Source organism: Papaver somniferum, chromosome 11 (genome assembly GCF_003573695.1).
Source record: "Papaver somniferum cultivar HN1 chromosome 11, ASM357369v1, whole genome shotgun sequence".
Classification (NCBI taxonomy): Eukaryota; Viridiplantae; Streptophyta; class Magnoliopsida; order Ranunculales; family Papaveraceae; genus Papaver; species Papaver somniferum.
Genome location: NC_039368.1, coordinates 132,895,942 through 133,040,120, shown reverse-complemented (window position 1 = coordinate 133,040,120; position 144,179 = coordinate 132,895,942). Strand labels below are relative to the sequence as shown.

Here is a 144,179-nt window from a genome sequence, read left to right as displayed (position 1 = left end):
CTCCCTTCTCCACCCCCAACTACAGCTGCTGCTACTCGACTTTTTTCTTCCCGTCTTCCTTTTTTTTTATTTGTCAATAACTAAATTAAGATATATTATATATCTTCTTTTGATCTCTAGAATTAGAGTAAGCTTTAACTATTCTTGATATTTTTTTTTATTTTTTTTTGTCTGTATATTTGTGTAAACCAATACTATCGGCAATTACGATTTTTTTATCTGTAAATTTGTGTATTTTTTTTTTTTGGTTTGACATAATTATTGGTTAACCAAAAACCACTGGGACAAACCGAAACCAACTGAAACCATTTGGAAACCAAACCAATAGTTAATGGATTGGTTTGGTTTAGATTTTTAGAAACCATTCGGTTTTGGTTTGGCTAGAAACCGAACCAAAACCGACCATGAACATCCCTAGTTGCAACTCACTCAGTCCTTTTTTATATTTTTCATACGGCTAAAGGTACCAAAGGGTTAATCCTGTACAATATCATGACAGAGTCAAATTAGGAGACCAACCTCCACCGTTTCAAATCCTAATAGTGGAGGGATTTTATTCTGTCCATTAGATCTCCTCTCGGGATAAACTGTGGGATCAAATCACGATGATCCTTTTTATTTTTCATTTTAAACTATTAGATCTAATATTATAAAAATGCACACAAAATGATTTGAAATCTGAAGACTTAGAAGTTGCTAAACACTGTATTTTTATGGATTTAAGTGTTTTGGATTGAAACAATTACATCCCAAAATAACAACCACTAAAAAAGAGAAGCAAGTCTGGAAATAAAAAAAAAATCAATCTATTGAAAAGAAAATAAAATCAAGTGAAAATTACAGCCACACCCATTTTTAGAATTCTTCCCACTCTGAAATCCACCGTCAAAAAACCTCACGGGCGCACCCATTTATATAGAAAAAATTATTAGGAGACCCATTATTTTTAAATAGAAAAATATACGGGGAGAGGCGAGAATAAATTCGAAGATGTAGATTTCGTTTCAAATTGAGATTCTCTCCAAGTTCCAGAGATTCCAACTTTTGATTCTCATCAATTTTTCTCTTCTTCGTTCAAATTTAGTTCAGTCTGATTCGACTTTTTGTTTTTAGGTTTTGGTTTTGATTTGGAATTTTTGATACCAGGCTTTAGATCTCAATTATGATTGGAGAAATTTTGAAGAAGCAACATTAAAAGAATTGATCATAAACTTTTCCAAAGGTGAGTAAGGATCTTGTTTGAGCAACAGTTGATACGAGTGTGTGATTCAGACAGAATTGTGGTCGCAGTTGAAATTATAGGAAATGGGTTTTGTTTGAGCTTTACTCCGAGAACAAGAAGATGATTCTGTGAGATGGTGTTGTTGTTAGTAAGGAAAATTAGAAAATGGCGGTGGTGGATGAACTGATGGTTGTCTGGGCTGGTGTTCAAAGAAGAGTGTACGACAAAGAGGTACAGTGCCTCCATATTTCAGTCGAGAGTGCTTTGAGCTGGTGATGGAAATTACTTGGAAGGTCTTGGATAGGGAATGGAACAGATATTACAGTGGCGTGGTTGTTGATTACAAAGAGCGATGGAAGTTTTGAATTTAGAATTGATTGATTACTGGCACTGATGCTCGGTGATGGAAGACAAGGGTATTATGCTATCACTGTGAAGTTGAATTCCAGAATGGAATGAATTAGTAATGTTGTTTTGGGAAGATCTGGTGATTACTATTTAGTAATGGTGGAATACAGTATAAGTGATTGTGCAATTTAGCTGCCAAGTTATTACCTTCGTCTCAGCTTCACTCGGTCACTTTGCGAACGCAGAGAGAGCTGCAGTGGTTTGAGGTACGTACACATAACAGTCCAAACTTACACTAAATTGGTATAGTTGCTAGCTTGTTGTGTACATTACGAATGATGTTACCTTTTGACCAGGTCGTTGAAAATATTACCCTACCAATCCACTAAACTTACACTAAGGAAATCTTCCATACTAACATTAGTGGGAAGCATAGCCAGTAGCGAATATTATTCTTGAGTGGGGTTGAACAACGGAGAAGGTGAACTTGATGTTGCAGTATCTATATATGGATTTTGAGAATATGAAACAAGTGTAGTACATTCCTTTGCTTTTCTCGGGTACCCATGAATTTTATAACACGTATATTTTGTATGTTCTACTTTGTTACAATGCTCACAGTAAAGTCGTGATGTTTGTTACTATTGAAACCAATAAAAAAAATAGACTGCATAACACGTTATGCACCTATAATAATATCTGCATAACATGTTATGCAGTCGAGAAAATGGATGCATAACCTGTTATGCATCCGAAAATATGACTGCATAATGCATTATGCATCGAGAAAATTGTTGCATAATATTTTATGCATCGAGAAAATAAATGCATAACCTGATATGCATCCGTAAATATGGATGCATACTGCATTATGCATCAAATTCTTTTATGTACGCACTAAAATTAACCAAAACAATGGTTACATAACTTATTATAGATGCATAACTTTGTTATGCAATTGAGAAAATGGTTGCATAATTCGTTATGCGTCCGCAGAATGTGTTATGCATCTTTTTTGGTGGCTGCATAATGGTTATGTATCAAGTTTTCGAAAATTTTACCTAAAATGATGATCACCTCCGATTTTTTCGTGAAAAACAAAAATTTGATATTCTTGTCTGTACTCGTTGCGTAGCTCTCTTAAAAAGATTTCCAACGATATAAAATTTGTAAAATTCCAAGGCGCGGATTTTTAGATATGTTATATCCAAGTTGCGTTGCTAATTATACCCCTGATGCATAATCCGTCATGCGGATGCATAATCCGTCATGCATACATTTTTAATAATTTCATATAATTATGGGTGTCACGGTACCTAAAATTAATTGTGGGCCTGAGAATGAGAATATTTTTTTTTGGGGTCTCCCCCTAATTTCCCCTAAAATCAATCCAAAGCCAAATCTGTAAATGAATTAAGATAATTTAATATTTACATTTTTATTCCATGGTTTTCGAGTATTACTGACATCATCAATACATATGATGATATCCAAAAAGGCTTGCATCTCATCAATATATCTTATTGTAGCAAGTATGAAATGACTTGCCTTACTTTAGTTTACTCCACATCTCATAAGTTATAGTCTTGACCAGATTTTGGAAATAAGTATTTTGGTTAACTGAATTATTATATAACCAATAAAAACTCTCTGGTTTTATATTCTGCATGAACAGACGCAAAATAGATGTGATTAAGTCCGAGTAAATGATTAGTTGCGTTTGTTTTTCTTTGGCCATCGATTAAATGCCTAGTGCTCCCCAATTACATGATGGATACAAAACATATAACTAAAGTAAACCAGCGGAATTACTGCTATCTATTGGGTAGACGCTGGCTAAAAGTGAAAATGAGTACCAATCTTTAAACACCATAACATTATCTTTATATCAGGCGAAGAAGATTGTACAAGTTCGGCGGACATTCCTACCGGTGGGTATCGAACTCGAACCCTAATTCAAGAAAAACGAGAAATGTAATAAATCCCATTGTATTCGACAATGAGTTCCATGTCATATCTTCAAGTTCTTCCGCATAACCTGGCCTGGCCGCCCAACAGCTTTGCTATACGCACCGAACAACAAGCTGTGGAATGCACCGAGAGGGGATGAACGATCCCAGTTGAACGTTCCATCATTGAGATAGGAATAAGTCGAAACGGGATCCACCACCACCTCTCACACGGTCCATTCCTAAGTGTCTTTTGTTGATGGGTTAATCATTCTTGGAGTGAGACGAAGAGGGGTAGTTATCGAATAAATCCGATGACGCTTTCCCACGGTCAAACCGGTTCATTTTCGAGTTTTCTTCTTTTCCTTCAACCTCCTTCTGGTTTTCTCTCTCTGCCATGAGCGGCTAATTAGCCGTTCATAGGCTCTGATGAATTGAAGGCACATAAATCACTAGGTTTCTGCTTAATGGGGTCATATTTTATTTGGGTTAGGTTTAATTTTTAATATGGATCTTGGTAGTGGTGGTGGCAGTCGAGATATCTCAGCAGCAAGAAATCTTCACACAGTTGCGTTTGTTTACCAATTTGCAGTGTCAGGTAATGATTATGAATATCCAATTCGAGCTTGATTCTCCCAAATCTCTTCCCTAATTGCAGGTTCTGCTTGTTTAATTACCAATATTTAATCTCTACCATGTACATCTGTTACAATCCTTAAGAAATCTTCTTACACATGTTTAATTTATATTCAACCGCCAATTTTACCCAATTGAATAAGGTTATGATCACCGTGAGTTTTAAATCTATAAAATTGTTTTCAGTGGTGCAATATTTTAACTTTTGTTGGAACCCTAAATTACCCTATATAATCACCAGTATCATAGATGATTTCACAAACCCTGTTAGGCTTTCTCTTCTCTTTGTTATCTACCCTTTTCACTCATCTTTATCCCTCTCATATCTTAACCCCTGTAATAGCTTTTCAGCTGAGTCTTTGTATCACCATGCAAGCTATTTGGCATGGTGATGTTTCACAGTTAACAAACCAGTTACAAGCCTCCTTGAACTTGAGTAATGGTAGACAGTTCTCTGTTGAAGATGTAATCCCACCTAGGTTCATGAATAATGAAAATTTATGGACCAGCTGTCTGTTAGGTGTATTTGCTGAACCAATTGCTAGAAACAGTTGGCATGTCAGAAATGCTCTTCTTTTTCAGTGGAAGATTCAAGGGGGTCTCTCAGTGAAATCAGTTAGTGAGTGGGTGTTTCAAGTTAGGTTTGAAGAGAAGAAGAAATGCTTAGAGTCTTTTCTTGTGGCTACCAGAGTAGTCTATGGTGATCTCTTCTACATAAAAAAATGGGACAAGACAGAGAAATTTGATGACTGAAATCCATCTGAAGAGAAGTTTTTCATCACAGTGCATAACTTGACTCAAGCTCAGGTGAACAGTGACAATCTAATAAGGTACATAGCTTGCATGGGAGAAATCTTATCATTTTCTTTCCCTGTAAGGAAAGCTAATGGGAGCTATTCTATAACAATCAGAGCTAGTATTAGGTTTAGTCAAAGGCTCACTTTCAGTGTCTTTGCTGAAAATGAATTGGGTTACACGAATGGAATATCTTTTCAATTTCATCACTTTCCCAACAACTACTGTGGTTTCTGCAAAGTCATTGGACATAAGTTGGAGAATTGTGGTCAGTTTGTGGTGTATCAACAACAAGTGGAAGAGCAACAGGCAGAGGTTGATGCAGTCATGGAAGCAATGCAAAACATATTGATGAACAACAACTAGAAAATGAGAACTTGCAGCAGCTAGGACAACAGAATATGCAGCAGGACATGGTGTTTGATGAAGACAGCTTGGCCAGTTCTCATGATGAGCAAGCAGCATCAGAGGTAACATGCACAGACTATCTAAAGCAATATGAAGTAGATAATGTTAGCCATGAAAGTGATGATGTGCCTCATGAGAACATTGGTTCATCCTCTGCTAGCTCTTTAAATGCTGAGGCTCTGCTTTTCCCTCTAAAGACAAGTCTGACACTTACATGTGGAAAGTAGTCCACAAAAGAAACAGACCAGGACAATCTCTCAATATAGAAGCTGGCTTCTGGAGTGGTGTTAGTTCTTCTCAGCAACCTCTTAACAATGACTCTGCTTACATCAATAATTGGCAGCTGATGTAGTCTTTCTTTCATTGGGATTTACCACTACTAGCTCCTAAAAAGCTCAAGATTACTGAACTGGACCTAAACTTCCTTCCACAAGATCAAGTCCCCGAAGTTACAAGAGATATCCATGTTATTGATGAACAAGTTAAAGACTATGGCCATCCTCATCAATGGTTAAGTGGTGAAGGTTCTACTTCAACTTCTGCCAGTATTGACCCTAAATCTAAGGGAAAGGAGATAGCAAGATAGAAGTGAAGGTTACATGACCCCTAATTAGCAGAAATCTTAGTGCATAAAAATGCAGTATGTCCATCAGAGCCTATGGCTCGTTATCTTGGTTTTTTTTTGTTTATATTCTGCTGCCTTGTGTATTAGTTTTCTGTTTATTTCCTGTTTTTAGTTTTTAGCTGTATTGATGTATTATCCTTCCTCTGTCAGTTCTCTTTAGTGTATTTTGCTTCACTGTTAGCTCCAGTTAGATTAGTGTAATCCTGCTTCTGTTTGCTTATATATCTTATCTTGTTTGTTAATTGGTTGTAATACTGTGAATAGAACCTGCCTTTGTTTCTTTTGTGCCTGTGTGTCATTTTTCTCAGTCTGTTCTGTATTACTGGGTGTGCCTCTGATCTGGCTAAATTTCTTAATACTGGCTTCTTCCTTTTTCTTTTCTCACTTTAGTGTGTGAGCAGTCCTTTACTTATTATATTTCTTTTAGGCCATAACTCTTAGATCTCTCCCTTTTCAGTTCTCCTTGTGCTGTCTTAAATCCTTACTTTCACTATCTATTCTGCTTGTCAATTCTTTTTAGCTCTCACCATCTTGTTTTCCCTTACTGCTGAGGTTCTACTTTCATTTCCCTTTCAGTTTGTAGCTCTCCTTTTTGTTTGTTGTTGTTTTGGTAGGTATCTTAGTTATTGAACCATGAAACTCTTATCGTGGAACGTCCAGGGCTTTGGAACACCCATCACAAAGGACCACTTTAACCATTTATGCCAATTTTACAAGCCTGAAATAGTTTTTTTAGCTGAGACAAAAGCCCTTGTGTTCCGTATGGACTCCTTTTTCGAAAAATCCAACTTCTCTGACTGGTTCATTGTTCTATCCATGGGAATCGCTAAGGGTTTAACAATAGCCTGGCACAACAATATAGAAATGAAATTAATATCTTCTAACTTCAATGTTTGTAATTTTGATTCTAAAATTGGAGATACAGAGATAATAATCACTTGTGTCTATGAAGCAGTCGAATCAGATGATAAAATCGAACAATGGACTTACATTTTGAATATGGCCCCGCATATAAACAAGCCTTGGGTCCTAATAGGGGATCTAAATGTTATACTGGACCCAGACGAAAAACAAGGCGCAAATAAAGCAAGCTCCAGAAACAAATCATTCATCATCGACACTATTGACTCTTTAGGACTACAAAATGCGGGCTATGAGGGATCTCCTTTCACGTGGTCAAATAATCGAAAGGGAGTAGCAAACATCTGCGAAAGAATTGACAGAACGCTAAACTCTTTTTTATGGACTCAGAAATTTTCGGACACGAAGGTAACTCATCTCCCGAGAGTAGGCTCTGATCGTACGCCGATTTTATTTGAAACACATCCTGAGAAAAAAGGCTCCAAAAACCATTTAGATGTCTTATATCTTGGTTAACTCACTCCACATTATCAACAGTGGTTGAAGCCTCTTGGAATTTGCACTTAGGAAAAACTAGTAAAATAACCTTTTCTGGGCTCCTAAAACTGTTATCCTCCGATTTAGCTCATTGGAATTCCAATACCTTTGGGAACATCCACAAACCAATAAAGTTCCTAAACAATAAAATCGACTGTATTCATAGATCAGGTAATATTTCGAAAGAAATAGAAAAATTAAAAGATCTTCAAGCAAAGTTAGGAAAATGGTATAAGATAAAAAACGACTACTGTCATTAGCTTTCGAGGGATAATTTTTTTAAGGAATATGATCAGAATACGGAATACTTCCATGCCACCGCCTATAATAGAAAAAGGCTTAATGCAATTAATTCTCTTAGAGAACCTTCCGGGCTTTGGCTTTCCGACAGAGATCAAATCAACTCTCTTCTGGTCAAACATTTTCAATAAATAGGATCATCCCAGAATAGTATCTTAGATTTTGATCTTTCAATTATCATTAATCCCTGCATTTCTAACGAAGAGAATAATTCCCTGATTCATATTCCTACTAAAGAAGAAATCTGGCACACCCTATCTAACTTGAATCAATGGGGAGCACCACAGCCGGACGGATTTCAGCGAGGTTTCTTTAAAGCCAATTGAGACATTCTGGAAAAAGATATAATTAGCACAGTCCAAGATTTTTTTCGGTCGGGTAGCCTTGACAAAGATTCTAATCATTCTTTCATAACTCTCACCCCAAAAATTTCTACCCCTCAAACGCCGGGAGATTTCAGACCTATTAGCCTGAGTAATACTATATATAAAATCATTTCAAAATTATTAACTAATAGGCTAAAACCCATCTTAGGCAAATTAATCTCCCCCAATCAATCGGTCTTTTTACCTGGTAGACAAATCACGGATAATATCATAATTGCCCATGAACTTATCCACTCGATGAAAACCTCCAAAAATAAAAAGGGGTTTCTGGCGATGAAATTGGATCTTTTCAAAAGCCTTTGATAGGGTTGAATGGACTTTCAATGAGAAATTCCTCATTGCCTTTAGGTTTTCCGAAGTATGGACAAATCTCATACTACAATGCATAACTACTACATCATTCTCTATCCTCCTTAATGGTTCCCCAGGTCCTACTTTCAATATCTCGAAAAGTTTAAGAAAAGGTGATCCGTTATCTCCGTACCTTTTGCTAATTTGCATGGAAATCCTATCTAGACTTCTAGAAAAAGCCATTGCAGAAAAGAGAATTTATGGATTTCAAATCAACAATAAAGCCCCCCAATATATCACACCTATTCATCGCCGACGATTGTTTCTTATTCACTAAAGCAGACCTGGTTGAAGAGAAAAGCCTGCTAGAAATTTTACAACTCTTTGGGAACATCAAATGCCAAATGATTAATCTTCAAAAATCCAGTGTCTACTTCAGCCCAAAAATACATCCGAAACATGAGAAGATTTTAGCAAAAATCCTAAAAGTTCCAATGATGACCAAAAATGATAGATATTTGGGAACCCCTCTGTTCTTTGATAAGAATTGAAAAACCAATTTTAAACCTCTCCTACAACGATATTATGCTACCCTTCAAGGTTGGAAATCTAAACTCCTGTCTCAAGCGGGTAGAACCGTATTGATAAAATCTATCCTTCAATCTTATCCAACCTATCAAATGCAAGTTCTGGCTCTACCTAAAGAAACACTAGATCAGCTAGACAGAATTCAGAGAAACTTCCGGTGGAAAAAAGATGGTCAAAAAAGAAAAGGAGGACTTATAAAAGCTTGGAAGGGTATTTGAAAACCCATTTCCCAAGGTGGGCTAGGAATCAAGAAACCACATCCGTTCAACTTAGATCTTCTCACTAAACTGGCAAGTAGACTGGTCACCGAACATGACCAATTATGGGTCAAACTGTTAAGAGCAAAATATTTCCCAAACTCGCACCCTCTGGAAAAATCCAGAACTTCAAATTTGTCTTGGATTTGGACCAGTATACAAAATAGTTTAGAGGTAATAAAAAGTAACTACGTTTGGCAAGTCAAAAATGGAGCTTCGATGAAAATTTGGGAAGATAGATGGGCTCCGAACACAGATTTAATCCAAATAGTCCCAAACGCACAAGAACATGTACCTACTAGAGTTTAAGAGTTAATAACGGATCAAAGTAAATGGGATCAGTAAAAGCTAAATAAATTATTTTTCTCGGAAGATAAGATTAAAATTCTAGCCCTAAGTCCAAGGAATCAAGAACAAGACACCCTCAGATGGCGCCATCATCACTCGGGTAAATTTTCAGTCAAAAATGTTTATAATTTTCTAGCCGATCAGCATCAAGACAATAATATCTGCAGAGATTTCCCATGGAATAAGATTTGGAAAATACAGGTTATTCCGAGAATAAGAATTTTCATCTGGAAACTAGCTCAAAAAGTCCTTCTAACATCTGCTAGATTAGGAGCACATAATAAGGACATTGACCAGATTTGCAGGTTGTGTAATAATCATGAGCAGGAAACTGAATCTCATATCTTCTGTGAGTTCCCTTTTGCCAGAGCAATCTGGTTTGGATTCTCCCTAAATCATATCTTATCCAATTTCACTCCCAACTCATTTATATCCTGGGCTAATTGGTGGATATTGGAAGCTAATCTAAACCAATTTCAAGTAAAAATCTCCACCATTATTTGGTTCCTCTGGAAATAGGGCTGCACATGGGACGGGATGGTACGGGTTTTTACCTAGCTCAGTACCTGTACCTTCCTATGGTCGGTACATGTACCTTGTACTTATACACGTACCTGTGCAGTACGGGACGTGCGGGACCTGTACCTGTTTAACTCGGTACGGGACGGGACCGGTTCTTACCCGTGGCATATGTAAAAAAAAAAAAGCAAAGAAAAAAAATGTACTCTGATTGATATGGAGATACAAACATCATAAGGTGGGATGCGGTAAAGTAGTACTAGTAGTTCTAACTTTGGGGATGTAATGAACTTTCGTGGAGTATATTTCCCTTTTCTGATTAGCGAAATAGAAAGATAACCCATATCAATAGTCCAAGCACAAGGTAATGAGATAGTCCCATCATATCATATCATCTCATCTTTGACTAGTCTTCTTGAGTTTTCAGGTGAGATGAAGGAGTATATTGCACAATTATTAGAACGGGAAGAAATGGGTTATGATCGTTTAAAGCTATGGAAACGATTTGATACTCTAAGAGCACTTTCAGAACCAGAACAGGTAGCTTTAAATAGTGTTCTTGGTACTACGAGACGGGACGGGACGAGAATATCCTAGAACTGTTATTTGTACCTATTTTAGGTACGGTGCCAGTTTTTGGTACTTATACATGTTCCATCTGACCGCGGTTTCGAGACGGTACCGATACGATTCTTGCGATTTCGGTACGGTTCTATGGGACAGGACGGTTCTTGTGCAGCCCTATCTGGAAATATAGATGTTTAGTAGTTTTCGAGAGAATTAGACCAGATCTGATCAACCTAATAGGACAAATCCATAGTTTCATTCAATCTTCCCCGACAAATAACATCCAAAGTAAAGCAAATACTCAACATAAGATTTCTTCCAACAACTCCTGGTCCGATCTAAATTCGGATTGGATTATCTTCATTGATCCCTCTTTCAAGTAAGAGGATTCATCTATGGGATATGCATTCATTCTATATTCAGTTGATGAGAAAACTTTCATGCACATATCAGCGGGATCGGAGTGGGCGACTTCAGCTTTCTAGTTTCCATGCAAAAGCAAAATCATTACTAAAGGCGGTCACGTGGTTAAAGGAAAACATATTATCCAGCGTATTCATAGTTACTGATCGGAAAACTTTGGCGGACAACTTAAATAAGGTAAGCACAAATATTTCGTGGCTTGCGGAGAATACCTTACAAGAAATATATAAAGAGGAAGGATAACTCAGCAGCGGACCATATAGCGAAGGAGGCAAGAATCAAAAAAGTTCAACACATGTCAGATAACATACATCAATAAGTTCTTTCAACTAGCATAGATCCTTATATTTTCGATAAAAATGATATTGTAAATCTATTGTACTATACTCCCTCCGTTCCATTTTACTTGCTGTTTTAGGGTTTCTTTTGTGTTCCAAATTAGATGATGTTTTAGTTTTTTCCCCCAATTTTCACTAATCTACCCCTACTTTGGAATCACCCCAGAGAATTAATTCTCATAGTAATCAACACAAAAACAATTACTCTAATTTTTAAATATACCCCACATGGAGGATATATACTTAATATTGTACATTCCAAGTACATTACCATGGGATTGATAACTTTCCCTATATTCTAGAAACACAAAACTAGGTTATTTAACTCTTTAAGTAAGAATTAATATGGGTATTATTGGGAAGATTTTACTCTTTCTGATATTTCTTAATATCCGTGAAAAACTCTACAATGTCAAGCAAGTCGAAACGGAGGGAGTATTTGCTAGTTAATAAAATTTCTTTTTCTATCAATAAAAAAAAATCATTCTTGGCTGTAAAAATTGGGACCCACATCATCATTTTCTGTGACCAGCCTGTAAAAATTCATGGACGCTCTGTTGACACTCCCGCTCGATCCAACCTGGAGTACTGGTCGTGCCGTTCTACCAGGGCCAGCCCACCACGAGTAAAACGTTATTAATGGTTGTTGACTTTTGATTATCCAAAAAGTCTTCTCTATTAAGAGAGGGAAGTACTGATTAGCTAGAGAAGATCACCAAGATTACAGTAACTCACCATCATCATCAACCATGGCAAAGTCTATACTCTGGTCAAAATGGGGCAGAAAAGAATGGATAATAACAGCCATTGGATTCACTGTTCTTTCATCAGCTATTATCCTGACCCTTGACTCATCATTATCATCATCAGTATCAGATCGTGTTCCTAGTCAAACCCAGAGAACCCCTCTTGTTGATTTGATTTTATTGCGAAATGCTCAGCAAAAAGGAGCTGGTAATCAAAATTTTAAACTCAATTAAATTTTGTAATGTATGTATCTATTTTAAGCTAATTTTTGGATGTTGGTTTGGGAGATAGTTTGCCTGGATGGAAGTTCACCCGGGTATCATTTCAGCAAGGGTTTTGATTCTGGTACCGAGAATTGGCTTCTTCACATTGAGGTACATACACTAACTCAATTCCTGCCACTTTTTACACTCTTCCAATTGAAAATTAAACCACTTCTCATATATATATATATATATATATATATATATATATTGATTGAGCCATGGTGCGACAGCAACCCTCTCACATGAAAACCTTTTTGCTGGGTTTCATAGTTTTCGTGTGATATTTCATTTACTTTTTTAATTCGAAAAAAAATAAAATGAAATTGAACCCAGTATTTTTCATAATGGAAACCACTTCTTTTTGGAGGGAGTTTTTTATTTTTAGCTCGCAGCTGCATTTTTGATGTTGATACAAAAGATTCAAGAAGCCCATTGTGATTTTTTTTTTCTTTTTCGGGATGTACTGTTTTTTGTGAGTTTTCCCCACGGTTGGCTGGAGAATGGAATACTACAAGCACCCTACAATGCCGTAAATGGCTCAAACTAACATGGAAAGAAACGTAATGTAGTGTGGCTCGGCGTGTGCTTATTTTTTTATGTTACTTCTTGTCAAGGGTGGTGGTTGGTGCGATACAGTGGAGTCATGTACTTTGCGTAAGGGGACTGCGTTAGGATCTTCTAAGTTTATGTTTCGTAGAGTTCCTTTTACTGGCATTTTCAGCAGTAACGAGTCACAGAATCCTGGTAGTTTATCTATTTTGCGAACACCTAGTCGTCATTTTGGACGCTCAATATTTTATAATCTTTACTTTTCGCCGAGTGTATAAGCTTCTTAGACGCTTTCTTTTTCGTCTTCTATTCTTCAGATTTCTTTAACTGGAACAAAGTAAAGATACGCTATTGTGATGGGGCATCATTTGCTGGGAATCAAAGTGAACCCGAGGTGTATTCCCTGGAAAGTTTTGAGCTTCCTTGAAGATGTTTCATTTTGCGTTGTCTTAGTTGATATTCACATCACTTTGAAGATATCTTTAACTCTTTAAGTAATTACAAATTTCCGTTACTTTTTCTGGTATAGAGTGGTTCGGGGCTCTTCTTTAGAGGTCAGCTCATCTGGGATGCAGTCATGGAGGAACTCCTTTCACTAGGTTTAGCTACTGCTCGACAGGTCTGTATTTAAACTTTTCTGTTGGGAGTGAGGCAGCTAACATTAAACAGTTGATGCTTGTATAGTTGTATTCCGAAGTTAATTCTTGAAAACTTTCCTGCCAAATAGATGTAATGATTGGGAACCTGCAGGCTCTTCTTTCCGGCTGCTCTGCTGGAGGGTTGGCGGCTCTCATACACTGTGATGCTTTTCAAGAAATGCTGCCTAAAGAAGTTAATGTCAAATGTCTCTCAGATGCAGGATTTTTCTTGGATGAGTATGTATACGATATGATATGTACTTCAAAATTCAAACCTTTATTTAGTTCATCTCTTCGCTGTAATTTATGATGTTTAATTGTGTACACATGTGTTGCTGCCTCTTCAGGAAAGATATATCGGGAGAGCGCACCATGCGATCTTTCTATCATGCTGTATCAAATCTTCAGGTGTGCTTTTATATCAAAATAAGAGCTTCTGTCGTCACCAGAATAAAATGCTGGTCTTTTGTCAATATTTTGTGTGATTGTGGTTTCTCAGGGAGTGACAAAGGGTTTCCAGAAGGACTGTATCTCGAAAATGGAATCATCTGATCAGGCAGGTCTCACTCCATATATATTGTTAATATAATTATTTGCTGGTTATATCGTATTCTTCTGCTCCTTCGCTGCTAAATATTATATTCCTCCTAACACCCAGCTCTCATGTCTTTTGAATTTCTATATATGTGCAGTGTTTATTTCCCCAAAATTTTGTTAAGTACATAAAGACGCCAGTTTTTCTTGTGAATCCTTCTTACGATTGGTGGCAGGTAAACAGTGTACAGATCATTGTTCATTTGTTTCTCAGAATTCCTGTTTTCGAAAACTGCATGTCTCATGTTTACTGTTTGATTATGATTAGGTACTACACATTTTGGTACCATCTACATCAGATCGTAGTTGGTTAAAATGTAAGCGGAATGTTATGGATTGTAATCCAAGCCAAATTGAGATACTGCACGGTAACAAGTCATAACTCCATTTACAAAATTTGAAATATCGGAAGGTACACAATAGTTACTCATTTATTGACCTATCCTTCACAGGATACCGAAATTCTATGCTAGAGCAGCTGAACCAATTCCAATATAGCAGGAACGTGGGCATGTTTATAAACTCATGCTTTTCGCACTGCCAGACATGGATGACCAACACATGGCATTCTGAGGACTCCCCAAGAATCAACAATAAGGTGATTATATTTATTTTTTTGGAGGAGAAAGGTTAATTGTATTAGAAATAAAGAAACTAATACAGAGAAGAAGGAAAAAAAGAAAAAGAAAAGGCACAATAAAGTGCTGTAAAGAAAACAAAGCTCAAAAGAGCCAAAGACAAGGTCAATTTCAGACCAAAATAACAGCCAACCAAGCTGACCATCACCCACACCGTCAAGTAAGCATCTAATCATTTCTTTTTTGCCGATTTTCTTTGACTTCTGCCTAGCTTGTCAATGTCTGGATCGTCCTTCCATCCTAACTTTTCAAGCTCCCTATCCTTCAATGATTTCTGATACTTATGATTTAGTCCACAAAAGATGCTTGTCTCTTTTCCGCTAGTATCTCCTAACAAGCCAGAAATTTTGTCAATAACATTAAGTGGTTTCACCGGAGCATCGTTCGTATCATGCTCCATGCTCTTTTGCTCCTCAACAGACTCGGTACGATTATCTTGAGCTTTCTCCATTATATCTAGATCAGCTGGCAACTCCTCAGTTCCCTTATCATTTACAAATTCAGAATCAAAAATGCTGTAAGGGTTCATTAAGCAAATGGGAATTTCTGACGGCAAGACCCTATTCTTACATGATTTCTTTGCTCTTCTTGAAAATCTTTTTCCAGCTGCATTAGGAGAGACCATTTCCAACGCACCCGCATTCCATTCTCAATTGTCTGATTTTCTTTTTTAGGCTCAATCCCGATTTCATTTGTCTCAATCCCTTTTGTATTGCATCCATTTAACTCTTCATTTATATTCAAAACAGAAGAGAGAAGATCATTCAAATCTGCTTGAGTGCTATTTCCCTGGTTAATTGGTTATTAATTGGCAAGTTGCTTGAGTGCTATTTCCCTGGTTCTGCCGTTCTTCGTTAGTTTAATGCATGATGCTACAAGGATTAAATGTGAATACAACAGCAAAGAAGGATTGATATAAACCAAATGTTCTTTCTAAATTTTGAAGCCAAATAACAAGAAAATAGAGAAACGCTTACAACAGCTTGAAATGATGTCATACTTTTGAAATCATACAAAGTGTTTTAAACCCTCCTTTCAACAGACAATTGCAGAAGCAGTGGGGGATTGGTATTTCGACAGAAAAGCAGTTAAGGAAATTGATGACGGCCCATACCCCTCCAATCCTACTTGTCACAATCTGGACTTTAATGCTTTTCATAAAGCAAGACGGGCTTAACGCAATTGGCCGTCAGACAAAAAGCTATGCAGGGCGCCATTTCATATCGAAAATGATCACATATGGGAGCTGCAAATACAGATCCTGGTATTCTTTTCAACTTCAGTAGTGCCAAAAGAGAATAAAAAATGTACGATATCCAAAAGCACGTCATTTGTTGCCTTGGGCATAATTGTACTAAATGGTTTCCATTCTCTTATGGTCGTGTTTGGCATCCTTGATATCCTAACCTAGGTTGGGTTATATAATCGTATATTGTGTTTGTGTGGGTGCTTATACCACCTAAATTTTAGGAGGCTAAAAAGGTGAGATTATGGAATTCCATGTAAAACCTAGAATATTTTAATCCGGTTAGACGATTACTTTTATAACTAATTTTTTTATTTAAATTTTTCTTATGCTCAAAACCATAAAATTATACCATTTAGTATTTATTTCTTTTTAAATTAATTAGTTTAGCTTGTATACAAGTTTTTTGACAAACAACATACTATATTAATCCACAATGGAAAACAAACACCATTTAAAGTAACCATTACCATGATAGTCTTAGACAAAACAAGGAATTCCCTAACCTGGACGACGTATTTCATATCTCAGCTGCCAAGCAGGCCCTATATGTTCTTAATTTGGCGGAAGAAAAAAATGGAAACTGTGAAGCGAAGCCGATCGCACAAAGGATATCAAAGATGACATCACAAAGTCACACTAAAAGCATGAAGAGTCGTGCGACAATGAAGAGCACGTGCGAGAACAATCAACGTGAGTGTGCGAGAATAACGCACCCCAGATCCGAAAATAGGGAAATATTAGATGTACCCCACTACATGTTAGCTGTGATTCACTATGTAAACACATATATAAAGAGAAAGTCAAAGAGAGAGAAAACAGTTTAGTTTTAGTTTTTATTATTATCTCCTTCTTCCTCCAACCTAGATCTAGCTAGAGCTCTACCAAGAACCCATTAATGGAGATTCTAAATATAATATTAATGTAACCTCAACAATCATAGTGAAAAACCATGGATGTAGATCACATTGATCGAACCATGTAAAAAATCCTTGTGTCTATTTATATTTCTAATACTTACATTGATCGAACCATGTAAAATTTTTTGATTAAACTTATTAAACGAATTTCGTATTTTTCACTTCTTTGATTTATAACTATCCAGTAACGCAAAGATGGAAGCTGGAAATTTGTTTCAGGATGAACCATAAAGGGCGACAAGAAGCATGACGATATCTTACAATAGCAGGGCCAAAAGAATGGGATTATCAAAACAACAGAGGAAAGGACATAGCTATATTTTCGCACAGGAAAACTTGAATTCATCACACAGCAAAGCAGAGAGCAGCTCGAAAATATAATCTCAAGTAACCAGCACGATAGAGAGATGAAACAAATAGATGCAAGCAAAGAGATGGACGAATGCAACTTACACCATGTTTGTTTATTCCTGACTCATCTGAGTCGTCTGGATCTGAATCATCTGGATCTGAGTGAAATCACCTGACTCATCTGGATCTGAGTCGATATGTTTGTTTTGACTCAGAAATAAGTGAGTCAGTGGTTTGGTCCCATGAGTCAGGGGTATTTTGTTACCTGACTCAAATGAGTCCGAGTCAGGGGTTATGTCTGAGTCAGATCTGACTCAAAATGGAAAACAAACGGTCGGACTGCTGACTCGGTCCGAATCAGGGGTTGACTCAGATTCAGACGCCGAGTCAGCTGCAAACAAACAAGTTCTTAATCTGTGTTTTGTTTTCCTTCTACTTATTAACTCCACAGGTTCACAGTGCGATGAAATCCCTTGGCAAAGGGGGAACATGAAGAAAAAAGACGCATAGAGGATAGCAATACAAAGGCGCTAGAATATTATTTAACATCTTATCAAATATTATTTTGCAGTTTCTCTGCTACATCAACAGATTCCAGTGCGAAGAAGTAAGGACGAGAGAAAGAAGACTCTTACCATAACTTTCCCAGCCGAAGACAAAAAGAGAGAGCTCAATAACTCGATAATAATTCAGCTCAACAACGCGGAGAAAATGCAGGTAAAGAAGTTAGCATAGGAGGAAGTTTTGCAGGTGTGAAGAAAAAAGGAGAGGAAGAGTTTCACAGGGCGAATACATTGAGAAGAAAGCTTATGCGAAAGAATAGAGTAAAGAAATAAACTACGAAAACCCACAGGTAAACTTCAAAGACGCACAGATTGGTGATTTACAAAAACAGGTTCAGCAAGCAGATTTGCAGATAAAGGCAAAAGAATATTAACGCAACAATATTTTCCAACAATATTTTCTTATTAAAGGCAAAACTTAACAGGGTGAAATAACAGATGCAAGGAAGAAATAATATTTTCCAGGTTATATAAGGGCGATTAAATCCGCAGTAAGGAGAAGAAGAGGCATATAGTTCAAAAGAACAAGTAGAAGACAATGAGAAGGAGAATTCAAGATTTCAGGACCATTCTAGAATTATGATTGATCAACAAACAAGGCCGAGGAGCAAATTTGAATCGCCAACAAATCCAATAAACAACAACATTCATAGGAGGATGGACGAAAATAAAATAAGATGTAATTAGGTTCAGGGAGCAAAGAACGAAAAAATAAGCAGCATGGACGGACGAAGAGGCATTCAGAGCGATGAAGAAAAGATCCATACTTGTGCGTCATTATCGCGTTAAGTAAAGAAGAAAGACGAAGATGAAAACTATAGAAGGGACGATAACAAGAAAATAAGTTCTACGAATCTTACCACACCAAAATAAACATGAGCTAGCACAGATGGTCGGTAGAGAAGTGAAGAAGGTGGACGTCGCGCTTTCAATTCTCTACTCACCGATATTTTTTACATGTTTCTCCAACTTCGCAGGACAAAGAAATAAACAAGAGGGCGGCAATATGACTTATTTTCGCAAACAAAAGCTGAAACAGTTAGTCACAGGCGAAGAGAACATATTTTTTACATGTTTCTCCAACTTCGCAGGACAAAGAAATAAACAAGAGGACGGCAATATAACTTACTTTCGCAAACAAAATCTGTAACAATTGGTCACAGGCGAAGAGAACAAGTCTTAAGTTGTATCTTCGAATTCCACCTTAGGAATAACTTTTTTACTAGGCTACAGATGATGAAGATAATCAAATCGGATAAATTATTTATATGTCCCTATTTTTGACACCCAATAAATATATCCTTATATAACGGTCCGCGAGTTATAACCCCAGAGGTGTCACCATCCTTCCACAAAAAACTCATCAAAACAAAAGTAACACAAAACCCCCATCAAAACAAAATTAACACAAAAATCCCAAATTTAAATGATGAAACCAAAATAAAATTTGATGAAACCAACATTTAAATTTGGGGTTTTGTATCAATTTTTAAAAATTTGGGATTTTTGTATCAATTTTATTTACGATGGAGTTTTAATGGATCCCAACATTTGAGTGGGTTTTTTGTACCACAAGTTTGGTCACCTTGGGTTTTTATGACTAGTTTTGCTTATATAATAATAAATATGTCCCTACTTTTTAATAACTTTATCCATATAATATTAGATTACCTTAATACCCTCACCCATATAATATTTTTCTTTATTTCAAAATGGAATAAATTTCTTTCTCCACCACTTCACCACCACCACCAACATTCAACTACCATTCCACCACCACCGTTCAACAACCACCACCTACCAATCGCCACCACCACTAATATTCCACCACCACTCCTTCACCGCCACCATTACACCACCAACTGTCCTCCACCACCACTAGTTTGTCGCTGTCGCCACCACCGCCACCGTCGTCGCCGCCGCCACCACCACTGATTCAGATATTTTTGTATCAACAACAGTAATTGATCTAAATAAAAATAGAACCAACAATAGAAGTTGATCCAATTTAGGGGATCAATAATGGTAGTTGATCCAAAAAAAAAGGATCAACAGTAGAAGTTGATCCATGTAAATGAAGTGAACTTGGCGTGAGTCGAACACACATCATCTGACATGGAGCCGGTCATGCTACCATTGCACCACAAGCTCAACATTGGAAGAAATTTACACGATTTAAACTACAAGCATAATTATACTTATCCAAGGAAATATTGTCAACAATAGAAGTTGAAAGGATCAACAACAGTAGTTGATCCAAAAAAAAAAAGGATCAACAGTAGACGTTGATCCACTACTATCACCTCCACTGCAACAACATCCACCACCACCACCATAGCAACAAGCACCAACACTATGTTGGAACATCCACCACCACTGCTGCAAACGCAAACAACCACCACCACTGCCATCGCTACAACTATACCTTCCACCACCATCAAAAACATGCAAATACAATACAACAATTATAATAGTGTCACTACCACCATCAACAGTAGTTGATCCCATAAAAAATTGGGTCAACAACAGGAGTTGATCCCATAAATGGATCAACAACCGTAGTTGATCCCATAAAAAATTGGATCAACAATAGGTGTTGATCCCATAAATGGGATCAACAACAGTAGTTGATCCTGTAAAAATTGAAGTAAGTAGGTTTACTAAAAGGAAAATTTCTACACCTGGAGCACCAATGTTATCATCATCACCTTCACAACCACTACCACCACAATTATCATCTCCACTACAACATCATTCACCATCATATCAATAACTACCACCACCACAACAATAGCCACCAACTGCAACATCGAAAAAATTAAAAATTTCATGTATACCGACATATACAAAGTAGTCAAAAACCCCAATTGAACAAACACGGTTATCATCGATTTTAGGTTCTTCAAACTGAATTCAATATTGAAATCGAAATGAATCTAATATTTCTGATGATCAAGTTTGAGATTTGGAGATTAGGTTCTCACTGATTCCTGATTCAATCGGTACGAATTAGATGCTACCGGATCTGATGATAAATTTGTTGGAGGTGGAGGTGGAGGAGATGGTGAAGGTGTTGGTAGTGATGCAAGCGACGTTTTTTTGTTTCTCTCTGATTCCTGATTCAATTGATACGAGTCGGGTGCTGCCGGATCTGATGAAAAATTTGGCGGAGCTGGTGAAGGTGTTGGTAGTGGTGCAAGCGACGGTGAGGGGTTTTGTTTCTCTCTCAACTTCGAGAGTGTAAAGGAATAAAGAAAGACACGAAGAAGAAGAAGAAGGTCCCTAGTGGAATTATAAAAATTGTGTTTTTACTAAAAATTTCAATTATGCCATTAGGGACATTTATAAAGTTTCTAAAGGATAATTGTATAGACCCATGAAAAGGAGGGACAATAATTCAATTTCCACAATCAAATTTTAGTGCACTTATGCGTTATTTTCGCACACACGAGGTAGCATAGATGGTCAAAGTGACATAGTACAATCCTAGGGTCATGCGTTCGAATCCCACTCTGCGTATTTTTTTCGTACATTCTTGATTCCAAAGCGCGAAGACATAAAACAAAGCTATAAAATTGTTTCATATCACCGCACAGAAGATTACGTACATATGGTGAAAAAAGGAGGGTGCAAGCTTCAGATCCAGAGTTTCATTCTTACCTCAAGCATATATTTTTGCATATTTTTTCCTACAAGAGCATACCACCGAATCAAATCAAACTTGCTCACACTAGATCAATACCAAAAAAGGTTATCATCGCATGAAGCACACTTAGAAGAAAAGGGGGTCAAGGCTACAATTATCAAGGGCGATATCAACGCACCAAGAGGAACTCACATCAAGATAAACAGAGCGATACAACAAGAAAGAAAATCAAAGAAGAAAAGGTAGATATAAGTCCTTATAATAAGAATTTAAAACAAGGAAACAGAGTATATAACCACAGAGGAGAGGCATCCAACTGTGCCGTGCACCCTAGTTCGCATACATGCAAGAGGCAAAAAGTAAGACCTATCGCACGTCACAGTCGGGGAAAACCTGGTAAGCATGACTCAAGGGAAAGATACATCGACCCTGGAACTTGAGTCATGGAGATTTGGGGTGAGAAAAAACGAAAAAGCCCATCCAGTAGAGGTGCCTTAAATTTTCAGTCTAAGCTCATCGCCTTATATTGGAAGACCAAGGTGAGAAAGTCTCTCCTAAGGAGTGCAGAAACTCGATAAGGGCGCCGAGGTACACGTTCGAGTCAAGAGTGCCCAGGGTGTCTGGAGCGTACCTTGCCACTCTTGACAAGTCCTGACTATGAGGAACTCGGTCTGAAGATACCCCAGTTAGGGTGCGGTCTCGTACCCATAAACCTTATCGGTGGAGGGATAAGAGGCTGCGAAATCAACTGATTGTTGTATTACCGGATGTGAGGAGCCAACCTTAACCCGGTAGAGGTAAGCTTCCTTGAAGGGGAAACCAGGGGGAAGATAAGGACGGCACCCTCCATTAGGGAGCTGAATTGTGTAAAAAGACGGCAATGTCATGGGGCTTCTACTCACGGGAGTACTTAGGCCTGTCGCATCAATATATCCTGAAGAGGAATAAATACAAGAATAAGATAAGGCGAGATCAATGGGTCGGTACACTACGGTGTACAGACTTCCTGCGATTTCGTCGCACAAGAGCAAAGAAATCTTTAGGCAAAATAAGACCTTTAATTAGGAAGGAAAATAAGACCTCATGAGAAAATAGAACACAAGTTAATATTGTTTTGCAGGAATTGATAAAGAGCGGATAGATTGCGAAGAATATCGCCTAATAAATGTGACTGAGGCAAAGCCAAAGAAATAAGGAAGATAATAAACAATAAGTACGCGAAGATGAAGGCTTATACTAAAGACAAAGCCAGATAAATGAAGAATGGAAGCAATTTGAAGTGACATCAACATTAGTGCGGCAACATAAGCTAAGTAACACCAATATTATCTATACATTGCATCAATAATAGATAAACATTTCATGGCATAAGCATCGCATACACATTTCATGGCATAAGCATCGCATACGCATTTCATCGCACAAGTATTTTCGGATAAGGCATAGGAAAGATAAAAGTAAAGAGCAGAGGCAGAGCCATTATACCACATGAGACATTATATCACATGAGCCATTATCTCGCTCATCCGACACTTTCTCAAGGATTCTCCCGTCATAGATAAAGAACAGAGGCAACTATGGATTATCAAGAAAACATTTTTTGTTCTTTATCTTCTCGGTCAGAATTATTTCCAAAGAAGAAGCTCATTCATGAATAACAAGAATTCTCACCAACAATGGAGTAAGCGAAATAAAACACATGTCATAGAAACCACATACAATAGTTCATCAATAACCAATAAAAAATCATCTTTGCAAGATCAAACACACTCAAGTTTAACATCATCTCAACTACTCCAACGCCGAGTATGCAGAGGCAAAATCGAAAACAATGAATCATTCCATGAAGAATTTGTGATCAACAACAACAATAATTTCGCATGATTAGTTCGCAATACTTCTTATTCATATTTAAGGACAGATACTTCTTATATTTCGAGGATTAATACTTTTTATACTTCTTCAAGGATACTTCATACTTCACATACTTGAAACTTCATATATACTTCTCAAAGATTCGAAACTTCACAAAAGAATAGAGGCAAATACGTACTTTTCAAGAAAAGTATTCTTTCGCGTAGTTCCTTCATCAACAACGATCAAAGACTACTACAACAACGGATTTTTTCTTAAAGATCGCTCTTCAAGCAATATTCAAGAAAAAAGATGCAAAATGTAGGGGCGAAATATCGCACCTCTTAATTCTATGCGAAGTTGTTACTTCATTACCAAGCGAAGTCGATCGCACAAAGGATACCAAAGATGACATCACAAAGTCACACTAAAAGCATGAAGAGTCGTGCGACAATGAAGAGCACGTGCGAGAACAACCAACCTGAGTGTACGAGAATAACGCACGCCAGATCCGAAAATAGGGGAAATATTAGTTGTATCCCACTACATGTTAGCTGTCATCCATTATGTAAACACCTATATAAAGAGAAAGTCAAAGAGAGAGAAAACAATTTAGTTTTAGTTTTTATTATTATCTCCTTCTTCTTCCTCCAACCTAGATCTAGAGCTCTACCAAGAACCCATTAATGGAGATTCTAAATGTAATACTAATGTAACCTCAACAATCATAGTGAAGAACCATGGATGTAGATCACATTGATCTAACCATGTAAAAAAAATCCTTGTGTCTATTTATATTTCTAGTACTTATATTGATAATTAGGTGACAAAGATAATGAGATCAAGAAGTTATTCCCATAAGGGGTGTGTTGTAGGAAATCCTGCAACTACATTGCCAGGGTATGATGTGAATGGTGATATACCTAGGCTAGAATAGCCAGTCCTTTCGGATGAATAACGTGATCTAAAATTGGAGGAGTCTCAATATCAATTGGACTGACAGTGAAAATTAAATATCAATTGGACTCAATATCCTGCACCTCCCTTCATGTCGACAGTTCTTTTGAGACCGGTACATCAATCTCATACGTGACCCTCCAAGTCGGTGAGCACTGAGCCAATGCCGATTCTTTCTTTGTTTGTTGGTGCGATTATTTTTCTCGTCAGTGAAAATATTTTTGACACTTCCTGTTTTTTTCTGATAAAGATATAAAAACTATTAAGGAAAGTGATATATTAGGAAATGTCGTAATACTTTCCAAGACCGTAGTGGTCAGTCTATGGAAAGTATTGTCCATGTAAGTCATGAATTTGAGACCGATAAGGTGTGATATATTAGGAAAGTGTGGTAATATATTAGGAAAGGATTGTCCATGTAAGTCATTATTTTGAGACTCAGAAAGAAAGTCTCAAATCCGTGTCTTAGGAAAGTTGTGAGTCTCCAAGTTATCGGTCATGTATAAATATATATGGAAATACTATGAATGAAAATAAGAAAAGAATTTACCAAAGTTTTAACATGGCATCACGAGCCAGTTGAAAACCTAAAAAAAAAAAAATCGTTGAGAATGGGTGGTGATGGAGAATCAAGCAAAGACAAGAATATAGAATATGATACGCAAAAGAAGAATCCAGTATATCACCTAGGATCAAGTGATGGTCCAGGTATTATTATCACACCGGTTGTTCTAAAAGGACATAACTATGATGAATGGGCTAGAGCCATAAGGATATCATTAATAGCTAAGAGGAGTTTGGTTTCATTGATGGAACAATCCAAGAACCTAAAGAAAGTGAACAGTTGGAAGAATGGGTGGCAATTCAGTCAATGCTTGTCTCTTGGATCAGCAACACATTGGAGCCATCACTCAGATCGAGTTTGGGAGACTATGATGATGCCAACTTGTTGTGGAACCACTTGAAGAGACGGTTTTGTGTTGTAAGTGGAACACGGACATGCCAGCTAAAGACATCTTTAAGTGAGTGTAAACAAAAGAAAACAGAAAGTGTGGCTGCTTATTTTGGAAGATTGAATAAGATATGGGATGAGATGATCACATATATGAAGGTACCAATGTGTAAGTGTGGCAAGTGCGAGTGTGATATTGCAACACAGGTTAGTACTTTGAGAGAAGAAGATTTACTACATTATTTCTTAATTGGACTAGATGTTGTCTATGGTTCCTTGCGTGGACAATTGTTGGCAAGAGATCCACTGCCTTAAATAGATGTAGCATATCAAACAATGATAAACTCGGAACGTCTCAGAAGAGGAGATGTAGCTGCCACACTTGTTAAAACTTTGGTAAATTCTTTTCTTATTTTCATTCATAGTATTTCCATAGATATTTATACATGACCGACAACTGGGAGACTCACAACTTTCCTAAGACACGGATTTGAGACTTTCCTTATGAGTCTCAAAATCATGACTTACATGGACAATCCTTTCCTAATATATTACCACACTTTCCTAATATATCACTTACCTTATCGGTCTCAAATTCGTGACTTACATGGACAATACTTTCCATAGACTGACCACTACGGTCTTGGAAAGTATTACGACATTTCCTAATATATCACTTTCCTTAATACCCCCCCACACAAGACGGAGCACGCAGGTCACAAATGCCCATCTTGGACAAAAGACCTTGAAACTGAACTCGGCCTAATGATTTGGTGAAGATATCCACCAACTGCAACCCCGTAGGCGTATAAGAGGGAGAAATAATTTTCTGTACTATCGCATCCCTGATGAGATGACAATCCACTTCTTGCAGCTATAACTGCGGGTTCTGCACCTCGCAACTTTAAAGAAGCAATGAAACATCCAGGATGGCGGAAATCCATGGAAGAAGAAATACGAGCACTAGAAGAACAAGATACCTGGGTAATTCTTGCAAGAAAATGTTGGAACCAGACACGACACTATGAGGACCATCCACATGCAAGAAAATGTTGTTAAACAAACCACTGGTTAAGATTTGTTTTAATTGACACAAGAGGAGAAACAAACAAACAAGCAAGATTTCATTAACATAGGGCACATGACACGAACTGTACCTGATATCTGTCATTAGACCTATAAATAATTGGTATATTCGATCTCGACCGATTGATGTTTCTATGCAAATCAAGGACGATCATATCTTACTTGTACCTGTAATAATGTCTAAGTACATTGAACTTTTAAGGCTGCCCAATAGACCGGAAGATATTGGCTTCAAGTGGAATAAGAAATCGCAGACTGTTCGTTCCGGTAACTAATACATTGGTTAAATTCATCTGTTTTCGTCTCTGGGTTCTGCTCAGGAGAGTCGAGCCAGTTCTGTCGTTTCAAAACAAAAATAATCGATAGTTGTTCGTTAATAAATTACGCTGGCACGAGAAAGATTAAGAGTTGAAATTTTTTGAACGAATTTGAAGGATAGAATCAACCTTGACTATTTCATTTCAGACCCCTGCTAGATGCTTTGTACATCATTTACTTGATACAAATAAAAACTCTTAATTGCAATTAATTAGAAATAATTTATAGCTTTTATTACATAGCAGTTTTATAACAATATTAAATGTTCCTAATCACATCAGTGGCACTGCCAAAAACCATAACTCCCGATATCTCTATAAGTGTAGTCAGACGAACAAACAAAAACGTATCAAAGTCTTCAATGAATAAGGAAGGTACCCTTCTGCACAATGATCATGAAGATGAAGAAGAAGTATGGGATTGTGGGAGTCCATTATATGATTCATATGAATTAGTATCCCTTACTCATGTCATTGAAAGGAATATGATGGTCTTACCGTTCTATGTTATCCGATCATCCAAGAGGTTTACCGCAAGTAGTAGATTCTCAAGTGCAAAGGATTTGATTGCCAACCCCGGTTCGACAAGTATGAGCAGAGATAATTCTTTTAAGGTGAGTTCATCAGTACTACTGAGTGATCGTGTTATGAGGAAGATCACTAAGAGAAAGACGAGAAGAGATAAGGTAATTAAGAAGATTTTAAGTTATATTTCATGTGGATTAAGATCTAATGGCTTTATGTTTTTGAGGAAATAGAGATCTAATGGGCAAATAATATATGATTATGAATCTATCATAGTTTTCATTTTGTTCGCATCAAAATTACACGATTTATTATTGTCCATTAATCTTATATCTTAATCAACATAATACCAAACCTTTCTCTTCATGTGATTTTTCTTTTTTCACAATTTCTGTGTACATATTTATTGCAGTTATTGAATTTAGATTGTGACTTTTGAAGTGTAAAAAATGAAAAAAGTGTAAATTTTTTTTTTACATTTCTTAATCTTGAGAGTAATTCTTAAAAGAATTTAAGAAAAAAGAGTATGACATGACATCTATAATCATGAGAAACAAAGATTTAGAACTCAGTTTTCCTTGATAATGTATGACATCTATAATCTTAACTCGGACAAGAAAGTACAAATTTACTTCATTGTAGTTTTAGTTTTCTCCACCATCTTAAAGCTGAGAATCATTATTTCCACTAGAGATGGAAGTTGGAAGTAAGTTGTGGGTCATTGTACAAAAATCTCAACATAATCCACAGAATCACTTCAATTTTATATCTGCAGGGTATCCTATTTGTAGGCATGAAGACACAGAATAGATGTGATCAAGACATAAGTAAATGACTAGTTGTTAATTTTTGATGGGCAATGAGTATATGACTGGTGTGCCCCAAGTAAATAATGGACGCCAAATATATGACTGACCCAGGAGAATTACCATGGTCATTCCTGGCTTTAGGGAGCCAAGGATGCATGTGACAGTGAGGCAGCTAAAAATGAAACGAGTGCATTTGACAGTGAGGCAGCTAAAAATGAAACGAGTGCTTAAATGCACATCTTTGAACTTCACCCCGAGTATTATAGAAGTTGCTTTTGTTAACCAACAGGGGTCTCCAATGGTTCAAAATGTACATTCTTAACTCCGAAATCAACTTAAGGGCCCAAAATTTAATTTGTTCCGTAAATTTGAATTTAAAATTTCAATTGTGACAAAAAATCTATCACATCATCTAAAACTTGTACAACAATACATAATACTCGTTGGTACTTTGCGAACTTGATACAGGGAAAGGGGCCAACCAAATTGGTACTTTGCGGACGCGCTACGGATATTCGTTGGAGTTCTCATTATGGTTCTGTATGCGGCCTGCTTGATAAGTTCGAAGCAACTTGTACAACAATATATCATATTGGCGCAAGTGACCCAAACGTGACTGCTAAAGTTGGAGAAGCGCAAAATATCTCTGAAGAAATGAGATCATTCAGGGTTTTTTTTTGTCTTGCATTTGATGTATAAAATGATGGGAATTACTGAAATTTTATGTCAAGGTCTTTAAAAGAAAACACAAGAGATAGTTAATACCATGTCTTTAGTCTCAACCACAAAAGCTCCACTTCCAGAATTGAGAGAAGAGGGCTGGGAACATTTTATTACAACTGTGGTTGAATTTTGTGTCAAACATGATGTTCATATACCTGATACGGAGGCTCGCCAAATGATGGGTACATGTCGTTCTTGTCAGCAACGTGATAATATCACAGAAGACCATCATTATCGTGTTGATATATTTAGTGCTACAATTGATTGTCAGTTATTAGAGTTGGATATTCTTGCTGAGAAGTTCTATCCTCTAGATTTCAGTCGACAAGAGGTACACATTTTGAAAAATGAGTTGCAACATTATAGCCAGGATGTAGTTAGTCATTTGAATTTAAGAACTTGGCAACTATTTTCGAGTTGTGTCGGAAGCTAGTAGTTACGAAGAAGGCAGAAGCTTACCCAATGATTGATAGGTTGATACATATTGTATTGTGTCTTCCCGTTTCTGCAACAAGTGCATAAAGATATTTTTCAACAATGAAATTAGTTAAAACAGCTGCTCGCAACAAAATGGAAGAAGATTTACTTAGGGATTGCATGATGATCTACATCGAATAAGTCATTACAAGAGCTATCGATATTGATTCAATTATAGATGAATTTAACAACATATGCAGTCGCAGGGTACCACTTATGTAGTGCTAGTTAGTTTTTGGCAGAACATTTTGGGTAATATGGGTTTGTGACAGTTTTTAGTAAAATATTTTCACGTGTATATTTTGAAAAACTTATTACGTGTATATTTTGGAAAACTTAATATATATATATATATATATGAAACCCCTTTTTTTTGGATTCATGATGTTCGATGGGTTCTTGGTATTTGTATATGGTATATATTTAGTGGTTATCAGTACTGCCAAATCGATTTCGTAATACCGGTGGAAAAGACAGTAACAGGTAATAAGTAACGTTATTTTGTTCGTCTTTACTGCTTCTTTGACATAATTTGTGGGTCTTGTAAAATTTTTTAACGTTATTTCTTGTTCGTTCTTATTTGCTGGTGTGGGATGTGTTCGCAAACCTATAAGCATTTTCTACGATTGTTTGGATTGCTAACTGGAAGTTCAAAAACTCTACAATTGTCATCTACTAGGTAATCTTCTTTAATATTTTGCATCCCAATTTTCTTTTTTTTACAAGTGTACATAAACTTTTTCCAAACCCCCTGTTGATGGTGGTTTTTAGCTTAGGGTTAAAATCGTAAAACCATACATCTGACATGACGTCACTATGACCACTGGCGCATTTATTGAATCAATCAGCATGCCTACGTAAGAATTGCTGGGGTACCTCTTTTTACATGAGTCATGTTCTACGGCAAAACCCTTAACATTGATTAACATCATCCATGGCAAACTCTAATTCTAATGCTACCGCGCCAAGGCATACCAACCATGCCAGCCGCATCACTGTGCCAATGGAAAACCATGCCAGCCACATCTTCGCGCCAAGGCATGCCAACCATGCCAGCTACACCACTGTGCCAATGGCAAACCATGCCATCCACATCTTCGCGCCAAGGCATGCCAACCATGCCAGCCACATCTTCGCTCCAAGGCATGCCAACCATGTCAGCCTCACCACTGTGCTAATGGAAAACCATGCCATCCACATCTTCGCGTCAAGGCATGCCAACCATGCCAGCCGCACCATTGTGCCAATGTCAAACCATACCATCCACGTTTACCGCGCAAAGGCATGCCAACCATGCCAGCCGCACCATTGTGCCTATGGAAAACCATACCATCCACGTTTACCGCGCCAAGGCATGTCAGCCACATCTTTGCGCCAAGGCATGCCAACCATGCCAGCCGCACCACTGTGCCAATGGCAAACCATGTCAGCCACATCTTCGCGCCAAGGCATGCCAACCAAGCCATCCGCACCACTGAGACAATGGAAAACCATGCCAGCCATATCTTCGCGCCAAGGTTTGCCAACCATGCCAGCCGCACCACTGTGCTAATGGGAAACCATGCCAGCCACATCTTCGCGCCAAGGCATGCCAACCATGCCAGTCGCACCATTGTGCCAATGGCAAACCATGCCAGCCACGTTTACCGCGCAAAGGCATGCCAGCCATGCTGGCCGCACCATGCGCCAATGGAATGCCAAACCCTTGGCCCTAGCCATGCTGGACGCACCATGCGCCAATGGCATGCCAGACCCTTGGCCTCACCATGCCGAGCTAACCACACCTTGCCTTGGCCCTATCATGCCAAGCCATCCAAACCCTTGGCCCCACCATGCCAAGCCAACCGCACCTTGCCTTGGCCCTAGCCATGCTGGACGCACCATGAGCCAGTGGCATGCCAAACCCTTGGCCCCACCATGCCAAGCCAACCGCACCTTGTCTTTTCCCTAGCCATGCTGGCCGCACCATGCGCCAATGGCATGCCAATCCCTTGGCCCCACCATGCCAAGCCAACCGGCCGCACCTTGCCTTGGACCTATCATGCCAAGCCGTCCAAACCCTTGGACCCACTATGCCAATCCATCCGCACCATTCTGCCTTGGCCCCACTATGCCAAGCCGTGCGCACCATTCTGCCTTGGCCCCACTATGCCAAGCCGCCCGCACCATTCTTCCTTGGCCACACTTTGCCAAGCCATCCGCACCATCTGCCTTGGCCCTACTATGCCAAGCCGCCCGCACTATTCTGCCTTGGCCCCACTATGCCAAGCCGTCCGCACCATTCTTCCTTAATATACCATGCCGGACTTCCCTATGCGGCTACCAAAACGAAGGCGTGCGATGATCAACGGCCATCCTTCATTCCTAGATGCAAATCCTAGCCGTCCAAGGTCGCCAGACAACGCATGGTTATCTTTGGCCCAAAATCCTAGTTTTGGTCACGCCAAACCGCGTGTGGCATGGCATGCCAACCACCTTGCCACGCCATACCATGCCGGCCTTCCCTATGCGGATACCAAAACGAAGGCGTGCGACGATCGATGGCCACCCTTCAATCCTAGATGCAAATCCTAGTCGTCCAAGGTCGTCGTACAAGCATGGTAACCTTTGGCCAAAAATCCTAGTTTTGGCCACGCCAAGGCATGCCATGCCACATGTGCCAATGGCATGCCAACCACCTTGCCGCGCCACGCCATACCGGCCTTCCCTATGCGGATGCCAAAACGAAGGCCTGCAACGATCAACGACCACCTTTTCATCTAAGATGCAGATCTTACCCGTCCAAGGTTACCATCTAACGCATGGAAACTTTTGGCCATAGTTTGATCGCGCCTAAACAAATCCAAAACCCTAACTTTTGGCCGCGCCTAAACCAGGCCATATAAAAGCCATACCGAGCATGCTTTCATGCCACTGGCTACCAAACGAAGGGTTGCAATAATCAATGGCTACCTTTCCTCTTAAGATGCAAAATCTCGACCGTCGAAGGTCACCGAGCCGGCAAGTCTCCCAAGCTCGACTTGCCAGACGACAACAACATGCTACATGTTTTCCGTGAAAACACTCGACACATCAACGCATGTCACAAACTGGGGGATGCTCATTGGGTATTGGTTTGGCGGTTTACAGCGTGCGGCGTACACTACGCTCGTTATAAGAAAGTATCATAAGGATGAGGCGGTTAGTAAATACAGGGAGTAATGGTGAAACACTTTCTTTTATGGAACATCAATTCCAGGCGTTACCGGTTACCACCTCCTCCCATTACTCACCCGTTTTCCATTTCTTAATGATACCAGAGTACGTTTCACTTCGACTTGTATAAATAGGCATTACCTATTTCTACCGAACAACAAGTTCAGGTCAGGAGCATACAACACTCAGAAAACATTTGCTAGCATTCCATCTCTTAGCTTCCCACTTTCTGATACAAGTCGTAGAAAACAACTACTCTTCCAGAATCAACCATTATGGTCTCAACACTTTCTTCGCTTCCCTCTCCAAAACCAACCCTTCTCATTCACTTTGTGACCGAAACAAGTCTGGAACGACCATTTCTTGGTTTAAGCCGTATTTGTAAAGATTGATCTCTCGAATCTAAAGTACTCCCTTGCAGTACATTGTTTAGGGTTTAAATTCGTTTCTCACCCACACACCCGAAATTACCAAAATCAGCAGAAACCGTTTTCACCCATAAACACCCCCTAGTCTTCAATCCTGGCTCCGCCCCTGTTGCTAGACAACCCTTATGGTCGAGTCTGATTCATCAATTTTTGACTCAGCTAAAAGAAATCACAAATGTAATCTTGATCAATCACCATGCATCTGCACGGACACGGACGCGGAGATGCGAACACATATATATATATATACCATGCCGCACTATGCCAAGCCATCCGCACCATCTGCCTTGGCCCCACTATGCCAAGCCGCCCGCACCATTCTGCCTTGGCCCCACTATGCCAAGCCGTCCGCACCATTCTTCCTTAATATACCATGCCGGCCTTCCCTATGCGGCTACCAAAACGAAGGCGTGCGACGGTCAACGGCCATCCTTCATTCCTAGATGCAAATCCTAGCCGTCCAAGGTCGCCAGACAACGCATGGTTATCTTTGGCCCAAAATCCTAGTTTTGGTCACGCCAAACCGCGTGTGGCATGGCATGCCAACCACCTTGCCACGCCATACCATGCCGGCCTTCCCTATGCGGATACCAAAACGAAGGCGTGCGACGATCGATGGCCACCCTTCAATCCTAGATGCAAATCCTAGTCGTCCAAGGTCGTCGTACAAGCATGGTAACCTTTGGCCAAAAATCCTAGTTTTGGCCACGCCAAGGCATGCCATGCCACATGTGCCAATGGCATGCCAACCACCTTGCCGCGCCACGCCATACCGGCCTTCCCTATGCGGATGCCAAAACGAAGACCTGCAACGATCAACGACCACCTTTTCATCTAAGATGCAGATCTTACCCGTCCAAGGTTACCAGCTAACGCATGGAAACTTTTGGCCATAGTTTGATCGCGCCTAAACAAATCCAAAACCCTAACTTTTGGCCGCGCCTAAACCAGGCCATATAAAAGCCATACCGAGCATGCTTTCATGCCACTGGCTACCAAACGAAGGGTTGCAATAATCAATGGCTACCTTTCCTCTTAAGATGCAAAATCTCGACCGTCGAAGGTCACCGAGCCGGCAAGTCTCCCAAGCTCGACTTGCCAGACGACAACAACATGCTACATGTTTTCCGTGAAAACACTCGACACATCAACGCATGTCACAAACTGGGGGATGCTCATTGGGTATTGGTTTGGCGGTTTACAGCGTGCGGCGTACACTACGCTCGTTATAAGAAAGTATCATAAGGATGAGGCGGTTAGTAAATACAGGGAGTAATGGTGAAACACTTTCTTTTATGGAACATCAATTCCAGGCGTTACCGGTTACCACCTCCTCTCATTACTCACCCGTTTTCCATTTCTTAATGAGACCAGAGTACGTTTCACTTCGACTTGTATAAATAGGCATTACCTATTTCTACCGAACAACAAGTTCAGGTCAGGAGCATACAACACTCAGAAAACATTTGCTAGCATTCCATCTCTTAGCTTCCCACTTTCTGATACAAGTCGTAGAAAACAACTACTCTTCCAGAATCAACCATTATGGTCTCAACACTTTCTTCGCTTCCCTCTCCAAAACCAACCCTTCTCATTCACTTTGTGACCGAAGCAAGTCTGGAACGACCATTTCTTGGTTTAAGCCGTATTTGTAAAGATTGATCTCTCGAATCTAAAGTACTCCCTTGCAGTACATTGTTTAGGGTTTAAATTCGTTTCTCACCCACACACCCGAAATTACCAAAATCAGCAGAAACCGTTTTCACCCACAAACACCCCCTAGTCTTCAATCCTGGCTCCGCCCCTGTTGCTAGACAACCCTTATGGTCGAGTCTGATTCATCAATTTTTGACTCAGCTAAAAGAAATCACAAATGTAATCTTGATCAATCACCATGCATCTGCACGGACACGGACGCGGAGATGCGAACACATATATATATATATATATATATATATATATATATATATATATATATATAGGTAAATGGATATTACTTTACCTATAGGAAAGAGTGAAACTTCTAAATTACAACATTTTATTTATAGATAACATGTCATTACATGAAATATTCGTATAAGTTTTGTTGGTTTGGAATTTAAATAGGTGAATAACGTCATGAAAATGAGTTAACAAACTAATTTGCATAATTAATTTGGCTTTTATTATATTATATACATAAAAATTACTATTTATACAAGTAAGGGTTAGTTGGCTCACTTGTTTATAGCTTCGCCAAACGCACCCGGCACTCAAGTTCAAATCTCTATACTAACTTTTTAGTATAAACCATAGAAAGGAAAAAATATTGATCAATAGCAAGATCATGCCAAGCACCCAAAGGCCAGGAAAAAAATATTGATCAATAGCAAGATCATGCCAAGCACCCAAAGGCCTATTGGCGTCCTAGCTGCGTCATAGGCACTGACGGACCGGATGCGTCCCCCGAGCGTCTGACACGAACATGGCACCAACATTGGTACGTTGGTGCAACCCAGCGGCATGCAATTACTAAAACCTAAAATAACATCAACACTACCTCTAAAAAAAATACAACATCATACATTGGGATGTCCTCGAGTGATGGGTTAGTACCAAAATTTTAGCTAAGTTGGATCAATTCAAGTCCATCAGTGTGTATAAAGTGGCCAGCCAAGTTCCTTGGTTGGTAACTTACCCAAACGCCTCATAAGCAAGACTAAATCAATTCACAGAATGAGTGGAGTGACTTCACTCTTCCATTCTCATTATCCAGACATTGTTTCATCAATTTCTGTTATTCGCGTACCCAAATGGAAACTCATATGAAGTTCACGTAATAAAACTTATAACGGCCTCATTTGAGGGTAAGTTAGAAAGTGGAATAGGAAAATGAACCATTGAGCGTAAATTCTTTGTGTTACACTATATATATTGGATTGGAATATTAAAGGTTGAAGGGTTAAAGCTGAGTTTTATGGAGGGGACTGGCTTTTGTGATCGTGGGTCCTGTGAAGAGGATATGCAAAAAATGATATCTTGCATGATGAAGTTAAACTATACAAAACACAAAAGAGGGAACAACTCATCAGATAACTGCATAATTTGATTTTTAGTAATATCAAATTAAATTTTTTAATTATATGCAGGGAATAATTTCTTGCTAATATAACTTTTTGAGCAAGAAGTCATTCCTTATACCGAAGTTATGATTTACAATCACCTTCGGCATTTTCTATGGAAGGCGCACGTGAAGAACGAGTTTTGACCGCACTTTTATGCAAATCATTCCCCGTGAAGTCCTCATAAAACTTAGTTTTCGGGTCGTGACGCACTCAATCTTATTTATATTTACATTTTAAACTGTCGGATTAGATTTTAAGTGCTTTGGATTAGCAAACTTATTCGAAAAATACCGATCATCAACAAAGAACCAAGCCCAGAAATAATAACAAAAAAATCAGTTTATTTGAAAAAAAATTAAAATCAATACGTTCCAAACCTTAATCCTTAAATATTTTAAGGTAAATTCACGATTAACCTTATTTTTCGACATTTTGATGACGCCACAATATGTCCATTGATTTCCAAAAGTCTAACATATTTTCCATCAAATTGAATTAAACAGGAAATGAGTTACCTTATTTTAGTTTACTTCACCATCTCATATGTAACAGTCTTTGACTGGATTTGAATATAAGTTTTTGGCAAATTGAGTTACAAAAATCCCAACGTTAACCAATAAAAACACACTGGTTTTATTTCTGCAGGTTATCTTATTTGTAGGATAAAGACACAACATAGATGTGAGTAAGTCACATGCAAATGACTAGTTGCGCTTGTTTTTCTATGGACGGTGATTAAATGACTAGTGTGCCCCAATTAGATGATGGACGCCAAATATATGACTAAACCAATAGAATTATAATGAGGGATATTTTAATTTTGAATCATATAAAAATGACCAGAATTGCGTTTAGGTCACCACAAAGTTTTAATTAGAGTTTTGATCACTGACCGTCTTTGACTGTTCGGGGACTCGGTTATATTTTGTATGACTAAAATAAGCTTAACGGTCTCCTAGATTTACTAACTAAACCAAACAGATCCTAATCTTCAACGTCCGGCCATTAACGTGAATAACAACACTTTTTAGTTAGTCGTGAATGGCATTTCTTTTTCTTAGCTAGTATACTGCATCATTACCTTCTCCATCAGAGGACAAGAATTGTTTTATGTTACCATTTTGCCTAATTCCACAATCATCAACCGAAACCAAAATCCGCACGACAGTAATACTGCTGCAACTCAAGATCCAAAATTGTGGGAATGCAAATCAGGTTAATTCTCTTCAAATCCCCTTCTCAACATCTGAATTCTGATTCGCGCAATGGAACCCTTAATTGATAATTCTGCCATCACTATTAACTTAAGCCCATCTAACACGCGGACTAAGAATTAAGAAAAACAGACACAATGACAAGGTGATTAAGAGCATCTCCAATAAAGGGTGAAATTATTTATTTTTCATGACACATAGGATTTTACACCCCCATTTTCCATAAATTCATCTCCAATAGTAGGTCCTATGAAAAAGGAAGGGTGTGAAAATAAATAAGGTCTTATACAAAGTCTTATTTAGACCTTGAGAATGACCTTCATGTCATCAATTTAACAACTTTTTTAATTATTATTTCCAAATAAATTTTTCTAAATCAATAGGAAAAAAGAAATCACTTTTATTATTTATCCAAAAAACTAATCTTAAAAATAAGACCCTTCACCATTGGAGTTGGTACATGAGCAAAACATTATTATTTTTCCCAAATATATAAAACCCCATAAATAAGGATCTAAATAAAAACTCCACGTAAGATTTTTAGCACCAACTGTTGGAGATGCTCTAAGAAGATTAAAGATTTCGTGTAATTTCAAAGAATAATATTCCATGCTTACGGGGAAATCCATTTGATGTTTCAAAATAATTTTTCCAATATAAGAATATGTATTAACTGAACTAGGATAGCCTATATTCAAATTTCTTTTTGTAACATCACCAAAAGCTTATTTATTATGATTGAAAATATGAATCATCACGGAATGAAGCTTCATTTGTTAAGATTGAATAAACGAGATGTTTTATTTTAGTGTAATTTTAGTTTGCTCCACCATCTCAAGGCTGATACTTTTTTTTTAGTGTAATTCTAAAAGTATTTCCCAAAAGAGACCGCTGCAAAAGTTACATCAAATGTTGGAGGGGCCATAAACATTAGATTGTAAAAATGAAACCATGGAGTATATGTATAGTTGTATTGGATTTTGAAAATCTTGGGGTGGCCATGGCCACCCTACAAGTAACATGCGGATCCGCCACTGCTTCATAATTTCATCACTGCGATCCCAACAATAAGCTTGTATCTTCACCTTCTTAATGACCTCAGTCACATTAAAATTAATGTTCTCAAGGCTGATACTCTCTTGCTAGTTTTGGAAATGAGATTTAACAAAATTGTATTACAACAATGATCTGCCAATATAAACATACACAATAAAAGCACCATGGTTTTCGTTTTAATTGTATTAACAAATTGTAGTCATGAAACACACAAAAATCTGTGACAAGAGTAAATAACAAATGACTAGAAAACCAATTTCTAGTAATATAAGATAAAAACACAATTTCCAAAGATATAAAATAATTCTTTATTAAATCTTAACATATATACAAATTAACAAAAGCCTTGTTGTTATTACGAAAAAAACGAAAAAAAAAAAAAGAAGAAGATGATGGGCGTGAATTAAATGACTCGAAAGCCGTGCAGTAACAATACATTTCTATACGCGCACTAAAGCAATTCCTCCAAGGCTATTTACTAAACACTAATTGTGTTTCAAGAAAGTGATACTTTTGTTTTTTTATTTTTACCTAATTAAGCAAATTGAAAATTTTTAATGATTTTTATTAAAGGGAGAGCAAAAAGAGATCCGAAGAGAGCAAAAACTGTAGTCAACTCATTAACTAGGAAAGATTCAATACAATTGTGCGAGCCGGACTTAATTACCCTGCGATCACACAAATTTCTCACACACATCGAGCATCACCTCTCACCTCTCATCGTCTTCTCAAAAATCCTAACCTGTAAATAACACCATTACTGAAAACCAGTTCAAAATAGAATATCCTGCAAATTAATCTACGTAAAAATATTAGTCGTGATAGTTGTCGATTTAAGGATTGCTAGTGCACAAACAATCATAATCAATTTTCTAGTATTTGCCATTGTTAAGAAAATTACTGTCCATGGTATGATGAGCATTTATCTTTTTTTCGTTTGGTAGTGGAATTCAGCCGGAGCTCACAAGCACGTTCCTACCAACCCATTTGTACATGTATCATCTGGTGATATTTGAATTCTCTATCTGTTAACACGGGTTATTCATTTGTTTTTGGATGCTTCTGTGGATTTAATTTATATATGCTTGTCAACAGTTTTGTCTTACTTGTTAACACATTGCCAAGACCCAAATTCCCCTCCACTAATGGAAGTTTAAGTTGTCGTAACTGTGGTTAGCTAGGGTTGGGAAGAAGAACAAGACGCAGAAGATTAGGTTTCATTTCGATGATGAATCGGTAGGCATGTGAACAATTCATGTGGATAGAAAGGGTACTTCGGTCCGAATCGATGATATATATATAACCGGCCGTGACTAGTGAGTCGACTACGATTTTTGCTCTCCTCAGATCTTTTTTTTGCTCACCCTTTAACAAAAATCAATTTTAATAAGCATCACTTTTTTTTTGAAATGGATGGAGTATTTAGCAGCCTTACGGGTAAATGGGCACATATTAATCCATTTATTATTTCTTATTGGCAAATGTAATAATTTATCATGCCGGTAAAGAAATTACAGGAGATTGGTTTGTGAAACTTCAAGACTTACAGTTTTGGTAGTCTCCACCAAATGTAGGAATCAAAGACAAGTGTATCTCCATCAGACCAATATGAATCGCGAGTTTTTCAATAGCTCCAGCTCTGACTATTCGGTGTGGCACTCGATGGAACACCGGATTATCTGAATTTGATTCCACCATAAACGGTGGCCAGTAAAACGCAATAGCTGCACTGAATTCCTACACATATTTGTTGTCAACCATAGATCAATTGAAGCCACAGTGCAATCTAGTCTTTATGTCTTAGTATTTAGAGCATATGGAACCTACAATGGCTTTAAAGGTGGCGAGAGAGCCATTGTTGTGTATAGAATTTGAGTGCTGATGTGATTGCGGACTCCACCATACAAACCATAGAAAAGAACTGATTTGTGTTGATTGAATCTCCAACATAAACCATCATTTTCCCACTCATCCTTCAACTTCTCTAGGAATGCTGTGGCATTGAACCTAGCTTAAATTTTACATCGAACCAATATATATATATGATTATAAATTTAGAACTCACACTGAACCTAGCTTAAATTTTAATAATGCGGATCATGGTGTGGCTGTTCCTTCATTCACATAGAAGAAGAAAACAATTTATGGAAGAAAAAAAAATGCCTGTATAGGCGGTCGCCCCAAATTACTAGGGGCCCAAATATTTCTTTTTTCTTTCCATCTATTAATAGTCAATTTGTGACATTTATGTGTCATATTTACATCAACAACACCCAAGCTAGTCAGTTTGACATGGCAACTAGTCACGCCTACTCTCCATATTTGCTGAGGTCAAGCGTTAGCGTCCTCGAGCAACTGCAAGAAAAATAAATAATAATAATAATGCATTGTCAGGTATGTATATAAGCACAGTCGGCCAAGATACCAGTTAAGGTACCAAAATGGAAAGGATAAATATATTTAGTGCATAAATATGTAATTTTTACCCTCTTTCGGAGTCCCTGTAAAAGGTATCCTTGAGAGAGATGACGATGCTTTCGAATCCATACCCACCTTCAGGGTCTTCACTATCACTACGTCTAACAGTATGAAAAATGGAGGCTTGTTGATGAACCAATACGGAGAAAACTTCAGATAAAGCAAAAATATCTACGCATTTATTTGATCGGGATGGGATAAATGATTTAAGTTTACAACTATTATTGGTGTTTTCACGGGATATCTGTTAATAGTATAGAAAACTGCTGCTAATTCCACCAAAATTTTGGGGGTAGCAGTAGCATATCATCCGAGTCTTCTATGTATTTATGAGATGCTTTGATTAATCAAGATGCCCAACTTTTGTTTGAAACGTAGTTGTAGCTCCCGGTTATTAAATATAATTGGTATCTTAAATTAATGAAGGTAATTTAAAAAAACCTTTTATCGCAAGAGAATATTATACTTTTAATTACTGATGTGTCAACCATCTGCATGGATATTTGACCTATCCTCCCATTTGTGAAAACCTAGCTCTGCCTCTCCATCTGGTTAAAGGAATCGTTATTTGTCCGGTGGAAGCCAACGGGTCAGAAAATAGATGATGTTACCTTTTGGCTTACACAGTTTATGGTCACCGGGAAAAACTTAAAATTCTTTCACTTTTAAGAAAATGAAATGACATTGTTAAGATAAATCAAGGTCTTTTCGCCCATGATTAAATAATAGTTAATAAAGATCCTCGATGAAATATATTTTATTTTTATACTCCAAATAAGAAGATTCTCATGGAGAAAGAAGAATAACAACCATAATGATAGATGTCAGATGCCTCCGATGGCACACTTTAATGTAATTTTAGTTTCCTCCGCCATCTCAAAGTTGAAATCCTGACCATGATTCGACATAAGTTTAGGCAAAATTGAACTGCATACAAAAATCTCCACATGTATTGTATCTTCTTGTTATCCTATTTGTAAGTGTAAAGATTCAAAATGGATGCCATTAAGACACAAGTAAATGACTAGCTGTTATTCTCTTTTGCGGGTTTGTTACTTCTTTTTGCTTTTTCTTTCTTTTGTCTTTCTCTTTTATACACTTGGGGTCGGCCTAGGTCACATCTTTGTTAATAAAATTCGTCTTTTTCAAGCAAAAAAAAATGACTAGCTGTTATAAATGACCAGTCCTCCCCAGTTAGATGATGAACAAAAAATATATGACAAAACCAGCTGAGTTACTATAGTCATTTCTAACTTTAGGGAATCTATACATGCAGGTGAGAATCAAGGCTGCTAATGGGTACAAATTTTATCGGACTGTACCAAAATTCATACTCCAAGCATAAAACTATACAATGGGCAAGCAATTCGGTACCCCTATTTGCATCGTTGGTGACAGTGAGTGAAGGCGGTACTATTACGTTTGAGTAAATCAGTTAATGCCTAATAATGAAATGAGTGCCTATCATAACTCCGCAGATAAAGTATTATAAAATTTGCTTAGTTACCCAGCATGCATGGGTCTTCCATAGTTAGAAATGTACATTTTAACTCCAAAACCTGTTAAGGGCTCTCAGAAATTGTTCAGTAGACCGTAAACTTAATTTAAATCTGAAATGGTGATCCAGAATTTATTCCATAGTCTAAAATTTGTTTGCTATCATAAAATTAAATATGTCGGGTGACCAAAATTTATATTGATGCATAATCTCATCATCCAATAGGTTTACAGTTAGTAGCCAGATTTTCAAGTGCCAAAGATTTGATTGCCAATAAAGGCATTTGGTAGACACCTCTGATCTGGTGCGTGGAATTTCTTCCGAAGAGAATTCACCCGCACTTAATGTGATCATGTTATAAGGAAGAAAATCGTTAAAAGAAAAAATTAAACTTGGTAAAATAATGGGAGAAAATATTTAATTTGGTTTGAAGTTTTTTTTTTTTTTCTACAACAATTCAACTTTTTTCTCCTCAAAAAAAAAAATCATGCGGAAAATCTAATAGTTTTTTTTAAAATAGGTACTAGTCGCGGACCACCTGATCTGAAATCGGAGGAGTTGTATTAGAGGTGTAAATTGGGTTGTGTCAGCACGAGCACAGCCCAGCCCAGCACGCTAAATTCTGACCCCAGCCCAGCACGGCCCAGCATATTAGTTTCGTGGGCTATGTTGGGTTAGCCTAATCGGCACAGTAGCACAACACGCGACACGGATAAGCACGTGGCCCATCCCAGCACAACACGTCAAGAAAGCACGCCATAGCATGTACAAGTACACCATATAACAAGGCACAATACATCAAATTTTGTGTATATTTCGCAAAAAAAGTCTTTATGCCAGCTAGTTTTTGACATTTTATCATTGTTATGCTGGCTTATTTTTATAACAATACTTATAATACCTAAATATTTGGAAAATATATTTCAATACCGTTATTATAATGTCGTTACCTATATTCGACCAGAACATTTACTTTACATGACAATGATCCAATTTTATATATGATGGGCTATTTCTTTTTATTGAATAAACTTGATAATTTCATTTGAAATAATTTCTGAAATAATTTCAAATGATATGTTGTCTATTTAGATTCTCGTGATAATCCCCGACTTAATGTATACTATTAAGGTATTTCAAATTGTTTATAGCACGTGTGCCAGCACGGCACAGCACGACACGCTTATTCGTGTGATGTGCCCGTGGGCTATGTTGTGCTTAGCTTTTAACTTGTAAAGCACAGCACGGCGCAACACGTTTAAATCGTTGGCACAACACAACACGGCACATGACACGTGAAGCACGCGACTTCGTTGCCGGGCTGTGCCAGGCCGGCACGTTTTACACCTGTAAGTTGCATTATCAATAGGACTGTAGTTGCAACTCGCAAGACTCGCAACACCAAAATCGCTGAGTAAACTAGCTAACAAGTAGTAGATAGTTTTCTTAATTTCGAATATTATGCAGAGACGAATTTCGAGCTTGGTTTCCATATTCGACCATTTTACAGCTGCAATGGATGAGAAGCTATCGCTGTATTTGACAAAAGGTAACTTGCGTGTAAATCGGCAAAATGCCATGCGCTGTGACTTCATTAGTTCCTTGTTCCATTGTCGCAAAGATGGAGATTTTTAGTCATTTGCATAGTAAATAGGCACGAACGGACCTCAGAAAAAAACAGAGACCAATCATGTTTTCAAGAATCTCAAGATTCTCAACAAGTATTATCCGAGTTGGTTTGCTTATTCTCAAAAAAAAAAAAAAAATTAGTAAATCTAATCATAATCAGTTTATGCTTCTGTGCAAGTTAAACCCGATCATATTTTATTTGTAAATGTAATCAGAAAATATAAAATTATGTATCGCCACTGAAATTGCTCCCAGATGGATGACTTTGTTAGAAGATATGGCTTCGAATTGAATAATAATTGAGAGACTGGTTTGGGTCCTTGCCCAAGGTAGTTCTTTTTTTCCCCCAAAAGAGAGCAACTTAATTGACAAGTTAACACCCCAAAAAGTCACTTTACAGACCAAATCCAGGGCCAAGGACCCAAAAACAGACTCAACTAGAAGTCGCTATACAATAGGACTGAACAAACAAAAAAGAATAAAATAATAATAATAGATCTATAATAAGAAGACAGCCTAGTCCATTGCTCTAACTACAAAACCATAACCAGAGAGACCAGGATTGCCTCTTGAAACCCCAAATAAAAACCGTTTCAGAAACAGACATTTTTCATCAGCACATAGTTGAGTGGTATTTGTATCAGCAAGAGAAAACCAGCAACAATCAACAACTAATCAAGCTAATCAGCTAGACAAGGCAACTGGTCATACCTACTCCCGATATTTGGTGAGGTCGAACGTCAGCGTCCTCGAGCAACTGCAAAAAAATCTATTATCAGATAAGTAAATATGCACAGCAGGCCAAGATATCAGTTAAGGAAACAGAATGGCAGGGAGAAGAATTTTGATGAGTATATATGTAGTGCAGAAATATGTAATTTTTTACCCTCTTTCGCGGTCCCTGTAAACCCCAACCAATGCTTGGGCCTTATCATAAAAGGTATCCTTGAGAGAGATGACAATACTCTGGAATCCATTCCCACCTTTAGAGTCTTCACTAATCTCGAATGATTTAGAACTGATGAAGCCAGCAATCTTGGCGACGTTCAAATTATCCAATGCAGCATCAACCTCATCCAAGATGAAAAATGGAGAAGGCTTGTAGCTGAACCAATACAGAGAAAACTTAAGCAAAAATCTCTACGTGTTATTTGATTGGGATGGGATTTTAAGTTTACAACTGTAAGTATGTTCATTTTGGTGTCTTAATTCACAGGGTATCTGTCAATAGTATAGGAAACTGCTGCTAATCCCACCAAATTTTTTGGGGGTAGCATATTTTCCGAGTCTTCTATGTATTTGTGAGATGCTTTGGTCAATCAAGTAGCCCTGACTGATGGGTTTTCTTTATATTAAACAAAAAAAAACGTGGAAAACCAGAAGTGCTTTATAATGTCAACATTACCTGTGGATGGAGAAAAGCAATGCGAGCGCTGCAACAGTCTTCTCCCCACCAGAGAGTTGTTCCATGTCACAGAAACGCTTTGTTGGGGGCATGGCTGTGTACTTGATGCCATGTAAGAAAGGATCATCCTCGTTTTCCAGATTTATATATGCGGTTCCACCGAGCTGGTGTGTGCTGCTCTTTGTAAGTTGTTTGTAAATCTTGTCAATGTTATTGGAGATGTGGTTGAAAGCTTCTGTAAAAAGCTCATACCTGCATGACACAAGTAGTCATCAAGTACATTTCTGAGGTGTTAAGTATCAAGTAAACTGATACTTTACAAACGCGTATTTACTATTTAGGTATCCATAGATACATAATACAGTTCAAATTTACTACACAAACTGGTGGCAATCAAAATAGACAGACATCAGCATAATACCCTGTAAAAAGCAAAAAGACTCAACTGGATTAATGGTACAAGAGAAAGAAATATACCTTCTTTGTTTGATTGCATTGTACTTATCAGTGATCTCCATTTCTTCTTTCCTAACAGCTTCAAACTCTTCAACCACTTCTCTTTCCTTTTCTTGAAGAGCTACATATTGGTCCAGTGCCTTCAAATTAGGAGCTGTTCTTTCAATTTCTGAGACCAAGTTATCCATTTTGTGTTTAAATTCTGAATCAAGCTTCTCCCTCTCGGATGGGAGCATCTCTTGCTGATGTGATCTGCTTAGCTGGCTATAGTCAAAAACAGGTGACTGCATAGATGATCCTATTTCCATTGGGTCATCCACAATGGGAAGTTCTATCTGCTCTAATTCACACTTTTCTATAATCTCTTGCCTCTGTGAATGTAATTGTTCAATCTGTGTCTCCTGTAAATACCAAAGATATGACATTCATAAATATTTAATTTTTCCTACAAAAAATTTCAGAGAGATAAATAAAAATTCCTTAAAATATAACCTTCAACTTTATCCGAGATTTAGATTCTCCTATTCTTGTCAAAATGCTAGACCGTTGCTTCTTCATTTTCTGCATGGCCTTCTCACACACATCCAACTGGTACTTCAGCTCTAGATTGAAACAAACAACCATATTTCCAAGTCAATATTAAGACAAAAGAAGTTTCAAGACCAACCTTGGTATTGAAACTTTTCATAAATACCAATACGAAGAATACAAGTGAAGTGAAAACAATGTCTGTCTGACTATCAAAATATGGCCCCCATTGTTAGTCTGTCCTTAAAAACTAGAACCATTAATACAGTGTTAACCTTTCGGACTCTTAGAACTGATAACATTGTGAATATGAATAATAAATCTTACCTTGAACTTCTGTATTCAATTGATCTATCTCACTGGTATACCTCTCAGTGCCTTGTGTGTCCTTCTCCTCTCTTGTCTGAACCTGTTTTAGCTCTTTGTCCAAAGAATTAAGATTAGATTCTATCTCCTTGATCCGTGAGTCCATGTCCCTCTTTTGCTCATACTCTAATCTGGTAAAAATTGAAGTTGACTGTCAGCATAAGCCTACAGTAGATGAACAGTAACATATTATAGCACCACGATGTCTTAACTGCTTGTAAAGCCTTTTCTAGGGGTTAAGGATCTATCCTCCTTAAATAAAAGCTCGTCAACGTGGCAGTAAGTAATTCTTCAACTGAGTATAATGAGTTCCTCTAGAGGAAACAGAAGTCTCCCTCCTTACCGGTTCATAAATGACATGCGCGAGAAAGATTATAAGCTATGGGACAATTTGAAAAGTTTTTTAAACTAGACCAACTCACCACTGACAAGGACCTATATAAAATATAACAGATATTGTGATTAAACATGGTAAGAATTATAAACTCATAGATCAAATGAACTTACTGGTACTTCAACTTCGACATCTGGTTGCTCATGCTGATCCTTTCTTCAGCCATTTGCAGCTGGAGCTCTTCACATTCGCGGATATTGGTCACTCCAATAGATTTACTAAATTCATCATAACTGTGATCCACAATCACATTAATACAGTTTTCAAGCTTCTCGATCTCTTTCTTCCTTCTCTCAGTTTGATTTTGTAACTGCAGTTGGAGAAGCAAAACAATCCAAGTCAGTTGGATCTAAGTAATCAATGCTAAGAGCTAAAAAATAAAGATACGATAAAACGAGCATCAGCAAACCACCTTTCGAAGTTCCGGCTCAACCCTACTAATTTCTCCTTTAACATTAACCTTTTCCTGCTTGAGCTTTGCAAGCTTGTCTTTAATATTCACCTGCAGCAGTACATTCCATTAAATAGGCACAGATTAAGTTAATCATTTTATGAGCTGTCCTATGTAGCCAAGTGAGGTGTCTCTCCAACTCTTAATGAAAAGTTAGGGAGACATATGCCAAGTGACTATGACTCTCTTCTAGCCTCATATATGAAAGAAATTCTTCTTCATCCAGTTATTGAGTATGAGGATATAGAAGTGGAAGTCCAGGTCATTAAGCCTATTAGAGATAAGATTACCTCTTAATTGCCTTCTAATTCAGTATGGTATGAACAGTTGCTTATGGTGTTTATGTCGGTTGTACAATATGAACCGTTCGTTCTATAACTGGTGTTATTCGAGATGTAGAACAAGTTGTTTGTGCTACCAACTGATGATCTTTGTACTTGTTGTGATGATGATTTACGTGATGATATTTATGATGATTAAGGAGCTGAAAGCAAAGAGTATTAAATCATTGTGTTCACCTATTATCCAGAAGGATTGTTTAATAAAGAATTCAGTTACCTTTTCGATTTCTGAATATTGGATCTTCTTATCTAGACCAGAGATTTTTCCAGACGTTTCAGACTCTTTCATCTGCATTTCTCTGATAGATCCAAGGCTTTCCATTTCCAACTCATACCGTTCTTTGGTTTTCTTAATATCTGTGCAGTCAATAAGTTAAAACTAGAACTTACATGCTCATTTAGAAAACTAATTTCAAAGTTGCCCAAAACAAAAGAAAAGCAAACTAAATAAAATCAATTTACAAACCTCGAATTGCTTTATCATCCCACTGCTTTGACCTAGCCTCCATCCCGCCACTAATCCCACCAGTTATTGTACCTGACTTCGTTAGAAGAATCCCATCGACAGTCACCACTGCGAAGCACAATTAACAATAGTTATCCTGAAAGCAAATAAAAACTTGAACCAGAATTTATTAAGCAGACAAATAAGCGTTACCCTTGTACCCCTCCCTGCTCCAGCTAAGATCCTTCGCTTCTTCAAGCTTGTCACAAACAACCGTATTTCCCACTGCATATAATATAGCCCTCTCCAAGGATGGATCAAATGTATGACAGTTAAGTTTGTAAACATAAAATTTTTATGGCACAATACGAAGGACAGCCATTTCAAATTACATACAATCGAAAGATAAGTGAACAGACTGAGGGAGCATTGAAAAATATAAAATAATAATGCCCGCCAAGAGAACTGTGCCATAATAAGAATTGGCACACGCTATGCAAAAAGAATATTGAATAACATCAAAGATCGGCTTTGCAGTTCCACCCAACGTTCTCAACTTCTCCCTGACTGGTTTCACACGAACTGACTGTAGAGGTATAAACGTCTGAGGGGGAAGCTGTTGTTGCTTCAGGTACTGCAAGAACGAAATAGATTGTTATATCCAAATGAATATCAAATGCAAGAAATGATGACCTAATAACAATTAATTGCTTAATCTATAGAGACCTAACACGGTCCACAACATCTGCAGCCTCCATTTGAATGTGCCATCTTCTATGTGAAATAGGAACAGTTACATTTGACTACACTGATGAAACATTAACTCAAAGAGAACTCCAAGTCATACTGTCATACATAAAGTAACCTAGACTCTAGGCGAAGAAGACAAACAGTCCTTATGTGTATGGAAAACACTTGTGTGTGGCCAGAGAATCTATAAAACTAGAAATGAAAACAACAAGTAACCATATAAGAAAGTTTATTCCCTAGTTTCCAAATACATACTAAAGATCTAATGTTGGTCCACAGAACCAGAATCATGATTCTGTTTTTTTAAGCTAAACTCACGAGGAGATTTATCAATAAAAGAGGAAGAATCGTGATTGAAGCAGCAGATAAAAGTAAAAAGGCCAATACAAACTAACACACATACAGCATACCTTAATACATTCTTTTCCTGTATGTTCATCCTCAACCACTACAGCATCCATAAATCTACCCATGGCGACAGTAACAGCAAGGTTATACTTGACTTGGGTAGGCCTACAGAGATCTGTTAGGCGGCCATGGACTCCAGGAAAAAGGAGCTTGAGATTCCCAACTGCTTGAGACAATCTTACATCACGTTCATTTTCATGCTTATCAGCCTTTAAATCACGCAACCTTTTTTCTACTTCACTAATCTTTACCTTCAAAGATTCATATTTATTCCTGCAACATGAAGTTTTTACTCTTTGAGTGACTGAGTGAAAAAAGAGCATTTTACTATAACAAAAGTCCAGCAAACCTATAGTGCCTAAGAACAGAAAGGAATCTACTCCACCAATGTTCAAGCAGCTTATCTGGTCATGCAACCATGAAAAGCTGTATGATTAACTACGCCATCCCTAAGCCAAGGGACACAGAGAGAGGCCAGGATAGTGGGAAGTATCAAGTTTGTGCATTCACCTGAAGAAGGTGCGTAGAGTAGTATAACTAATACCAGATCATTTAAATAAAGAAAGGAGAGTGATGATGTTTAACTAACTTGGATTCCCGGTGTTCATCTTGCACCTTGTTTAAATCCTTTTTTACACTGGTACGCTCTTCCTTGTGCTTCCGAAAGGATTCGACGATCTTCTCTTGCCTTGCTTGCATTAGTTGCACCTGTGACTCCAGCTCTTGCTCGCGGGTTATTAACTGCTGAAGATTTTCTTCCTGATTTTTCAGCTCTTCCATATCAGCTTGCTGTTGCCTCTCCTGAACCTCTTTCTCTTCGATCAATTTTGCAGTCTTGATTCCAGCTTCCTCCTTACTACAAAATAATAGATTCCAAGCCACATTGATGAGATAAAAAATTATCTACATGCTCATGTTGAGCTATGACATTTTCTATCATAAAAAGGAAAGCATCTGCAAGCCTAGTTGTGAAGGTCATGGAGTTCCATTTAGACAAACTAACCAAAAGGTTGGTCTATGCCGGCGTTACAAATGACTGCAGTATCGCACATACATATCCATATAAAACGAAGAAGTGGACACATCAATGTGGCTGCAACAAGTGAGCAATTGTCAACTCTACAAGATATGTAAAACACCCACTTACATCGTGTGATACTCCAGAGCTTTAATATCCTCTAGCTGAAGTTTCTCAAACCCATGTTGACTCTTTTCACGTAGGTCGTTTAGCTTTCTTGAGATCTGGTGGAAGTCGCTTTCTAGCCTTTTGATTTCTTCTCCATGCTTCATCCGTTCATCTCTCTTTTTCTCTAGCTCCTTCTTCCTACTTTTCATGTTTGAACTAATTCGAGACAATTCCTCCTTTGATTTTAGAAGCTCAGGTCGCTGTGGACAGGAACATTAAGATGAAAAGGTTGAAAAAGTCTTCCACTGAGGAATATATATGAAAGAAGCAGGCTAAAGGAAGCTAATTATCAGCAGAAAAATGATTACTCTTAATTATATTTTGGCAAGTTATTTGCAGTTAACAAACACTGAGATAGACAGTGCTGTTAGTTAATATGCAGCAGAAATACAGATACCTAAGAAATTGCTGCATTGTACATATGCAAAATTGCCACAATACATTTATGCAACAGTATGTTTAGATGGTAAATTACTCCTATGTATTTCAAAGAATATCTAGGAGATCTTAGTTTTTCCTGATGAATAATAAGTAATTTATAAGAATGAAGGACAACATTATCTCCCAGACAAACTGATGGTGGCGGAGAATATCCTCATCAGGTAATTAGGACAAATATGACAACGAACAAAAACAAATCAGTGCAGAAAGCTTCTGTTTGCAAGAGCTTCTCTATAGTATATGCTAGACTTTCACTTATCGTGCTTTTCATGGCCTATAAACAATAAAATGCACAAACTTGAAGCGAAAAATCAGAAAAAGATACTTGGTAAACAATAATTATATGCAAACAGCTATCTAAACACTATTGCGGGAAAACAAGTTAAATACCAAGGATGTTATGTTTCTCTAGGAACTCACCATCTTATCAAGTTTAACTTTCTTTTCAGCAATCTTTATTTCACACAACATAATCGCCTTTGAGTATTCAGATTGTTCTTTCCGTTTTCCGGTATCTTCAAGTTCATACTTCTCTTGCTCCATCATAATTTCTTCAAGGATCTTCTTTACTTCTTCGAGTTCGACGTTTGCCTTCCCTGTATCAATTTGAATATTAAATAATTGCCATAAAAAGTGATCCTTCTTCAAAGATTTCTGCAGACATATGGCACCAACAAATTTGATGTTCACAAAGACGATAACTTGTTATTCATTAATGATTTGAAGTTCACAAATGAGCATAATAACATAACAAAGCAGACGATAAAAATAGGATGCAACAGTCTGTTACTGATTACTGCTAAACTATATTCTATATTCCCAAAATAATCGCAAAAGCTACAGTCAAGTAAAATATTGCAGCCAGAATATTGTAACTGAACTCCACATAAACGACAAAGTATACCTATAAAAGTATAAGAATTGCAACAGTAGAAAGACCAAACAAGGTTCAGTGGTAATCTTGGGAATAAATACCAGTTCATCTTGTAGGCGGTTATGTTTTTCTGCCTCTTCTTTCTGTACTTTTTTCTGCTTCCTTTCCATAACAACTGTCCGTTTCTTATTATAGACAAGTGCTGATTTTTCTTCAGCTCTGCCTTTTTGCTCCTCCAGCGCCTCGTATTCTTTCTTAAGCTCATCAGAACCAGAGATATGCTCCAAAATCGCTGTTAATTCTTTTGGATTCTTAGATGCAATTGACTCCACATCACCCTACAATACAAAGTTGGTCAAGTCATGAGCTCCAAAAGTTTAGAACGCATTAATTGCTAATGGAAAATCGGAAAAAAAAAAAAGAATCACTAAAATATTCCTTATCAGAATAGAATTACACAGTAGTCCCAAAATAAAAATCCAAATTCAGGTAGACAAGATCAGGCACAAATCTCCAAAGTTGTCATATTCTGTTTATACTTCAACCATCAACACAGCATGTAGCTTCTTAAATAGGTCGGAACAGTTAAGATAAACCTAATGTCCTAGTCACATCCAAAAACCATTACATTTACAGCAGCAAATACACACTAAATTGCCCACATCTAAGTTCCATCACTAGTCTGTTAAAACTGCGAAAAAGGAACAGGCTTAAGACTCGCTATACTTTCACTAACGATGCTGAAATTAGCCAGAAAAATACCAAGTTAGGATTATTTACACCACCATATTGACACAAAAGAATTGCGGGAATGGCTACACGACCCGCTACTAATCAATCCTTCACTCACATTTTCAAATTCTAATCAAAGGCTATCACAATGATGTAGCACAAAGGGAAAAAAATTAAAAAATAAAATAAAATCTGAAATTACAATATCTACAATGATTTGGAGATGATTATACCTGAAAAACAAGGAAATTTCTAGCTTTAACCAAAATCCCCAACGATTTCAACTTATAATTATAGGTCATCCCAAGTAACAACTTTATCATCAAGTCGATATTCAGAACCACCACCAGAACTAGAAATACTTCTTGTAAATTGAAGTTCAATTCCATTTCCCAATTGATAAACGAGTTTAACAAAAGCTTTTCTATTCTTCTTCTTCTTTTTCTTCTTTATCTTCAAATGCACAAATCAGATCTTTCAATTGAGCACCGCGTAACTGAGATGATTTAACACCGGGTACAAAACTTATAGCATCCATTAGGTTTGATTTTCCTGCTCCATTTGGACCTATTATTGCTGTAAAATTATAAAAAGGACCAATTACTTGGTGTCCTTTGTATGATTTGAAGTTTTCTAACTCTAATCGAACGATCTTTCCTTGTTGATAACAATGATGATGGCATCTTTAACTAACTAGGGTTTCAGTCGGGGTTTTGAATGATTAGAGTGAGCGGAAGAATAGAGTGAGGTTGAATACTTCCATGGAGTTTTCGGTGATCTGGAATCGAGATTTGAAAACTAGGGCTCGGTGAAATCGAAAGGGAAGAGGGATTGTAGTGGCGGGAAGAAGGAGAAGAAGAAGGGAGAGGAGTGAGGACGAAAATGCAAATCGAAATAACATTTTATTTTATTTTTGATTTGGTGCGAGCCCTATGGTGCTGTTTTTGTTGCCCGGCTGAAAATTAGAGACACAGCTGAGCCAAGAGTGGAACCAGTACGGCCCTGTGGTTGACCGGAGGCGGATACCCAAAACGGGATAGGTTACGGCGGTGAGTCGGATGTAACGATTCAACAATCTTACAAACATCAAAAAAAAAAAAATATTAAAGAGTTGCGTTAAAAGTTCTTTAATTGGTTTCTAACCATTCCATGAATCAGAATCAAAGGGAAAGTAACTATGTTAAAAGGTGATTGTGGTTTGGAAACGAAGTTAAACCCGTTAACAAATATTTTAGCAGAAATGTTAGCATCATTGAGAGATCCAATCATTCCTTAAGGTTTATATCAACAACAAAGTAACAAAGGTCAAACATGTAACTGAAATCTGTCTGATACTGTTGGAGACTATCTGAATAGGTATCAGAAATCGGTCTTGATACTGGTATTTGCATAGGTTGTTGTAGATGATGTTGAAGACTATGTTGGTGTTGAAGACGTTGTAGATGTTAGCACTAAAACTAAAACGATTATAGCGAAACAGAAAACTAAGACATAAAAAACAAGAGAAAAGTTGGAAGAGATTAGAATAAAAAGCTAGAAGGATGACGATGAAGATGATCTGCTCATATCTACTCCATAGAGCATATCTGAGCATAAAAGGGTTTTAGTTCCTTGGTAATGAGTTTTTTTGTTTTCCTTTGGGAGAGATATGGTTTTTTTCGGTTACTAGTGTCTAGCCTAGCAGAAATGCCGAGGTTATTTAACCTTGGCCAATTCGACGACAACAAGAAGAAAGATTTGATAGTCGATATTTTCAAAAAGTACTTATGCAAAATTTCCACACCATCTATTTAATTTATCCATCCAAATTCTAATGTTGTAGGGCGTTCTTATAAATTATGTGTGCTTTACGTATATAAATTATTATGCAGCCTACAATTAATTACATAACATTATTTTGAAAGACTGCATAACTACTTATGCGTACTTTTGAACGACTGTATATCTTGTTAAGTATACTTTGAAAGACTGTATAACCCGTTATGTATATTTTAATCAACTGCACAACACATTATGCATATTTTTGAAAATTTGTATAACCCGTTATGCATACTTTCTGCGCATTTTTACATGTTACGAGTTTTTCTGAACAAAAGGTGTTTACATAAATTATTCTGCAGCCTACAATTGACTGCATTACCTTCTAGGCATACTTTTGAAAGACTCCATAACATGTCATGCGTAATTTGCGCTCATTTTTACATGTTATAGGTTTTTATGAACAATCACTTCTTACTTTTTCGCTAAAAACTTAAAATTTGATAATGTTATTTGTAGTTGTGCGTATATCTCTTCAAAAGCTTTGAAACAAGATAAAATTTGTTATACACCAAGGCAGTATTTTTTATATATGTTATACTCTAGATTGCTTGCCAATTGTACCGCTAAAAATGATGAATACTTTGAATACATAACCTATTATACATACTTTTAAAGACTGCATAACATGTCATGCATGCATTTCAAATGCTGCATATTTGTTATGATACTTTTTACACATTTTTACATGTCATAGGTTTTGTGAACATGTACATTTATATTTTGTGTGTTTTTTCCCATACGAATTATTATGCATCCTAAAATTGACTGTGTAACATATCATACTTTGAAAGACTACGTACCTAGTTATGTATATTTTTGAATGATTGCATAACTTGTTATGCATACTTTGAAAGATTGTATAAACTGTTATGCGTACTTTTGAACGACTGCATAACCCGTTATGCGTACTTTTGAAACACTTCATAACCCGTTATGCGTACTTATGAAACGCGTCATAACATGTTATGCATACTTTCTGCTCATTTGTACGTGTTATGGGTTTTTATGAAATAGTACTTTCACACAAATTATTATGCAGCCTACATTTGACTGTATAACCTGTTATGCGTACTTTTGAAAGCCTTTATAACATGTCATAACCTGTTATGCATGATTTTCGCTCATTTTTACATGTTATGCTACTTATTCAAAATATACAATAAAGGGATGTGAAATCTGATGGCTTCAAAGTCAAAGCTTCTCCAGAGGTTAATTTGCTTGTTTCATATGTGTTAATATTGTCTTGACTCTCTCTTGGTAAAAGTTCCCTTATGTAGATATAATAGCCTAAATGTTGGGAACTAAAAAATTCATCTTTAACTCAAATCAGTTTTAATCTCTTGTCTTTTAAGTGTTTTAATAATTGGTTAATAATATTTCTGTTTTTATTTTGTAACTTATTTCATAACATAAAAATGTCTAGGACGGGAAGATATCTTCAAGGTGAATGTCTTTCAAAAATTAAGACATTTACCTTGAGGATGCCTACCTAAAATTAAGCCACACCATCTACGCATTCATCTAAAAAGTTATGGTTGCAGAGGTACTTTAACAAAAATTCATGTGTATCATATGTGAGTTTAGACATTTACCTTGACACATATTCCATTGGAGAAGCTCTTAAAAGTACGTAATTATGTTGTTTTGCATGTTAGCACGATTCTGGATTAGCTAACAAACCCAAAAGTGAAGCAAACCCGGGGGAGAAAAACTCAGAGTACATTTTTAAAATGGAAATAATGGTAATACATTCCGAACCATAATTGTTCGCACTAGAAATATTTATTTTGGAAAACTTACCTGATAAATGTAACATAATACTCATTGGAAACAAAAAAGCTAAAACACCTACATAAAAAATATAAATGACTATCAAATTATAATTATTTTTTATACTAACAATTAATCAATGAAAAGAGTAATTATAATAAATATTACGTGTTTAATGAAAGTGTCGATTTGAAATAGTCATACTTCTTAATATGCGTTTGCAAAATTGATCATACTTTTTAATTTTCTTTATAAAATGATCATTTTCCATTCGATTTAACATTTTTGAAAAAGAAATGTTATGTCTTCCCAAAACACCCTCTCACAAGGTACCCCTCCCTCATTTAACTGAATTGGGTGAGATGGTGGTGGTGGTGCTTAAGAAGCTTTGCTAAACCTCAAAGGAGAAATGGTGCACCCTTTAGATGAGTGTCATGTAAGGATTCTAAATGTCAAGTAACGACCTTAAACTGGGTTAAAATACTGCTGTGATGTGGAAGAGGGGTAACCACCACTCACATAGCACCACCATCAAACTACACTGTTTAAGGGATAAATTGGTGATTATTAAGAATTAACTGAAATATTTAAATAAGAAAGATCAATGATAGACAAATTTAATAGTGAGAGATGACTTAACTGGTATATTCAGATTGATGAATGAATTATTATCGTAATGGTCCAGTGCTGTCTCTGACTTTTCGATGATCCTGTGTGAAAAATATTTAGAATGCTCAGTCAATGCAATTTTTCCTCCAAGTATGGTGATGATTAAAAATTCACTGAACGACAAAAACATGGTCGACGAATTCCACACATTGAGCAACTCAGACATCTAGTTAAATATGCGTAATTTAGGAAAAATACATAAATTCGTGTTTAATGCGTTTTGCATATAAATCCTTTTAACCGCCAAAAAAAATGAAATCTAGCTAAACATCTGTACATTTACAACGAATACGAATAGCGGTTGTACCAAAAGAGATTTAAGTTAAAACGACATACAAAGATTAATGAAGAAATAATAGAAAAAACATGGCAATCTAATAAGCATTAAATAAATTATAAGAAAAAACATACCTAATAATGAGACAAAACCCGGGTCATTTTAAGTAAAATATATAGAACACTCTTTAACAGTTTATTTTATAAATGACAAAATTACCCTTATTTAATTAGCATTAACAAACTTTTAATTTTTTTAGATTAATTAGTTGAATTAAAAATTAGGAAATCATGTTTTAGTTAGATTGATCTTATGGATTTTGTTGAAATATTTTTGAGAAAAAAAAATATTTTTTGAATTTAGTTTGTTAATGGAAAAGAAACCATATTAGTCAAACACTACTAAAATGGGATTGCACAGCTATATAATGGTTTCATCTTACTCAAAATCACAGAAAAAATCAACACTTTATGTACTTAAAATATGAAAAGTCATCTAGGTCGACAAATATAGAAGATAACGACCACCATTAACCGGCATATTGGTAATAAATTATGATGCCGACTAAAAGAGTTTTCACATATAAAGAAATCTATATAATAAATGCTTCACTGGTCGGCAAAGTATTAATTTCTTAGCCTGCCGACTAAACTATTGTCGTCAAGGTGGTTTTTCCAACCATGCCGACTAATTGCAAAAATGTACAGAGAAAAACTGTTTTATGGCAGTTATTATTGGTAGGCAAGGTTCAAGTTTCCAAAACATGATGACCTAGTTGGCAAAGTGTAAAGATGAATAACGTGACGACGTGTGAATGTATTTTCAGAGATGAAAAGTCGTCACGATATTCATCCCAAGAAGATGACGACCAAAATAAAACTTGAAAAGTCGTCAAGGTCGATGAAAAAATACCCTGACGACTATATAACTGAAATCAACAATTAGACCTTATTTTGACAATCAAACAACAAAATAAAGTATTGGTCATTAGGTTGGGAATGAGAATGGACTCATTTGAGTTTGATAAAAACAAGGGGCTACTTTTTAATCGACGAGTTTTACTTGAGATGAAATGATGGAGAAGGAAAATAGAAGGATGGAAGATTAGAAGTAGTGGTTTTTAGGTTGGAGAGGGGAGCAAATAATTTTTTTACGTTAGGAAGAAAAGAATATGGTGGGGAATTTAGTAAATTCATCCCGTTTGGACACACCCTTTAACTCTACAAAAGAGTCCACTTAAAATTGGGTGTACCCTAATTTAGCCAGGTTAAGTTTATATGTCTAAGGATATTTTCGATCTAAAATTGGGTGTACCCTAATTTGGTTGGTCCTGACAACTTGTAGATCATCAAATTCCAAATAAAAGTTAGTGAATCTTTTCTAAAAATCTGGAAATAGCAACCTAAAAAAATGTTTTGTTTCAGAGACAAATGAAATTGGCCGCCTTGTGTCGTACCACAAGTTAATTACCACCTTCGAAAACCAGGCATGTAATGGTAGGTGATCATTTTGTTAAGAGCTTGTAACTCTGTGACCATTTTGAAAATGGGCCCTTTATAGTGGGATTGTTTCTTACGGTCCCCTTAATATGAAATAACTCAACTTTTGGAGAGAAAAAGAATTTAAATCAAATGGCATATCCAACCAATTCAGTGATTATTAGCCTCCTAATTATCATTCACAACTTTGTTACAAAGATGTAGAATCACCGTGATTTTGGATATCATCACATCTAGATCTAAATGGGTAAAAGAAACTCACAGTTAATCAACAAAATTCTAGTAAAAATAGTTACTCGACTACAAGAACTACTTTGAAATAAAAGTCCCGCATTGAGTATAACTGAACAACAACGATACGCATAAATTTTATAAGCCTGAAATGTTTACTTTAATGTATTCTTAGTTTCCTCCACCATGTCAAATCCGAAATCTTAGTTGATATTGGAAAAACTACTGCAAATTCAGTTATAAAAATCTTTACATAATCATAAAAGCATTTTGAACTTATATTCATCATATTTGTAGCATGAAGACACAAAATAGATGTGACGAATACATAAAAGTAAATGGTTGAATGTACTTTTTGGATGGGAAGTGGGTAAAGAACTAGTGCGTCCCAATTAGATGATGGACGCGAAATATATGACTAAACCATTAGTATTTTCATATTCACTTCTATCTCTAGGGTATATATGTCATCTAAAAGCATTTAAGTACGAATTGAGAGCCTATTTCATTAGTAGTAAGAAGCAATATCTAGTCATCTGTTATTTACTTGTCTCTTGCCACATCTACTTTGTAAAACTAGCGATTTTACTACTTGATCAGCTTCTTGACATCTGATTGCCCGCGATGCTGATGTGGCAGAGAGAGGTAATAATCTTTTTATTTATTCCGTCACAAGAAAAATCAAAAGAAAAAGTTTAATTTTATTGCCGTTGGATATACCCTACGATTCAGATGAGTTCTGTTTCGATACTTCCAAAGACACCACTATCTTTGTCTCTAACTTTCTGTTGTTCTTGTTTTCGAGCAGTCAAAGAAGAAAAGCAATGTTGAAAACCTAATTCTACATCTCAGGTAAAAATCGTTAAATCTTCATTTCAATCTCTTTGAGTAATCATCTATTGATTTACTTCTAGTTTTATCAATTAGATTCAAATAGTATATCATTTCTGTTTACATTCATTTGAGAGATTTTAGATCTCACATAATTTCATAGTAGGTTTGTTTGATTACTTATCTACAATTATTTTATTTTTCTTACTTTTTCTTATAGATCTGTCGTTTTTGTGGTTTAATCATTTTGCTTAACATAATTAAATCATAGATTTCTGGTATTTTAACCCATTGCAGGTAGTTTGGAGTTTGCCACTGTCAATTTCACTATGATTCTCACTTCAGATATCAAATCATCTTTTTGGTTTGATATTACTCACATGTTCTTAATTAATTAGGTAGTATATCATCCTTAAATTCTTATTTGCCTGGTGCCTGGTTATGGCTCAATGTTCTTGATAGTTATTCGTCATCTAGAGCAAAGCTATTTATGCTTGCTTACTATCTTCTTCTTAGTTGGACACAATCATTTTGTTCGATGGAGTATTTCATCTATGGATATCTACATTGAATGATATTGCGTGTTGTGTATACCTGATCAATTTTTTTTTTTTTTTGGGGCTTGCAACTTCCAGAAAACATGTAGGGTTAAAAGACTCAATCCATGATGTCCAGTTCCGTCTTGGTGCCGCCTTTCGCAGGGTGACAAGGCATTCCAGACATGTAATGTTAGCCAACATCTATCTTTAGCAAACCCAAGTGCATCACCCGTTTTTGTACAAGCACCATGGAAGTACTATGGAGGAATCAATAATTTGGAGCAGCATATGGAGACCATCGCCTGCATGATCGAGCTTTCGCTCCAACTGCATCGCAGACACCATATAGCGAGGGGCTTCTACAAAGGCGGAGTTAGATTCTATGCTGGTTTTAGGTTCATTATGTGTAGGTTATTTATTTGGGAGGAGAATTAGTATTTCCCTGCATTACAATGTTTTAAAATCAATTTCAGTGATGCATGTTGCTTGAATGGAACAAATATAGGGATATGGTATTATTGACACTATGCGTATGACTATTTTGAATCATTATTCCTGCATTATCAAGTCTGGCGAATGTAGTACCACCGCTAACCACCCTACACACTGGATCATGCTTTAATGAAGAAATTTAATCCATATACGTGCAGCATAAGTCTGGAACATTGAATTATGGTCTGCAACATCATTAAGTGGAAAGTAAGATAAAGATGTGCTTGAGCAATCTCAATGTTATCTGTCATAATTTATAAAGAAAGTTCATTTCATCAAAGAAAAAATACATTCAAAAGACTCATAAATTTACAGATTATATAAGTAGCTTTATTGAATTTTTAGGTTACATTTACAAGTTAACAACAAAACAGGTGTAAAAAGCAAATCCTTTGACATGTTACATTAGTTGATAGAGTTTTTGAGATCTTGGCTAACACCGCATCTGGAAAATACTTTTAGTTCCTTCCATAAGCATAACGCCTTTGGTAAACCAACACCTGGCAAAAAGCTGAAACCAAGACCAAACTGGCTAGCTACTTTCTGGGACATGGTCGGTATTGAGGCTTTTCATCCAACATGTTTTCTGAAAGTTACAAACCCTATAAAAAATTGATTGGATATATACAACAGGGAATTGCCTTCGATGTAATTATTCACAGATTAATTACACCACCGCACAAAATGATCATGCACATAAGAAATAGTGAGAAAACAGGTGTAAATAGCTTATTATATATAATGAATAAAATTCAAGAACATTGACACAATACCAGGCAGCCTATAAGAATTTGTGAAGAAAAAAGAAGACTTGTAAATGTTCAGATCAAAGGAAACATGATGACAGACTAGCAATTTAATGAATAATTTTGGTTTCTTCCAAAATGCTACTCATGAAAACTTTAATATGTAACATCTTGAAAACCAATCATTATTCACTACTAAAAAAATTAGCAAGTGTTGTTTCTACGTTAAAGTTGTACTTGTAGAGATTGTACAGCCGTAAAATAGAACAATAGAAACGTTTGAACACTACTCGCAGTCAAGCTCCGGATCAACTTCTGTAAAATTTATATCCTTATGTACAATAAAACACGAGTAAAACCTTCTTTGGTGTGACTAACAAGTATAAGTACTGAGCTGGTGAGAGCAACATGATAGTATTAGACAAGTTGTTTTCGAGCTCCCATAATTTTGTGATGTCATGGTGCCTTTAATCAACAACTTTTTCAAGAGAAGTTATGCTATCATGACTCACTAACTTTAAGTTTCCATAACACATATCTAAATCAAAATAGAACCAACGATTTCAATAAATAAACAGAAATACAAAGAGGGTTATCAGTAGAGCATCAATTTCCCATATGTTCTTACTAAAATCTCATAATCAACCGATTCAATGCCTGTAAACAATTTGACCAGTTAAAAACAAAACCCCTATTCCCAAATCAACAAACTTAAAGCCAAAACTGTAATTAAAACCATTATTAGGGTAAAATTTAAGGAATTTAACTCACTTGCAGCCACCGGCAGTAGTGAAGCAAACAATTTCTTCTCCACTTGGATGTGCAGAACCACTGACTATATTACCATCTTCACATTCATATACAACCTTCGATCCACAGATTCAACCACAAACAAATCAGATCTTTAAGCTAAACTAAAAAAATAAAATAACTGTAGATAAAGTATGTGAAATCTCTCAATTGATTGTAAACAGAATTGATAAGTAAATTAGATCTAAAGCATAAAATTAGAAGTAAATCGCTGGATCAATACTTGAAGAGATTAAAATAAAGATTCATGAGGTTTGACGATTCTTACCTCAGAGATGAAATTAGGTTTTCAACTTTGCTTTTCTCCTCTCGCTGCTCGAATAACTGCAAAGCTATGGGAGAGAACCGAAAGTTTGAGACAAAAAAATGGGAGTGATTCTAAACTTTAATTTTTAATTCCATCTAGGCCGTCGGTTATAATCAACGGCAATTAATATTTTCTAATTTACTGATTTTTTTATTAATTTTTTTTTTCAAAAATATTTAACTCTCTCTGCCACGTCAGCTTTGCTGCCAAGTGGCTGTCACTGTGCTGTTCAAGTAGCAAAATCGGTAAAACTAGAGGAAGTGAACAATAAATTTCTAATGGTTTAGTCATATATTTCATGCCCATCGTCTAATTGGGACGCATTAGTTCTTTACCTTCTTTTAGTTGGTAGAAGCGCCCGTGGAATGAAATCCAAAAAGCTAACACAGATTTTTATGACTCTGTCTCTTTGCAGGTGAAATGGTAAAAGCTTTCGACTATGGCATGACCGGTGGTTATATAAATGATCTCTTAAAGAGAAATATCCAAGATTGTATAAAATAAGCATTCAAAAACATGATACTCTGGATATGATGAAAAATCCGTGATGGAGTTTATTGTTCTCGGGAGATCTGGATCCTGCAGAAACAATTGATTTGCTAGAGATCAAACATGACATAAGGAATGTTTTTCTAGATGATGATAATGACGACTGTGTGGATGGAGACTGTTATGCAAGCGTTGTACATAAAAGACTTTCTGAAGAAGAAGAAGGAGAATGAGAGTTTTTTAAGGTGTCAAACAACGAGCTATCACCACCTAAAGTTTTGTTTATTATTTGTGCAGCGATGTATCACTCTGTACCTACAAGGAGTATGTTGGAGTATAGAGGAATGACCATTCCTCCCAATCTTTGTCTTTATTGTAATTGTGTTGTGGAGACTCAAGACCATCTTTTTCTTACCTGTAGCTGGGCTGCTCATCTGTGGAACTTCTTCATTATTTCTCTTCAAGTAAAAACGGTGATGGACAAGGACTTTATATCGATGATGCAAGGGTGGAGACTTGATAGTCTCTCGATGAGAAAAACAACTATATGAAACTTGTTACCTTTTGCTATTAGTTGGAAATTATAGATGGAAAAGAATAAAAGGAATCACGGAGGCAGAAGCAAATCAAAAGATGAGTTGATTCATGCAGTTATTTTGGATATTCACCTTTGGAGTTCGACAACGGAAATCTTTAAAGGCTACGATATGAATCAAACACTTTACCACCGGGATGACGTCGTTAACCTTTAAATAGTTTTTTTTTCTCTTTAGGAGTCTTTTGACTCACTTTCCCTGTACATATTTTTTTCGGAAAATGGATCATTTGTCCAAATATTTTTAAATCACGGTTTAAATGGACGAGTAAAAAATAGTTTGGCTGAAATGGCAAAAAAAAAAAAATAGTAAGGATGAAAATGGATACATCTTGTGTAAATTAAAAATAAGAAAAAATATTTAAAAATGGGCACGTTGAAACTGGTTACATCCTTCCTATTTTTACATTTTTGTCCATTTAAACAGTATCAAAATCTAACTGTCCATTTCACCCAGGAATTGTTGATTTTGGTCTTTTTAACCAATTTTGTGATTTTTTTTCTTCAATATATATCATTTTCTTCTCAAAACAAATAAAATAAAATTAGTGTGCTGCAAACAAATGGTGAGCACAAATTAAATGACCTAATGCTGCTGAGTATAATTCATTATCGTGGACAGACATACACAGTTCATTACTCGCGAGAATGCGAGAAGTTAATATGCATCCATCTCAACAGAAGCCAATGTGTGAATTTGACAAGATCATAAAATATGTGAATCCCATATTGTTGGACAGCCTCTACAGTCGGCTTATCATTCATTCCACTCCATCTCCGAAATAAAATACAACACCATTAAATTGTCCAGCCAAGTTACTCAACCGTATGACATAGTGCAGCCGCAAATATCTCATAAGTAGGACCAACCAATTGAGGAAAGATGATTCCCTCTCTTCCCTTCTCCCAAATGATGTTTTATATCTTTATGATATTCAGGGCGAAGCCAACTTGTTTTATCCTTTTGCTATTCATCGGCGAAGCCAACTTTTTAAGTATGACGGGCTAAAAAGAATTATATGGACTTAACTTTAAGAATTTTGAAAATGGGTGGACTAAATTCTAAAAACTAGAGGATTAAATATAAAACAATTAAAAAAATTAACAGTTGTATGTTATGGATTAAGGGTTAGTCAATGGAAATTTCTACGAGTCTTACGTAATCAAACATATAGTTACCTAATTTAATAAACACATATTTCTGAACTTATCGTGTTGTATTTGTTTTCTTTCGACAAAGTTTTATCCTACTGGATTTTTCACTGTTAAGGTCTTAACGAGGCAGCATATGCGAGTCCAACTCCATTCTAAGTTTTCTTAATATTGTACTTTTTTTTTTAGTTTAGGTTTTGTCCCTCTGAGTTTTTCTGGAGAAGTTTTAATCAGGCAACATACATAGATATGATGGTAATCGAGAAGAAAATTACATTTGAAGAACTACGTTTGAATCATTATATGTAAGGGGCAGGATCGGGTGACAGAGTTAAAATCACAGACAACTCACAAACTGCCCCGATCACTGATTTTTGCCACTCTTAATGGCTGGGATCAATTGATACAACACGCGGGTTTTGTTTTTGACCCAAGACCCGATTTAACAGGCAGTAACTGATTGGCTTTCTACACTCTGAATCTCTCTCTTAGATTATCTCCTCTGCGTTCCTTCTTCTTCTTCCACTGTGTGTGACAAAATAAGTAAAAGTTCTACCCTCGGATAGATCAAATTTATTGTTTCTTCTTCTTCCACTCTGGAAATGTCCTACAATCTTGAATGTTGATTCAGTAAGTTTAGAATTTCTGATTATGTGGATTTTTAAAGCTTTTCATATTTAGGACTTTGATTTGGGAATTTAGGTTTGCAACCAAAATCAAACTGAAAATTCTCAATTGAAAGGCCCCTTTCTTCTTCTTACCACCGTAAGTACTTTTATTTTTAGATAGATCTTCCATCACAACACCACGATCGTTATATACAAATCCTAGATCAAAACCCTAGAAATAGGATTTTAAAACAAATAAATTCAGAAAACAAAAATTCTAGCTCTCCTAGTACAAGCGAGGAACAATTTTGGTATTTTAAAACGTTTGTATGGTAATTGAAATCGTTAATTTCGTTGTTGCAGGAGAAGTGAAAGAATAATCAGGAGAGAAGAAGTAAAAGCTAACTTAGAAAGAAAGAAAGAGAAAGTCTGAAGGTTTTTAAGTTCTCTTTGATATCCAACCAAACCCGTGTTTTTATTTTAAATCTCATCCATACGAAACTGTGACATCCATTGGTTGTAGAGTCTGTAAGAGACTCTGTCATTTTAACTCTGTCACACGATCCCGCCCCTAAAAAGTACTACATATGAAACATTAATATTGGAACCCACAAGGGGGAATGTTGTAGGGTCTTGGGCCCATATATGAGTGGCCCATATAGATTTAACCAGGTTTTACCTCATAACTTACGTATAGAAGCTTAAACCTATATATGTAACATGTAACTTATCTCTAATGAATAAGAGTTCTTCTTCTGCTCTTACGTACTTTATTTCTATTTCAACAATATTTTAATTTTTAATTGTTTTTTACTAATTCTATTTTTATTTTGCTAGAGGAAGTTGAGGTTGAGTTAGTTTTTTTTTGGAATATTATATAAAGGTTCAGCTAGTTTTATTTTTATATTGTTAAACGGACTTGTGGTTCGATTAATTTTTATTTTTATATTCTAGACGAACTTAGAGTGTCGTGAATAATTATAAATTTATATAAATATATATATATATATATATATATATATATATATAAATTAATATAATTAAAATAGGAGGGATGATCCCCTCACATTTCTATATTTATAATATCTCACACTTTATACATTTTTTTTCATGCAAAAACCAAACGACAACGTATTTGAGGCTAATGTTTTGGGAATATATTCGTATTACTATGCTCTACATACTCACAAAAAATGAGAAAATTCTGAAATGTGTAGCTCCACCATCTACCACTTTGAAAATCAGCCGTCGAAAATCAACGTATATTCAACGATTAAGATTAAGATCGGTAGATGGTGAGGTTTAGAATTTCGGAATGAGCTAATTTTTTGTGGGTTGTAGAGCTTTGTTAGGCAAGCATATTCTCAAAATATTAGCTTCAAATACTCTACCATTTATGTTTTATCGATAAAAATAGTGTCTGAAATGTGAAATAGTGTGAATATAAAAGTATGAAGGTATCCTCCGTCTTATAATAATACATATCAACCTGTTGGGCCCGTAAAAAGAATTCATTCAGATAAGATTTGATCACCGGATGCTGTGTGTGGCAAAAATGAGATTGAATGTTTTGTTTGTTCGTTTATTAATTTCCAAATTAAACAGAAAGATTAGCCATGGAACTATGGTAACTATCACTGTTAAAAAGTGAATAACCTGCACAAAGAATGGTAAACAGGATGAGCCAGTTGATGCGAGGAAACTATACAGAATAACATGTTTAGCTCCAATTTCCTCTCGCTAGTATATTTTATAATTGTATAAGTTGACTCCACCATCTCATTGTATTTTTTTACTAGATCAATCGGGAAAATGATCATAACGCTACTAGCACACGTTTTTTTTTCCTTCTTTGTTATTATTATTTTTTTATCAAAGGACCAATGTCTCATTTTTATTCTCACCTTATATTGTTATTGGCCTATTGGCTTAAAGAAAAAAAATCACTAATTTGTAAGCATATAAGGGATACAATATAAATGTGATACCAGTTTCAAATGACATGATGAACTAGAAATATATGACCATACATATCACTCCATGTAGATCTAAGTGGGAAATAGGATGTGCCACAATATACCCTACGAATGTTTTATTTATAAAATTTTGGTCCTTTATTCTACGGTTTTGTACTTTTGTTACCATGTGTGATTTAGGATTAATCATCTATTACTCGTTTTTAATCATCGATTTTTCGCTCATCAGTTATGTTGTATCATTTTTATGCCTATAAATTTGTGAATTTTTTTCCTTGAAGCCACAAATGGCTAGCAAGGTGTAGGTGAGCAGGTTTTTACTACTTTTTAAAATTTTTTTTTTTCTAAATGTTCTTTATTGTGAGATTGATATGGTAAAAATATTCGAGATGGTGGAGTCAATTGATATAATAATAGAAGAAATCTACGCTTAATATGGTTTTCTATTTTCTAAAAAAGTCTTTGCTTGTTGCATATTTTGATGCATTCCTTAGCTACACATTCTTAATTCTACTTTAATCAAAACAATTGTATCCAATCTTTAATAGTGATAGCTATATCTTTGTAATTGTGAATCATAAAGGGAATTTGGATTTCATGATTAAATCTAGAAAACAAATCTTAGATTTCTAACTTAATTTTTATAGAAAAATTAACTTTTCGTTAAGCAAATATTTTGCTTCTAACTTATATGATCTGCTTATAATATCCAATGAAAATTTATTTTCCGACTTGTAGAAATGAATAAAGCCATAAGTTAAGGTTTTCCCTATTTCCTACCCATATTTCTCCTATTTCCTATCCTCTCACAATTTATAAAATCACTTTACTTTTCAATTTTGATTTTTCCTATGTACCATCCATAAAAGTCAAATTAACTATGACCTTTACTATTACCATATTTATTATCTTTTTCTTCTACTTTGTTAAACTCCCAATTTTATTAAACAAAACCATAAGTTAGAAACCCTAGGTTCCGTTTCTATTAAAGACTCTACTCCTTTATCTTTTATTATTAATTCCTCGAAACTGTACGATTTAATCGGTGATTAATTGATAAATCATGATTATTGAACATTCCATTAATGAAAATCTAGGGGAAAAAATCCAAATCCTAGATGAATCAAGCATCCAAGAAGATTATGTTAATGCTATTGAAAACCCAATATGTGAAGATAAGGTTAGTTAAGTACATGATCATTAATCTTTATCCAATCAGTATAACTTTTTTTTTAATTATTTTCAGTATTTTTTTTTATTTCTTATGAAGTGGTCGGTATTGTTTTTTCTTGTACAGTTATTCATTGATCATCTAGAATCGACTGAAGAAACTATTTGTGTTGAAGAGAAAGAGGATGAAGTCGTTTTGGATGCCCTCCAATGTAATTCGGAGGAACAACAACCAATTAATGTTGTTGGCTTTGAATCCACCGAATACTTCACTACTGATAAGGTATTGTATGTTATGTCTTCAGAGAGATATATCAAAAATGAATTTCGTTTGTATTTGTATCGATGTTTATATATGTTTTGTTTATTGTATGCAGCTATTTAGCTCGAAAGAAAATGTTACAGAATGGTGTCGCGGGATTGGTAGTCAAAACAATATAGTCATTGTGATTGAAAAGAGGGTGAATAAGAATGAAAATCATGATGGCAAGGGTTCCTCCATTGTATTTGGATGCGAGAGAGGTGGGAAATACAGAAAACGCAACTATACAGTGAGCCCTTCGAAATGTAGGAAAGGAACTGTCACAAAAAAACCTGGATGTCCTTTTAGGTTGCGGTCGACTTGTGTAGATGCTTTAAAATGGAATTTGATTGTTAAAGTTGGACACCATAACCATCTTCCTGCAGATACACTTTTGGGGCATTCTTTCGCTGGTAGACTCTCATAGGAATAAGAAAAATTTGTTATAAAATTCCACGAACACGGTATGCCACCTAGACAGATTCTCATTGATCTAAGGGATAATTTTAAAAAAAATGCTTCAACTTTGAAGACCATTGATAACTGCATACAAAAGCATAGGGTATCCGAAAGAGCGGGTAGAATAAGGATGCAACTACTTCATAAGTATCTGGATGATTCCCATTACGTAACATGGAATAGGAAAAATTCTGATACCTGTGAGGTGACTGATATCTTTTGGGCACATCCAGAATCAACACTATGTGCTCAGTGTTTTCCTTCTGTGGTGATTATTGATTGTACATACAAGAAAAATAGATGGAAAATGCCTTTGTTTCATGCGGCAGGTATGACATCCATGGGCACGACATTCTCTATTGCTTTTGCTTTTATGAGCGCCGAGCTAACAGAGAACTATACATGGGCCTTGCAACATCTGAGATCGCTTTGCTCTCCAACAAACCTAACTACTTTCTGTTATTTTCACCGACAACGAACAAGCCTTGATTAACGGTATTGGTAAAGTTTTCCATGATGCAAGAAGATTATTATGTACATGGCATATTCAAAAGAATGTATATTCTCGTTTCCGGGAATCAACTAGAAAATAAAAAATAGCAAAAGAACTTAAAGACAAAGAGAAAAACAGTGGAGACGGTACAATTCTTAACAAATATAAGGGCAAAGTTAATAAAGAAGATGGAGAAGAAGAAGAGTATCTCTAAAGGATTTATAAGATGATTGGAGGCGCGTTGTTAGGATGGAAACTATATCTCTATTCAACATGGGGTTGGAATCCTTCGTGCATAAATATGAGAAACGGTATCCTGAAGCAATCAAATATATTTATGAGAGTGTACTTGTCAATAAGGAATTTTTCGCATATGCATGGAATAATGAAGTGAAACATTTTGGAACCCGAACTTCTAATCGTGTGGAAGGTGCACATAGTGTCTTAAAGAGATTTTTGGGAAATAGTCAAGGTGGATTTGTTGAGTGCTGGCAGCAAATGCACAAGATGCATGAATCTCAACTTGTGACTATCAAATCCAAATTTCAACAAACTTTAACTTTCATGAAGCATGAGCACAGAATAGACGATTTCAAGAGTCTACATAACCATGTCTCGCAGTACGCCTTAGACTTCATATCTCTGAAATAAGAATATTGGAAAAGTCGAGAAGTATTGCTGAAAATTTGTGTGGATGCATTCTATACAAGACGCATGGCCTACCTTGTGCCCACATGATATCCGAATATCGGAATCAGGGTAAACCCATCCTGCTTTCTCCTATCGATCCGCAATGGAGGCAGATTAATTTAGTTCCACATGTTTCTCGTTCAAATGTTGTGTTTGATTACAATACGTTTTATGAGAAAGTCTTGTACTTTGAGGAAAGGTTGAACAACATGCTGAAAGGTTTGATGATGGAGATGAAATGGACATCAATAAATGGTTCAAAATGCCGGAAGATGGTCTTGTAGCGGCGCAAACTTTCCGCGTTGTTCTTGTTTTGCTTTCAAAAGATATGTGTGCAACCTTCTTCATCCCTTCGAGGCATGAACCAATCAAAGGTAAAAAACATAGAGATATAGTGATGGCTTTTGTGGGAGGGAACCATTTTTTCCCAATGAAGTTAAAGTCAGGGGCTCCTATACCACCTCCCTGCAACATGTGGATTCAGAACGCATACGAAGATGCCAAGGTCTGGCCAAAAAGAATATGAGGAAAAGATGAAGACATTAAAAAAAAGGATGAACTTTAGAGATCCACAACTTGAAAAACCAGTAATCATTCACTAAATTTTGGTGTAGTTTTCCTTGCATTTTAGTTTTTGTTTTGATTCTCCTGGAAACATTTTAGGTTTGGTGTAAGAACTCGTTTATTGAAGAAAAAATGCTTTTTATTGAATGTCTGCACTTTTGTTACAAGAACTTGTTTTTGTTACACATTTCGGTGACAGGTACATTGAATTGCACATTTGCACTTATAAAACAAGAACAAGAGCAGACAATTTTAGAGATTTCATCCATAAACGAGGTTAGAAAAAACATCTATTGTCCCTGCTAACCGGATTGCATACATAAATTTTATCCAGAAGCCTAGCACAAAGTTCTGTAATATTCTAGGCTTGACTAGCTCCAAAATATCTTTTGCATTAGCATGATCTTTGGTTCCCGACACAACAGAGTCAAGAACATAAGTAGCTGCTTCTTCCGGCCTTTCAAAGTCCATAATCTCACAGAAAATCCATGGCCTCAAATTTTTTTGCAATCTCGATAGCGAAATCCAGAAGTCAGCAATGTAAAATGTCATCAAATACTTTCAAGTATTATATATACTACAAAGACTGAAAGAAACAGAAAAATTTGCTTTAGAGTACGGTTATGGATGCGCAGACAAGAAAAATCAAAAACAAAGTGCTACTCAAGTTTCATTATTGCTTCCATAATACTAAGCAGATAAAGAGTAAGCCGCCAAGATACACCATCAGTCATACCTCTAACACGATCATTGTTCGCCATTCCTTTGCAAACTATGATAGACACTTATAAATTTCTCAAATATGAACGACTAGTTATCTGAATCTTTCTTTAAACAAAATTCGTTGAAAAGAAAGTTGATCCAAAGTGAACGATAGTGTGTCGTGCAGTAATATTGTGTATGCATGGTGTGGCGTAGCCAGGATTTTTAAGATGCATGCATAACATGATTTTCAATAAACGTACATACTATATCCATATAACATGGCATGTACACGTTTTTTAATTTTGATTTAACTCTTAACACCTAACTACCACTATCAGATGAGGGTTGATGTCACCAGTCAGTTTAATTTAGACCATCTGATCAAGCATATCCTCTCTCATACTATATACTTATTATATGCGAGAAAATACTATCCACAAATTTGGGAATCCTTGAAAACCAGAAAAAGATAGAAGGGCTCCGCATTTCCTAGAAAGCCCCGCCAGTACTACTGATAGGTGTCATAAACACCTTGATTTTTATCTATTGTTTATGCTTTCTTTGCGAGTTTTCTTGTAACTCATGTGTCTTATGATTACTTTTGATCTAATCAGGTACTTTGGAGTCATTTGGAGCAAAAGGAGATGAAATCATTCATTTGGAGCAGAAAAGGCAAAAAGGGAATTCACAGGCGATATTTGGAGCAGGCTAGGATGAGCAAGAAGGAGGTTAGGCAGTCAGTTCTCTTAAATTGACATGCCTACCATTTCAGACAGCCACTATTTGTAACATGGGGTTCCTGTATTAATTTCCATCACTACACAAACCTTAGAGTTAGAGAAGTTTTATCTCCTCTCTTGTCATTTGAGTTCACCTAAAATTGAGAGAAAAGAGAGAAAGACGACTGCACAACTTGTCCGAGAATCAGTGAAACGAGATGATAAACAAATCAACCGATCAACTCAGGTTTCATCTGGCAGTTGAGAAGAAGAGATGGTGTTTGTGTTTGAGATCGAGAAACTAGGGTTTTTCTGTGGATCAATCTTGTTGAAATAAGAATCAAAAGAAGAGGATCTCATGTCGGAACTATGGGTTCAATGGAAGGTAGAGTCATGGTTCGATTTGCATAAGAAATTGATGAATCTGGTGATGATTAATGAAGAACGGAAAGGGGATCTGATGTTACGTTTTATTACTGTTAATGAAGGTCGAGATTCAGATGCAGGTGCTGATGGAGTGGAGAAGAAATGGATGAAACTTGGTGCTGCAAGGATTTAGTGAGTTGGGTACCCATTGATTTCTGTATGAAGATGAATCTGAGGTTGATTTAGGATGTTAGTTCAAACTTGGATTTGCAGTTACAGATGTTGGTATTTATTGCATCTATGAATGTTGATATGAAATTACAGGGTTAGATGAAGGCTAGGCTGTTTGCAGTTGATTTGAGGCTGAAATTGGTTTGGGTACTGCTGTGTTGATGAACTTAGGAAATTAATGGATTATCTTGCTCACTTGATAGTCTAGGGCATTTGATAATAAAAGAGATTAAATTGTAATTCTAATCATGTAGGAAAGCACATGTTTAATATTGAAGATGAATTCCTTGACCAATATCTTTATCTCATTGATTATTTCTCCAATTTACTTTGCTTTTAATTTACTCTTATTGTTTGCTTAAAATCAGAAACCCCCCCAATTGGTTACTTAGGGAATTTAATACATAATAACCACAATTGCCTCTCTGTGGAAACAAACTCTTTAGGAAAGTGAAATTATTTTTGATGCATACGACAGCGATCAACTACATCTCATGTACGCTGATGACTTATTGATAACATATAAGGCAACTCCGGAAGACACCAATCATCTCAAACATCTGCTACAAGCTTATGGAAATTCGGCAGGTCAACACATCAACATATTAAAATCTACAATCATCCATCACCCGAAGATAGAACAACACCAACTGGATCAACTAAAGCAATCCTTCAACATACCACCAACTGGGCAAATAGGGCTATGTAATGTCACTTATAAAATCATTTCAAAGATATTGGTCAATTGTATAAGACCTTTACTTCAATTTTTGATAAGCCCATATCAGAGTGCTTTTATGCTACAAAGATCCATTCATGACAACATAGTCATCGCTGCCTAACTTTTTCATTACATCAGAACCGTAAACCGCAATTAAGGTCCAAAAAAATTTTCATTTCAACAGCTCCATCGAAAGACGAACCAAACACTGAAAAATCATCCATAAAGACCTCTAAAAACTTTTCTACCATATCGGAAAATATGTTCATCATGCAACGCTGAAAAGTCGCAGGGGCGTTACATAGCCCGAAAGGCATGCGTCTATACGCAAAGGTACCAAAGGGACAAGTAAAAGTAGTTTTTTCTTGGTCTTTTGGGGAAATAACGATCTGATTGCAGCCTGAGTAGCCATCTAGAAAACATTAATGACTATGTCCAGCTAATCTCTCTAGCATTTGGTCGATAAAGGGAAGGGGAAAGTGGTCCTTTCGAGTGACCTTGTTCAATTTCCTATAGTCAATACAAACACGCCAACCCGTGGTCACTCGGGTCGGGATTAACTCATTGTTATCATTCTGGACTACAGTAATACCGGATTTCTTGGGAACAACCTGAATGGGGCTGACCCACTTACTGTCTGAAATGGGGTAGATAGTGCCTGCATCTAATAGCTTAAGAACCTCGGTTCGAACTACTTCTTTCATATTAGGGTTTAGTCGACGTTGCATCTCCCTAGAAAGTTTGGTATCACTCTCTAAATAAATCTGATGCATACAAACAGTGGGACTTATACCCTTAATGTCAGCTATGGTCCACCCTAAAGCTTCCTTGTTGTTTTGAAGGACGGTTACTAGCCTACTTTCCTGATCACTATCCAAGACGGAAGAAATAATCACAGGTAAAGTCTCATACGGGCCTATAAACACATATTTCAGGGTATCTGGCAATGGTTTTAGGTCCAACTTAGGAGGCTCTTCTAACGAAGGAACTTGGGTATACTTAGAAACTGGTAGTGGTTCGAACTTAGGTTTCCATCCGTTACTAGTGTATAACAAAGGGGTTGAATCTAACAAAGCATTCACCTCATTAATCACATTATCATCATCGAAATCAATCCCAAAGTGATCTAGGAATTTCTCTAACGGATCTTCTAACAAAGTGTTTGGTAATGACTCCTCGACTAATGTTCTTATCCTGTTTACCTCTTATATGCTCGAGTCATCTAGTTCAAAGGGTAGCTTACTAATATGAAAGACGTTCAGCTCAATAGTCATATTACCAAAAGACAAATTCATAATACCAGTTCGACAATTAATGATCGCATTGGATGTTGCTAAAAATGGGCGACCTAAAATCACTGGTATCTGGTTCTCTGGGTCAGGGACAGGTTGTGTATCTAGGATAACAAAATCCACTGGATAAATAAACTTGTCGACCTCAATAAGAACATCCTCGATCACACCACGAGGAATTTTAACGGACCTATCAGCTAACTGAAGTGTCATCTGGGTAGGTTTCATATCACCAAGTCTTAGCTTGAGGTACACATGGTATGGAAGTAAATTCACACTGGATCCTAAGTCAAGCAACACTTTCTCAACACGGTATTTACCTATTGTGCAAGAAATGGTAGGGGACCCTCGGTCTTTATACTTAGGAGTAGTGGTATTCTGAATAATAGAACTCACGTGACTAGCTAGAAAGGCTTTCTTCTGGACATTAAGCTTTCGCTTTCGCGTACACATATCCTTGAGGAACTTGGCATAAGAGGGAATCTGCTTAATTGCATCCATAAGTGGAAGGTTGATAGTTACCTGCTTAAAAACCTCCAATATATCATTAAAATTGGACTCCCTCTTAGTTGGAACTAGCAGTTGTGGGAATGGGGCTCTAGGGACAAATCCGGGTTCAATATGACCCTTATTGGTCTCTTTAGAGACTTTATCAGTCTCCTCAGTTTCTGGTTCAGAAGGGTGAACTATAACATGTTTACTATCAGGCATGGAAACCTTGTTGTCTATCACTCTACCACTCCTAAGGGTTTTCATAACATTCACATGATCAGATGGTCTTTCACCTCTTTCATTAATTCCTCTAGGGTTGGTTTGAGTATGACTAGGAAACTTACCTCTTTCTCTTAAAGACTCATTTATCTGACTAACCTGGTTTTTCAACTCGGAAATAGCCTGAGAGTTAGCCTGACCTATTCTCTTATTTTCTTCTAAACCTTGAGCAACAGATTGCTGAAACTGCACAGTATTACGAGTTAACAAAGCAAGAGACTCTTCTAAACTCATAATCTTCTTATCCGAAGGGTTCTGAAACTGTGTCGGAGCTGAAGGATTCTTAGTATAGCCAAAACCTGGGGAACCTGAGCATTACTAGACTGACCTTGATTCTGGCCCTTGGACCAGGAAAGGTTTGGATGGTTTCTCCAGCCAGGGTTATAGGTTTCTGAATATGGGTTAAACTTCTGTCGGTTATCAAACCTAGTGTTGTTATAAAGAGCATTGGCTTGCTCTTCAACAACAAGGCCTTCCCAAAAAGGCTCATTTCTTCCACTACTACCACTAGAATGACCTAATTCTAAGGCTTCTAACCTTTTGGCTATAGCTGCTATTTTGGCATCTGACTCATAAGTTCCTTCTACCCTATTAACATTTCCTCTACTTAGAAGAATTGTTTTCTGAGGTTCCCTACTATTTTCCCATTGTTGGGTCTTATCGGCGATTTCATTCAAAAATGTCATCGCTTCATCAACAGTTTTATTCTCAAACCCACTGTGCATAAGGACTCAACCATGGTTGTTGTTGAATAATCTAAACCCTCGTAGGGGATCTGAACTAACCTAACCTTCTCCAAACCATGATGAGTACATTAAAATATCAAGTCCTTGAACCTTTCTAAGTACCTATATAAAGATTCTCCTCTTGTTGGGCAAAAGTACAGATTTGGGTCCTAATAGACGATGTTTTATGCCTTGGGAAAAACTTATGTATAAAGGCAAAAGTAAGTTGGTCATAGGTTTCAATTGACTCAGAGGCCAAACTATACAACCAAGATTTGGCATTATCTTTTAAGGAAAAGGGGAATAACCTAAGTTTCAACGCATCATCACTTAGGTTTTTAATTTTCAGAGTGCTACAAACTTCCTCAAATTCCCTAACATGAAAATAGGGGTTCTCATTCTCTTTTCCTAAAAACATTGGAGCATCTGTAAATTCCCAGGTTTCAGTTCATAATTTTCCTCGGTTTCAGCTAACTTGATACAAGACGGACGAGAGGTCCTAGTTGGGTTTAACAAAGCTTTCAAAGTTGCCATTTCTGGCACTACCAAAGGACTAGGAGTACTTTCTTCACTAATTGTCAAGTTTTCAAAGCTGAAATTTCCAAAGACAGGGTTCTCAACATAAGAGTCTTCGAGCTCCCCGCCTTCACAAGAAGAACTACTAGGTTTGTCATTAATCAAACGACCTAGAGTGTTTCTTTTCCAAGCCCGCTCTCTAATGACCTCGGGCATACACTAGAAAAACAAAAATACAAAGAAAAATCCTAAAAGGAAGGGAATATCTAAGCAAACACAAACAAGGCTGACTCCACCACAACAAACCTACTGATTTCTAGCAAACAAAAAGCATGATGGCTCCACTTAGATTGTTTCTAGACCAGCTTCTAATCCTTCGAAAGGGAATTCGTTACAATTTAAGGAAACCCCTCTGGAATCAATCCGAGTCAAAGTAAGTTGAATAGAGGCGAGGGAAGCTCAGTGGAGCTTTGATACCCAAGGCCTCACCAGTATTACAAGGCGGCGCAGTCACGCATTCAACTCACAAAAACCATCATGAACTTCGAAGTATGCTTAAAAGGGTAACCAATACTTTTCGAACGACTTTCCTACTAAGCTCGTTACCCTATAGGTCTCGTTCTATTCCAAATTTTAAAGCTTAGGTTCGCGATAAGTATCGTTTTCCTAAGGCGGGCAAAAAGAGAACGGTGATGAAATCCGAACCCTTATCTTGTATGACCAGTCCTTGCCCTTTACTAGGAAATTAAAGCAGCCGTATTCAGTTCCTCGACATATATGCAAACGAAGGAATACAGTAACTCTCTAGCAAGGGATTCGCGAGTGTTTCGACAAACTTACCTCCCGTTCCAGACGGGGGATGAACCGTTGAAGTCGACTCGGGCCACAACTCCAATGTCGTGTACGAACCCGAGGGGCCGAGACGATATCGTAATCGTCGTCCTTCTCTGCACACAATTTATATTTAAAACTACCCTTCCGTAGGTTTTAAAAAAAAATAAAAAATAAAAAAAAGTCCCAAAGTTCAATGTCCGAAATTAAAAAAAATGTCCAAAAATAAAAGATTACAAAAATAAAAACCTTAATTACAGTTTCTAAAAATAAAAATAAAAAAAACATAGAATATCTATATACAAAAATTTTCTTCTTCACTCCTTTTGGATTCCTCCTTTCTTTTCTTCTTTGGCTTCGCTTTTGTTTTCATCACTTTCTCCCCTTTTCTTTAGCTCAGTTCCAAATCTGAAAGCAAACAAGAAATACCAAAAGGCGTAAAAAGGAACAAATAAAAAAAACCTAAAAACAAATTTATAAAAAAATCCGCGTCGGCGGCGCCAAAAATTGATGGTATTTTTCAATGATGTTGTAGTAAAAAGGTTCGTTGAGACTTGTGAAAGAAAAAGAATTTAGACTTAAAAATTAAAGAAAACTTAACTCAAAATTTGATTTCAAGATATGAGAAAATAACCAAGATACTGATTCCACTATTACACATGAATGAATGAATGATGGTAAATAACCCCAAAACTCTAATTATCTTTAAGTCCCTTATTTTCTAAACTCACAAATAATCAGGCAAATTCTCAAAAATTAATTGTATCCCCTAAGCATAGATTATCTAATCAAAGCATAACCTATCTAATTGAATCACAACTAATGAAGAAAATTATGCAAACAATTAAAAACTCTGCAAAAGCAGTGATTGAGTGAATTATAATTAAATATTAGAGAAAATATAATAGTTACCAAATTATTCATGCGTAAATAGCTTCCTCATTGCCTTGGTTGTGAGAGAATTAACACATCATCATGTTTGAAACACGCTCGAAATTCATTATTATTGCTCAAAAATGGTTTACAAATGATGAAAAGGGAGAAATATAATGAAAACCGGGTTTGTAACAGTTATATGTGTTACAAACCAGAACGGCCCACATTATGTGTCACTGATACTGTAGAAAATATTCTAGCCATTCCGAGTCCTAATTGAGTGACCAAGAGATTTTCGCGTGGCTGCTGCATGTTGGAACATATCTCTTGGTCACTAGAAAATCTCTTGGTCACTCAATTAGGACTCGGAATGGAAAATATTCTAGCCATCTCAGAGGCACATAATGTGAGGAACATATCTTGGGTTATCTAGCCAAATTTGATCGAAAAAAACACCCATACCAGCTTTGTTATGACAAATCACATCTACCCATGAAGTTTCAGGGATTGAATCTCACTAAATCACGTCCAAACATCCGATTGAAAATATTCCAATTCTCTTCACCATTTTCCCGCCAAAACAAAATTTTGAATTTGTTAAAGAAGGTCACCCCTTATCCAGTGGTCTCCCCTTATCCGTTGCTGGAGTCCGAATGACATATGTCCTCTGGGGTGCCTTTAACAACTTTTTGAGCCGAATTTTCCATCAATATTTATTTCCAAAAAATACCTACAAACACACAAAACACCATAATAAGGACGAAAACAAGTACTAACAATACGAAACATTGATGACAAATTAGACACATAAATACGTCTATCATACATGCCTACCATTTCAGACATCCACTATTTGGAACATGGGGTTCCTGTATTAATTTCCATCACTACACAACCCTTAGAGTTAGAGAAGTTTTATCTTCCTTCTTGTCATTTGAGTTCACCTGAAATTGAGATAAAAGAGAGAAAGACGGCTGCACAAATTTTCCGAGAATCAGTGAAACGAGATGATAAAGAAATCAACCGATCAACTCAGGTTTCATCTGGCAGTTGAGCAGAAGAGATGGTGGTTGTGTTTGAGATCGAGGAACTAGGGTTTTTATGTGGATCAATCTTGTTGAAATAAGAATCAGAAGAAGGGGAACTCATGTCGGAACTATGGGTTCAATGGAAGGTAGAGTCATGGTTTGATTTGCAGAAGAAATTTGATGAATCTTGTGATAATTAATGAAGAACAGAAAGGGGATATGATGTTACGGTTTATTTCTGTTATTGAAGGTCGAGACTCAGATGCATGTGCTGATGGAGTGGAGAAAAAATGGAGTAAACTTGGTGCTGCAAGGATTTAGTGAGTTGGGTACCCATTGATTTCAGTATGAAGATGAATTTGAGGTTGATTTAGGGTGTCAGTACAAACATGGATTTGCAGTTACAGATGGTGGTATTTATTGCAGCTATGAATGTTGATATGAAATTACAGGGTTAGATGAATGCTAGGCTGTTTGCAGTTGATTTGAGGCTGAAATTGGTTTGGGTACTGCTGTGTTGATGAACTTAGGAAATTAATGAATTATCTTGATCACTTGATAGTCTAGGGCATTTGATAATAAAAGAGATTAAATTGTAATTCTAATCATGTATTCAAGCACATGTTTAAGATTGAAGATGAATTCCTTGACCAATATCTTTATCTCATTGATTATTTCTCCAATTTACTTTGCTTTTGATTTACTCTTATTGTTTGCTTAAAATCAGAAATCCCCCGAATTGGCTACTTAGGACATTGAATACATAATAACCACAATTGCCTCTCTGTGGAAACAAACTCTTTCTTATCATATACTTTAGGAAAGTGAAATTATTTTTGACGCATACGACATCGATCAACTACATCTCATGTACGCTGATGACTTATTGATAACATATAAGGAAACCCCTGAAGGCACCAATCATCTCAAACATCTGCTACAAGCTTATGGAAATGTAAGTGGGAAATAGGGTGTCTTGCCATCTGTGTTAAAATGGAGATATTTCATCTATCGTACATTTTCTCGTGGGAAATAGCCTGAAAGGGAAATAGACGGTTTATTGCAGCACTTTCAACTAGGGGTGTAAATAATACCCGAAAATACTCGGCCTGCCTGTACCCGTCTGACCCCGCATGTATCCGAAGTAGCCCAAAGCCTGTTATGGCTCGTCATGGGCCACCCAGCCTGGCCTGGATTAATTTATTGGGCGGTCTCGGGCTTTGCAATTAATTATGATGCCCGGCCTGGTGCCCGGCCTGAAAGCCTTCTATGTGCCATTAATCATTTAATATCCTCTTAAAAAGACTTAAAAGTTACCATTTTATAATTGTCAATTTTCTGTCAAGAAAAATAAAATATATAGTTGTTTTTACTTATAATTCGCCTTTTAAAAACATTAATGGTAATAAATTTTCTTATTAGAAAGTTTATTGTACTCTAATTAATTATTTATTATAGGTTAAAATTAAAAGTTTGTCATTGTAATTTAAATATACAATAATACTATCATTTACGGTATGCAATGTTAGAAAGGAAAGGATATTGTATTAAAAATAAATATATTTAATACCATTCATTTGAAAATTTAAACTTAAAATAAAAGAAAAAAAATTCAAAATAGTGGCCTGTCCGGCCCGATCTGGCCTGCCCGTATAAAAAACAGACTTTGGGTAGCAAATTATCTACTTTTACCCGGCCTGCCCGTCCTGAATTTGTTTACGGGCTCACAAATGATAAGTCTGGCTTGCCCGGCCTGTCTTAGTTTTTGGGCCGGGCGGCTTGGCCTGCCCGAATTTACACCCCTACTTTCAACATTGGGACCATCAAAATGGTAAAATTGGGTCGGGAGCATTTATTTGAGGTCTATCAGGTTTTCTAGTCGGTAAACTTGGCATTTCCGGTGTCAAAAACTATTCAAGCGGACTCCTTACGAACTCATTCATAGAACTTTGGTCCTTTATTTTTCGGTTCTGTTATCATGCCGTGTGGCGTGGAATCTAGGTTTAGTGGTGTATTACTTGCTTTTAATCATATAACTTTCCTCCATCATCTATTTGGCACTATTAGTTACATTTACTTTGTTGATCATGTATTTTTTACTAGTCATATTTCTTTTGCACCCTTTATAAGACGGTTAACTTGTTCTTTAAGCCAAGAAAGTCCAACAATCTGTTGGTTTTTTATCGACTGCCGAAGCATGATAAATTTTTCTTAGACATATTTTTTTCATCAGGTAAAAGAATTTGGAATGCGGGAGTCAATTGATATAAGAATTAAAGATATACTTCCTCCGTCCCACCATTAAGTGACCTACTTGGTTTTTAATTTTGTCCCACCGTTAAATGACCTATTCCAAATGAATGGGGTGCATTTCCAAAATTCTCCTTCTCCCTAAATGTCACGCATTTTCCCACTATCTCACTCTCACTCCCCATTTCTCCCTTCATTTTTCCTGAGTCTCACTCTCACTCTCCATTTCTTCGGTCCTATCTCCACCACCACCACCACCACCACCACCACCACCACCGTCAAACGACATCTCTTCTTCTACTACGATGACCACCATCATCTTTATCATCTCCGTCTTCTCATCTTCTTCATCTTCATCTTCTCTGTTGTTAGTTTTTCTATCTTCAATTTTATTTGAATCTGATAAAAAGATTACATTTTTGGGTTAAACTTAACATATTCTGTCTGGGTTTTGATTTTATGAATAATTCTTCCAAAGTTTGAAGTTGAATCTGATATAGGGTTTAGATCAAATTTTATTGGATTGGTATTAAATGGGGATAGGGATTTGATTATTGAATTGGTATTCAAGGGGGATAGGGTAGGATTTTATGAATTTGTCAAATTTAGGATATGTTCTAATTTGTGTAATTTGTTCTTTTCAGGTTAAAATTAACTGACCCATCTCAATGGATGAATCAAACCCTTAGGTAATGTGTTTTATCAGCTTTCCTTGTTGTTGCCATTGATTGACTGTTTTGTGTATGCATGTCTGAGAGAGAGAGACAGGGAGGGAAAGCTTAAGGCTGTACTTATGTTTAGATCCATGTGATGAATATGATATGATTAATTTGATGGACAACATGTAATTGAGGTTTCTCATATGATTTCGTAAGTACGTAAACTTATGAAGCATTGTTGTTGTTGTTGACTTGTTGTTTTATAATGAATTTTCTGAACAATATTACTTGCAGGGAACTTTGCTCGAGCCATAGGTTTATGAATGACTAAAGAGAGGGCAGTGAATATATGTATTGAGTTTCGTGATTATACTTCAAAACTACTCCTATAGGTGTGTACATTTGTAATTGTGTAAATCTTGTTTGCTTTTCTTTATTTGAGAGTAATCGATGCATTATTGGAATTTCTTTGATATGATTTGGTTTTGATGTGCAGTTGATCAGTACAAGTTAACTACTAGTAGTTGAATAGCATCGGGAAGCAGTGGAGCTGCTAACGAAATGTTTAAGATTGATACATTCCAGATATCGAGAATTTCATCTCTTTAAAGTAGTAGTAGAAGAAGAATAATAGGTTTTTGGGTAAAGCATACATTCCAGATATCGAGAATTCTTCCTCAGAACCACCACCGGCGAATGGATATTGAACAAGGTAATTAACCTCATCAACATCATACTCTTTCTTTCTGATTCTTGAATGTCCAGAACTTTGTCTGATTCTTGTTGGTGTTGGATGAGCAGTGATTGAGTTTTTAGCTCATGTTCCGTTGCTACAACGGCTTCCGGATTCATCTTTTGCTGAGATCGCAAAAATAGTGCAGTTCAAACATTACAGTGAGTAGATTTGTTTCTTTTTCTTGCTTTCTAATTTTGGATTGGGTTTTTGTTAATCTTTTTTTTCGGAATGTAGACCGTGGCGAGTTCATCGTTCGGGTGGGAGACGCCGGAGATGAAATTTACTTCATTTGGGAAGGAGTGGTAAGAGAAATGAAAATTGATTCTATAGGATTCCTAATTTTTGGTTTTGGTTAATTTTTTTATGCAGAGCTAATGTTACTAGGGTTCATTTCATTGCTACTGACGATAGGACAAGTGCCCATCTCAAAGATTTGCATCCCACAGAGTGTTGCTAATACTTGGCATCCATGTAGCAAGCAACAAGAATATGACTTGTACAACATTGGAAGCGTCACAACAGCATTTCATAATACTGATTCCCATGAATCCAACAATTTAGTTGGAACTCCCGGCCGTAGACTTGTCTCTAATTCATCGTATCCACTTTCAAGTCATTGGCGCGCTTTAGCTGGAGGAGGAGACTATGATGTATGCGCGGCCAAGGCATGAAGAAACATAAACTATGATAATCTTATTGTTTATTTGTGTATGCACACAAGGTTAACTAGTTTCATGTCTTACTTGCAGGGGAATAAAGTGCCACTTGTGTCTCCATATGGAATTCATCAGCTACATATCTTCATATTTCTTTCAATTTTCAGTACTCATTGGAGTTTGCATTAGTCACCCTGCAAAAGCTTTCAGCTCTTTCTAACGAGGATGATGTGATGGATACACACAAAAAGTTGATGAATGATCTAGGAGGGATTTCTCAAGATGGAGATAACTCAAATGTTTCTTTTGTCAATGCAACAGTCAAGGGTCTGCGCTTTGTTTTAGAGCAGCTTCAGGTTTGTTTTTATGTGTGTCCTGCTCGTTATTTGGTTCCACTTGTTTTATTCTCAGACTTTTAAGAAGTAAGGTTTCATGATACTCTAGATTAACAAATGTAACTTGAGTTACATCCTTATAGGTCCCTATCTTTCTGTTGAGGGCCTTACATATTTGAAACGTACAATAGAGTTAGCAAAAGTAAGTTACTAGAAATTTCACCATCTTAGGTAAAGAAGAAAGCGACTGAATTTGAACTAGCCAACAAGGCATAAGATTTGCCTGGAGATAGCAAAAGGTTTAGCTTATCTTCATGTGAACTTATGAGTGTAAAGATTACAGGCTGAGTGAAATGAAACCATGTAAAATTACATGAAAATACCAACACAGTGAAATGAAACCATGTAAAATTACATGAAAATGAACAGCTTATTGTGACTGTTTGTCTCTGTAGATAAAACCATTCGAGGTTTTCTTGCTGGAGAAACTATGTATGGTTTGCTGAAGTAACCTTTGCTAGCAGCTGGAAGGCTTGTTCCAGAAACTACATAATGATATCATTGCCATGTGTTTCGCCAGCATTGCAGAAATGTCTTAAACATGAGAGGTAATTAGTTGCTTCCTTCACCAGATTCTTATCCACTTCGATTTGAGTAGGAAGTTCACCAATGCGTGCAAGTTTCTTTTTCCCTATATGCTGCAATTTATAATTGTTTCCTCCATGAAGCTTTAGAACCTCTACCATGCATAGTTGCAATGAGAGGAATACGTCATTCAGAGCTTGTGCCGATAATTCATTAAATACTTTATCCACAGCCGATAAAATTTCGCCAACAGTAGTAGGCGCCTCTCTATGATGTAACGATTGTATAGCCCTGAAAAACCCTAGATCAAGAACGTTCATGTCGGGACTTTGTGAAGGTTGGAATCTCAACCTAATATCAAAACCTTCTTTTGCGGCTTCTTTTAAAAATTCTTCATCATCCACTTTAATATGTGGTTTCGCATTATCTTGTTGGATGTAGATAGTTTCCCCATTATAGTTTGGCCACTTTTCCCGAATGGCTGGTAATAATTTCTTAATCAAACAAGCTCTTGTAACGTCTTTGTTCACTGATTCAATTGGTTTATCTTCGAGTGTTCCAGCCGGACGATTTTTGCTCGTTCGCTTTGCTTCCTCCTTTATTACAAAAGGAAATATACCTATTTTTCCGTTAAAAACTTCATTCCCAAACTCATCGAACCTAGGACGAGCTACTGCTGCCAAAAACATGACCTTTTTAATGTACCTTTTACTTTGACATGTACGATATGGTTCGGTTTCTTCCGGATGAAGGTAGTAATTCTCTGTTGCTTTTGTCATGAAGAACCACTTCTCATCTATATGTATAACATCATAATTGGAATTGACCATTATATTATCCTTGTAAGGGTTAAGCTCAAGCATTCCAAACAGAATTATAACCGTGTTTTCTTGGTGTCTACTGTGAAGGCTGGTTTTATTGCGTTCGTGTGTTTTTTAATTGCTCCTTTCTTGACGTATCTATGTACAGTTGACTTGGGCATATTCAGAGCTTCGGCAATGGACCTTATGCTAGTACGTTGTCGCAATGGTATTTCCATAATCTTGCTTAAATCAACCTTCCTGGGTTTAGGACCAACTCTGGTTGGTTTTCGTGAAGACACGTCAAAAGGTAAATCCTTTGCTTTACAATCTTTTCCTCGTTTCCATATACGTTTTACTGTAGACTCTGATACTGAAAATAGTTGCGCTGCCATTGTAACCGAGCCTTTTCGCACTCTTCCGTTGTTACTCTCTTTCAATAAGAAATGGAAAATACTTAGACGTTGTTCATTTGTGAGATTTTTTTTATTTCTGGTGGGAACACCTGATTCTCCGACATGTGTCGTTTCTTCAAGAGTTTCTGTGATTGTTTCAGGAAAACAAGGGCTTGAATCCGTCTCCTCCAGCTCTTTGTTGTTCATACTGAACTTCATCTCCTCCAGCTCTTTATTGTTCATACTGAACTCCATCTCCTCCATATCTTCGTTGTTCATCATGTACTCCTCCTCCAGTTCTTCGTTGTTTGTAATGAACTCAATCCCATCCATCTCCTCGTTGTTCATCATGTACTCCTCCAGTTCTTCGTTGTTCGTAATGAACTCAATCTCCTCTAGCTCCTCGATTATCACCATCACCTTAATTAATTCAAAAGGTATTGCCAATTAGTTCAGTTAGAGGTCATTAGTTTATAAATGCAACCTTGGACAAGGAGTCTGATGTTTGACCCTAGAAATCTTTGATGTAAAATAAGGGTGTAGTTGATATAAACCTTTAGGATTATCTCATGAAAATTTCGGAAGTTGCTTACAGTTGAAAATTAAACGATAATGTAGTTGATCTAAACCTTTAGGATTATCTCTCAAAGTATTCCTGCTTACAGTTGAAGACCAAATGATAACTATGATGCACTGCTTAACTTAGTATATCTGCAGTTTCTACAACTATTGGATAATATATTGATGTAGAGAGTAAAATCCATTTGAAATTGGAGTATCTTTGTAATTGCAAATTAGATGATGCAGATTCTTCTGTTAATTTGACCTTGCTTTCTGAAATCTGTTATTTCTACAGGCTCCCAAAAGAGGTGTAAAGGCCCTAGTTATAATGAATTCTTCATTACAGTTTGTAATCCTACATGTGCAGTGTTTTACATCTGCTACTATGCTTCACAACTTAAGATGATTTCAAAATGAGGTAAAGATTTAGAGATTTAACTTAGAAGTTTTGTTTATTCTGAATCTCAAATTGATTTCCTGCTGTACAATACTCCTGCTTTGAGAATTTGATTTGATATTTTTCAGATCTGAAATTTATCTCATTTCAGGTGGAGATTTGATAAACTTTTCTTGTTGATTTTTCAGATGGAGTACATGCGTACATATGAATCACCTGAAGTTTATGAGTGAAGAGAGATCTCAGATTGAATCTCCTGAGTGAAGATATATCTCAGATTAAATCACATGAAGAGAGATCTCAATTTGATTTTGGAACCTTGTTTTTGTAAAAACCAAATTAATCTGAAGTTTAGTATACTTTTGATTTTTCTTGTAGAGATCAAAGTGATTTTTAGAAATTTTGAAATTCGAACGGATGAATATTGAGAAATCCGACCGAACAGATATGTTGGGTTTCTGTATTGAAAATGAAATTTGGTTTTTTCAGATTTGAAAAGTTGGAGATTGGAGGGAAGACATAGCTGGTATTAGAATATTTTTTGAGGACAAATACGGAAAACACAATTGGAAGTCACTCTCTCTCCTACTTGCCTTAAAAATTATGCAAATTTCAACTAGGTCAGTTAACAGTGGGACGGAGGGAGCATGTGAGATTATAAAGAAGAGATCATTTCCATGGATATGAAAGGAGAGCGTAATTGTGTATGGTAGAGAAAGAAAGAGAGTGCCCGGAGAAAATGTTATATAAGGAGACAATTGTGGTGTATATCTTTATTTTGCCGTAGGAAGTTACAAAATACCAAGAAGAGAAATATACATTATCTTATATGCTGAAAATAATTTTTTTTTTTAATTTAGATTGTGGTTTTAGTTTATGCCTTCCGGAAAACTTTAACGGGCACCTTGACCACACATTAGTGATCAAGTTGCAACAAAATATGCTACATGTTTAACTTGTATATCAAAATGTAATGATGGAAAGTATATGCTTTTAAGTTTATAATTATACTCCCTCCGTTACTAATAATAGTAACTTGGTGTCACCTTGAGGATTTGCATCTAGGCCTGTCAATATCTGTCCGATATCCGGAATCCATTTTCGAGTATTCGAGATCCTATAGGATTTTATCCGTTTTATTGGATATCGAATATCGATCGGATATTCTATCGGGTATATCTTCCTTAATATATCAGAATCGGATTAGGCTCCATCCGAATTGTTAATATCCGATATCCGATAGAACAAGGACTTATTTGTGATTTACCCTAACCATATCAGAGTCCAGTAGAAGAGTAAGGAAAAATATCTGATATCTGATATGAAATGTTTGAGAAATTGAACTTAAATTTCAATTATGAACATGTTTTACAGGATTTTTAACATTTTTTATCAGAGCTGGATATTATCGGATAAATATCCGATATCCGATATCTTAGCCTATCAGAATCGATATCTGATTTTGATATCCTATAGGATATTATCAGATATCGAATATCCGATAGTTCTTAACCTATTAGATACGGGTTTCCAAATATCCGACGGATATTCTTCCATTGACACCCCTATTTGCATCACTGGATGTTAGGTCTGGGCCGACCTATGCGCAGCATCGTAAGTTGCATTTCTTTTTTTTTTTATATTTTTCTTTTTGGTTAACTAGTAGGTGAAATCATTTCTTTTTTGTGAACGGTGAACAATGATTTCTATTTATGTTGACGGTGTATAAATGATTAAAAATGATGATCAAAAAAGTTGTTCCATTAGGCCAAGCACTATGGTTCCCCAATTCCCTACCCTATCCCTCATATGTAGGAAAAAAACGAAATTGTCAACCACTATGGTCTCCCATATCCCTACACAAGTAGGGATATTCCTTCCATACAAGATAAAGTGGATCGAATCTGATCCGCCTTGTAGGGAAGGGAAATCACACGGCTACTCAGTTGTTGTATGATTTTACGCTTTATGGTTACTCAGTAGATGTGTGGCAGTTGATACGCTGAGTAGCCGTTTCCATAAATATATTTGTTTGACCTTTTTTCGTTTATACCTCTCTCACACCTGATCCTAACCATCCATCATTAATAACGCCTCTATCTTCTCCACCGTCGGATCCCAACGGTCATTTTTTCAAAATCCTCTATAAATACCACTCTAATTCTCTACTCAAATCCCCTCTTCTTACAATTTGTTTTCTTCACTAAAATCTCTCAAATTTTCTTTTTTAAGAGTTTCAAATTTTCTTTTGCTCATCAATGCTGGAGACTCAAAGGCAAAAAAGGAAACATAGAGCGAGATTTAGTACTTTGGAAGATTTTCACATTGTTACTCAGTATTGTGATATAGGTGAAAGTAATTTTGAAGATAAGAATAAGTTTATAAAATCTTTTTTGAAAAATTTGTAGAAGCTTGTGGTGGGAATCGACACGAGCGTACTGTAAAAAACGTTCGTAATAGGTTTAGCGTAATCAAGAATGAAGTGGATAACTTTTCTGAATGTGTTGCAAGAGTTGTTACAAGTAATCCGGACTTGGACTCTAATAATCGGGTATGTTATCTAAATATGTTCATTATAGTTGTTGTATATGTTTGTACATAGTTTTATTTATGCGTATCTTATTTATGGTTTGTTTACATTGATGTAGATGATAATTGCGAGAAGCTATTATATTGAAATACACAAAAAAAAACTTTACTCGAGATAGTGAGTACGACATGCTTAAAGATGTACCAAATGTACAAGTAGGTGTAGTTGAAGATATGAATCAAGATTCTAATCCTATGTCATCTCAATATCATGGAAATTTCTCAAATATGTTTAATGATCAAACCCCATCTTCTCAGAATCCATCTGCAAGCCAATTCGTCGAGACTCCATTTGCAATTCAGATTCCAAATGCTTATAATATTCCTAGCGGTATCCCTTTTCCATTAGTATATACCCCTAGTACGAACCCAAATACAATACCTGTATTGTCGTCAGGTGGATTTACAAAAGACAAATGCAAGTCGAAAGCTCCGAAAAAATATAATATTCCTAGCGGTATACCCAAATATATTTAATCATTCTTTAGGATTGTTATTCCGAAGACTATATCAACATATGATGCAGGAACATATCAGCGATAAAGCTATATTTCGTCGGGATTGTAGGTATCAAACTTGCTTTCAATAGCTGATAACATTCACCATGAGGAAAATTGTCTCATGTCTGGTTAAGATAGTCTAAACGAGCAGCGGTTTTCTGAAATTTTAAAAAAATAAACTTAACTTAAAATAGTTTTAATTTTAGGAAATAATAGAAATTTGTTATAAAATTCTTACCCTTTGTTCATATGACATTCCAGGATTACGTATGTTAATTAACTTCGGTCTGAATCGTGACAAAAGTGATGACCTCCTTGTTGATCTTGCTCCACCTAGATTTAAGACCTCCTTTGTCTCTCGCATTTGGATTTCCGGATATGTTATCAAAATATTCAAGTACATTCTTCAAGAATTGGTTGCTAGTGGCTTGAACTGCGTTCAGAATATTGTTTTTTGCTTCAATCCATGCTTGCGCAAGAGAAACATCTTCTTCTTTGTTGAATCTCATTTTTATAAAACAAAATAGGAATGAATGTTTGGATAGCTTCATTTGGAAAGTGATTTGATATATATAGAGATATGATGAGAGCATATAGAATTCAAATTGTTTTTTTGACGTTATACAATGATAATTACCAGTACATATAAAACTAAAAAAATAGTCGTTATACAGTGAAATTACCATTACATATAAAATAAAAAGATAGTCGTAAAAAAGTAAAAAAAAACTAGACGCTTTCATTTAGAAAAGTAGCTAAAAGGATATGAAAAATTGTCTGTTCAGTTATTTCATTAAACGGCTCCGACATTTGCAACCATGGATCTTGACCATTACCCTGATGTTGGTACGTTTTTATACTTTGATTGAGTTGTTCAGACAAATTATAAGGATGCTATAAAGAATTTTCTTGACTGTTTGGAACAAAAGAACCCGTCGAGGTCCCGAATCATGAGACTGGCCTGGGGTAGATGACTCACATGTATATGATGGTAGATACTCTCTGACAAATCTCTGATGGAAATTTGAACCATATTTGATTTTGTGTTGCAGTCCTTTGTGTGGTCGAAATAGAATTGTTGTAAAGCCATGTTTTGTTGTGGCGCATCCTGATATGCCTCGCACCACATTTCCTGTATACAATATACACCGACATGAGTTTAAAATTTTTTCATAAAAAAACATATGAATTAAAGGACGTATGATACTCACAGTTGTACCCTGATTGACATTATAATTGGGTTTAGGATATTGTCCCAAATACTCCATTCCAATAGGTATATCAATCGCCTTAAATTCCGGGCCGCATATTCAAGTTGTCGGATTTGTTGGTGGATATGGGAAGAGATGACTATCGACGGGCTCCAACTCTTCTGTGTATGTGCTTTTTCGTGGCGGTGCTGGTCGGCGTACATAAGCTTCAGGATCTTGCATACCATACAAATCCCTTTTTCCTTCATGTACAGTTAAACCTGAGTACTTCCCAACTGACCTCTTGCTCCACCACAGCTTATACTCATGATCGGGTACTTCCACATAATGCAAGGTATTAAGTTGAGTGTCGGCGTACAAGTAGTGGGTGTTGATGTCTACTGTTGAATCAGCAGGATTGCACGGTATTACTATCATTCCAAGAACTTGTTTGAGACCGTTCACCCAGGTACAAGTCGTTGTGACCAAATGGATCATAGAATACCCTCGGTGTTACAAAGATTCGTTTAGCCTCTACCACCTCGGGGTTAGTTTTCCATTCACTTTCCTCCCATGACGACCATACTACAGAATTGAATAAGAAGTTGTCTATCAGGTAACGCAAAAGAGTCACTGAATGGGTACCTGTATCACTCTGTGCGCCTATGTTTAAGTCTCTTTGGTTTTCATCATATAATCTACCAGTCGGCCACGGATCTATAAGTAACTCATTCTCCGGCTTTACATAGGGAAATAGACATCGGAAATATGACCAAAACCAAGACTGCAACAATATTAGTTATTATTAACGACTAATTGCTTTATAAGGTCACCAATAATAAACAAGTAAAGAAAGTAAGATTACAAGTGGGTATGAATTTTACCATTAATGGATACAAAATCAATTGCAACTCAGGCGAGTTGCTCGTTATTCCAGTACTCAAGCCCCATAACATACTACCGTACAACGTCGAACCCCAATCATAATTCCTCGACACATTTAAATCCCTCTTTATACTTATCCATTTAATCTCAACAACATTGTTCTTGTTTGGGAAAAGAACATTCCCAAAACACCACATCAAAAACCATCTTGCAATTTTCTCCTGAAATACAACATCATTGTCTAGGCCGACTCTATTGTCAAGAAACAAGTTAATCAAACTCTTCTTGATCCCCATGCATATACTCACAATTTTTTTTCTCAAGTCGACGAAGTCTTCTTGTCTAACTTCTTGTATTCCTGTTATGACTCTAAATTCTTGTCCTCTCCTTCTTCTTGTTGTAGCTTCCACGTCAATATATGGGAGCAAACAATCTATGGTTTCGGGAGCAATCTAATGCAGTTGTTCAATACTCATTTCTTCCAATGATATGGGATTTCCTTGGCCAATAAGAATTCCCGTAAGTTGTGTAATGTCTAATGGGGTGAACCGTATTTCAAAACTAGGGATGTGAAAATGTATTGGTGGTATGTCACCACCTTTTAAATATACAACTATTTAGGCAGTTGTCTTGTAGTTTTAGATAATGTACTTTGAGAATTGAACCAAAGCCATAGTCGTCTACAATTTTTCTAGCATGTGGAAATCTACAAACTGCGGTATACATTTCATGAAGACTGCTCACACTACTTCGATGTTTCAGTGGTTTACTCCTCTCATCTGTCGAGGTTGGGATTTTCACTTTATGCTCACTATGATCTTTTGAAGAAACCGGAATTCTATCATCCATAACTTGTTGAAAATTATCGGAGTACATCTACAACACACATATACACAAAATCATCAAAACAATCCATTAAAAAAAAATCTACAATATATTGTCTCAAGCAACAAAAAATATTAGCCACATTATCTATCACATTACAACAAAGTCAACAATCAATCCAAAATTATCCATCCCAATACAATTTTTCTGCCAACAATCTATCCTAGACATAATACATATTCATTTAATCATCCATCAATCCAAAATTATCAATAACAATACCATATCCAAATCAAAAATCATTCATAAACAACAACCACTTTGATTCAATCAACAAAATATGATAAATTCAATCTAACAATGTCTCAAGTTTCAAACAACATACAAGGAGACATTATAATCAACCTAATATCTCCAATTTAATCATAATCATAATCAAAATCAAATTAAATTTAAACCCTAAAATTGAAACACTCACCTTGGAAGATTTTGTTGATGAAACTCGAAATTGAAAAAAAGGAAATACTTCACCGGGGAGTAAGGAACAAACCAATTGAAATTTAGCTCCTGAATCACACCCAAGAGTCTTGAAATCGAAAGGGGTTAAAGAGAGGAAAAAAATAGAGAAGAAGCAGGAAGAAGAAGAAATGGCCGAGCGATCGACCTTGCTTCTGATGACTTAAACCTAAAATACGACTACTGAGTAGCCGTATGACACTATTCATACGGCTGCTAAGTAGCCGTATCGTATAGGGAAGGAAAATAAGGACATCATAGTGAGGCTGCCTTCCTTGTGATATCACTTCCCTTTATTTGAGGGATAGGGAAGGGATGCCCTGCACCATAGTGCTTGGCCTTAGATCAGATTTACAACAAAATTTAACTTGCAAATTAAGAAACAGAACGAACTATCACTATTTTTTGATACAGAAGTAATTATAAATAAAAAGAAGGCATTGACATAAGATGACCAGTACTTAAAACATGAAAAATGTTAGTTGGAGACATCCTTCGTAGTATTGTAACTATCACTGTTTAACCTCCATCAATAATGGTAGATAGGATGTAACAGTTTTCTCGCGAGAAAACTATTCAGAAAATTATATTTAGTTCCTCGGTGATATACTCTATAATTATATCAGTTGACTCCACCATCTCATATCCTTTTACTAGATCATTCGGTAAACTGATCATAATGCTATTAGTAGATATATTTTTTTCTTCCCTTATTGTTATTATTGATCAATGCAGTGATATATCATCTTCATTCTCACCTTATTATTATTATTGTCCTGATGGGTTAAAGAAGAAAAAAATCACCAGACCAATAATAATAAGGTGATGGCATGATGATCGGTGATTCACCAGGCCAATAATAATAAGAAAAGAACCACCAGGCCAATATATCAGTTCAAATGGCATGATGATATGATGAACTAGAAATATATGCCCTATGCATATCACCGATTCACCGCATTTAGATCTAAGTGAAAATCAGGAAGTGCCACAGTCTGTATTGAACCCACTCAATTTTACAAATGATTTATGGAGTGAGTATTTATAAAATTTTGGTCCTTTATTTTACGGTTATGTCATCAAGCAGTTGATTCGATTATTAATTATTTGTTCCTTAGCTTTCAATCATAAATTTTTCGTGCGTCCGCTATTTGACACTTAATTCGTGTTTGTTTTTTGTTGTTCATTTTTATTTTACATCCATTTTATTTATTTTTTCCGAAAGGAAAAGTTATATTGAAAGAAAAAAGAAAAGTCGAAGCTCAAGGTACAGACAACTAAGACATTTCAGTTTACAAGGCTTACAGACTTCATCACACATTCTATCATGACTTCACCGCACATATTCAATGCATCTCTGCCCTCACACAAACTCAAACCAACAGTCATGCTCACAAACATATGTAGTATGGTCTCCCAGTTGTGCACAACTTGGTTGTAGCTGATAAAACTGAAGGTATACAAGTCCCAATTCCAGAATACAATGGTCTGTTTCATTTTATACATATAAATAGGTGAATCTTTTTTTTAAGCCAAAAATGCCCAACAAAGTATAGGACTTTAATTGTTTTCAAAAAATAATACATTTTCTCTTAGTCGTCATGATTTCTAAGATTAATCCAGTAAAAGTATCCGAGATGTTGGAGTCAATTGATATAATAACAAAGGAGATCGATGGACGCTTATATTAGCTTTATATTTAAACCGCCACGTCGGTTGTTTAACAAACAAGGATGAATTCTTCATCCTTATATTCTTAATATTTTTTTAAGCAAAGAGTATATACCATGTTTGAGTTGCATTTTTGTGATACATCAAAATTGTAATAGTGGAAAGTATATAATTATGATTGTGATTGTGTAAATTTGTGTTATCATATGCTGTGTTCCTTCTGAATACATGTACGAGAATGAGAAGTTATTTCTTGACTTCCTTAAAAGATAAGTTTCTAATATATAAAATTGTCTTGTATTCTAGAATCCATGCTAGACCACGAAAATAAAAAGTTGTAGCGTCAGTGTCACAGAAAAAAATTTAAGGAAAAAATGTCTCTAAACAGAGCGGACAGATCAAAAAAAAAACAGACACATGAAAAAGACAGGGAGTAGTTTGTAACCGAAATAACAGAAAAGAAGTCCACTATAACAGTCGAGTTGCGGGAAAAAATTGATTAGAGAGAAAATGAAAATTTTCAACATTCTTCACAGAAACTACAATAATCTCACCAGTAGACAAACCCTAATTTCTGTAACTTCTAGAATTCATAAATTGGGGGTTTTTAGAAATCGCCGATTCTCAACGATGACCAGTGAAGAACCAGAACTTAAAGAGTTCACTAATTACTTGGATAATCTCAAAAATTACGAGAGATCTGGTGTTCCAGGTGGAGCAGGAACTGATTCTGATGATGGATTTGATATGGGAAGAATGAATCGGTTGATGAAATGCCTCGGAAATCCTCAATCAAAATTTAAGGTTCGAATAACAGATTGTTTTTGGCTTATTTCGATAAAAGGTTAGAATGTTTTATTTTCCAGTTGTCTATTAAATGTTTGATGAATGTTCTGAATGAAAATTAACTTAATACACTGAAATTACTACGAAGTCATGGCACATGATTTATCTATTTACCATTGGGTTAAAGCCCCCTTACACAGTCTAAGGTGAAAGTTGGAAATTTTACGGTGAATCTAGCTACTTGTTGGAAGATAAGAAACCCCCTTAGTTCAAGACGGTACTAATTGATTCCGATTGCTAATACTCTGCTGAATTTTTAGTCAGAAGGAGACCATTTCAAGTTTGAATTACCAGGGGACATTCCTTGTTCACTGGATCACTAACTTGTCTAGTTGTATCTGTGACTAGTAGCTAGTAGACCTAGGTGATGAAACGTACAAGTTCATTTAGGGTTCAGTAACTGTGTAACTTAAGCTCTGATTGCTGGAGTAACTTGTGGATTTCTTATTTCATGTATGGTTGCCAGTTCTTTTTTGTTGACTCAAAAAGTTTGTTTTGTTCTCGGCTGAAATGTTCTATTACTCTATGTGGTTTACTAACATGAATAAAATATTGCAGTCTGTGCACATTGCTGGTACTAAGGGAAAAGGATCAACTGCGATGTTTCTCTCCAATATTTTACGGCAAGAAGGGTACTCAGTTGGATGTTATACCAGGTAAGGTGTTTGTGATTCATAATCTTCTTCCTTTTGTCAGAATATTCTTTGAGGTTTTAAGAAACAAAACGAGTTGGGAACTATTGAAGAGAACAACCTAACCGTAATGATTTTCTTATCTTTATGCAGCCCACATCTATGGAGTATCAGAGAACGCATTCTGTTAGGAAGAAATGGAGAACCAGTATCAGCAAAGTCATTGAATTCACTTTTTCTCCGAGTTAAAGATATTCTTGACCGGGCATTTCAAATGGAAAATGGATCTATCAGCCATTTCGAGGTATTTATTGGTGAGATGGGATACTTATTTCCACATGTATATTCCCCATGCTAATATTGAACATGCTGATTTAAACTTTATAAGATTGTTGGGATCCAATTAAAACCCCGCTCAGGAAATTAGTGGTGTAAATTTGTCGAGAACTCTTCTTACACTCATTGGTCAAGAAATATGATCTAAATCTAACTATAATGTGAATTGAGCATCAAAATTTTTTTAGCTTCTTTGGTTTATGTTATATGTATATGTAGGTTTAGGGAGGAAGCATAATTTGAACCCTTTTTGTTCTGATCTTGGACTTACCTAGTTAGTCAGATTCTTGTGTTTGACCATTTACTTAGTCATGATTTTGCTTCTGTGGTATTGGGTGGCGTACCTCATTATGCTGTCATCTGTTCTGACAGCTATAGAATTTGCAGGTTTTCACTGCCGTAGCTTTTACCCTGTTTGCTCAAGAGAATGTTGATATTGCAGTTGTTGAGGTAAAGTTCTTCCTTTTTCCCATTTATTTCCTTAGCTTCTACCAGAACTCCACTCTTTTTCCTAGTCTTTGTTTTATCCACTCTCTTTCCTAGTCTTTGTTTTTTAACTCCTTAAAATCCTTTCTTGACTTTTAAGTATTTGTGACAGGCTGGCTTAGGTGGAGCACGAGATGCCACTAACGTGTTCTCTAGTTCTGAACTCTTAGCATCAATTATAACAACGATAGGAGAAGAACATTTGGCTGCGCTTGGGGGATCCTTAGAGAGCATTGCAAAGGCCAAGTCAGGAATCATAAAACAAGCCTGCCCAGTTATGCACTTTTTCACCCCCCATTCTTTTTGCACATTAAAATGAGCTCAATAACAAACCCCTTGAGAAACCAATTCATTGTTATCAATTTGCATTGTTAATTAACTCGGTCTAGGTAAATTCTCCAGGTGGTTTTTGGTGGGCCATTCGAACCACAAATTGAATCCATTCTCTACGATAAAGCATCCTCTATGGGTTCACCTATTGTGTCAGCATCTGCCCCTGGTAACCGGAGCAGCATCAAGGAGATTATGAGAAATAATGGAAAACCATATCAGATTTGTGATATACTCATTGATATTGAGAAAGACCTACGGTTGGTATGCACACCATCACTCTCTTTGATAGCTCACATTTGTTAATAAAAGTTTATACTTTTTTACCTAAGAAGTTTCATGCTGCTTATGCAGTCTACTGAACTGTTTGATGTGAGAATGCCTATGGTTGGAAGTCACCAACTTCAAAATGCTGTAACTGCTACTTGTGCAGCTCTATCTCTTCGGGAACAAGGTGAGGTCTTGTTCTATGGAGATAGTAAGTTCTTCTTTAATAGTGAGAATTTATTTATTAATTGCAGTATTCTGTATTTGTGTAGGTTGGAGAATATCGGATGAATCCATCCGTGTTGGTTTGGAGCATACTTGTTTGACTGGAAGAAGCCAGTTCCTAACACCTAAAGAAGCTGATGCAGTTGGGCTTGCTGGAACAACAATACTGGTTGACGGAGGTGTGGTTTGTATTTCTTTTAATTGTTATTTAAACCATCCTGTTGAGAAAAGTCTGAGGTCTCCCATCGTGTAGAAGCCATAACTATTTGCTGAGAGACTTTTCAAATAGTAAGTGCTTAATATTGATCAAGTTCTTAACAATATCTGAACTAACTTCTTGAATTTGTAATGTTTCTTCTAGCCCATACGAAAGAATCTGCCAGAAGTCTAACAGACACAATTCAGTTGACATATCCAGATGCACCATTGGCCCTTGTAGTAGCAATGGCGAATGACAAAGACCATTTAGCTTTTGCGAAAGAACTTCTTTCAGGTGTGGCTATGTTATATGTAATTTTTATAAATAAGAACACTTATAGTTCCGTAAGAGAGTTGAATTCAGCTTCTCTTTGACTACTTCAGGGAGTACACCAGATGCTGTTATATTGACAGAAGTCAGCATAGCTGGAGGAAGCTCCAGACTGACTCCAGCTTCCAAGTTAAAGGAATGTTGGGTTCAAGCTGCCACAGAATTGGGTGTTACCTTTTCAGATATAGGGATCGGAGGCGTGGACAAGTTTCCAGTGGAGGAACAAGGTAAACACAAATGTGTAGTCCTGGGTACTGGTAAATCAGTGGAAGAATCCATGAACATAGCCAATCAGTTACTCAGAGCTAGAGTATCAGATAGTGAGTCATGTCTCATTGCAGTCACTGGGTCTCTTCACATTGTTTCGTCCCTTTTAGCACCTCTCCAGAGATAATTTGTTTTCTTCACTTGAAACCTAAAAACAATGTAGTTTTTATTTACCCTTATAATCATCATCATAACGTGTGTTTTTTTCACCATGAGTGTAGTAAGTCTGTAGAATGTGGCCGCAGTCTTTCGTTTTTTTAGCATGAGCTAAACAAGATGTCATTTGGTATTCAATCCAGTAGGCCTTCTCCAACTGCACTCTTTGTTTTTATAATTTTGAGCTATTTTCAGGAATCTGTACTTTGAATCAAAATTGAGAAGAGGTGGAATGGTTAATGCCTAAGTTTTTTATTCCTTTTTTACACATGGCATGAGCCCCTGACATATATGAAGATGAAGCGAGAAGCCTCTAAGCTGAGTAGACCCTTCGTTTTTGTTTACACAGCCAATCCTGGGATTGGTAGGTCCAGCCTTGCAGGTAATAGGCCAGAAGGCCTGGAAAACTCCCTTGTCAGGAAATTTAAATGACCAAATTTTGGGGCGGCATGCAGTCATGATACGTGGTATGCTTTCAGGTGAGTATATTCCAGGTGTGATCATTTTGACTGTGACAACAGTAAGGCCGGACCACTGAAAAAACCACCTACTCATGCAATAAAAACAAAGAAGAACTATTTGACTGTGACACTAGTAGGAAGAGCACGTAATATAGTAACATTTACTAAGAAAAAAAGAAAATCATCTCATCTGATTGAAAATGGAAGAGGAAGGAGACATGATGAAGATCATGAGACCAGACAATAATACTGGTGATAAGCAGCAGGAGAAAATGGAGGAGACCGTGATAAGCAGTAAAGAAAGTAGAAGAGAAGATGATGAAGGGGAGCAGCAACTACCTTTAATGGCACTGAATCATGTATCTAGGCTTTGCAGAGATGTGAACAAGTCAGTCGATTTTTACGTTAATGTTCTTGGCTTCGTGCAAATCAAACGTCCTCCAGCTCTTGATTTCGACGGTGCCTGGTAAGATATAATTGTTCATTTAAGTTTTTTCATGAATCACATAAAGCCCAAAATATTGTTCGTTTCCGTGGTTATTCATTAGAACATATATGCAGGTTATTCAACTACGGTATCGGAATTCATTTGGTGCAATCAATGGAAGAAGAGAGATTACCGGACCCGGAACATGAATTAGACCCCATGGATAACCATATATCGTTTCAGTGTGAGGATATGAGTGCCATGGAACGGAAGTTAAAGGAGAGGAACATCAAGTATAAGAAAAGAATGGTTGGGGGTGGTGATGATGGAGCCATTGACCAGTTGTTTTTTACGGATCCAGATGGATTTATGGTAGAGATATGCAACTGTGAGAATCTTAAGCTTGAGCCAGCCGGTAATATGGACCGGATTCGGTTACCTTCAGATCGACATAACCCTCCTGTTGAACTTAATAATCAACGTTCTGATTCAGATTAGTTAGGTTTGAGTTTTTGTTGTTTTACTCTAGGGGAAGAGGAAGGTATTGCTTTTGTGTTGTTTTTTTGATTTTCTTTATTTTAATCCTTGGAGATGTTAAAAATTCATGTCTATTTGAAAATGGTGAATGTTATTGATTTTTGTTTGGTTTCCACATGAACAAATGAGGCTAGTAGTACAGCTGACTGTATCATGGTGTTTGTTTATTTATTGACTCGGGTCTGAATCGGCTCACTGACACGGAATCTGAATCGCTCTGTGACTCGACATGAATCAGATATCATGACCGACACAAGTTGGATATCAAACCGTTCGATTTTTACTTGTTATTTTACTTTGAATCAAGATTTGTTTTTTTTATTTGTTCTTTTACTTTGAATCAGATTTGGTTTTTTATTTTGAATCAGTCCGACTCGTGATATGTGTTTCTACTTTGAATCAAATCTGACTTAGGACGTGACTCAAACCTTTTTATTCGTTTTTTGCGAATCAGATCTGACTCGCAACCTACATTCTTCTACTCTAACTCAGATCTGACTCACGACGTGATCCGGACCAAACTGCTGACTCGCATATTTTTTTTGACTGTTTTTTTCTTTTTTTTTTTTGTAAGTTCGAATGCATTCAAAAGCCTAATTTAAGGAGTCAGGAACCCTTATATCATTAATACTAGAGCCTTATAATGTTGGATTAGGATTTCCATCCCTTGCATTAGATTTATGTAGTTCTAAATACAATTAGGTGGAGTGCTGTTCCAATCAACAAGATTAAAGAAGGTTGTTGCTTCTTTTGCAAAAGTATCTGCCACATTGTTAACTAATCTAGGAATGTAAAAGAATAAATAAATTTGGCAACGATTAAATTTTCTTTTTACTTCATCCATAATTGTTTGATTCTGGCAGGAAATTTGAGAAGGTTTCCCATTTCAAAAAGGTTCCTGCAATCTCCTTCCACACTGAAGTTTGTCAATCCCCTTCCTGTCCCCCATTTGGCTCTCTGCAACTTTTCTAAAGCTTCCGCTTTTTCTGGGGTAGAAGCTGTGAAGGGTCCTGCTCTGCCTTAAGGATTAAAGAAAAACCTGTAGGCATATCCATAGAAATCCAAGCAACATATATATTGAGTTTCTATTGTGTTCTCCTAGGAGGAATCCATTTAGGAATCTCAATTTTATCTGTTGTGATCTGTCTAAAAGAAATATTATCCTTATACCAAAAATCTAAAAATCTTTGTATTTCTATAGCTAATTGAGAGCTTGTTGTTGTTGTTTTTCAAAGTCTCTGTTGCATCTTTCCTTCCAAATGAACCAGAATTTTGTCAAGATTTCTATGGGTATAGTTGGGTCTTTCTTTCCTAACCATTCCTTACAGATATCCCAGAAAGTAATAGATCTGTCAAAGTTCAGATCGACTGGGAATGGCTCAGCTGCCCAAACCGACTTGGCAAAGGGACAAAAAAGCAGCAGATGTTCTATGGATTCATAATCTTGACAACCAAAAGAACAGTTAGGATGAATATCCTTCATAAATTTAGATAATTTCAGATTCGTAGAAATAACATTTTATAAACACTTCCAAGAAAAGATTTTAATTCTGTGAGACACATTTATGGTGGGTTTATTTGCAGAATTTACTGTTTCCAGGAATTTATCATCCCATGGAATTACAAATTTCGGGATTCATGTAAATTCCTTGTGTGTTTGGTAACTCAATTAAAATTTTTAGGATTTATAGAGTTTTCTTGTATTAAAGTCTTTATACCATTTGGCATTACCCTCTAATCTTAAAATTGCATATATGATAGGTGTCTAAAAACACCTCTCTAAGTATCGATTGGTATGCTTTCTTATCTAGTTTTCTTACGAAATTGCATTATTAGCTTTGTTTTATATTTTATGGGAATTTTGGAGCTTATTCTCGAAAAGAACAAGAAATCGTCCTATTGACCAAGAAAAGAGGCAGAATTATCATTGCACGGGAAACCACTGTAGTATTAAGAAACAACTAGCTGAAATCCGTTATGAGTTACTGGAGGTAGCCAAAGAATGTAACCATTTGATTCTAAACGGGTTTATTATAGGCACCCATGCAATTTATTTAGGGCAGCCACGAGTTAAGGGCAGTTTGTATCACGTCTTTACGTGACTGGTAGGTGGTTCATCGTGTTCACGACGAGCAACACTGGTTCAGCTGGTGTCGAGGTTAGCAGGGTAAATGGGTTTGAGAGCAGAACAAGAAAGTTTGGTTGCTGCCATTAACGGTGGTTGCTAACACTTTTTGATAGAAGGTTGACGTCGTCCTATGCTATGAGTATTTCTCGATCTCGAGTTGACTTGTACAGAGCTTGGCAGTGGCGATGAGATCAGCTGGTTGTGTTATTCATGGGTTTTGTGGTTGACGGAAGTTGCGTGATCGAGAGCAATAAGACAGGGAGGTTTGGATGCTGCCATTTCATGTTAATGATGGTCACAACAATGACGAAGATGGAGATTGAAAGCTGCTGCCATGATCGAAAGGAGGTGCTGAGAGTTGTTGGTGATCTGTGAAGGTGGAACTCGCTGTGTATGGTGGTCAGTGGTGATAGGAAGTGATAGAGCTCGAGAACGGATCTTGGCAGAGATGGAGGTGCTTCTGGTAGTCGATGGCAGTAACGGAATGGTTCATTGAAGTTCAGAAAGAAGGAGTTGAGCCGGGTTGCTATTATCGGAAGTGGTGTTGTGATGGAAGTCACGAGATATAAAAAGGAGATGGTTCGAGTCTGTGTTGCTGTTGTTGGTGTGATTGATGTTTTCTGTCGATTGAAGAACTCGGATCGTACAGGGAGGTTTGGATTGACTGCTAGTGATTGATGGCAGTGTTGATCGGCAATAATGGAGATGTATGGTTTTGAGGTACTGGTGATGGTAATGGAGCTGGAAGTCGAACTGCTGCCAATGCCGAGAGATGAGTTTGAGTTATAACGAGAATGAAGGAGCAGAGCTTGGCCGAGTTTGAGAAGAATGAGGACGAAGGAAAAGTGCTGCTCGAGTTTGTATGGGAATGAGATGGAGTATCAGATGGAAAATCAGGGAAGGTTATGGTTGTATATTCAAACCGTAGGCAATCACATGCGTGGATACGGTGTGGTTATTCCACCGGAAGAGAACACGGTCGAGAGGAAAACTTGTAAAGGGAGAATGTCCGAGGAGACGAGGAGTATAAGCTGAACTGACAGTTGAGTTTAATGAAGTTTGCATTGTCAGTCTCATGTATCCGACAGCTGAATGGTGATAATGGGCTGGATCTCGATAGTTGAGCCCAATAGGCTATTGAGCCAAAATATTTTACACGACCAGATTAAGGGCGCAGCTATTTCAGAAGTTTCGCCAGGATTTCGAACGGGGCGTGATGCACGGACACAGTTCTTAAGGAGGTGGTGCACTTTCCTATTTTTGCTAGCTTCTTCAAGAAGAAGTTACAAAAATCTATATATATATAAGCCTAGATACAATTTGAGATATCTTCTAATTACCGTTTTTCTTCCCCTTAGGAGGGAGAACTATCTCTTTTCTATATTCTTTTATTGTTAAGGATGAATTCAAAATTCTAATTGTGAAGCTCAATTATTTACAAGTTTGTTTCAAGTTTTAAAGTTAATCATTGTGGGTTGTTTTTACTATATCGAAGGTTTATGATTGATTTTTAGATTGGTTTGGGTGCGCAACTAGATTAGTCTATTAATCATTCTAATGCTAGTAGAGAGTTGAGTCGATCTGTAATTGTCGCTTATCTCCTACACAAGTAGAAATTGCGAGACTTTACGGAGGGATTCTGTGGAGCAATTGCGAGTAAAGACAACACCAGTAAGTGGACCGAGCGTACCGAGTTTAACTGCTGGGATCAAACCTAAATTCATAAATCTTAATGCGTTCGGGGAATTACATCTTGTAAGCGAACCTCAAGTTGGTTCTTTTGAATAGAATCCGGTAGTCGAGCGCTTCCGTATCCGGTGATACAAGGAGTTTTGGGGATAGCTAAGCGTACCTGCTATTCTACAGTTGGTGACAATTGATTCTAACAAGAGATAAATGGGTACAATGTTGAGTTAACGGTTAGTAATGACGAAGGATTTCTTCATTGTCGTTTTCTTATTATCCTTTTTATCATTCTTTTATATTTTCGTTGATTTAGATAACATATCAATTGCATTACTCTTCGTGGGAAAGATCCTTACTACCATTATATTATTATTTAATTAGTGGGAAATATCTTATTATTTTGTTGAGTAAACGACGTTCACCAAATTGGCGCCACTGCCGGGGAGTAATTGCTAATTGGTTTGTTATTCTTTTTGGCTTAATGGTTTTGTGGGTATATCTCTCGTAAGCCCTCACGAGACTATAACTCGTCCACTAGAAACCTAGAGGTATAAAGGCCTGTTATTCATGCTAAGAGTAACCATATCCTCGACGACATGGAGTTGTTGTATTTTTGTTTTGTTTTGTTTGTTCGAGGACTAGCAAAGTCTAAGTGTGGGGGAATTTGATAGGTGTCTAAAAACACCTCTCTAAGTATCGATTGGTTATGCTTTCTTAGCTAGTTTTCTTACGAAATTGCATTATTAGCTTTGTTTTATATTTTATGGGAATTTTGGAGCTTATTCCCGAAAAGAACAAGAAATCGTCATATTGGCCAACAAAAGAGGCAGAAATATCATTGCACGGGAAACCACTGTATAATTAAGAAACAACTAGCTGAAATCCGTTATAGTGGAGGTAGCCAAAGAAGGTAACCATTTGATTCTAAACGGGTTTACTATAGGCACCCATGCAATTTATTCAGCGCATCCACGAGTTAAGGGCAGTTTGTATCACGTCTTTACGTGACTGATAGGTGGTTCATCGTGTTCACGACGAGCAACACTGGTTCAGCTGGTGTCGAGGTTGCAGGGTAAATGGTTTTGAGAGCAGAACAAGAAAGTTTGGTTGCTTCCATTAACGGTGGTTGCTAACACTTATTAATAGAAGGTTGACGTCGTTCTCTGCTATGAGTATTTCTCGATCTCGAGTTGACTTGTACAGAGCTTGGCAGTGGCGATGAGATCAGCTGGCTGTGTTATTCATGGGTTTTGTGGTTGACGGAAGTTGCGTGATCGAGAGCAATAAGACAGGGAGGTTTGGATGCTGCCATTTCATGTTAATGATGGTCACAAAGCATCTTTTTTTTCTTTTTTTTGCAAAGTATCTTTTTTTTTTGTGATTTTCTTTGGTAAAATGAAGCAACTCATTTGATAGCTAGCGATACTAGCCAATATTGCCTTATTAAGTACCATTTTACTAGCCTGAGCTAGAATTTTTCCTATCCAACCTTGTACTTTGTGTTCCATCTTTTCAACTATTTCTTCAAATAGTTTTATCTTTGCTTTATCAATGAAGAGTGGATTTTCCTAAGTATGAGCCTTTTAGGTCTATTTTTTTCAGTAGTTTACTAATCATTCTCTGATGTTTGGGTTGAACCTTTTTTGCTAAAGAAGACCCCGGATTTATCAAATGTCATATTTTTGACTGCTGACTCGCATGTTTTTGAGTCCATTGAGTCAGGTCCGACTCAAAAGGTTCGAAAAAATAAAATAAGAAATGATGATAAAAAATTAAAATAAGAAATGTTGATCCAACGGAATCGGCTCGTTGATTTGGAATTTGAATCGGCCCTGACTCGGTAGGAGGAGTCGAATCTGATTCGCAACATACATTTTTATTTTGAATTCGCGACCTGTTTGAGTTAGGTCTGACTCACGACCTAACAGGGAAATCTGACTTACGAACAAACTCGGAGACGTTCGAGTTGGGAATTCAATGTTCTTAATTTATAGGATAAGCTACTGGCTCGCATACTTTTGAGTCACAACTCAAAGTACTTTTGATTTCAGTCTCACACATTTTTGAGTCAGTTGAGTCGGATCCGATTCAAAGTCCTTGATTTCAGTCCGATCAAAAAAAAAAAAAAGATAAAAAATGATGATCCAAGTGAACAAGATGTTAGTATACATGTCTGAGCACCGATTTAAATACCAAACAAACACTTGAAGGCTAAAGTATTTTTAACAGCTTAGCATCTTTCAGTGTCGTCAAAGAACCACTGGCGAAAAGATGTATGTTAATGCAAGAGAATCATCTACTATTGGACTGCACGGAGATAGATAGGGTTCAGAAGTTTTTCATAAGTTAATGATTCTACGTTTATAAATGTCATATTTTTACCCTTCTCTAATAATTGGGGGCCAGGACACAATTTATACCCACACCAAAAAATATATGGGACTTCCAAAATGATGGTGAAATAACTATTTTACCCTTTTACAATAACTAACCCTAAAATCCTATTAACCTTTAAAAGAGGCCCCCAATTTTGGTTTCAACTCTAAACTCTTCTTCTTCTCCTCCCCTCCCCCCTCTCTCGGCTCCATTAACGACTGTGGAGAATCTATTTTCCAACCGATTCATCGTCGTAACCAAATCAGGAGGAGAAAGATATGACTCCAATCAGAAGGGAACTAAAACCCTCTAATCTAAATCGAGTTTGCGTTTAATTTGATATGCTGATTAAAAAATTAGGTTTTCAACTGCAAAATTGTAGTTTCAGAAACCGGGTCGTTAACTACGAAGCTTTTTTGCTTAACGATTTTTTATCGGCATGTTAAAATCATGAAAAATCGTTAACCATTAGGGTGTCGAAGATAACGACCCCATCATTAGTTTTTGCCCTAGTTTAGAGTCGTTTAGTAAACTGTTGACGATTTTTTCCGACGATCCTTTTTAAATATGAACGACTTTATATAATGCAAAACCATTTCTCTGTCCAAAATAATGATAGGGTCGCCAATAAATTTCTATAACATTAACGATTCTATTTTTGACGACCCATTTATGAAACTAACGACTTTGTACGATACAAAACTAATTCCCTGTCCAAAAAATAGGAAGGGTCGTCATTTTTTTTAAGGATCGTCATTTGGAAATTTTTAGTCGATAAATATGTTGAAGGGTCGTTTAGTTTTAAGATTTTCTTGTGACGACCCTTGAACTGCCACAATTTAAATGATGTCTTATTTTGGACTGCTAGTGCATGTGGACTCATCTGTTACTTACATTTTGCTCAACTCATCGAAAGTGGTCTTGTACCTCTGAAAGATAACAATACTAGTACACCTAAAAGATTCTTATGATTTGGGTTCAGAATTTATGTTTTAATTTCGTAGTGAACTGAAGTTTTAAGTACGTGTATGTGCATTCAATTGTTGGAAGATGAGAGTGATCTAACAAATGGGTATCTACACACCAATATCGACTGGATACCGGGAATGAAAGATATCCGCTTAAGGGATCTTCCTGATTTTGTTCGAACCATGGAACAAGCGACATTCACTTTGATTATTAATTTCATCGCAGAACTTGCAGGAATGAATGAAGCTACAGCTTTGATTATGAATACGTTTGACTATATCCCATGAAACTAGAAACCCCATCCCTGACATATAATGTTTAAATGGATCCATACTTGAACACGGAATTACAAATCCATAATACAAATCTTCTTTAGGTAATGGTTTCAACGACTCTACTAGACTTTCTAATCGGAAATACGTATCATCGTCTGCTTTCACGACGAAATCGTTCGGTGGGTATTTACCATTTGGTTCCTCCGTATTGTTGAACATCTCCAGTAAGCTCGAAAAATAAGTATATGTTTTACCTCTGTTCATATTCTCTTCACAGTTGAGTATAATAATATCGTCGTACCTCATAATCTCAAGAGCAATAAGAACTCTTTGATCGTCGTTTGTCAAGTTGCAAAAGATAAACTTCAAATCGACTTGAGCTCCTTTTGGGGATTGAATATACCATAAACAAGTCGAAGAAAATGGCGACGGTTGTAACTATTCGGTAACGTTGAGACTCCGAGAAGTATTCGCATGTCGGGTGGTGTCATCTAAGTAGAATTTTCTTCCATTAGTGAAGTATTAGAAAAAGTAAATGAATACATGAGGACTGAGAGCTTCTTTAAAACCTCGAACTGAACTGAGAAAATTTACACCAATTACTTCGCCATGATGTTACAGCCGAAACTATCAAGAGCAACCCAAGTTCGAAAACAACATATATAGAGAGCAATTTGTAGAAAGAAGAAACAGAATGTCTTAAATGGCTTGACTCGAAAGATTCTTATGGATAGTACGAGGGGATATTGTAAAAGGTGACACTGCAACTTTGCCACCAGAGGTCGCAGAGGAAATCAAAGAAAGAGGCTTACTTGCTGTTGGTGTCCACAAGAAAAAGTATTAAAACATCTGTCTATAGGCGCATTTTTGACACACAGTGGTTGGAACTCAACATTAGAGAGTATCAATGGCGGAGTTCCAGTTATTTGTTACTCTTTGTTCGCTGCACAACATACAAACTGCAGGTACTCGTGTGTTGATTGGGGATTCGAATGCAGATTGAACATAACGTGACGAAAGCTGAAGTTGAGAAATTAGTGAAAGAACTAATGGAAGGAGAAAAGGGAAAGGAAATGAAGCACAGAGCCACAGAGTGGAAGAAAAAAGCCAAAGACGCAGTTGCACCTCCTTTGTTAATCTAGATGAAAGACTGTGATAGAGTCGTTACTATTTATAAATGTGACAATGACCACTCTCATGCAAAGATGAAATGGTTTGTTAGGGTCGTCGTATTATATGAATACCAAAATGACGATCCCGAGAGTTATTTTTGCAGAGAGCATTTAATTTGAGCGTCGTCATGTTCTAAACAAATTCAACTAATGACTTTAGGTGACCTAATTAGTTGGAGTCGTCAATTTTATCAAACTTGATTGACGATTTTTCATAACTTGTAAAAGTTGCAGGTTTGAGTCATCAACTGTTGTGTGAAATACTTGACAACTCATTAGGGTCGTTAGTTTATTAGCCTCTCGACCTAACGACTCTCATTCTGAGCTGTTGCATACTGTCCATGAATCGACCACTTGGAGCACCATTCATACAATTTGAAGAGTATATGAAGTTTACCTGATTATTTTGAACTTTGGGTTCTACATTTTGAGGATTGGTTCCTTCATTTTGAGCAATATGATCTTTATTAGGATCACTCATTTCAAATAACCCTAAATTTTCCCCCAAAACTCACTTTCTTCCTCTCTCCAACACAAAAAACACAATTTTTCATATAACAAAATTTAATCTCTAAATCTGATTTTAATCCAACCAAATCATTACCAATTCATTAACTTAACTTAATCACTAATTAGCCCTAATGATTACGGGTAGTTTAACCATTTAAAAAGATGGAAATAAGGGATAACTCCCGATTACTATTTCATGACCTTTTTTTGTCATGTAGCTAGGAGCCCCCAATTATTTTTCACCGTCATGTAGCTAGGAGCCTTCTTATAATTGTGTTCAAGCCATCATGGTGAGAATGTGAGAACACTATTAGTGAAATAACACCCAGTAGTATTCTTTTTCATAAAAGAAACCACACAACTGATTACAGATGAAGGAAAACCTGGTGCTGTACTGGTCACACATTTCTGGCAAACTGGAAGGCGTCACACTTATATATCTTACGGTTCCACGAGAAGAAACAGTAATAAGACTGGGAAATAATAACTTGACAGCATATGATGATCATAATTTCGCACAATTCCCAACCACGTTTTTATATCTTAAGTCAGTGACTGACTGATATCTTTTCGTTATCATCATGACCGTTCTGATACGTGTGGTCCTATTCGTCTTTTCAATCACTTTATAAAGGTCTCACTTCTCACAGACAGCCTAGCCGACAACAACAAACAAACACAAATTATTTTTATTCAACCGATCCATCATTGGCTGAAATCCATTTAAAAAAAAAAATCTCAGTGAAGCCAACGATAATCATGGTAAGAACAAATACGTAGGGTCGTGATTTTATGACCTAATAGTATTTTTCGGCTACGTTTACGGATGTTTGGACCCATATTCAAAAAAAAAATCAATCACATGCGAGTCAGAATAGCTGTGCAGAGTCTCCTGTAGCTGCAGGCCGTTGTGCTACAGCATATATTCCGTAGGTTTTCTATAGTAAAACTTCTGCTGTAGTTCCGTTACGCTAGCAGCTAGAGAGCTATGTAATACGGTAACAGACCGGCAACCTTGGTATTGCAATGGCCTCATGGGCATATAAATTTGGCAATAAGTTTTTCTTTGAAGTTTTTAATCAGAAAAAATGGGAACTATTAACAAGAAAAAACGGTGTGATCTGTTCCATTCCATTTAAGGCTATCATGTTCCTCCAACCAATAGTTACATGGAAGTTTTTTTTTCCCGTTGACCCACTTAATTAATGTTAATTCCTTGTACTTAGAAATGATGCACCATCTCATTAATAACAGTAGCCAGCAAACAATTAGATTAGAAAACTAAATCACACTGGTAAAATTCATTCTAAAGGATTTTAATAAAGTGCCACACTTTCAATTTCATGTTTAACAAAGTACCATCGTTTTTTTCAGAATTTATTTAGCGCCACATATTTAATCTTTTTCATCCATTTTTGTCCAAACAAAAGTTAACATCCGTTAGTCCATAGGTCGCAGTAGTTCAGCTTAATAAAAGACATTTATACCCTTGAATCATCTCATTATACTTCGTGTCTTCTTTGGGTTGTTTCATCGAATAGATATAACACGTCGAGCTCATCCGGCAGCAACAACTTCAAGTTCGTCTCTGCCGTCTTCACACTGCCCAAATTCAGTAACATACAGACTAAAGTCTACTCCATACCAGCGAGTATAACTTCAATCTCTGTATCATAGTTAGTTGTTGTGCCCAAACGAACTTCAAGCCTCCATTGCAGCATCAAATTCATTCTAGTAGCTTCATTACCAACAACACCACACTCCCTTGCAAACAACAACGACAAGTTCTCATGTAGAACTATTTTTACGACTTGAAATCTCTGTCCAGAACTCAACCAAATTCCGAAACCCATTTTAACCATCAAACCCATTCAGGAACAACAATTATTCACCTCCTTCTCAGCTCAAGAACCCATCTCCCCATTTCATCCACTTCATCAAGCACGTTCGTACAACTACACTCAACATCATTAGTTCCATTCTCTTTCACCCAATTTCATTGAACTCTTATGACATCCACAACAGCATGGTCAAACTCCATCCAATTCATCCCCAGTTCAGATCGAACAACTGCAACACCATTCAGTGAAACCATACCAACAACTCCATTATCACCACCAGTAACCATTGCCTCAAGCCATAGCATCACCACCAGTATCATCCACCAATACTTCTTCATCACGAGAACCATCATAATCAAAACAATTTTCTTAGTTGTTTACGATTCACAGTAAAAAACAATTACACACCCTATTAACTAAGATACAAATTTAACATACGAAAATGAAAACAAAATGAAAATCAAGCTAAACCCTTTTCTTAAAACAACCTAAATTCTATGAATTAAACCTAATTTTGACAAACCCTAAAATTCTTTCCCAAAATTTTAAGAATTTTTTTTTGACAAACATAATTTTGACACCATCTCGTCAGTGTTCTTGCTTCATCACCAAATCCTAACCAATTCTCAATTTGATTCAAACCCACATTAATCATCAAAACATCCATCATATGAATATCCTGATCTCTATCGGCAAATCAAACCCAATGTTCAATCTGTTCTCAATCGTCTACGGCTGTAGCTCAGTTCAATTTCATAACCATACCCCACCAATTCTTCTTCATCTTCCATTTCTAGAGATCGAAAACAACATCAACTCCAAATATTCATCTGAATCACCAAGAAAACCTCCAATTTCATAACAAATCCTCAATTTGAACCTTCACAATCTCAACAAATCTAATTCTCAGACCCATCTTCAATTTCTGCTCGATTTCCATCTCTCTATTTTTCTGTCTATTACTCTATCTAGTTTCTCGGCAATAACAGCAGCTGCTGCTTTTCTCCTCTCTTTCAGATAAAATTGCTTGGTTCATCGTTAAAACCCAAGTGAATAGCGGCTAATGGATATGAATGAATCAGATTTTCTTCTTCTTCTTTTTTAATGGTTTGTGAAGGGTAGATAAATAATGTTGACGCATTTTCTTGAATTGTTCAACGATTATAGACTAGTTTGGTGGGACCTGACGGAATACATAACAGCTGTGGCACTTCATAAATTAAAAAAAAATCGTGGCATTTTCTTATACCGGAAATTGAAAATGTGACATTTTATTAAAATTCCCTTCATTGTACTTAGAAATGCACCCCAATATTAGCTAGAAAAAAACTGCACACAGTAAAAATGTTAACAACTCGAGTTATTGGAGAAATTTACTCGATAAGATTGGATAACATTAGTAGAGAAACAAAATTCATCCACAAAAAATATAAAATTAGAAGAAAAAAAGATTACAACACCCATTCACTAGATATTTGAGCCAAACTACGATAAAATCAAGAAAATGAATAAAAAGTTATCTTTCTAAAAGATTGATTAATTAAAGTCCCCAAAAACAGAAGTGTTACTAATTTTTTAACTTACCGTCAACAAAGAAGTCTGTTCTGTAGCTTCTGATTTAGTCGCCTGAGCCTGAGCCATTGAGTTCTTGCAATGAGCAATAGCACCTTGAATAGCATTCTGCAATTCATTCATTGATGATGCTTCTGAATTAAACCCACTTCTTATCACTACATTGTTATTAGAATTTCCACTGCTCATAACTTTGTTTCTACAAAGAACTCCGGAATGATTTGGTGATGATCTAATTGAAGATGGGCAGCTTAAATTGTTACTTCTCTTTCTTGGGTATCTTAAATTCCCTGAAAATGAATTTGAAAATCTTCCATTTCCATTCTCTTTATTACTACTAATAACTGATGATGAAGAACAAAGACTACCTGCCATGTCTCTGCTGCTTTTAATGGAACTTTCTGTTAAACTACAACCAGTACTCTTCAATGACAAAGATATAGCCCGGCTAGTTGTAGATTTAATAACACTGTCCATCTTCTGTTCTTGTTGTTGTTTTTGTGATGATAGCCTTTCGTATAAAGGTTTCACTTTCTTTAAGTACTTTCTAATCACATCTTTTGCTGAAGAAGAAGAAGAGCTGCTCGCTTTCTTAACTGATGCTGATTCAGATGGAGAACTGTGATGTTGAGCAGCAGCTACCACCACTTGTTGTTGTACTTGTCTATTTATCTTCGTCTGATCTTTCCTAAACACAGATGAGAATCTAGATAAAGAAAAATACCTAGGTTTCTTCACTTGGTGTTCTTGGTGAGAATGAGCAGAATGGATTTCATCATGATCATGTTCACGGCGAGAACTAAGTCGTTTAAACTCATCTTCAAGCTCTGCACTTACTGAACTAGGTCTAGATGAATCACAATCATTGTTAAGCAATTCACAACCGAACGAAGAATGCGAATCATTAGTGCTACCAGTTGAATCACGAGAAGTAGTATCAGTATCAGTAGAAGTTCTTGTTGGTGATAATAATAAAGTTCTTACCATAGAAAGACGAGGAGAAAGATGAAGAGGAAGCAACTGTCCTTTGTAAAAGAGTTCATCAGCTGGACATAACAGATTTGATGACGATGATCCTTTAAGTGCTGATAAAGATATTGTGAACTCAAAATCTGATGAGGAAGATGACGATGAGAATGAATGTGATGGTGATGATGGTAATGTTTTTGATAACAGCTTTCTTCTTGATGATGATTTTCCCATTTTTCTTTCTCTCTACATTGTAACACACAAATGATTGTGTGAATGAGATCTACTATATGAGTAGTAGTAGAGTACTGTCTATGAAGATGAAGACAAGACACACAGAGATAGAGATATGGAGTCAATGCTTTTAGCAGGTAAATGAATAATAAATGGGTGGATGATAAAAAAAAAGAAATGAGAAAAATATTTTTATCTTTTCTAAAGGGTTTCAGTAATCACATGGGAGAGTTGGGAAAAAAGTCTGAATAGGAAAACACTTTTTTAAAACTCACGACAATGCTAGCCTTAATTGTAACTTTGAGTTAGCAACCCAAACCTGTAAGATGGCTCTAAGTCTCAATACTACGAAATAGCCATTACCACTGCTTGAAACTTTAAGTTTACCCGGGGTAACTAATATTAAGATATATTGTGTATCCTAATAACTAATTTAGCTTTTTTAATAATAACAATGTTGGTGCTACTGAAAATGTATTTAGCAGTCTGAATGGCTTTTAATAATTAAAATCATCCGATAGTATCTCATCTGCCCAAGTCCTATATGATTGATTAATGCCCAGCTGATCAACTTCCCATATTATACTTTATGGCCTTGATCATGTAGCCCCACTTTAATGCGATTTCTATTACTATTATTATTTTTTTTCGGGCATAAAAATCAAGGTGGCCAAATTTAGAGTATAAAAAATTATTTTAAATATTGAGATCCATTAAAACTCCGTATTATATAATATTGATATAAAATTCCTAAAAAAATCGTTTTCATCAAATTTTATGATGATTGGATTTTTACAAACCCATTATTTTTGTGAAAAACAGTGGGTTTCATCATAGATTTTTTTTATATAATATTATTTTGATAATTTAATATACAAAGTCAAAATTATAACAAACCCATTAAATTTAATTTTTCACAAAGCCATTATTTTTAGAGGGATCATGTTCTTCTCTTTTTCCCGCTTCCTTGTCATCGTCGATTCAAAGAAATTTCCACAGCCCGTTACTTGCTATTCATTTTTTGTTGAAAAAATGAGTAGTAATCATCAAAATGAGTTGAAAATGGAAGTTGCAAAGAGAAGTTCGGTTAGGAATTATGTGAAAAACTTTGTCGAATAACCGAACTTTTAGTTGGGTTACGTCGCCAATTTTTTTCTTAGCAGAATTTTTAATTCGGTTACGTCGCATTTTTTTCTCATCCGAAAACCTATATATTGAGTTCGGTTACGTCGCAAAAAACTTTCCTAGCAAAACTTTTAGTTCGGTTACGTCGCAATTTTTTTCTCCTAACCGGACTTTTCTCTGGAAGAAAAACTCCATTAAAGATGAGTTCAACTACTTGCTGCGTCTTCATAACCATTAGCCGAACTACACTAGCAGAAGAGTTCGACTACCTGTTCATCAGATTCCGTAGCCGAACTCTACTGTCATAGCTGAACTCATCTTAGAACACTTTCATTTTTTCAAAAATTTTGGGCTATTCAAACAACATTAACTAAATTTAAAGTATACCTAAATATTCAAAACCCCCATTCCAAAACCAATAATCTTGAAAGAAAGAAAACAACTTCTTCTTCATCTCAAAAATTATTCGTCTAGAAACACCCAACTAATTAATGTAATCTCACTAATCACTAACCAATTCAACTTAATTATTTAACTAATCATCACACTATCTAATTTAACTAAGAAGGGTAAGTTTTGCATTAACATAAGCATCATCACACTATCTAATTTAACTAAAAACGGTTCTTATTTTAAGCACCCGCTCTTAAGTCTTTTTTTGCCAACACTGTACAAGCAAGTTTAGAAACTCTGGACTTTAATGATTGTCAGAAATCTCATATACAACAGTTTACAAAAGCTTGTAATTGAATTTAAGAATAAGAACAATTGATAGTGTAGAAGGTAAAAGACTGGACTAGGTCTCCCTATAACACTCTTCCGGGAGTTTTGACAGTGTTCCCTTTTTCTTCTTCAGGAGGAGGAAGAAGAAATTAGGTCTTAAAGACATGATCCATGGACCAACAACATAAACTGCAATTCAGATATGACAATAATATTAATGAAAATATTAAATCCACAGTGGCTATGGTTGCCAACATTACACAAATGGGACTAATGCTGGACCATTCTGCCACTCTAAAAATTAAACTTAACCCGCCTAGTTAATGCTGTTGGTGGCAAGTATATTGGTGCTTCCTAGGTATGATTTATGCGCTAAGCAATTCTTCTTTTCCAAGTTGCGCATTAGATAAAAACCAGAAATGAAATCACGGAATGATTCTATACATACAGTATTTTTACACCAACTTTTGTAAGACTGAACTAGGTTCCCTAATTAAAACACCATTACCAGTGTTGGATTTTCCTAAAATTTTACGCACGTACCTGTCTACGATTACAATTTTACACATCTATGATTTTCCAGCAGACAAATGGTGGAGTCTCAGACTCTATATGTGGCTCAGTCTTCATCACTATGATGCACCTCCAATAAACTTTCTGGCAGGTAAAAGGTGGAGCCTCAGACTTGTTCCCGTCACGAACCTCCGATCCGACTTACAAGTTTAATTGGGGACAGGGGACCCGACTAGGCCATATATACCCAGAAATTTAAGACCTCTTCTTAGTTGTAACTTATCTTTTCTTGTTAGGGTTTTGCAAGTTTCTTCAAAAACCCGATTTCTACTTCCTCCACTTGACGAAGAAAAAAAGGCAACTATGTCAAACCTCCTCCCGGAAGTGGCTCTCAAAGAAATCTTCCTGAGGCTACCAAGGATGTTTGTGCTGGGTGCGTAAGTCTTTGTGTACCTTATTTCATAGTGGGAATGTTATATATGCCCCTATTATCCATGGACTTAGCAAAAATATTCTTATCCATTATATAAATACCCCCAAGGAATCGGAAAGGAATGTATTGTGTCTATAATCCCTCAAATACCCTCCTACGTTATTTTTCCATTTTTTATTTTAGATTTGAGAACGAATTCTCCGTCTTCTCTTTCATTCTCTTTCTGCACCACCACCACCGCCTATGCCGTCACCACTTCCCCCTCCGTTGCAAGTTCGATTCAACTGGCTATTATTTGTTCTTCATCTTCATAGGTGAAATATTGATTTCACAGATTCAGAGATCGATAGATCTGATTCTTTAGTTTTCGATTTCATAATTTCAGAGAAATTTTGGAGAGATCTTTGCATGTTTGATTCGCTGAAGCCAAATAATTCAGCGTGTATATGATTTTAAATCAATTTTCAAAGATTTTGGAAAATCAGTTTGTGTTGATTCACAACAACTTAATCAATTTATACCCATTATCACCACCACCAGAAGCACTGTTTCATCGGAAAAATCAAGATAAAAGAAATTTTTGTCGGAAAAATCAGTTGAAGGTTCAACTGAAATAGAGAGAGAATCAATCTTCTTCTTTTTCTTATTTTCTGTTTCAAGAGGGATTTCCAAGTTGAAGTGGAGACCGAGAGATTTCATTTTGAGTTTCGGTTTCTGGTAATTTCATGGATTATATGCAGAAGTAGGCCTGGTATGGACCCTCACTTTCATTTCTAGGCCACTTTTTTTATTCCTTGCAAAACTAGGCAAGTTAAACGGATTCCATCCACTTTAACCATCTCGGTCAATTTATCGCGTTGACTTGTCAATATCTCGCCAAAATATCATATAGGGAGATGTCATACATGTGGTAAGATTACTGAAATGTCCTTCACACGTGTGTGTCAGTCACACTAGATAAGATGTCCACGTGTTGCTATCTGAGAGCCAAATCTAACTAAGACGACATCTCGAGGATTAATTGAACGTCCATGATAAACCACTCGAGCCTAATTATCTGAGAACCAGACGACATCACGTGTTGCTATCGAGGATTAATTCATTCTTCTTCTTCTTATCTTCTTCTTCTTTGTTTTCTTCTCCTTCCGTTTTCTTTCTTCTGCAATATTTCTAGAGATAAATTCTTAGGTTTATTGAGTTAGGGAAGGTGGAATCGAGGGTTTAGAAGGCTAATTGGAGGTGGGTTTGTCACTAATTAAGAGAAGGTTGATGTTTTTATTAGAAGCTGGAAGTCGGGGTTTTGAATTTGAAGATGAGAATGATGTTCTTCCCCAGATTGGGAATTAGGATTTCTGGATTTCAATTTGGGTTTGTGTGGAATTGATGATGATATTGAGTTGGTGATAAATGAAGAACGAAGGGGTTGATGTTGCGCTGATTATGGAAACTTGTACTGATGAAAAATCAAAATGAAATGGTAATATTACAGGTATAAACTTGGGAATCACTTGCGACGAGGAAAATATTACAGGTATAAACTTTCAAAAATTTGGTCTCACTGGTACCATTTCTTCTGAAATTGCATTGCTCACAACAGTACAACGAGTCGTTCTTGCTGATAATAAACTCATTGGTTCTATACCAACACAGTTGACGACGTTACCTTTTCTGGAATTCCTTGATTGAACATGGGAATTCGAGAAAAAGGGTTTGATAGAAATTGAGAAGAAAAGTAGATTAAGGTTCAGTTTGTGAAGAAAGTATTGATGGTGTTTGGAAGTGATGGTTTCGATAATTGAAGACTAGGGTTGAATTCGAACTGAAATTGGGTTCTTGGTGCTGGTTTTGAATGATTCTGCTGGTGTTGATTGTTCGAATTGGAGATGGATTGACAGAATATGAAGTTAGGGTTTGGATTGAGAAGCTGAGCAGTAAATGAAGAACTGGGTACTGTTGATTTGGTGGATACCGTTGGGATTGAATGGAAGAAATTGAAGTTCTGTGTGAGTGATTCAATGTCAGGTCAATCGAAGAAGGAGAAGATACTGTTAATGTGGATTAAGAGGAATCTGATGCTGCTACTCATTGCAGTGTGACATGAACTGAAGTGTAGAGATTTGCAGGTGGTGATTTCATTAATGTATCATATTTCCAATGCCGAGTGGAATTGGCGAAATTAGAGGAGATATGAATAATGCGAAAAGTTGTTATCAGAAAGAAGTGATATATTGTGAAATTCTACCAAAGAAAAGAAAGGATCGTTGGAGAAAAACTAAAGAATTGAAGAAAGAAGAAGAGTTCCGAGTCTATGAGATACGGGCTACAAAAGGAAAAGGTATACCTAGCGAAATTCCATACACAGAAGATGAAATGATGCATGAGATAAAAGAACCTACCCCACTAGGAGAATCTAAGCCAAGTTATACATCATCAGAACCAACAAAAGAGGTGAATATCGGAACTGCGGAAGAGCCAAAGATATTAAGGATTGGAACGAAAATTGATGTTGAGGAAGAGGAAAGAACAATAAATTTATTGCGAGAATACATAGATATCTTCACATGGAGTATGGATGAAATTCCTGGGATTGATCCTACGGTTGCATGTCATAAATTTGAGATTGACAAAAATGTAAGGCCATTTAAACAAAGAATACGAAAGATAGCGACAGTATATCATCCTCGAATAGAAGAAGAATTACAAAAGATGCTTGATGCAGGAATAATTCGCCAAGCAAAATACCTAGAGTGGATAGCGAACATGGTAGTGGTGCCAAAGAAAAACAAAGGTATAAGAATTTGTATAGATTTCAGCGGTCTAAACAAAGCATGTCCAAAGGATAGTTTTTCATTGCCAGATATTCCGCAAATGGTTGAATCAGCAGCGGGGAATAATAGAATGACTTCGTTGGATGGATATAAAGGTTACAATCAAGTTCCTCTTGCTGAAGAAGATCAAGAGCATACAAAATTTTTTGCACCAAGAGGATTATATTGTTACACGAAAATGCCTTTTGGCTTGCGAAATTTTGGGGCTACATATCAGCGAATGGTGTAGAAAGTGTTTACGAAGTGGATACATAAAACGTTGAAGGTTTATGTGGATGATATGTTAGTCAAAAGTAAGGAGGCAAAATATCATGTGCGAGATTTAAACGAAATTTTCGAGCAAATGAGGCAAATCAACATAAGAGTAAATCCAGAAAAGTGTGTTATTGGGGTAGCTTCAGGAAAAAATTTGGGATATGTTGTATCCAAAGAAGGAATACAAGTTGATCCAGAGAAGGTACAAGCAATTCGTGACATGCCAACTCCAGCAATGGTCAAAGATGTGCAAAAGCTGAATGGGCTCCTCGCTTCGCTGGGAAAATTCATTTCAAGATCATCCGACAAATGCAAAAATTTCTTCAACATACTAAAGAAAGGAGCGAAATTCAAATGGACTGATGATTGTGAAAAAGCATTACAAGGAATAAAATATCATTTGATGAATATATCCATCTTACAAAAAGAAAAATCAGAAGAAGAATTGTTGATTTACCTTGCGACAACCTCGCACACGCTGAGTGTTGTGTTGTTGCGAATAGATGCAGGAGTGGAAAAACCAATATATTATATTAGCAAAACATTTAATGCAGCAGAAAAGAATTATTCGAAGATTGAGAAGTTGATAATGGCTTTAGTTTATGCGACATTTAAACTTCAAATATATTTTCAAGCTCATAAAGTAAGGGTATTGATAAAGGTGCCAATAGAATCATCTATGAAGAATTTAAAAAGATTAGGTAGAGTTGAGCGATGGAATGCGTAGGTGGGACATTTTGATACAAAGTATGAAATATTATCTTCAGCGAAGTCGCAGGTGGTCGCATATTTTTTAGCAGAATTTACTTTGGAAGATGATGAACCTGTTGAAGAAATGATGGATATAGATGACGATTATGGAAATCCAAATGACTTGTTAACAGAGCCTAATAGATGGGAAATATTGGTGTATGGATCATCAAATGGAGACGGGAATGGAGTTGGAATAGTTTTTATCTCGCCAGAAGGTGCGAAAATGGCTTTTTCTTTTAGGTTGGAATTTGCATCTACTAACAATGAAACAGAATATGAGGCAGTGGTACATGCCTTGCGAATTGCAATTGAGATGAAGCTAGAAAATGCTAGAATCACAAGTGATTCACAGTTGGTAATTCGACAAATACTGGAGAAGTATAATACAAATGAACCATCATTAAAGAAATACAAAAGTCTTTTTTGAAGAATTATCAGCGAAGATTCCAAAACTAAATTGGAGACATATATCGAGAAGGAACAACAGATTCGCAGATGCTTTTTCTTTCATCTCAAGTATGATGGTAGATGAATCAGCGAGATTTGTAAAAATACAAACTCTTTCGTTACCATCAATTAATAAAGAAAAAGAAGAGGAAGTAGATGTGATGATCATAGAAGATGCAGAGAAAATAGATAATATTAAAGATTGGAGAACTGAATTAGATGCTTATCAGGCAAAGGGAGAAGTACCAAGAAACAGGTTGGAGGCACACAAATTAAAAAGTCGTGCGACAAATTATGAACTGAGAGATAAAATATTGTATCGAAGGTCATTTAATGGACCATCGCTAAAGTGTTTGAATCGAAAATAAGGGGAAGAAATACCAAAGGCAATACATTATAGAGATGCTGGAAATCATAGTGGAGGCAGATCGTTGGCATATAAAACAAAAACACAAGGATACTATTGGTCATATATGCATGAAGATGCAAAACAAGTATCAAGGCGATGCGAAGATTGTCAGTGACATGGTAAAATAATTCATCATGCACCTGGTGCACCTTTATCGTATTCAACAAGTGTCTGACCTTTTGGAAAGTGGGGTTTAGATATTGTGGGGCCATTCTTGACAGGATCAGGGCAAACAAGGTATCTCATTGTCGCAACCGATTATTTTACAAAATAGGCTGAGGTAAAGGCAGTTCAACATATTAGAGACAAGGATGTTTTCACATTTATATTCGAAAATATCATATGTAGATTTGGAATTCCTTCACAATTGGTTTCTGATAATGGTAAACAATTCGAAGGAAAAAATATAGAATTGTTACTGAATTCATTTAAGATAAAATGTGGAAAATCCACTCCTTTATACCCACAGAGCAATGGTCAGGCGGAAGCAACAAACAATACAATCGCATATATTTTGAAGAATAAATTAGAAGGGCAGAATAAAGCTTGGTGTGAACAAGTTCACAATGCAGTTTGGGAATATAATACAACCCGGCGAGAAGCAACTGGAATGTCTCCATTTTGTCTAACTTATGGATTTGAAGCGGTATTGCCAACTGAAGTTATTATTCCAACAACGAAAAGAGATGCATGGGAGAAACACTTAAGTGCAGATTTGATTCTAACAAATTTAGATGATTTAGAAGAACAGAGGGAGATGGCATTAAAACATATGGAGAATTATAAAAAAAGGTTGGCGCGAGAATACAATAAGCGGGTTAAGGTAAGAGAGTTTCAGATATGAGATTTGGTTTTGCGAGAAATACCACCTTATCAGCGAGGAAAAGATGGAAAGTTAGAAAAGAAATGGGATGGGCCTTACATTATTCAAGAGGTAATTGGAAATGAAGCGTAAAAGCGAATAGATCCCGAAGGAAATGATGTTGGTCATAAGCTTGATCATCCATGAAATAGATTGTATCTGAAGAAATATTACCCATAGAAAGATTGGCGATGATCGCCAAAGAAAAGAATGATACTTCAAAATGATTAATTAAAAGTGAAATTTCAGAACAAAGAAAATATTTTTCAAAATTGTTTTTATGAATGCATTAATAAAAAATGCACGGATATAATTGCGAAAAAATTGCACAGAAGAAGATAGCGGCGATCTAACTATGGCGTACACCCTAGTTCGCGACAATGTCGTAAGAGGCAAATGTAAGTCCTAAAGTGTGTCATAGGAGGTGAGTCCATTGCATGGCTCAAGGGAGGATACATTCACTGTAACCTGAGTCATAGAGATTTGTGGTAAACAAAAACCCATCGGGGAGAGGCGTCTTGGATTTTCAACTTAAGTATTATGACTTAAGTCGACTAAAGGTAAGAAAACCTCACCCAAGGAGTGCCGAAACTCGATCAAGGCGCCGAGGTACACGGTTGAGCTGAGGGTGCTTGGGCGTATGAGCGTCCAGGTCATCCTTGGAAAGTCTTGACTATGAGGCACTCGGTCCGAAAACCCCACCTAGGGTGCAATATTGTAACCATGAGCCATATCGGCGAAGGGATAAGAGGTTGAGAAAACAAATGTATGTTGTTAGGACCGGATGGTAGGATCCATAACCGTGTGTGGTAGAGGTAAGCCTCCTTGAACGGGAAGCCAGGGGAACTAAGGATGGTACCCTCCATTAGGGAGCTGATAAGTGTCATAAGTCGCAAATATTATGAGGCTTTTTACTCATGGGAGTATTAAGGCTTATAATATTTGTGCATCAAATCCTGCAGAGGCAAAAATACAAGAGAAAAGATAAGGCGAGATCAATGGGTTAATGTGCGAAAGTACAAAGACGTCCTGCGATTTCGTCGCAAGTCGACAATATTATGGGGCTCTTTACTTAGTAAAGTAGATAGGCCTGTCATATTGTCGCAAGATCCTGCAGAGGCAATAATACAAGAATTTGATAAGGCAAGGTCAATGGATCATTACATGAAAGTATAAAGATAGCCTGCGATCTTGTCGCAAATTTGAATGGTGGCATAATAAGACCTTTCCTTAGGAAGGCACGATAAGACCCCATGAGACTGAGAAAAGTAAATATTAAAAAATAAACAATTTATTATTACAAAAGATGAAAAACATAAGATATTAATGTTGTTCGATAAAGATAATGTGAGGAAAGTATGGGAATTTTCAAGAAAATTACATTATCATTCTCATCACCAAAAAGTAAATAAATTCAGAATCTCACAAAAGAGTATAAAGTTTCAAGCAAAGGATGACAACCAGAATATGGGAAAAGATAATTAAGACTTTTCAATATGAGTTTCTTCAGTGGACTTGGATGAAGAATTCTCAGCGATGTTCTCAGTTTCGCGAGCTTTGCTTTCAGTAGTTTCTCGTCCATCTTGAGTTTCGCCAGCATTAGTTTCTTGAGTAACATCAGCAATAACTTCTTCTTCATTTGGGATGTCGCCATTATTTTCATCATCACTCTTATAGTGAAGGTCATCATCCATTGGTGGAGGAACTTCATCAGCATCTACTGGAAGAGTGGAATTGATACATAAGGAAGACCTTTGCTTAGTAAAATACGATTCAAGAGAACTTGAGATTCGAGATGGAATTCGCGAGTCATTTTTCTTCGACAGTTCATGATCTCGATCTCTTTGAAAACCCTAAGATAGTCATATCTTTTATCAGCTCGATCCCGCTCCTGGGTGCAGAATGTTGATAGATCTGAATTTTCCTTCTTGATAATAGCAATGTTAGTCTCCAGCGATGTAATGATAGCACGAAGACTTTTTTCAGATTCTGCGAGAAAATAAAATCGAAAAAGTAATAAGCAAAGAAGTGAAAAATCAGTAAAGCATAGTTGAAAAATAGTAAAAGTGGATCAACAAAAGAGAGGTAATTGGCTATCTGTGGCTACCTTCTTTCTGCGAAATTAGATGTTGAATTATAGCCAAATTACTTTTTTCCAAACGATTCATGGCATCATCAAAGCCATCTCCAACTAAACCTTCCAGACGTGATCGAAATTTCTTCTCGTCGGAAATGAGTGAAGCGTTCTTCTTTTCTAAGGATGTGTGGGATTCTTTTAGTTGCGAAAATTGATCTTTAAGTTGATTCAGCTTTGTGCTCAAGATTATTTTCCATTGATAAGTCCATTTTTATCAGCCATAGAAGATTCAGACAAAACTTTAAGTTCATTCTTTAATGAGCGAAGAGAACGTTCATGATTATCGCATAATTTTTGAAGAACACAAAGTTTTTGAGAGGATATCGCAGCATTACTGCGAAGAGTTTGCTTTTCTTCGGAGAGGGTCTTATTTTCATCTGATAAAGTTTCAATTTTCAAATCATCCTTAAACAAGGAGTAAGATAAGAATGATATTTTTCTGGTTAAAGCTTCTTGGTCGTGGATTAGTTGGACATTTTCATTGGAAAGATTATCAATTTGATCTACAGAATATGAGAGTTGATTTTCTAATTGATTATATTGATCCGATACAATATCCTTATCAGCTTGAGCTCTTTCAGCGGCATATTGAAACTCATATCTCTCAAATAAACACTTCTGTATTAAAACTAGAGATGCGAATAGAAAATTTAAGAAAGATATACATGAGAAAATATACCATAAGAGTAAATATAAAAGTGAAAATAAAAAGAACTATACCTCTAAGATTTTCATTCTTCTTGCGAAGACTATTACAGTCTAAGGCATTGTTCTCTAGTTCTTGATTTTTTTGGCGAAGGTCATTACATTGAGAAGTCGCAAGTTGGAGTTTTCTTTCACAGTCGCAAGTTCTTTTTCCAAAGCTAATTGCGAAGCAGTCTTTGAAGAAGCTAAATGTTCATTCAACATTTTAGCAGATTCGGTAGAAGAAACATGAGCTTCATCAAAAACCTTAAAAGCAAGTCCAATTTTTTAAAGAATCTCGTTATTGGCGGTGGAGGATTCAGAGGAAGATGGAATTGTGACAAGGGAATTAGAGATAGTTGGTATTGGATAAGGAGGGTCATTTTTCACAAGCACAGAACTCTTTGGGGATGAAGAATGAATAGTATCATTTAACGATGTTGAAGATGGGGCAACCTCTGAGGCACCAGAGTTTAATAAAATAGAAGGTTCATTAATAACATAATGGGTTAATGGGGTGATTTCATTAGCGAGAATCTCGCTAGAAGGTTCAATTCCTAATGAAGAACCATTCAGTGAAGAAGTTGCAGTAGAAAAGATGAAATCAAGCTTAGGACATGTAATAGATATATCTAGAGGTTTTGGTTTGCGAGATTTCTTTGTCTTCCTAATATCTATTGGCGAGACTTCCCCAGCATCCTGCGAATACCAAACTAGTTAAGAAACAGGGGCAACAATATTGTTAATTAAAAAAGGAATGTTTCTTACTACCTTGTCATTCGCAGACTTCCTTTTATTTGGTAGTTTCTTAAGTTGATTAGGGTTTCCATGCTGAAACAAAAACAGTATGGAAATTAGCATAAGATGAAGATTAATATAGAAAGTAAATAATATAAACGGATTCAGCAAAAATCTACATAAAAGAATAACCTAGATTTCTCCATGGAAACAGTAGCAGATGTTGAAACTTGCAAGGATATGAAGGAAAGGAAAAGCTGCAGAGGTTAGGTTAGGGAAGACGAAGTAGAAGAAGAAAAATATTTTTTGAGTCAGTTCTCTCTTAAATAGATAAAAAAGGGTGACAGGTTGAAGGAGAAGGTGTCAGTAAAAAGGGTGAAAGAATGGGCACGTGTAGGCGGTTACACTAGATTTGTGGAAACTTGTCGAAGGTTAAAAATATTAATAAATAAGTAACTGCGGTATTTTGGAGAAGGGTTTTTTCATATCATTTTCTTATTTGCATAACAAAGATATGAGAAGAGGCAAAATGTAGGAACAAAATATCGCAACTATAGTGATCCAACGATTTTTTAACTAGCAAGTGATAGCGATAATGTCGCAGAAGAATAGAAGAATGACGTATTAAGTGATGTCAGCTTGAGCATGAGAAAAGTGTGAAGACTTGGCGAGAATGAAGAATGCTAGCGAAGGAGAATTTATGAGTTTGCGAGACGATCGCAAGACAGATCCGAAAGAAGTGGGAACCTTAGCTGTCATGGTTCTCTATATAAAAGATCAGATAGCTTGAGTTGAAGGAGAGATCTTTTGGGAGTGGTGAAAAAGTATTCTAAGAGAGAGAAAGTCTGAGAGAGAGTTAGTTTGCTTTATCACCAGTTTTCGAGCGTTCTTTATCTATTTTATGTAATTTGTGAGTGAGATTAATAAAGAATGTTTTAGATTACTTGTGTTTGATTAATTGTTCTTAGATTCTTAACAGGGTGTGGTTGTAGGGAAACCTGCAACTACATCGAGGAAGGCTATGCGTGACGGAGTATAATTTGGGTCTTATCTGATCAGTTAATCAAAGGAGATTAGTATTCTATCACAACAACTCAGTTTCCTGGATAGGCGTTCGAGAAGTGCTGATTTACGGACAACTACGAGGAATACTATTTTTCGATGGGAATGGCCTTAGACCTTCTCTTCCAGGCAATTTGTATCTTGATTGATTCAGTTTTTCCACTGACACATGACATGTGATACGAGTTTCTAGTGGTTGAGTATTGAGTGTAATTTGGTGCTAACCCCAATGACAATCACTACTTACTACAAATTAAATCACTACTATAATTAAACTCAGTCAAATTATACTCGGCCACTACGAATTTGACTGAGTTTTTGTCTTCATGTCATGGGTTGGCTACGCAGTATTACAAGTAGTGTAGTAATGGCGAAGAAGGAGAATTTTATATTTGGGATTTGTCAAAGAAATTATATTTGGAATTTTATCTTATAAGAACATAGCGATGGTGCCACGACAAGTGAACAACAATGACACTGAGGGATATGGATTTGGTTTTTATTACAAACTCGTAAGGGTTGTTTATGACCAGGCTTCAAAGTGTTCTAATATTGATTTTTGTGTATTAGAATCAAATTCATGGAAATGCAGCCGAAGCATACCATACAACATTTTTCATTATGAACATGATGGTGAAGGGGTGCTTTTTCATGGAGCTATTCATTGGCTTGCGCCTCCCTCTGGGCAAGATTCTGTAACCGTACTAATCTGTTTTGATATTCTGAATGAGAGATTCGAGGTGGTAGCATTTCCAGAAACCCTCCAAGTGCCATATCCAGAAGAACCTTCGCAAGAAGATAAATATATCTGTTGGAGAATTGGGAGGGTTCTTATGTTTAGTGTTACGTGCTTTTAATGTCCGGGTTGATGTATGGATGTTGCAAGAATATGGATTAAATCAATCTTGGAGTAAATGCTTCTCCATCACCCAGGAGTGTATAACTAGTAGCACACATTTTGAGTTATCATGGAGTTTCAAGAATAACGAAACTTTATGGTTAGTGGATTAATGATTCGTTTTATATGATCCAATGTTGGGTTCTCAGATAACTGGAAACCTAAATATAGCACACAATGATGGTTAGTTAATTTTCACTTAGCTAAAGTACTTAAGCAAATCTAACACCAATCATATTTGTTTGAAATTTGCATGTCGGAGCTTCCATCAGAGGGAATACTTCAAGCATTTAGGGACATATCCATGGATCATATCCGGGATGAATTGAGATAACCTCTACAAATCTTCACTTCTCAGTAAAACCCTAAGTCACTAATGAAAGTGAGTCTATCTATACCAACCGTTCTATCACTTTAAGGAGGAACTGTTTCTGGTTCTCGGTTATGCCCATCCATCAGCTATGTTTTATAAGACCTTGTAAACTCTTTTTTCATTGGTTCACTTCAAGGAGGAGCGCAGTTTCTGGTTCTTGGTCACTCACAATTAACTTATGTCACTTAAGGACGTGTTTATTGTTTTCATTTTTTATAGGAATGTAGAATTTTATAAGATGAACATATCATTAAAATATTATACTTAAATTCATTGTTATTTGGATTTTGTGGAGAGAATGACGTAAATCTTGTACGATCTTGTCTAGAGCTGTCAAACGGGCAAGCTAGGGTCAACCCGGACCTAGCTTTCCAACCCGTACTAGGGTTAGGGTCAACCCTAGCCCTAGTACTATTCACGAACAAACTCAAAACCCCAACCCTATCCCTAGACGGGTCAACCCTGACGAGTTGGCGGGTTGGCTTGTTAATGTTATCAATTTAAAAATTAAATTTAAAATTTAGGATTGTTTAGGATTATTCATTTAGTAAAGGTCGAACCTAGGTCAATTTGGTGTTTAACTAGAAGCCCCACCACTGAGTTGTAAAGTGGACGTTTTTATTGCTACTTAATCAACGATATAGCCGGTTACGGCGCTTTAGTTTTCTCAGGCAGAGAACCCTAACATCAACTAAGCATTTTACTTTTTTTTCTATCATTTTATAAGTTTAAATTAATGTGAGTAAGACTAACTCACTGTTTAAATTATGCTAGTCCTTTTATCAATTTAGGACATCCCGAATAAATATGTGATTGATGAATCTAAGTTGTAATTTAATTTATTGATTGATTATTTAAAATCTAAAAATTGTTATATTTGTTTGGGTAGATCCAAAATTAGCTTTATTTATTGATTTAAAATTAACTAATTCTAATATATGTTTGCAAATCATGGATTTTAAAGAGTTGGTGGGATTGAGGGATATATTTATTAATTTTGACGGGTTGACAGGTAACCCGCGGGTTGGCCCTAGCCCGGTTTGTTTTCTAGTAGGGTTGTATATGTCAACCCTAACCCGGCCCGTTTAGACAACAAGCCAAGCCGGGCCGGGTTGAAACAAGCCGGATTAGGGTCAACCCGCAAGCCGGGTTATAAATTGACATCTTTAATCTTGTCTATATAAGAGTGTCCATGAATCCTCCCTCACTAAAAAGTTCTGAACTAAGCCCATATTTTAATAAAATATGACAATTATCTAATTGTTGAACGGGGCTTTCACTATGAGTAGTCAACATCGAAATCTTGGCTCTCTGCTGTTCCTGTTAAGGGCTCTGTCCTTTGACTCCTGCGAGCGTCTACCTCCGTCCCACTATTAGGTGACCTTGTGTATAACTAAATTTAGTTATACACTAGACTAGATCACCTAATAGTGGGACGGTGGGAGTATCATAAATATCTTTAATGTAATTTGTGTGGATGTCCAACTGATTTTTAATACTACACCCATACCCAATCCAAAATCCGTTGAAATTCAAAAGTTCCATATTTACCCAATACATTACTAGTCTGCGAGTTATAACCCCAAAGGTTTCACTATCCATCTACAAAAAACCCATCAAAACAAAAGTAACACAAAAACCCAAAAAATAAATAAAAAATAACACAAAAATCCCAAAGAATTTGATGAAACCAATTTTGGTTTCATCATAAAATTGGATGAAACCTTTAGGATTTTTGTATCAATTTTTAAAAATTTGGGGTTTTTGTATCAATTTTATTTAAAATAGAGTTTTAATGATCCCAACATTTGAGCGGATTTTTTGTACCACAACTGTGGTCACCTTGGATTTTTATGACTAGTTATGATACATTAATGATCAATTTGAGGGCACACATCCCCAATAATGCCGTTGGTTTTGACTTCGAATCAAAATCAATCAATTACCTTCCCAAAATTATACATCATGACCTATGAAGCACGGATATTGATACGACGATTTAGATGGGGATACTGATACGGGGATTCGTCAATTTTCAAAAAAATAGGGATACGGGATACGTAGAGGTACGTATATTTATTAAAAACATTTAATTTAATAGTAATTTGTTTTAGCAAAAAAAATCACATAATATTAAAAATAAAATAATAAACACTATCCGGAATATTAAGAAAATAAATAAAACCTATCTAACATCCCGCTCAGCCATCACCCATCAATATTGTCTTCATCAAAGAGCACCGCTTCTAGTTATGGTTCGTCAAGTGAAAAATTTGCAACTTCAAATTCTCTCGCATCGTGTAGATGATCAAATGCATCTCCACCGATATCCCATATATTTTACTTTTACCTTTCGTATAATTTCACTTTTTCGTGAAAGGAGACAAAGATTACTATGAACAAATTTTGAAGGCGTCCCCAAGTATCCTAAGGTATCCGACACTGATAAGGCGTCCAATACGGATACGTCACAAATTTCGAAGTATCCGTGCTCCAGAGATCATAACTGAAGATCTGCCGACATTACTTTTGATTTGATTGTATCTACCCATAGCTTTACTTAGTTACCCGAGCTGCTATGTGAATCTAAAGGGGCTTGTGGTCTCAAATTTGTCGTAAGGCTTAATCCTATGGGCTAGATTGAACTGTTAGATTGGCAAAAAAGTGTAATCAAGAAAAAAGTGTGGGAAATAAGTTAACACTACTTCTGGATACTTCTCTATCCTAGCAACTGCTCACAGTCCAAATAGCAGCGAGATTGAAAAGCTGAACCGTTCAGCACTCAAAAAGTAACCAAAACGCTAAACCATTCAGCGCTGGGAGAAAATTTTCTGATCTAATGGCTGCGATTTTAAAAAGCTGAACCAAACAACGCTCAGAGCTGAACCGTTCAGTGCTAGATGGTGGTCTCGTTGACGTGGTCTTCTAATCTAGCTGCTAGATTAGCCATCCCATATCACTTAGTAGGTTGTCCTAAGTGACGTGGATGGCCAATCTAGCTACTAGATATCTAGTCCATATGACTAAGCCTAAGACTTGCTCTAAATGCTAAATCCGTCTATGTAGGATGTGTTACTATCCGGATATGGATAAGTATACCACTTAGGCCCATATCCAAACCCTACTCATGCCCGGAAATGTATCCTTAAGAGTCTTGCCAACACTCCAAGGAATTTCATTTTCCGGATTCTGAATCTCAACCTCGGAGAATCCAATTCCTCCCTAAAACCTGTAAGTGCGATTCTTAAACCCCTGATTTCTTCCCCCAATTTTTCATTTTCCCAGTTTCTGTATATTTGAAATGGGTTCATCTTCATCACTGGAGGCTATCCAAAACCCCTTTCTGTGGTTCACATCTAGAGCTGGCAAACAAGTTGAAACCCGCGGGTTGACCCGTGCCCGGACCGTAAAAACCCGAACCCGGACCGGCTGGTTACAAAACAAGCCGGGTTCGGGTTGGAGAAATGGTGACCCGTCAATAAACGGGTTAACCCGGACCGGACCGTACAATCACGGGTTAACCCGTTAACCCGCAGTTCATTTTTGTCGGGTGTCACTAACTCACATACGTGTCTCCTATCCTGGCTATCTGTCATGCAGCCATGGTATAAAAAGAAAAAAACCCTAGTTGCTTCGTCTTCTTCGTCCGCAAGCGGCAGCCTCACTTCACAGACGAAGTTCTTTCTTCTTCTGCGTCTTCTACTACTTCGATCTTGAAGGATTTGAGAGTCGTTTGACTGTTGAGTATTCTCTAGTTCTCTGTGTAAGCAAGCGGGGCTCGTGGGAGAAAGACTGAAAGTGAAAGAGGGGAACTGGAAAATCTATAAACCCCTTTTCTCATACCCTATTTCTCTTCGTATCTTCAAAAATCAAAATCCCCTTTCTTCAAATTTGATTTCAATTCTCATTAGGTAATGTTATGGTTTTCGAAAGTTGATTTATTTTTGTTTTGTTTTCAATTTTTCGGATGTTAGGGTTTGAATTTAATTTTTTTTTTTTGAATGTAGAAGTCCTTCAGGTGCAGATTAATCTTCAGGTCATTTGAATTTCTCCATCACTTTGATTTTATTTGAATTGTTAGAGCCTTAGAGGTTAATTTCTTGATAGATTGTCCAGTAACTCCTTTCTTCAATTTCTCTACTAAGGTTTCAATTGAAGTTCCTTTCTTTTTGATATTGTGTGGATTCTGTGGAAGACCTCCAGCCTCCAGGTGCAGTAATTTCTCAAAGATCTTCAGGTTACAGGTATAAGCAACTTCACAAATCTTTCTCTGGTAATCATCATCACTCTTATTATGTGTAGACTGTAGACTGTAAAAGAGAGACTTATAGATCATGTTTATGGAGTCCGCTGACCATAAATTACTGATCCAGATTAGCATTGTTTAGACATTTATGGACAGTTGGACACACAGGAGACAGTTCTCATAGATCAGATTGATCTTTGCTTTATCTTTGTCAGGATCTAAGTTTGATGTTAAATTGGCTAAACAGATCATATATGCCTGTAGCCAATGGATGCAAATGAAGTCTCCTGTAGTAGTTGTAATTTAGGAGGTATTTCTGTACTCTAAATTGGGTATTTTGTATGTAACGTGGCCTGTTTTTTTTAATTTTTAATTTTTTGGTTAAATAGTTTTACTTTTCTTGTACTGTACAAGTTGAGTGACGATATGTAATGTTCTGGAGCATCTTTAATGCTGCCAAGCCAATTTAGTTCAATCCTGTAATTTGAGTTAGAGTTCCATTGCTTACTTTTTGTTTAAATATCATTCAGGGTCTGGCTCTGTGGATTTTCTACAGTTTCTCAACCGTGACTTATCATTGAAAGTTTTATATTATTTGTAATTTTGTATGAACCAGCTGATGTTGTTCGGGCTTGTTCTGTTTCACACTCTTGGCGCAAATTTGGTGAGTATAGTTGCCGTAGGTATTTAATTTTTCTGTATGCATTCACCTAATTTACTCTCTTTTTAGTAGTTATGCTATGACATGGTTAAACTGTAGGTAATGTGGTGCAATACATATGAACTAGTTTATGGTTGGTTTAAGAAATCCAAGCCTTAAGGTTTGATAAAATATTTTTAGCCCAATTAGAAGCAGTAATACACATCCAAGGACGCAACTTATGAACAAAATACGTAGGTATTGGATGTTTCACTTAGTATTGGGATAGTTCTGTTTCCACTAATACTTATTCATGAACAATCCTTTCTTCAACTTGTTCTTATGTTTTCGTCTACTTCTTTTTGGTTAGCTTATTTTTTTCTTTGTTGATCGGTCCATGACTCCATTCGTATATACAAGGCCCCTTCTGTTTTTGGTTAGCTTATTTTTTTCTTTGTTGATCGGTCCATGACTCCAGTTTCCACTTTTCCTTTGTTATACATACAGTTAGAGAAATGTATTATTGTTTATAATATTACTCTCACTGAAACTGAATGTTTGTTTTATACAAGTGGAATTCAACTTATCTTATGCTAGATAGTTGTCTTGTTTATAAAAGTGTTTTTTCTCATTTGAAGGAGGTGGATCCAGACTATAAAGACTGTCCAACTGATGAAGAATGGGAGCAAATTGAAGTAGTCACGAAGTTTCTCAAGACGTTTTATGATCTCACTACTTTATTTTTCGGTAGTAAGTATCCTACTTCCAATCTTTATTTTGAAGGAGTTTGTCAAGTCCAAGTGTTACTAAAAAAAGAAAGCACAAATGAAATTGAATATATTAGGGACATGGTAAAGGAGATGCAAATTAAATTTAACAGTTATTGGGAGAACTTGAGTCCTATTTTGGCTATGGCACTTGTGTTAGATCCTAGATTGAAACTGAAGTATCTAAACTTTGCTTACTCCAAGTTGTATACTGATGTAAGACAATTAGAAAGAAAAGTTGATGATGTGCGTGAAGATATGAAAAAACTTTATAATGAGTATTACACATTGTCAAATTCAAGAGCTTATGTCACTGGAACTCAGAATATGCTGTTTCAAAATGGTGGGAATTCTACCCTCACGGGAAGTGAATGGCTCCAGGTAATTTTAAAGATTACTTTTTACTTATGAAGTACATGTGGTCTTGTATTATTTTCTGTTTTAACCAAGTGGGTTTATGAAGTTGTTTGGTAATTTTTTCATAGAACATAACTAGTACCTTACACTACAGAACTGCACTCACTTCTTGCTTGTTTCATGCAGGAATATGCTGCAACACAGGAAAGTGGTGGTGATATGCAATCTGACTTGTCAGAGTTGGATCTCTATCTTTCTGAGAAATATGGATGTTCTTTAGATAAACCATTTGATATCCTAATGTACTGGAAGGCCCATGAACATCGATTTCCAGTACTTTCAAGAATGGCGGGGGATATTTTGTCAATTCCTATTTCAACCGTCGCTTCAGAATCTGCATTTAGCATTGGTGGAAGGGTAATTGATAGATTCCGCAGTTCCTTATTACCTGAAAATGCCGAGGCGGTGATAACTACTCGTGATTGGATTTATGGAATCGGTAAGTGTGTCTGACTAAGTGGTGTTGTAACTGTTGTTGCTGGTCAGTTGGTGCATAAGTCATTAATTTTCCATTTAGGTGAATGTCTAAATTTCATATACAACTTTGATTTTTTTTTATCCATATAGGAAAAGAAGATTTGGATGAGGACAATGGAATCGGTGGAGAAGATGTGTTAGGATTTGAACTTGGTGTCGTGGAGGACGGGGCAGTGGAGGATGGGGATGTAAGTTCTTATGCGTCTAATTAGTATGCATAGTACTTCTTCGTTCTTCAATATAAAGCGGGGTAATTATGCAAATTCCATATTTTTGACTTGATTTGTTTTCTTTTTTGTTTCATTTATTTTTCCTTCAAATTACAGATTCTTATTGAATAGTTGGAGCAACTCAATTCAAAGATAGACATGGAAAATGAGAATGTTTTTTTGGACATGAGTTACTTATCAAACTATCAAAGTGTCTCCAAATTTTGTATAGAAAATATAGTGGATATGTTTTTTGGAATCTGATAGTTGTCACTGTTTTTTGATTAACCACAATATATATTTTGTGCATGAAGTGGTTGTTAATATCTTTATTGTTGGAGTCTTGGAGACTTCTTGTCTTACTCTTGAAGGGTATTTTTCTTTGTTCAACTTCAAGACTTCACTGTTAGTCTGTTACTGAATCAACTGAAATGATACTGATTACTGATGAAGTATTAGACTACTAATGATCAGTAAGTATAATTTATGAAATTGTAATTGTGTTCCTTCAGAAAATATAATTTATGAAAATGTAATTGTGTTTTTTGTAAATATAATTTATAATTTATAAGAGTATTGTTAAGTTTTGGTGTGAAATTGTGAATGTGGCCGGAAATGGATCAGAAATCGGCTTCCGGCGAGTTGAATCACCAGAAACGGGCTAACCCGTGAACCTGCAGGTTTTACCCGTTACGGGCACGGGTTGAACAAATGACTACCCGTGAATAATATCAACCCGCAGGTTTTGACCCGTGTTAACCCGAACCTGTGTAACCCGTTACGGGCCAGCCCCGACCCGCCCGTTTGCCATCTCTAGTGAATCACATCTCAAATCACAAAATCCTTTGTTTCTTCTTCTTCTTCATTTGTAAGGGAGGGTAGAGATCATGCTTTGGAGGGAGGATTGAGATGAGGATTTCATAGGAATGGTTGATTGTTCATTTGTAATGAGAAATTTGATTCTTGTTTTTGAATTGTCTAGTTTTGTTGGTATTGGGAAATTGGTTAATGGTGATTTGTTTTTTTGAGAATTTTGAGATTTTGAGAGATGGGTTTGTTAGTAGAGATACACATTTGAGCTGGGTTAGTCTTAGTTTTGAAGAAATTTGGCAGCTTTCCTCTACAGCCTACAGGGGCATATTTAGTTGTGGGATACGTTATTCAATGCTTGTGTGCAGTTCCTAGTACCCAATCAAGAGTAGATATAAGCTCCCCTGCAAACCTTAGGTTCTAGTCTTGGTCGACGGATGCGATAAACTTAGGTTCTTGTCATGTTCCATTTGGTTATATTTATCCGAAAATTGGTTGCTCTATGTTGGGTGTTGATGCTTCCGGAAAGAAATGTGGTGCGGAATTAATCCTTGAGATATGAAATGCGACTGGAAAACCTTTACAATGCAAGTGTTGTGAACTTGAATGGTGATTCAGTACTAATGTGTGGATTCTTGGAAGATCAAGCGAATAATTATGGGAAGATGAATAGTCAAGGTGTTTATGCAAACAGGATCCTTGAAATGGCCTAGGATGGAAAAGAGGGGGTACTCATGGATAGCTTACAAAAATGCATTTCTTAGTAGCAATTACAGGGATCACTAAACAACCTGGGGAAAAAAACAGAAGACTTATGGGAAATTGATGAATTTAAGATGGATCATAAACTGAATGCATACAGGAAACTCATAGACAGATACATAGAGTTTAAAGCAATTTCAACACAGGTGTTGCTGGTAACCTAGTCCAGTCTTGCAAGAGTTGTTATAAAATACTGCACAGAGTACTCCAGGGTATGTAAACTAGCTTGTATTTCATTCTATGACAATTTTCAGTCAATAAGGAATGCAGGTTACAGTCATCTGACTATTTCATTCTGTTTACTGAATAGAAAATGCAAAATGGAAGTATGTTCTTTCATTCGAGCTCAGTGTTCTATTTTTATCTTATATCCTAGAGGCAGAGAGAGAGAGAGAGAGAGAGAGAGAGAGAGAGAGAGAGTTCAACATCAGCGGAGGCAACTAGCTACTTTTGTGGTTCCTTTGGTCCACCATCCACTCCTCCCTCAGCAGCATTTGAAGAAGTTTCAGTCTCTGTGTTATCATTCGAAACTCTGGAAGCTCTGAGATACCTAAAGGCAGTTTGTCTCATTCCTGATACCCATTAGCAATATCTTGTAGAGACTGCCACATTCCTGGAAATCTTCCCAACACAGGCATCAGTAGGTAAGCAATCCTTCGTAAGTTTAACATCAATGCTCCACCAGCTACCAGCAAGTCTTTGATACCTTTATATTTCTCACCATTACTGAAAGTCTCACATGCCTCTTGCATTGCCCTGTAGCTACTTATTAGCTTTTGAAGTTCGGCATTCACCTCCTTACAATTGGGAGTCGACAGCTCAATAAGTTTTATGATTGAATGGATACCTTTTCGTACTAAACTTATTGGTCCTAACATATCAAGGAACGCCCTCTGCAAACTGTACACATCTCTATCATCTGCATCATTGGAAGAGCTATTCTCACCACCAAAATCAGAACCTGGAGAGCTATTCTCAGCATCAGCCGCAGAACTGGAACCTGAAGAGCTATTCTCAGAACCAGCTGCAGTATCAGAACGTTGTGACTCGTTATTTTCAGCAGAAGTTGCAGGACGTGAACTTGTGGAAGAACTAATAGCATCACCAGCTGCGGAATCTACACTTGTGGTGGATGTATCTGTGGTGCCACTCAATGAACACTCTAGAAGAACCAACAGACCACTAGGGAAAGGGTCACCGTAGCTACTATTCTTCTGCCCATTTGCAGCAGCAGCGGCAGCTCTTCTTTGTATGGCTGAAATTCGAGACCAAGGTATGTCTACTGAGCTTGCTTCATCAGCTTTCTCATTCCCTTCCCTGCAACCAGATCACTCATACCTTGGAACTACGGAAGATAGGGCAAATGCCCCCATGAAACTCTACTGACATATGCAGCTTTTTTTGACACACAATTAAACTCTAATTCAACAATTCTAACACTTAAGCCTACAATCTTTCTTCTAGAACCCTCTGTGTAACAAAAATACTCCACCAAAAAATGAACCCAATTCAACAAAATTAAGATAAAAATTCGATCAAGATTCAATCTTTAATCAAGATTCAGGTAACCCATTTCTTCTAAAACCCTAAATTTAACTAAAGATTTAATCTTTGAGTCAAGACTCAGTAACTAAATTTCACAAAAAGTATTCAATCTTTGAATCAAATTGAAAGAAAAAGTGAACAACAAAAGATTTGGGGGAAAATGCCCCCATGGAAGATACTGTCTTCAATTTACACGATGGAAATTCACTTTATTCAATAAGGAGCAAATGCCCTAGCAAAACAAGAATCAAGAAAAAGGACTTACATTGTAGGTAATGAATTTTGCAGTGAACACATTGTATCTAACGCACTTCGATCACTACTCTGAACTCCTCCTTCATTACCCTGGTTTTCATCATCACCATCGATATTCATATGAGTAATATCCACTCTTTCTTCCTTCTTTTCTTCTTTCTCTTCTTCAATCATTTGATATTTATCATTATCCATTGGAGGTTGACAATGATTTTCCTATACAAAAATACCCACGAATTGAACTTCAATAAATTTCAATTGTTATGTGGAAAGAACGGACAATGATCATCTAAAGAAAGATGATTCTTGTAATAAAAATTATTTAGAGGTCTTTCTAAGATGTGGATACTATGTTTTTGAGGAAGATGACCTGGGTTTCTGGTTAAAATCCTGCCTTGATTGGTTTTTCTTTGACGTATTGATATCTGAAACAGAGGGTAACAGAGTACTGAAACAGAGAGAGAGGGGAAGTCCTTTTATAAACAAATTTATCCTCATTCCGGGGTAAAATTGTAAATGTTCAAATTATTTCTGTTGTGAAGATAGTTTAGGTGATATAGTGATATTGGGGCTATTGTAATTTTGTTAATGTCTGATCTGTGTCACTTTATTTTTAATTGGGCAAATTAAGAAAGTAACCAGCTTCCGCACACCTAATTAATAAACCGGCCAGAAAATTTAATCCTTTTATAAACTGGTCTTTCCGTTAGATATAACAGGTGGACCCACCAAAGTGGTCAACTAAGTTGATTTAGTCAATTATTACTGTTAAAATTACCACCATATCCTTGGTAACCCTAGTCATCTCTTTATTATGTCGAGATAGACCTGTTTTCGTTTAAAAAAAAATTCTTCTCTCAAGCATAGGAGAGATGCATAAGGATTGTTGGTGAGAAATCATATCGAAGATGTATGAAGTTTTGAGTGAGTAGAGGAGGAGATCGATATCACTCTGTTTAGAAGATTTGTGAAGTTTTGGAAGATATGAGAAATTAGAGGAGGAGAGTTACAGAAGGAGAAATCAGTCGAGTGGTTTTGATTTGTGATAGAGTTTTGAAGTATGGATTATTCGAGTTTCTATTATTGATTGAATTGAACTCTACCACCAGCAGAACCTCTTTGTTGCAACTAGTCTCACTCTCTCTCAATTATATCTCTCGTAAGTTGGTAGATGTATTTTTTGACGATGTTGATGATTTTTCAATCAAATTGAATCAGTTTGAGACAATGGGTTTATGTTAAATTCATCTTATACATGTTTTTTTGATAATTTATGAATCGGGTAGTTGTATACTCATATAAATTGATGATTCTGATTTTTTTTTGTTGACTAATTGACAAAGAAAGAACACCCTAGCTTGATTTTAATTTCTGGCAGAGAAAAGATAAGGAGAAGTGAATGGATTTTTTTGTTTTAGGTGATTAATGGGTGATTTAGAGTTTGTTTGGTTAGGACTTTTGGTGATGCATTAAGACCTAAGAGTTTTGGTTAATTAGGGTTGTTAATAATGATTCAATTTGGGGAAGAACACGGGGAAGAACACGTTACAGGTATTGAGAAGAACATGAGCTAGTCATGGTTTAACTAGGTATTGACTCAATCTCTTGGTACGGGTCAACTAGGTTAGGCCTAGTCAGTTTATGAGAGGGATTTATAGGTCTTTTCCTAAGAAGGATAACCGACACCTAGATAGTTAACTGCAGTTATCCGTTTTTCAGAAAAAACGGGATGTAGAATGTCTATGTCGGCCACTTTATGTAAACATTCAAAATAACGGTTTCTGAAATATACTGCAAAAACATGGTCACTTTATTAAAAAGCCCTTTTTAATTCTAAATTGTTTGATGGTTTAAGCCGTTTAGGAGGTGTTTCCACTCGGCACGTTATATTTACGGCCCACTCAATACCACATGTCCAAATAGTGATATGAGATGATAAGAAATATTTTCGGGGAGTGTCGAATAATTTACTAAATATTACTTCATGTGTCTTACTATTAAGTGACCTATTTATTTTTAGATTTTGTCACACTATTAAGTGACCTGTATCAATAAATAAGAGGATATTTCTAATATTATCCTTTTAATTGATTAAAAGAAGTATAAGAAATATGCATAACTTTATAGGCATGTTTATACTCGTTATGTAGGTGTTTTAAAACGCTTTTCAATGGTATGAAGTTTGCGAACATCCGTGTGTAGTTTGAGAGATAAATCATTTCAAAATTTCACTAATTATTATCCATAAGGGTATAATTGTAAAATATGCTTAAAAATACTATTTTCCTTTATTTGCCTTAAAAATTGTGCAAACTTGAAATATGTCACTTAATAGTGGGACGTAGGAAGTATGAATAAAGGTTATGTCAAGTTAAAGACTTAATTAAGTTTGTTTGAGTTTGTCGTTATAAATACTAGGGTATCAACCAGGCCTTCGGCCTGGTCTCAACCTCTCGTACGCCTTCGGCGTGTTGTTGTTTTAATTTTAGTCGTGTTTTCACCAAATACGGATTGGTGCAAGCCTTGGAGATATTTTATACTGGGAGTTTGTTTTTCACCAAATACTAAAATAACAAACTAATAAAATCATCCAATCTAAAAAAATATTAAAAATTACATGTAACAATCCAGAACGAGCAACAACATGTAAGTCTAAAGCATTCAAGAATGTATTTCTCAACAAACTAAGTAAGTCTCCCCATGTAATCTTTCTAAAGCAAAATATTAAAGAAATATTGATAGTTGTATCCATAATCCAAGAAAGGACAGAGCCAAAATGAAGAAGACCTAATAGAGATCCAAAGAGAGACAACAGTCAATATATTGGCAAAGTTGCATAATACAACCAAGTACACAAAAATCACTGAACTACTGCCATCAATATACTATGACACAGTTGCCTTTTTGGGAGGGACAAAAAGCGGCCAGGATGGGTTCTGGAAACACAACTAGAGGCCCTGATTTCGTAGTCCAACAGAAGGAAGGTATCCTCCGTCCGTTTACTTAGTTGTAAACATATCCATCGTTTTTTGTTTCTCTACGCCAGACAGAAGGGTCTGAAAAACGCTGCAATTGACACATACGCGTATTGATCCTTAACCGCTTGCAAAGAAAGTAGGAGTGGTTTTTCTAACTTAGTTATCCATAACCGATCCACTATATATCATCCCCATTTTTGGTTAAGAGTAGTTTCAAACTCTCCATCTCTATCTTCCTCTATTCCCAAAATTCCCCTTTTAAATTCAATTGTGGTAATTTCTGCCTTACAATTTGATGATGATATTGAATTGTTTTTCCATTCAAAGCACCGTTTTTGTAAAGTTTTCTGTTTTTCTGACATTTACTTTTAAAATCTCTTTGTTCTTTGCAGGTGTGTAACTATCACTGATCTCTCTCAAGGTTCATAACTACAACTATTAACCCGGTTCTTGCTCTTGATACCGAAGGAAGGACGCAGTTTTCTAGGACTAATGGATGCCAAATGTAGGCATGGCTGGACAACGCACCGGATGACAGAAAAAACGACTTCCTCTTTAAGAATTCTACAAGGAAAAGTTCGTCTACCATTACTCCGTGAACCACCTACAGCCTTGACAGAAATATATGACGGTAACGACGCCACATCAACTTCGTTTTGGAAACACATTCCAGAGTATGATGCGGTAAATGCATTTTCCAACCTCGGGTGCAAATTAGATACAAAAGCTTTGAAATGAAAAGGTCCGAGACTTCAACACCAGTAATATTTGGTCGTGGAGAATGAAATGGATATTTCATAAAACAAAAATGTTGGAATTCTATGCCAACAATATTTTCTTTTCCTATACTTTTAATATTTGTGGGTTTTTACTGTTGAATACGTGTCATGTTCATTTTCTCATGTCTTCTACTTTTGAATACATGTCGTCTCTGGATTCTTCGTTTTCTCTTCCATTCATTCTCTTTTCATTTTAGTTTGAAGAGTATGTCCGATGGCAAGTGCAAGTGTGCAAATAAAGTGAGTTTGCATTCTCTTGGTACGGTGACTTATTGGTGGGAGGAATTATCAACTTCAAGGGATTGTTCATGCATTTTTTTCACTGTATACTATTTCAGTATTCATTGAGTTAATCTTTGCAGTTAAATGATTTTACAGGTTTGATCTTCCTTGAAATCTCGTGAGGTTTCTTTGCGTGATTTTACGCAAAAAAAGTTATCTTTTGCACGAACAGTTCATATCTCAATAAATTGCAATTCTATTTGTTATATTTTAAAATACACCAATTTATTCTTGGTTTGTTTAATTGAATTGAAGGAATTCTTATCACCTGCTCAACCGTCACCTGTGTAGGATTTCTTCCTAATCAGTGAAAGATGATCACTATCTAAATATTATTGAATCTTATCAATTGCCTATGTCGATGTTCACATTATATTTTTTTTTTTCATTTTTCATATGCATTTCAAATTTAATGTTGCATTATGTTCCGAGTGTTTAGTGAACGCCTGTGTAAAATTAAGTTACTAAATAGTGGACCTAATGTTTTGGACAATGATCTTCTTTGTGGACCTAAGTATTAAAAAGAAAAAATGACATTACACATTGTTAAGATTTCTCTTTTAATAATGAATCAACTGTGTTTGATGTTGCCATGAATGTGCTTCTCCTTTCCATTGTTTTTCGTTTTGTGTTGTTGAATTGAATTGGACATATAATATACCTGTACTGCGGATGCTTTAATTTCCGTTTGAAATATTCGATTAGTACCGATAGTTTACAGCGCAGTCTTGGATGATAGAATCTGTCTTGCTATTTGAGCCGGTTAAGACTTTCTCAAACTCTTCGAAGCCGGTCAACACGTGATCACCAGATTTTTATACATTATGTGATCGGACGAAGTTTGCTGGACCAAGTAACAAAAATAATATCATTTTGCATTGAATTAGAAAGTTATTCATATTTCTTTTGTAATCAAAAGATATTAACAACTACAGCAAGAATGCAAAACGACCAGCAAAGTTATCAGTTTAATTTATGGAAATCAATATCGAACAGGAAAGGGCTACCGAAATAGCGAAGGCGCGGAAAAATCTTGAAGTTCATCGCGGCATGACTATTAACAAAATCATAAAGTCCGTCGCGGCA

General features: G+C 36.4%; 5 protein-coding genes, 2 long non-coding RNA genes and 1 pseudogene across 12 annotated transcripts; 5 read left to right on the top strand and 3 right to left on the bottom strand.

Annotated features, from left to right (window-relative positions):
* Positions 1–12,104: 12,104 nt before the first annotated feature.
* Positions 12,105–16,414, top strand: LOC113323733 (pectin acetylesterase 5-like). The gene is made up of 12 exons (XM_026572073.1): positions 12,105–12,352; positions 12,437–12,519; positions 13,026–13,155; positions 13,278–13,354; positions 13,490–13,579; positions 13,711–13,835; positions 13,946–14,006; positions 14,098–14,154; positions 14,291–14,368; positions 14,461–14,560; positions 14,645–14,790; positions 15,873–16,414. Exons 1-12 carry the CDS (start codon positions 12,148–12,150, stop codon positions 16,005–16,007), a joined length of 1,287 nt encoding a protein of 428 aa, XP_026427858.1. The 5' UTR covers positions 12,105–12,147; the 3' UTR covers positions 16,008–16,414.
* Positions 16,415–44,122: 27,708 nt separating this feature from the next.
* LOC113325203 lies at positions 44,123–54,786 on the bottom strand (annotated as a pseudogene).
* Positions 54,787–61,078: 6,292 nt separating this feature from the next.
* Positions 61,079–62,673, bottom strand: LOC113321316. 2 transcript variants are annotated; one of them, XR_003346605.1, is made up of 3 exons: positions 62,589–62,673; positions 62,282–62,376; positions 61,079–61,366 (listed from the first exon to the last, which is right to left on the bottom strand). It is a non-coding gene; the product is annotated as an uncharacterized LOC113321316 (long non-coding RNA). The 2 variants fall into 2 exon arrangements; XR_003346604.1 differs by having other exon boundaries at positions 61,079–61,350.
* Positions 62,674–82,348: 19,675 nt separating this feature from the next.
* On the top strand, positions 82,349–84,214 carry LOC113320499. 4 transcript variants are annotated; one of them, XR_003346129.1, is made up of 6 exons: positions 82,349–82,522; positions 82,800–82,844; positions 83,109–83,206; positions 83,311–83,526; positions 83,616–83,708; positions 83,785–84,214. It is a non-coding gene; the product is annotated as an uncharacterized LOC113320499 (long non-coding RNA). The 4 variants fall into 4 exon arrangements; XR_003346130.1 differs by having other exon boundaries at positions 82,349–82,844; positions 83,785–83,852; positions 83,962–84,214; XR_003346128.1 differs by having other exon boundaries at positions 82,349–82,844.
* Positions 84,215–84,300: 86 nt separating this feature from the next.
* Positions 84,301–87,767, top strand: LOC113320498. Of its 2 annotated transcripts, XM_026568406.1 has the most exons (6): positions 84,301–84,562; positions 84,997–85,149; positions 86,096–86,236; positions 86,483–86,758; positions 87,178–87,300; positions 87,468–87,767. In XM_026568406.1, the coding sequence occupies exons 2-5, from the start codon at positions 85,143–85,145 to the stop codon at positions 87,297–87,299; spliced, it is 546 nt and encodes a 181-aa protein (XP_026424191.1). In that variant the 5' UTR covers positions 84,301–84,562; positions 84,997–85,142; the 3' UTR covers position 87,300; positions 87,468–87,767. The 2 variants fall into 2 exon arrangements, 1 of the variants encoding a protein (XP_026424191.1); XR_003346127.1 differs by lacking the exon at positions 86,483–86,758.
* Positions 87,768–95,844: 8,077 nt separating this feature from the next.
* On the top strand, positions 95,845–99,784 carry LOC113321187 (dihydrofolate synthetase-like). Its single transcript, XM_026569068.1, has 10 exons — positions 95,845–96,259; positions 96,860–96,957; positions 97,087–97,237; positions 97,657–97,719; positions 97,868–98,029; positions 98,158–98,349; positions 98,440–98,539; positions 98,625–98,756; positions 98,939–99,070; positions 99,160–99,784. The coding sequence occupies exons 1-10, from the start codon at positions 95,966–95,968 to the stop codon at positions 99,498–99,500; spliced, it is 1,665 nt and encodes a 554-aa protein (XP_026424853.1). The 5' UTR covers positions 95,845–95,965; the 3' UTR covers positions 99,501–99,784.
* A 99-nt stretch (positions 99,785–99,883) lies between these two features.
* Positions 99,884–101,049, top strand: LOC113321191. Its single transcript, XM_026569071.1, has 2 exons — positions 99,884–100,456; positions 100,552–101,049. The coding sequence occupies exons 1-2, from the start codon at positions 100,191–100,193 to the stop codon at positions 100,913–100,915; spliced, it is 630 nt and encodes a 209-aa protein (XP_026424856.1). The 5' UTR covers positions 99,884–100,190; the 3' UTR covers positions 100,916–101,049.
* A 12,100-nt stretch (positions 101,050–113,149) lies between these two features.
* LOC113321190 (probable membrane-associated kinase regulator 1) lies at positions 113,150–114,777 on the bottom strand. The gene is made up of 2 exons (XM_026569070.1): positions 113,496–114,777; positions 113,150–113,240 (listed from the first exon to the last, which is right to left on the bottom strand). The coding sequence occupies exons 1-2, from the start codon at positions 114,684–114,686 to the stop codon at positions 113,226–113,228; spliced, it is 1,206 nt and encodes a 401-aa protein (XP_026424855.1). The 5' UTR covers positions 114,687–114,777; the 3' UTR covers positions 113,150–113,225.
* Positions 114,778–144,179: the final 29,402 nt, after the last annotated feature.

Coding starts and splice junctions, on each gene's coding strand:
- LOC113321190 (XM_026569070.1), bottom strand. CDS start 114,686: ATGGGAAAATCATCATCAAGAAGAAAGCTGTTATCAAAAACATTACCA.
- LOC113321191 (XM_026569071.1), top strand. CDS start 100,191: ATGGAAGAGGAAGGAGACATGATGAAGATCATGAGACCAGACAATAAT. Junction 100,457..100,551: donor CTTGATTTCGACGGTGCCTG/GTAAGATATAAT, acceptor ACATATATGCAG/GTTATTCAACTACGGTATCG.
- LOC113320498 (XM_026568406.1), top strand. Junction 86,237..86,482: donor TCGTGAAGACACGTCAAAAG/GTAAATCCTTTG, acceptor TGATTGTTTCAG/GAAAACAAGGGCTTGAATCC. Junction 86,759..87,177: donor CACCTTAATTAATTCAAAAG/GTATTGCCAATT, acceptor TTATTTCTACAG/GCTCCCAAAAGAGGTGTAAA.
- LOC113323733 (XM_026572073.1), top strand. CDS start 12,148: ATGGCAAAGTCTATACTCTGGTCAAAATGGGGCAGAAAAGAATGGATA. Junction 13,355..13,489: donor GGAATCAAAGTGAACCCGAG/GTGTATTCCCTG, acceptor TTTCTGGTATAG/AGTGGTTCGGGGCTCTTCTT. Junction 14,007..14,097: donor ATGCTGTATCAAATCTTCAG/GTGTGCTTTTAT, acceptor GTGGTTTCTCAG/GGAGTGACAAAGGGTTTCCA.
- LOC113321187 (XM_026569068.1), top strand. CDS start 95,966: ATGAAAATTTTCAACATTCTTCACAGAAACTACAATAATCTCACCAGT. Junction 96,260..96,859: donor ATCCTCAATCAAAATTTAAG/GTTCGAATAACA, acceptor AAAATATTGCAG/TCTGTGCACATTGCTGGTAC. Junction 98,350..98,439: donor TTGAGAAAGACCTACGGTTG/GTATGCACACCA, acceptor CTGCTTATGCAG/TCTACTGAACTGTTTGATGT.